Here is a 123,579-nt window from a genome sequence, read left to right as displayed (position 1 = left end):
TAAAACTATTACACCAACAAACTGTATCACCAAAGTGAAGCTACTAATCGTACTACGAAACTAAATGAAGCACAGAGCAATGCAACTACCCAAACAAAATCAAACCCTGATTAAATTAGTCTCAATGTTGAATCAAAATTATGTCACCAAATTAGTTACCTCATCAGATTAATAAGAACTGATTATTTGTTGTATTAATCCTAAAAAGGATCTAAGAAGGTGACTGTTTTACCCAATCAATCAAATCTATAACTTGGTGCTGGGTCACCATCTTAATACTGTAAGGAGTTTATTATTTAATGTCCGAACCACAAGCTCAGAACCAATTACAAAGCTTCCTCCTGACATTTCAGTGTGTGCTGGTGAACACTTTCCTCTCCTCACCCAGAGCTATTACAGTGTAGGCTTTGAAAAAACACACACTGCTAAGCAGAAGTTTGACATCTCTTATTTAGCAATTTACAGCTGACAGCTTTGTTTCTCAGGCCTCAAACACACACAGACAGAACATACTTCAGCGAAAGTCTTTGAGATTGTTTTAGGGCTACTTCTATCCGGGGAACTTTCTTTAAGGCACCTTCCCGGTGTGGATTCTACTGTTACTCGTACGCACATGCTGCATGTATGTACAAACCCAGGCTCTCACACCATCAGATTAGAGAATAGACAGGGCTGCTGGAATCATATTGCATTTATTTATATTTGTAAGTATTGAACAAGGACTTTTTTTGTTGTTTTAAAAGATATGTTGATACATTTTTAGACATTACCCAAAACATTTTGTATTTAAGTGATGCTAAACTAAGAATTTGCATTTTAGTACATTTTATGGCTAAGACAGTTTTTTTTTTAATTTGTTGTTTATATAGCAGTTTGGTGGTGGTATTTAGCCACCGCTATATATTTTATATTGCTTTTAGATTTTTTAGATTTATTTGTGCGAAGTTTATATTAGTATTTGCTTGCTTGTGAATGAGATTATTTTGCAGTTGTGATAAGGAACTTAATTTATTTTGAATTATTTTTAGGTTTATAGTATTTATAACTTTTGCTTTAAAACTATTTCTTTTTAATATGGTGTTTGCTATATTTTGTTTTGCTTGGCTATTGGGATATTGATGCATTTGTATTTAGGCCATCACAATAGGAAGGGAGTAGGGTAAACATTTAGATTTTATTTTAGATACGCATAGTTGAGTTTAATTTATATAAATTTTTATTTTTATTAATAGTGGATGTATTGGATTATTTGGGGTTACAAATAATGTAGGGGTTTCTATTTTAATTGAGGTTTTTTTTGAATGTATAGTTTTTGGTTTAGGTTTTGGTGCATGTGTTTGGGAACCATAGGTTTAATTTACTACTGGGTATTGCATAGTTCCCCATAATAACTGTTAGTATTGTTTTTGTTTTAATAGACTTATTTTATTTATATGGTAATAGCAAGTAGCTGGTAGTTTATATGGTGTTTTTATAGGGATCTTTTATTTAAATTTTTATTTTTTAATGGTTTTGTATTTTTGTGGTGTGATTTACTACCTTTTGGAGCACTTTTTTAATAGTGTGATTTATGCACGCTGTATTTGGCCTGAGGACTAAGGCCAGTATGGTACATGGAGCTTTTGTTTAAATTTTAAGGCTTGTATTATTGTTGTAATTTTTTTTTTTACAAAGGCTTTTTTATTGTTAGGATTTATTATTTTGGGGGTGCTATATTTACACACTACCTTATCAAAGAACTTTTTGGCTACCCCCTGGTGCTGTTATTTTCAGTAGGAAATGCTTTTACCCATTTTGAAAAGGAATTAATTATTACCAATAAGTACCAGAATTTTTTTTACTTTTTGATAATTTATTAATGAAATTAATTTGAACCCTGTGCCATGACCCAGGCCTTTGTTGGTGCATCATGGATTGCCAGTGGGGAGGACGAGCCTTGTTCCAAGGCACCGCACACAATTTTGCACCCATGTTTTAACATTATTTTTATATACTTTTATTTTGCTACTTGCTTTAGCCTTTTTAATTTTTTTGGTTTTTTATGCATAAACTGATGGGCTATATTAAGTAATTTTTTTAAAAATTTGGTTAGGGAGGTTTGTAGTGTTATTTGTTGGCTTAGATGTGTTAGCACAGACGTTTGGGTTTTTTTTACCTTTGATTACAACTGCTATGTTATGCTGTCGAGCTATTCTATTTACCCGATTATTTCAGGTGGCTTTTATACCCATTTTTTTATTGTGTGCTTTTACATGGCACACTTTTAATTGTTTAGGGGTTTTTTACCCACTGGTAAATTTATTTTTATTTTTTTGAATATGATATATGCTGATTTTTACCTGTTTTTATACCAATTATGTATTTAATATTTTTAATACAAAAATTACTGTTAGCAGTGGATACAGACTAACGCAGCTGCCCCTCTGATACTTGTTAGCGTAAATATACATGGGCCATGGGGAATATTTATATTGCCTTAAAACCTGATAAATTGCAGGGAGCTTGGCATGCTGGGCCGATTTATGATTTAGACATTTTTGAGTGACTTTTTTAAAAAAAAACTAATGGCAGCATATTTTACAAATTTTTTTTACTACCATTGCACTTAAACCAGATGTGCTTTTTTTGATTCATGGTATTGAATATTTTTAGTGGAGGGTGCCTTTATCAAGGCAATTGTTTTTTCCAGAGTAACCTCTGGACATTTATGTTGGGTTTTTTTTTTCCTGTTTTTAATTAGGGCATGTGTTAGCATGTCCGGTTTGGACACCATTTTTGTGGTCACCCCTTTGTTGACTAAGATAAGCATTTATTGAGCCATTTGGGTGTTTGAGACTTTACTTTTTAGTAATTTCCCTGACAAAATGTACTTGAGGGGAGTGTGGGTTCTTTGGATAGTAATAGGGGCTGTTCCTGTGAGTGTCTTAAAAGATTGTACTGCCCAGATGGCTGCTAGGCACTTACGTTTACAGGGATTAAAATTTATTTTTCCTTTTTATAATTTTTTAGATTTACATGCTATTGGTACTAGCTTTTTTTTATTATTGTTTTGTAATAGCCAAGACCATGTTATTGGCTGCGAAACGAATAACCAAAGGCTGTGATTCATTAGGAAAACGCAGGGCTGGGGCTGTGAGAGCTTTCTGTTTTAAAAGGTTTAAAGCAGAGTTTTGCTTTTTTTATTTTTATTTTGTTTTGTTTTTAGCAGTTTCCACAATGGGTGAGTTATTTTAGCATATTTATAAATGTGGTTTAAGAAAATTGAATTTTTTTAGCAGTACTTTTAAATAGCAGGTGTCGGTAGGCGCCGGCATTTTTACTAGTGCCCTTATCGTCCTCTGATCTACCTGTTTTCCTTTTTGTTTAATGACCATGCCCAGGTGTGTAACCTCAGGTAGCACCAACTGAGCCTTCTCTAAGGCTACTTTGAACCCTGTTTTTTTAATTAGTGCCAAAACTTTTTCCATTAGTGTTTGAGTTTGTGCCTTAGCTTTTTTAAAATCTTAAAATGTTATTTACATATGAAAACACAAAAGACCTTTTTTGTGGACTCAACTGGTTTAGCATATTCACAACACACGGATGGGCAATAGCCGGGCTGTTGTGCTATTCCTGGGGTAACTGACAAAAGGTTCATTTTTGCTCTTTTGTTCTAAAGGCAAACCCATTTTGTGAGTCTGGATTAGGGCGACCAGATGTCCCGATTTTATAGGGACAGTCCCAATTTTCGGGTCTTTTTCTTATATAGGCTCTTGTTAACACCCACCCCCCGTCCTGATTTTTCACACTTGCTGTCTGGTCACCCTAGTCCAGATGTAGGGGTATGGCAAAGAAACAGATGGCCAAATCAATAACTCAGAAATATTTAGATGTGACTTGCACTTTTTATATGACCTTTGTCAGATTAGCCACAATAGGGGCCTTGGGATGGTGCCCTTATTAATTCTTTTATAATTAATTGTTAGACGCCAGGATTGGCCGTTTGCCTTTAGCACTGGCCACACAGGGGAGTTAAAGGGTGAATTTGTTTTTTGAATGACACTTTGTTGCTTTAATTCCTGGATGGGTTGCACCAATTGGGCTTTTGTCTTTTTTGGGTAGGAGTATTGTTTTCGGGGAGAGACAAATTCCGCAACAAGTGTAACACAAGCATTAATTTTACCCCAATTTTTTTTTGTGTGTGTACTGAGAGGAATTTTAAGGGCCACTTTTTTGCTTGTGGGGCTGTAAGTGCAGCTACTGGTCTCTCTCCCGTCAGCAGCTGATACAGTGACAGTTGTATTTTCCCCACTTTTTGTGGGTGTTGTGATTGTAGTTTGTTGTATGGCTGCGATAGGGTTTTGTTTAATACATTTTAATTTGGGGGCTTATTTTATTTATTTTTATTTTAAGTTTTACTAGGGTTTAATTTTATTTTTTTATTTGGGGATTTTACCGGATTGGGCTTGGTTTTATTTTTTTGCCGTTACAGCTGCTACCTGGCGGGTGGCAAACCCCAATTAGTTTTGAGATGTTTAATAATATATTTACAATGATTGTAATTGGCAGGGGCTCTACCTTGTTTTAATGTTATTTTTTTAATTATTTTTGTAAAGCCTGATTTTTTTTGTATTATTATTTGTTTTGATCATTTTTTTTATTTTAAATTTTTTAGGGTATTTTTGAGAATGTCCAACTGACTTTGGACCCTGGTGGCCAGTATTTTCCATTGATTAGTTTTTGTTTAGATGCACCAAGTTTTTCATGAAGTGTGGCATTCTCCTCTTGGCAGATAGCCAAGCAGAAGAATTCCTCATTGAATGCTTTTAAAAATAGCAGCGGAGTCCCTTTTTATTGGGGTTGATGGCCTGTAGACCAAAAGATATTTTGCCAATTTATATTTATTTTTAAACTAGCTATAGTATGGGCATTGACTAATGCTTGTTTAGTCCATGGGCTGTGCCCAAACTTCTGCAAAATATTTTTTAAAGGGTTGGGGCATGGGGAGAGGCTCAGGGGTGCAGGCTCCAGGCAGCGCTTACTTCAAGTGGCCCCCAGAAGCAGCAGCATGTCCCGGCTTCTAAGTGTAGGCACAGCCAAGTGGCTCGGCACACTGCCCTATCTGCAGGTGCCATCCCTGTAGCTCCTATTGGCCGCAGTTCCTGGCCTATGGGAGCTGCGCGGGTGGTGCTTGGGGCAGGGACAGCATGCAAAGCAGAGCCCCCTAGCTGCCCCCACATGTAGGAGCCAGAGGGGGGCCATGCCGCTGCTTCTGGGAGACGCACGCAGTGGCCCCCGATCCTGCTTCCCAGCTGGAGTGCCGGAGAGGGGCAAGCCCTAGATTCTGCTCCCCAGTGGGAGCTCGACAGCTGGATTAAAATGGCTGGTGGGCCAGATCTGGCCTGCGGCTGTAGTTTTCCCACCCCTGCTCTCGGCAGTCCTTCACACCGACCCCAGGGTTAGTGAGCTTCAGGGTGCGAATCACATCTAAAGCTGGGCCCCTGAGGCTCTCTACTAGACATCTTCACTTTTCTGTGCCTGGTATGGCCCACTCCTGCAGCATTTCAATGGTATGTTCCAACCAGGGTTCACACTCCTTTTCCCCAGGTATTGCAATGGGACCCCCAGCAAATAACCTTAACTTACGATAGGAGCTTGATGTAGCATGGGACAGCACAACCTTTTCCAATGCTTGCCCCAGTGCTTTTCCCCAATCATTGGCCGAGGCTGCAGCCCCCAAGCTAGGAGCTGCTGAGCCAGGGCCCAACAAACCTGACCTATTAGCCATTATACAGAGTACTTTCCTCAAAATATAAACACAATTGTTTTCCCAACTTAGTGAATCACTCACCAGGTGCTTGTGAGGGGTACTGACCCAGGATCCCGGACGAGCCCCCAAAACTGTAACCCTTCTGCCAGATGGAGCCAGCAGCAGCTAGGGCCACGTTCAATATCTAGGGGTTCCTTTCCATTGATACAACAGAGAACCGGCTTGAGCCCCCACCCAGTAACCTGGGAAATTTACACATCCCCCTGGGGCACCTCTGAGAGGCAATAGTTCCTCTCTCGCAAGCACAGAGTCTGTGTGTAGAAAAGAAACTTTTAATAAAAAGAGGGAAGTAACTCAGCATTAATTTTGGAAAACACAACAAACAAGCTTCATAAACATAAACCATGAGTAAAAGACCCACCCCAACTAGGTTGGGCAGTGTCCTATTCCCCTCAGGTTCTTAAATCCAGCAACCCAAAAGTCCCCTTCACACGCGCAATCCTTCTGTGCACCTCACTCACAGTTGCTGCCCTTGGTCAATGCAGACCTAGAGTTCAGAGGTACATCTGCAGAGTTCATCTCCCCTGCTGCATGAGGGTTAAAACAGAGGGTAAGAGGCATCTTACTCACTCATCACGCCTCTCCACTGCGGCCCTGCTGGCCACTCATCATGTCTCTCTGCCTCTGCCTGCTCGTGCCAGCTGGCCACTCTTAGTGATTTTAGCTCTGTGCACTAAACACTGTCCTCCACAAGTGATCTGCAGCTCTGGAGAGGCAGGACAGAAACAAAGTCCTGCTACAGATGATTTACCAGCACTGACTGAACAATTAAAATAATAAAAGGCTCCTAATAAAGCCTATTTAGCCCTATTTTTTAACAGAAGAAAACAGACTAAACCAACCTAGGAAGAACCCTTAAGACTATACACCCTTCTAGCTGCTTTTCCTACACCACCCCCACCTCCATATTTTTACAGGGCTCGGACATTTGAGCCCTTGTTTTACCAAGGTTCTTTAACCTGAAAGTGACTAGCTCCTTTGGGACAGGTTAAGCACAGTCCTTTTCTGTATTCCCACAATAATTGCAAACATTGGTTACCATATTTCACTACCCCCGCATTCAGTACTAACGTCACACTGGAGGTAAGGCACACAGTTTTAACAGGGAGGGTAATTAACCACTGGAACAACGGACCCAGGATTGCGCTGAATTCTCCATCACTGGCACGTTTAAAATGAGGAGTGGCTATTTTTCTAAAAGACTTGCTCTAGATCAAGCACAGCTATTGGACTCAAAGCAGGAATTAATTCAGGGATGTTGTGTTGCCTTCTGCATGAGGTAAGACTAGATTGTCACAACAGCCATTTCTGTCTTACGTCTGTGAACTGCGAAATCAGATATTGGGGAAAGCCAGTGCCCTGCGGGGGTCTAAGGGTGGGGCAGTTTCTTTCCTAGGGAAATGGGCGACAGGGAGCCATGGGCCTAGAAGGATGGGACATCCCCTGAACACACGGAAACCCTGTCATTGCCCTGGTCTCTACCTGTAAAGGATCAGGCCTGTGACTGTGCTTTCCCTCCCTTGTGTAGCGTGCAGGCTGGCTCGGTGCAGGCTACTGTTTGAGATGCTGGGATATGTGCACAGAATGACAGGGTATGACATGGAGGGGTGATGTGTGAACTGAATGACTGGTGGAAAATGAACAGGTGCATGGAGTATGCGTCTTCCCTGGATCTCCACCAGCACAGAACCCACATTTTAGCATGCAAAGATCTTGCCCCCCTCCCTCCTAACAAGCACTGGCTGTGATCTGAGGGGGCCTCACTTTAGTAGCTGATCAACTGCTCAGATGCTTTGCCACTTTTTGCTCTCTCCCCCATCTCCTTCCTGAGCCAGTCCTCATTGATTGTCACATGCTGCCTGCAATCAACCATGGTGTGTGGGGATGATCCTCTATATTGCACAAAGCAAAGAGATTGGCATTGCCATGGACTATGTGCCAGGCAATAATCGTGTACAGAAAAAGCATGGAGGGAGGGGAGCATGAAAAGGGATATAGGTCTCAGCAGGGGCGCAGGGAGAAGGACAGCCATGGAGCAGGGCACACTCTCTATCCTTTGCAAAATGCAGCTTGGGTCTCCCATCTTCAGGTGCCACTAGATGCTCTGTGGCTGCAGCTTGGAAGAGGCACCCTCACCCTGCCAGATTGCATAGAACAGGAGCAGGTTGAAGAAGACTCCCCCTCCCCCATGACGAGCTGAGCTCTAGCCATTTCGCCGCCCCAAGCACAGCGGCACGCCGCGGAGGGGGGGGGCACTCTGCTGGTCGCCGGTCCCGCGGCTCCGGTGGACCTCTTGCAGACGTGCCTGCGGAGGGTCCGCTGGTCCCGCGGCTCCGGTGGACTCCCGCAGGCACGTCTGTGGGAGGTCCACCAAAGCTGCGGGACCAGCAGACCCTCCAGAGGCACGCCTGCGGGAGGTCCGCCAGAGCCACCTGCCACCCTCCTGGCAACTGGTAGAGCGCCCCTCGCGGCATGCCGCCCCAAGCACGCGCTTGGCGTGCTGGGGCCTGGAGTCGCCCCTGCCCTGAGCTATGTCAGGAACCAGAAACTGAGGTTACATTGCCCCCTCACTCATATCCCTTCTTGCTCTGGTGCTTAAGTCTCAGTTTTAAGATCAAGGGCATTTAATAGTACTGTGCGCTGACTTTTCCTCCCTGTAAGTATATTTCAGCCAATTTCTGTTGCAGCAAAACTCCAGCTGGTTCTTCAGGGTCACTGGCAGTGCAAATCTGCTTCCTCCACCTACATAGATGACCAAATCCCTCCATTCAGCAGTATGTAATCCACTAAGCCTTGCAGGATGATTGACTAGTAATCTTTTCAGTTCACTGACTCACTTGCCCAGTGCAGGGGGCAAAGTATTGGGCTATGGGTGCCATTGATGGCCCTGCACAGTTAGGAAACTTCATTCTCTGAAAACCAACCAGTAGTGCTGGAACTTTTCTTATGGCAACCACCTGTGAGTAAATCAGTGTTCATTGCCTCACAAACCTGCACAGCCACAACCCTGACAGTGGATGGGTCAACCGCAAAGTGGTTTACAATGGACCTATAGCTGTCTGGTGTAGCCAGCATCCACAGGGCAATAGCCATCCACTTCTGAACTGGTGCAGCTCCCCTGAATCAAGCGTTCTGGTGCTGGAGAGTTAGTGCAAGCTTGTCAGAGTGCCCCATGAAGGTCCATTGCCTCATTCGGCCCAAAACTTGGATCCTACCATAGGTTGCTGGTTCTCCTTCACCAGATGTGACAGTCACTAGAAGGACGCACCGTGACAATACAGGCATTCACATAGCTATACTGTGTCAGGGCCGGCTCCAGACCCCAGCGCGCCAAGCACGCGCCTGGGGCAGCGTCCTGCGGGAGGGCGACAGGCAGCACCGGCAGACCTCCCGCAGGCATGCCTGCGGAAGGTCCGCTGGTCCCGCGGCGCCGGTGGACCTCTCGCAGATGTGCCTGCAGAGGGGCTGCTGGTCCCGCGGCTCCGGTGGAGCATCCGCAGGCATCCGTGGGACCGGCGACTGCCAGAGCACCCCCCGCGGCGTGCCACCCTGCTTGGGGCAGCGGAAATCCTAGAGCCGCCCCTGACTGTGTGAGCAGAATTGACTTGTCAGTGCCCCACAGGGTCAGCCATCTTTGATGTGCCAGAAAATGCTGCCCAAATTCCATCTAGCAGCTTGCTGAGCACCCACTTCACTGCATAACCATTTATCCCTCAGTGAGGAACGGGAGACAAACCAGATCATCATCCAATTGCTCCATGTCTTCTACCCAGTTCTGTAGGAGTAACAATCAGAGAGTGACATGATCAAGAACTGCCACAGGCAAGCGTGTGAAGGTGGAGGACAGTACCAATATCCCACAGCAAAGCGGTTCTTGTAGTATCTCCCTGTGACACACAGAGCCCTGAGATACCACCCCTGAAATGGCAAGGCTACTGCTGTGCACTTACAGTGGCAGTGTGGCCACAGAGATATGCATGTACACAGTGTTATACCTGTTTCCATCAACACTTCGGTGGGTTCTTGAGCATGAGTATGTGATTCACATGGGGGCTTTGTCTTAGTGTGAGGGGAAAAAGCTCTTGCCAACATAAGCTCCAAATTAGACCAGTCACATTAAAAAAAAAGGACCAATGCTGGTGTGACGTGGTGATTACTCCAGAGGTCACTTTTCCACATAAAGCTGAATCCAAAGCCCAGGAAAAGATTCCCTTTGACTTCAGTGGGCTTTACAGCAGACCCATAAAGCCTATTCCTGCCCCATTGAAGTCAATGGGAGTTTTGCAGTTGATGCCAATGGCTGCAGTATTTGGCCTAGAGAGCAGGTGAAATTCCCTAGTAAGGTTTAATACGCTCTTCTCACCAGCTTTGCTCAGATGCAGATGCCTGCACACGGGGCTGTGCAGGGGAGAATTATCCCTTAATATGTTAGGGTTAATTTCCACCTTGAATTATCCTAGTGCAGCAACTTTGGCTTCTGCAGGAACCATCCTCCACTAGCCCTAAGATCCCAGGTCTTGTCCATGTGGAATGTCTGTGCTTCAGTGGAGCTGTATGGATGTAACTGAGGGCAGAATTTGTCCCTTGTGTCACAGCAACCGATTGTCTCCACCCTGGTCTGGTAAGAGAGGAATTAGTGCAGGTGACCTGGCACTTACTGCAGCATCGATATCTCCATCTCAAATGGATGTAACCATGCACATTCCTGAAGAAAAGTGTAGATCAGAGAAGAGTGTGGTGGAGGCGCAAGAAACAGCTGCTGCTGAGTTTAGTTCCTTAAGTCTAGATGATCCAGGACTGTGGACCCACTTGAGCAGTAGCCTGAGGACTTCCTTGTACTGCATGGGCCACAGCAAGTGAAAAACTTCATGTTCCCCAAAGACAATGAAAATAGAAGTTTCCATTCAACACATTACTGGCATGAAATTCCCAATGGTGACAAAGTGGAGAGGCCATGGCTTATGTACTCAAAAACCCAGAATGCTGCACGCTGTTTTGTTGCAAACTCTTCCAGTCTAATATTCCAGCCCCATTGGGTTCTACATGAACAAAGGACTGGAAAAATCTGGGTAGAAATCTGGAATGCCATGAGAAGGCAGCAAATCACCAGCGTGCATTCCATAGGTGGAAAGAGCTTGAGAAAGGCCACCTTAGATGATCAGCATCAAGAGAAGGTTGCATCAGAGTCTCTTTGCTGGCAAAATGTTCTGAAAAGGCTCATTGCCATTGTGAGAATGCGTGCTACCCAAAACCTAGCACTGCGTGGCACTTCAGATCAGCTGTATGTGCCAAACAATGGAAACTTTCTTAAAATTGTGGAGCTGATGACTGAGTTTGATGCTGTACTCCAGGAGCATCTAAGAAGAGTCACCACCCAAGAAATGTACACACACTACTACTTTGGGAAAACAATTCAAAATGAGATCATACAGTTACTGGCAACAAAAGTCAAACAGAAGATTGTGTCAGATCTGAAGTCGTCAAGCTATTACTCTATTCTGGACTGCACACCTGACATAAGCCATATGGAACATATGACTTTAATGGTGCGTTTTGTAACAACAACAGAACCTACTGAAAATGTCCCTGTAATGGTGACTGTCAGAGAGCATTTTCTAGAATTTATTGACATTGATACTATAGGAGCTGGTATGACAAATGTGCTTCTTAAAAAGCTGGAAGATACGGGAATTACGATAGCTGACATGAGAGTCAGGGCTATGATAATGGTGCCAACATGAGAGGAAAGAACAGAGGAGTGCAGACATGGATCTGAGAGTTAAACCCTTGAGCTTTTTTTGTCCCATGCAGTTGATTCATTGAACTTGGTGGTGAGTGATGCAGCATCAGCTTCTAGGGAGGCTGCTGAATTTTTAATGTAATTCAAAGCATCTATGTATTTTTCTCTGCATTAACTCATCAATGGCAAATTTTGAAGCAACATCTGGGAACATCCTCTCTGACACTGAAACCACTGAGTGCTACACAATGGGAAAGTCGAGTGGAGGCGATAAAGCCTATCAAACACCAAATTGGGATGCCATAGTTGCCATTATGGAGGATAATGCTATGACAGGAACTGTTTGTGGGAGAACAGTGGCAGAGGGAAATGGAATCACCAGAAACATACATAACTTCAAATTTCTGTGTGGCTTAGTGTTGTGGCATGACATACTGTTTGAAATAAATGTTGTAAGCAAGAGACTCCAAGGTGTTGGCCTTGATATATCTGGAGCAATGGAACAACTGGACAAAGCAAAGTCATACCTACAGTCTTACCGGTCAAATGGAGAATTTCAAAATGTTCTGAAGAGTGCACAGAAGTTGGCAGAGGAACTTCACATTAAAGCTATTTCCCCACCCATTTGAGAATACAAGAGTCACTGAAGAAGACGACATTTTGATTACGAGGCACGGGATAATCCCCAAAGAGACCCCAAACAACAAAATTCAAAGTTGAATTATTTAACCAGGTGCTCAATTGTGCAATACAGTCAGTTGAAGAACGTTTCATGCAGCTCAAGGAACACAGCAGTATATTTGGGATGTTGTATGATATTCCAAAACTCCTCACTATACCTGAAGAAGACCTACACCAGCAATGCAGGGCACTAGAGACAATGTTGACATGTGCGATATTGATGCGAGTGATTTAGGTGATGAACTGAAAGCCCTTTCAAGATATATTTCAGCAGGATCAACTCCAAAGGCTGTTCTGGAATATATGTGCACAAATAAGATGATCACCCTCTTTCCAAATGCTTGTGTTGCTCTGTGCATACTTCTAACACTTCCTGTAACAGTTGCCAGTGGAGAATGAAGCTTCTCCAAGCTGAAGTTAACAAAAACATATCTATGCTCCACAATGACACAGGAGAGGCTGGTCGGCCTTTCAACCATCTCAATAGAGCATGAGTTCACCCAGACTGTGGACCTTGGTTCAAATCTTTGCAATCAAGAAGGCACAGAGAGCATCACTTTGATTATTCAAACAGATAAAAATTCCAATGTTTACTATGTGGACAAGAAAAGTCACATTTGCTGTTCAGACATTTGAAAGTTAAGTGTTACTTAAAATTTTTAAAGAAGGCATTTTAAGTTGTTAGTTCTCCTCTATTGGGGTAGGTAGCAGAGCAGTACCATGAGAGGAGTAGAACAGGAAGAAGATAGAATTGAGACCTTTCAAAATTTTGGCCCAAGCGAGGGTGCATCATTTGAGCTCCCCGCCTCAGGTGCCAAAATGTTGTGGGCCAGCCCTGCATAGTCTGTGTGTTTGGGGGTATTTTAATCAATGCGTAATAGGGCTTGTGGCTGTGCTGTAGCTGTGAGAGGAAGTGAGTGGCTATGAGGTGAATGTCGTCACTTGTGCTGATATATTAGTAGTTCACCAGGCATAACTAGAACAGCAGCATTTCTTTGGGCACATGCAACTGGGTGACTGGCCAGGCCTTAATCATCTCCCTATCTTGCTTTTTTGTTTTCCACTCCCAAATGGGTGTTCACGAGCCTTTGTGGTGACTACAGCACCTTTCTGATAAAGCCATGAGCACCCAGAGAAGGGTAAACAAACCCTCTTTTAGCTGCTCAAACTGTCATTTTGCCTGTGCAAGCTTCTTGACCCTGAGAAAGTGGTCTGAAAAGCATCCCTGAGGACTCCCCCAGCCTTGGCGAATGGGAGAATTCTTGTGCACAAGAACAGCACAAACTATAGAAAGAAATACAAACTCTGAAGTGCAGCATTAGTCTTGATTCATGATCTTTATTGGACTCCAGCAAAAATGACATAGAAACATCCATCTGGCATGAACAAATGCTGTAGATGGACATAGAATGTTGACTTAATGGCCTGGGAATTGTGTGAAATTGTGGGAGGGGGACGGGTAGGAGAAGAAACATACAACAAATAATGACTGAGCTATTGGAACAGAATCCACTGGCTCCAAGGATGGTTCTTGGGTCACCCCCCTGCACTGCCCCCCTTCCTTCCTCCTGCTCCATCCCGCAAATCAACTCTGCCATCTAAGGTCAGACCAAGCATGGAGCAAATCCAACTTCTACTTCTGAGTTTCTTGCCTCATACAGGAGGGTTGGGCCTGACAATCTCTACTTAGCTCCCTGCCACTGTTGCTGAAATATGATGCTGGAGTCCCTGGGGATGGTGGGATCTATAGTAAGTGAGCCAGGTCTTCACCTTTCCCTGGCTGCTGATCCAGCTAGTGGCAGGGCAGCCAGGCCAGAGCTGTGTTGGTGCACAGGCTCCCACTCAGTCCTCCGGCTGCATCTTTATGATCAAATCAGGTTTTATCTTTTTCACTGCATACAGCTCTACCTGCATTACTGGAGTTAGACGGTGGAAGTCCACTCTGTGGGGAAAATAAGGAAAGAAAAGGATGTTAGTTCTCTCTGCAGACATGATGCCTGAGCCCACAGTCCCTGTCAGTGCGTTGCCCACCACTGGGGTCTTTCCCAGCTGTCTGCCAGAGCCCACAGGATCTGTACCAATGTCATTCCCTTGCCTGCCGATCTCACTGTTAGCTGGTGCCTTTCCCTTGGAGAAGGAGAGGAGAAGCATTGGTGCAGTCTGTAGCCTGGCCTGCACCACTGCACCCCACTCACCCTGTGAGCTCTGGGATGGGACAGCAATGTCCTTTCTGCACGTAAAGGGCTAGATTGTGCAGCTACTCAGCACTCACAGGGAGCAGGGGCTGCAAAATCCAGCTTACAGAATCTCTCCATATAAGCAGAATTATCTCAGCTCTCTGCTACATGGGCACCTCACGCCCCCCTCCCCTCAGTAACTCAGATCTTGAAGGGGGTGAGTTTTAGCAGCTGTTGTGGTGCTGCACACTGGGCCTGACACTGCTGAAATGCAGGTGAGAGCTCAAAAATACGCCCCAGCTACAGGAAGACAGGAACATTTCACTTACTCTTGTATTTACTATTACAGCCAGTTCAGAAGAATGCAGTTTTTCTGTCTGCAGCGAGTTTGAGAGAGCAGGGGCCAGTGCTCAGTTCAGAGCATGGTGCTCATGACACTGGTAAACCAAGTGCCAGCTCTGGCCAAGGCCATAAGTGTCAGCTAAGAACTGACAAACTCATAGCTGGAAGCCAGACCAGCTGACTGGTACTTTAGTATCGTTCAAAGTAGATGTTAAATGTGTTTAGTGTTTAAACTTCACGAAAAACCGGCAGGAAGTTGCATGCTTTGTTTTCACTTATCTGTACCCTGTTATACTGTTATAGCAAACATCTGCACTGTATATACCCCTGTAAGGAAGTAACTCATCAAACAAAAAAGAAGTCTTCTGTAATGCAAATGTAGAACTCTAGCAGAAAGTGTTAAATCCTGCGCATTCAAAGCAAGTGGTCATTGTGTGTGAGTTCAAAGTCTCTACGTGCATTCCTCTTCTCCCACCATGAAGAAAGGAACCTACATCCAGTAAGCTTGGTTTCTGTGAGGAGAAGTTATAAATATGGATCCATGGAAAAATTCTTTATTTCTTCACTGTTTGGATTCTAGCAGGGCAGAATCTTTTATTTGTTCTTATTTTTATTCTCATTTGAGTTACCACTAGCCTAAGTGGTTCACACCCACACGTGCCTCGATCCTGCTATGTACATCTTCTAAAGTTAAGAACACAGGAACATAAAAACGGCCATACTGAGTCAGACCAAAGGTCCATCTAGCTCAGTATCCTGTCTTCTGACAGTGGCCAGTGCCAGGTGTGCCAGAGGGAATGAACAGAACAGATGATCATCAAGTGATCCATCCCGTTGCTCAGTCCCAGCTTCTGGCAAACAAAGGCTAGGGACACCATTCCTGCCCATCCTGGCTAATAGCCATTGATGGACCTATCTTCCATGAATCTATGTAGCTCCCTTTTGAACCCCGTTATAGTACTGGCCTCCACAACACCCTCTGGGAAGGAGTTCCAGAGATTGACAGTCCGTTGTGTGAAAAAATACTTTCTTGTGTTTGTTTTAAACCTGCTACCTATTAATTTCATTTGGTGGCCCCTTGTTCTTGTATTATGAGGAGTAAATAACACTTCCTTACTTACTTTCTCTATACCATTCATGATTTTATAGACCTCAATCATATCTCCCCTTATCCGTCTCTTTTCCAAGCTGAAAAATCACTCCTCCAATCTCTCCTCATATGGAAGCCGTTCCATACTCCTAATCATTTTTGTTGCCCTTTTCTGAACCTTTTCCAATTCCAATATATCTTGAGATGGAGCGACCACATCTGCACACAGTATTCAAGATGTGGGCGTAGCATGGATTTATATATCGGTAACATGATATTTTCTGTCCTATTATCTATCCCTTTCTTAATTATTCCCAACATTCTGTTTGCTTTTTTGACTATTGCTGCACGTTGAGCGGATGTTTTCAGAGAACTATCCACAATGACTTGAAGATCTCTTTCTTGAGTGGTAACAGCTAATTTAGACCCCATCATTTTATATGTATAGTTGGGATTATGCTTTCCAATTTTCAATGTGCATTACTTTGCATTTATCAACATTACATTTCATCTGCCATTTTGTTGCCCAGTCACCTAGTTTTGAGAGATCCTTTTGTAGCTCTTCGCAGTCTGCCTGGGTCTTAACTATCTTTAGTAATTTTGTATCATCTGCAAATTTTGCCACCTCACTGTTTACCCCTTTTTCCAGATCATTTATGAATATGTTGAATAGGACTGGTCCAGAACAAACCCATGGGGGACACCACTCTTTACCTCTCTCCATTCTGAAAACTGACCATTTATACCTACCCTCTGTTTCCTATCTTTTAACCTGTTATAAATCCATGAGAGCACTTTCCCTCTTATCCTGTGGCAGCTTACTTTGCATAAGAGCTTTTGGTGAGGGACCTTGTCAAAGACTTTCTGAAAATCTAAGTACACTATATCCACTGGATCCCCTTTGTCTACATGCTTGTTGACCCGCCTCAAAGAATTCTAGTAGATTGGTGAGGCATGATTTCCCTTTACTAAAATCATGTTGACTCTTCCTCAACAAATTATGTTCAACTATATGTCTGACAATATTGTTCTTTATTATAGTTGCAACCAGTTTGCCCGGTACTGAAGTCAGGCTTACAGGCCTGTAATTGCTGGGATCACCTCTGGAGCCCTTTTTAAAAATTGGTGTCACATTAGCTATCCTCCAGTCATCTGGTACAGAAACTGATTTAAATGATAGATTACAGACTACAGTTAGCAGTTCTGCAATTTCACATTTGAGTTCCTTCAGAACTCTTGGGTGAATATCATCTGGTCCTGGTGACTTATTGCTGTTTAATGTATCAATTTGTTCCAAAACCTCCTCTAATGATACCTCAATGTGGGACAGTTCCTCAGATCTGTGACCTAAAAAGAATGGCTCAGGTTTGGGAATCTCGCTCACACCCTCAGCTGTGAAGACTGATGCAAAGAATTCATTTAGTTTCTCTGCAATGGCCTTATCGTTCTTGAGTGCTCCTTTAGCACCTTGATCGTCCAGTGGCCCCACTGGTTGTTTAGCAGGCTTCCTGCTTCTGATGTACTTAAAAATAAATGCTATTACTTTTTGAGTCTTTGGCTAACTGTTTCTTAAATTCTTTTTTGGCCTTCCTAATTGTATTTTTACACTTCATTTGCCAGAGTTTATGCTCCTTCCTATTTTCCTCACTAGGATTTAACTTCCACTTTTTAAAGGATGCCTTTTTGCCGCTTACTGCTTCTTTTACCTTGTTGTTTAGCCATGGTGGCTCTTCTTTGGTTCTCTTACAATGTTTTTTTTTTACTTTGGGGTATAAATTTAAGTTGAGCCTATATTATGGTGCCTTTAAAAAGTTTCCATGCAGCTTTCAGAGATTTCACTTTTGGCACTGTACCTTTAATTTCTGTTTAACTAACCTCCTCATTTTTGTGTAGTTCCCCTTTCTGAAATTAAATGCTACAGTGTTGGGCCACTGTGGTATTTTTCCTGCCACAGAGTTATTACATTTAATTATATTATGGTCACTTTTACCAAGTGGTCCACCTATATTCACCTCTTGGACCAGATCCTGTGCTCCACTTAGGACTAAATCAAGAATTGCCTCTCTTCCGGTGGGTTCCAGGACCAGCTGCTCCAAGAAGCTGTCATTTAAGGTGTCAAGAACCTTTATCTCTGCCTCCCGTCCTGAGGTGACATGTACTCAGTCAATATGGGGATAACTGAAATCCGCATTATTATTATTGATTTTTTTATTTGAATAGCCTCTCTAATCTCCCTGGGCATTTCACAGTCACTATCACCATCCTGGTCAGGTGATCAGTAATATATCCCTACCTATATACTTATTATTAGTGTATGGAATTTCTGTCTTATTATCTATCCCTTTCTTAATGATTCCCAAAATTCTGTTTGCTTTTTTGACTGCTGCTTCACATTGAGTGGATGTTTTTCAGAGAACTTTCCACAGTGACTCCAAGATATCTCTCTTGAGTGAGAGCCCCATTATTTTATATGTTTAGTTGGGATTTGTTTTCCAATATGCATTACTTTGCATTTATTGACACTGAATTTCACCTGCCATTTTGTTGCCCAGTCACCGAGTTTTGTGAGATCCCTTTGAAGCTCTTTGCGTCTGCTTTGGACTTATCTATCTTGAGCAGTTTTGTATTATCTTTTTCCACCTCACTGTCTACCCCTTTCTCCAGATCATTTATGAATATGTTCTTCTCCATTTGTGTTTAACTTTAATGTGATCAATTTGGTTCCCTGTTCTGTGATCAGATGACCTCCATATCTCCCACCTTTTGAAATTATAGATCATAACTCACTTGTACATATATTTTTACCTGCTTTAACCCTTGAATAATGCATTTATTTTTCTTGGGGTATGTCTACACAGCAATGTAAGTCTAGGGTGAGTGGGACTTGAGTCAGCAGACCTGTGTCAGAGAACCCTGAATTGAGAATCCACACTGCATTTTAACCCTAAATAAAGAATTTTCTGACCAGTGCTCTAATCTAGGGCTCTGTAGTCCACTCTGCAGTGCACAGACCCAAGACAAAGTAACCCTATCCCAGAGTACCAAGCACATCTCCCCCTCCCACTCCCCCATCCCAATGTTGACACTCAAGCCCTTTTAATGAGTTGCACTGTGGGAAAACTCTATTGCCCTCCCTATTTCCTAACTGTGACAGTGCTGTTGATGGGATTCAGGTGCCCATAAGGACACATGAGCACATCAACTGCATAACTAGCTCCTTTGGCAGCTGTCTCAGTACAGTGACTGCAGTTTGTGAAAGCTTTATACTGAACAACCATCTAATGTGAGAGTTGGGCCCTGCACCTCTAAGCTGAGTCACACTGGCAGGAAAATGCCCATGTGCTCCAGTTCTAGGGATAATTAGGACGTCAGTCTCCAGGTCTGTCAAACTATTCTAATGAAACTTTGCCATTCTTCATTTTTAAAACAGGATATTCAATTAAGCTGTTTTTGTTTGTTTGTTATTTTTGTTGGTTTGGTTTTATGTTTGACAAAAACAAATTTTCAGAGGGAAAACGCCCACCCACCCTAGGCTGGCTGCTGCCAGTGAAGTTTTATCCCCAGGGCTTGGGGTGCAGTGTACTTCAGCAAACCCCAGGGATCCCTTTTCTGTGCCCCCACAACACCCTGTGAGGCAGGGATAAGAGATCCCTGGGAGGCTGAGAGGAAGTTTTGGGGCTGATTCCCACTCCCCACCCTCACAGTGCACACTGCCTGGGCACTTCTGCATATGAAGCCCAGGGAACCCTGGGATACATCTGGAGAACTTCTGGGAATGAGTCAAGCCAGGGCCACATGCACACAGGAAAGCAATAGAACTCAGACTCTAGGTCCCAGCTTAACACTGGCTCGGACCCTTCAGACTTTCAGGGTCCTGTGACCCTAGGTTCAAGCCCTAAATTAACACAATTGGTGTGCGGACACAAAGGGGGTTAGGCTTGAGCCCAGGCTCAAGTCTGGACTTACATTGCTGTGTAGACATACCCTTACTAATAAATCTCTAAATAGCTTACTATAGGATTGGCTGCCAGCTTCTTTGGTGTCAGATCTAGGATGCAAATCGAACTCGGTGAGTGACTAGTCTCTTGGGAGGTGCCCACGCTCCTAAGTCCCCCATACAGCTTGACAGTCCTGTTCTAAGGAAAGGGATGTGCTAGTGTAACCCACCATACCCAGTATGGCTCTGTCCCTCTCTAGTGGCTGGACCACATGGAAGCGTTGTGCTAAAATCACTAGAGTTTGTAATACTGACATTTCCCCAACCCTGTACCTGAAAACATGATGAAAGGCGAAAACTAGCAATTTTTCCTTTATTAAAAATGGCCACCATCTCCTCTTACTGGAAATGAGGAAGAAAAAAAATGTGTTCCTTAAGAGAAAAGAAACCTTCCTGGTTTTTAACCAGCCAAAAGAAAAATGTGTTCTTTTAAAATCCTGAGTGCTTTTGGTTTAAACTGATCCCACGACTGCCACCATGTCAGGATTCCCCTCACACACTCAGAACTCTGGGGTACAGATGTAAGGACCCGCATGAAAGACCCCCTAAGCTTATTTCTACCAGCTTAGGTTAAAACTTCCCCAAGGCACAAATTCCTTTCCTTGTTCGTGGTCGGTACGGCTGCCACCACCAAGTGATTTACACAAAAATTCAGCGAAGGGTCACTTGGAATCTCTAGCCCCCCAAAATATCCCCCCAAGCCCCTTCACCACCTTTCCTGGGGAGGCTTCAGAGTAATAAACCAACCAATTTCTTTAGCAATGTGAGCACAGACCTGACCCTTTGTCTTCAGGACACTGAAATCAATCAGGTTCTTAAAAGAAGAACTTTATAAAGAAAAAAATAAAAGAATCACACCTGCAAAATCAGGATGGAAGGTAACTTTACAGGGTAATAAAAAGATTTAAAACACAGAGGATTCTCCTCTGGCTCAGCTTCACAGTTACAAAAACAAAATTCACAAGCTAAAACAAAAGATAACCTAATGCATTTCCTTGCCCTACTTATATTTTCAGATGATATTGTACCTGCTTGGCTTCTCCCTCCATCTGGAGAGGGAGCAACAAAAGAGAAGAACAACAAATCCTCCCACCCGCAGATTTGAAAGTTTATCTTCTTTCCTCATTGGTCCTTCTGGTCAGGTGTCAACTAGGTTATTTGAACTGCCTAACTCCTTACAGGTAAACCAATCTAGTAGAGCTGCCAAGGAGGGATTTTACGCTACTACAATCATAAAGGTTGCTACCCTTCCCTCTATATTTATAACACTGGCTACCATTTCCCTACAGTCCATCTGCTCGTGGAAAGTGAGGCTGCCCTTGATAAAGTTGGCTGCCACCTCCCGCTGTTTACATTGAGATGGAAGCCATGCCCACAGGCAAAATGGCTGCCACTCTGGTTTGGGGGCTAGACAGGACATAAGGACTGTGAGGAGCTCCAAGGACAGGGCTAAAAGTAGATGGAGTGAGGGGGATCAGGGAAATGAGGGGGAGAAGGAGGCAGATTTAGGGGCGCAGGAAAATGGGCTGCAGGGCGATGTGGAGGACAGGAAAGAGCGGATTGCAGGAGGCATCTGGAGGAAGAGGAGGAGTATTTCGGGGGCTCTGACAGAGATGTGGTGGTTGGGGGATCAGGGAAGTGCTGCTTCTTAGAAAAGGCTAAACCAATCCCATAGTATGTTTACTGTGACTTTTTTGCTTATATCCTTATTTGAATAAGTTTCAAGTTCTTTAATATGCATATCTGTAACTCACCAACCCTAAATAGTAATATATATTCTTTGTGCAAGTGTGAATCAGGAAAAAAATATGGAGGGTAGAAAGTCAAGACAATGATAGGAAAGGGATAGAAGCTCCTCTACATTATGGGTGAGGAGAGATTAAATGCAGGCTCCATCTGAGCAACCAGGGAGAGACATGCATTTTTGTGTACACTGAATATTGATTTTTCAATCTGTTATTTTACTCACGCTGGTGTAGTAGGAAGAGAGGTTGAGACATAAGCCCTTGTATCAGAGGCCTGAGGCCTGGGCTAAAGTAGTGGTCAAAGCTTTGCTAATATAAAGCAAAGTCAGGCTGTGAACTGGAGGCAGGCCCTGCTCACAGAATCTGGCAAGAACAGGGCTGATATTGCAGAAATACATTCTTAAGAAGTGCTAGGCACCGAACACACCCACAAACACATTCCAGAAGGGTGGTACCAGAACACCTCAGTACTGACACATTCCCCACAGATAACATGAACACGTTGACCCATTGTAAAGATAGGATCAGGATGACAGAATGATGAATAGAGATGTCTGGATCGAACCAACAGGTGGCACCTAGCCATGTCAGAGGGGCAATACATAACTTGTTTGTATCGGTGTATAAAATGAAGTCTCAGAGGGAATGTCTTTCGCCCGTCAAGAAGAAAATGGAAAGTCCCGCCATTCACTGAGCTGCATCCATTATCACAGGCATACACGTGCTAGTGTAACTGTAGACATTGATCTGGGAAGCTAGGACAATGGTTCATTGGCAATAAACCTGACCAGGTGTCTTTGATACTGAAATGGGTCTTGTAGTCTCACTGGGTGGTTCGATCGAGGTCTGCTGTGCCAAATATCTGCACAGAACTGAGACAGCACACAGAGAGAACAGACATGCAGCCAAATATCTGACTACATTTGACAAAGGAGTAAAAGGGAGTTAAAAAGTCAAAAGACACTAAAACCAAAAAAAAAACCCACGCCACATTAGGATTTTTTTGGCAATCTCTATGAGTTTCAGGGGTCTAACTCATGATTTTTGCTCTCTTGATGTTGGCAATACTGGGTTGTAGTTTTTATTGTATTAAAATAATAGTGTTTTTAATTTCAAAATATGCTGCATCTGGAATTTGCTAAAAACCACTGGACACTGTCCTCAACTGCACCAAGTTCACACTCAGCGCTGATGAGGAGACTGAAGAAACTGGTTATAAGCCACATCTGCACTCCCTGATCCTGGGCCAGGTAGGGGACAAAATGGCTTCTGGTCTAACAGAGAGGAACCTCAGGGCTGCCCTAAGTTACCTCAGATGCTGGGCCGGCCTAGGAGAGGTGGAGCACCATGCACTCTGCCCCGGACATACACCTCCATGCTCCTCCACACCCTGTACATGGGGGCAGGGGGATGCAAGCAATGGGTGGTACAGAGTTTGCTATACCTGCTTTCTACCACCTGAGGATTATCCTGAGTCAGGGGGATCCTTGGCTACCCCTTTAGGGCAGTTGTCCAGCTGCTTTCCCTGCTCAACAGGAGCTTAGGCCTGAGCCCACTACATTCTTCAATTGTTTAACTAGTAAAATATAGGCAGTGAACACATCAGTGGGTCTCTGTTCTTTGCCTGGGGAGCAGAGTGGGGCTGGTCCGTGGCTGGGTTCCATGTATTGTAGGACATTGTGATCCGGGTACACTGAGTTTAACTCACAACATCAGTGTTTCCAGGAACTGGCTAAAGGGAGCCAGCTGTTACTTACCCTAGTGTGTGTAGTTTGCAGTTTGGATGTTTCAGCCCCTCACACAGCCGCTGCATTCCTGAATCCTCCAGACTGTTTGCCACTAGACCTAGGAATGTCAGGGTCTGGCTGGTGCTGAGAACAGAGGAGAGATTCTCACAACACGCAGCTGTGAGACCACAATAGTGAAGCCTGCAAGAGACAGATATATACAGAGTAAAATGACTTGCGTATGCCCCATTCTCTGCATTTCCCTTCACTGATACCCATGTGTATCTCCAAAGGGATTCTTAATTCAAGACAGTGGCCAGGAATATCTATTATCTATTTATTTTGATTGAAATAATAATAAAAGACCCCTACTGAAAGTTTAGACCCTTATGATATAATTAATTATATAAACCCCACTATGTTAAGAGAATATTACGGCTGCAAGATCAAGCACCCAAAAGTTAGGAACCGCCAAGCTTTAGGCAGCCTAGGCAACCTTAATTTAGCTCCTTTCTGTGTGTACATTTTGATACAGTCTGGTCAGGGAATTCTGGTTGCTGCTGGTGCTGGGAGTGGGGTGGGGAGAAGTGGTGTGGAGCTCTCCCTTTTCCCTAACCACTCCTGTGGTGCATCCATCTTCCGGCCTGCCTCCACCTGGAGATGCTGCTGAATTGTTGCCTTTCTTCTTTGCAAGTGCTTTGGGGTGCATGTGCTCCCCATCAGCCTTCCCTCTCCTTTCTCCCCTCAATTTGCATTAGTGGATTGGTGGACCTCCTCCTCTTCCCTCTGCCTTCCCAGCAGTCCTTTCGACCCCCACCCCACATAATGCTTGCTTGCCGTCCCCATCTCACGCGGTCCCCCTTGTGATCCACTTTCCCCCATGGTGTGTTGCCTGTTTCCCCTGCCCTTCCTACTCACCTGCACACACCCCACACACTTATATGCTCTCCTTCACTCCCAGTCAGCTGTAGAAGGAGACTCCACACATACACACCCAAACCGTTTATCTGATTAATTCCCCAGTTGACCTTTGCTCCCTCCTCACCGCACTGCAGTCTAGTGGGGAGAAGACGTTAGATTCCCCCGTCCCCTTTCTTCTATATCCCCCTCCAGTGGCTGTTCCTGTCGCCTGTCCTCAATGGCAGACCCTGACCCAGCCTCAGGTGAGGCTTCTGCTTTAGCGATTTGGTCCATGGGGGGAAGCTGGGAAGACTGAAGGAGGGGGACCCCTGGACATGGCTGACATCCCCCTCAGCTTTCTCCTCCATCTGCTCCCATGGCTACCACTGACACCTCTGCTGGTACCATCATCATCCCCTCTGGGACAGCAGCAGAAAGCAGAGGCAGGGACTCTGCTGCCAAACCCACCACCACCAAGGGAGCCCCTCAGTCAGGAAGAAAGGCCAGGGCAGAAAAAAGGGCTGTGGCCCTGCTACCAGCTGCAGCTCCCCCTCCCCCTGCCATCCCTTCTGGAGGGCAAAGGGGTGTCTGTGGGCTTGCTGATTCTGCAGGCTTCTCAGCTCCCACTGCGCTGTGGCACAAGCTGTAATTGTTCCTGGAAGACTCACAAGGCTCCAGGAGGAAGGTGCAGCTCACTCTCCAGCAGTGGGGAGATTTTGATCTTGCCCTCCAGAGTGTGACGGCCTTACTGGGGGAGGATAAAGGGAGCAAAGGGAAGTGCTCTGCAGCCTACCAGTGGACCTGCAACTTCCAGGACTCCCTAGTCATCTTTGGGATCGAGCACAGGTTTCTGTGTGTTTCTGTGGGTACAGGCAGCACCACCAGCTGCGAAGATCCTCAACTCCCTCAATCACATCTACATCAGGGGCAACAGGGTGAGTCTCCACAGGTGCCAGGTACTGTCCTATCTTCGCACAGGGTGTGTGTGTGCTCCTTCTGCAGGAGTCTCAATCCAAACCAGCCACCAAAGCCAGCTGGTAGACTCATCTCCCGTCGATCCAGCGGGTAATGTAGACAAGCCCTCTTGCTACGGGATACAGACCTTTCTGAAAGGACATCAAGTTCCCTCACCACTCCACACACACCTTTCTCTGCCAAATTCAATTAAAATTAAGCTTTGGGCAGTACACCACCTGCTCCTAATAACCAGCAAACTTGCCTGGTCGGTGATTTGCAGATCTCATACGTCTTTTTGTGGCTGCTGTCAATCAAGGGTTGGTGGGTGATGGTGGGGAGTGAGCTGTCACTACCACTTTCTCCAGAGACCCCCTTCTCTGCAGCACATTACAGCCAAAACATAAGGGGGACAGGTAAGAAGAGACACTGAACCACACTCACATGCCACCCCTATTAGTTAACCTAGTACCTCCCTTGCCAAAGCAGGATTGCTCTCTGCAACATGTGTTCCAGTGAGCTGTCTAGTGGAGATTTAAGATGCTCCAAGTGATGAAGCTTCCATCAGTTCCACGTGGAGACTGTTTCATGGGATAGTAGATCTCACAGCAGATCTGTCAGCGCAACACAGAAGTGTGTCTTCCCTCTCCATCCCACCAACAGTGAGTTACTTATCCCCCACTGTCCTACACCATATGGGGGAGAGAAGGGGCAGCTTCCACAAGGGAGAGGAACCACCATCATTATAAGATTCTCTGCAGGGCTGTGGGATGGGGAGAGGAACTACCAGTCACTGATTGCCACTGAAGGGTCCTGGAATGGCTACATCTCCTGTCACCTATTGCAGTGAGGAACCAGTGAGCTGTAGGTCTCACTCCTTTGGAAGGGACAGGAAGCTACAGTTGCACTGGGCAGGGGAAGTGCAGTCCAGTGGTGACTCCTAGAGCAAGGGGGAGGAAAGGAAAGTGGATGTGGTGGTGGTTGCTCTGAGAGGGAAATTACTGACCCAGGAAGTCTCTGAGTGCAGCTGGTGACTTCTCTCCTCTGGAGGGTGCATAATGGGTAGCAGCACCTGCTCATCACCAAGAGAGAAGGAAGAGGCTAAACATCACTGATGGTGGGAATAAAGAAGAAAACAACTAGCCCTGAGATGAGTCGTATCCATCTACATGCTGCCAGATGGAGCTTTGAAGTCTTGTTTGTGATGGGGCTAGTTGGCAGCAGAAGCACCTCAGCCCTCCAGGCAGCAAATCTGATGTTCTTAGGAGAGAATGGAGGGTGTGGACATTAGAGGTTAGTGGCATTAACTCCAGTGGTGAACAACTGCTGCAAATGGATGTTGATTTTGCTGCTCATTCTACTGGTGCTTTTGGGACAGATTTTCAGGAGAGCTCAGCTTCCAGGGTGCAGGTGTTTTGAAAATCTGTGCGGAAGTGTTATAGTGGGGGCTGCTGAGTGTTGAGCTTTTTTGAAAATCTGGCCTGAAGTCCCTAGAGTTTCCCAGCTTCTCACGGGCATGGGTGGGCCTTCTGCCTTGAGAGAAGAAGAAACACACAGAAATACACTGAAATAGAAGAAGGAAAAGCCAAAGATTTCCCAGGACAGTTTGGGGTTTTTTTTTAGAATGAGACCAGCATTGGCATCTGCTCTCACCAGCCCTGTTTGTAACTGTAAACACACAACCCCATTCCTAGCAGGCTGCACTTCAAAGGGTATTTTGACATTTACATTTACCTTTTCAAACCTGGCAGGCTGGGCACATATTGTGAGTCCTTCCTGCAAGTGCTGGAGAGACACTAGATTTTCAGATTCTCCTTGTAACTGCAGAGAGCAGAACCAGCAATGCACCCTGTCGAACACTTTCTAACAAGGACACCCGTAAATGCATAAAGGAGGCCAAATGTTACTTACACCAGAGTCTCTAATTTGCAGTTTGGGTGTGTCAGCCCCTCACACAGCAGCTGCACTCCGGAATCTCCCAGAGAAACGTTATTATCCAGGTACAGCTTTGTCAGGTTCTGTCTGGTTTTGAGAAAAGCGGCAAGATCCCCACAGCCAGCGGCTGTGACACCGCATCCCGATTTAGAGGACTTCCGCAAGCTGCAGGAGAGAGAAAGGTAGAGAAGGGGGATCATGGTGTGAATCAGGCTCGTCACAGCTGTTCTGACAGGTGGCCCCATCCCTCTGCTTGACTAATCAGCATCCAGAATGAGCCAGAAATCCTGCTACAGACTCCATCTCAAGTCCCACCTCTTGTCCAGTGAGAAATCAGCAGTGGGTGGGACTTCCTGTCTAAACTCCACCCCTTGCCCTTTACCCTTCACCAATCAACAGGGAGAATGGCCTAGACATAACAAATTCCTGCAACTGACCAATGAGGAATAAGATTTGTGGTAAGACTCCTTCCTAAGCACCGTCCCCTCACCCCTTCCATTGATCAGTCAGAATTCAGAAAGGGTAAAAATTTGCCCTTTAATTCCTGCCCACTCAGGTCCTGACCAATCAGGCTGGACTTGGTGCTAATGTGTCTCAGGATGGTGCGACCCAATCAGAGCAGCCCCATCCCTACAGGAGGCTGTAGGGGAGCCCCCTCCCCAGGCAGCTGGGCCAGGCTCAGAGCAGGAGGAGCTGGGAGATCCTGCCCCTCCACGCCCCCAGCACTAGCTCTGCTGCTCCACTGCAGGGAGCAGCTGTCTCACATCTCTGTGTCTGCCCCCGGCCCACCAGCTCCTAATTCTGACCCTCAGACCTGGGGAGGGGAGACAGCAGCCAGGCAAAGCACTGGCAGCATCAGACCCACCTTCCTCTGAGACCAGGGATCAAAGCGGGGGAGACAAAGAGAAGAAGATCCCCATGGCAGGGAGTCCCCCAGGGTTTGGGGAGGGAAGAGCCCCTGAAAGGAGGGCAACTGTGTGATCCTGTTGGCAGGGCCAATTCCAGAGTCTCTAGAGGGGTGATAAAAGCAGATTTTCTGCTGGCTTCTGTAACCCCCCTGCAGATCCTGGGCTCCTAATGGAGCTGCCAGCCAGCTGACCTGGTAACCATGGCAGCAGGCCAGCTATGACCATGTGCACTTCAGGGACCACCCACAAGTATGTCTGTCTTTGTCCTCCAAGGCCTCACAGTGAGCCCCCTGCACACCCAAACATGAGCCCTCCTCACCCCTAACAGCTGCTAAATCTTGCACATATGTTGAGACACCCCTTCCACCAGAACTGTCACTGGCACGACCTCCTTCATCACCTCATTTGCCTTAAAATATTGTTACTCTGCCCAATGGGGAGGTGTGACGGGCCCCCCAGGGTGCAACCTTTGACTGTGGGACTGCTGTGTCCCCTTTACTCTCAATTTCGGGTTGTCTCTCACAATGCCTTATTGGTGGCAAGCAGCAAACCCCTCCAGGTGCTGTTACCATTCAGTACAACCGCATGTGGGGAGCCCCACACCCAGCTAGATTCCATGAATGCTCCCAGAGCCACTCATGAATCGCACAGAGAAAGGCACCAACTGAAAACACCCAGCTCCCAGACTCCTATCAAGTAATATACTAGGGATGTAAATATTGTTTAAAAAGTTAACCATTTAAACAATAACAATTATATAGTTTAAATGGTTAACCATTTACAAGGAGAGGGGCTGGGGTGCAATTGGAGTCCAGTGCGGCTGGTGCTGGGGTCGGGGTCTGTTGGAGTCTTCTGAGTGATCTTGTTACTTGTGCCGTAGGTGGGGGGAGAAGAAAAGGTGAAGCCTGGGGCCACTGTGTTCTGATTTATACCCTTAGACCATATGCTTGGAAAACATAAGTCCAGGCATGACTGGTTGGCATTGCTGAGTCACCAGGCAAGGTTGAGCAATTCCCCTGGTGTGGCTTTGTGCAAGTGAGTCATTGAATTGTAACTCTCTTGCTGGACAATGACTGTTAATGGTTATAGTCTTTGGGGAGCTAGTATTTGGGTACCTCCCATACCCACAGCATATTTTAGTGACAACCATACAACACAATTCTCATAACTTCATATTGTGACAAAGTCCCTCTTCTACCTTGGTGGGTCCTGCGCTTCTTGGCGGATTTGCTCACCTCAGTGATCTTCTCCTCTGGTGGAACCCACAGTCTGGGTCAACTCCTCCTGTGTCTGATCAGGAGTTGGGAGGTTTGGGGGGAACCCGGGCCCACCCTCTACTCCGGGTTCCAGCCCAGGGCCCTGTGGATTGCAGCTGTCTATAGTGCCTCTTATAACAGCTGCATGACAGCTACAACTCCCTGGGCTACTTCCCCATGGCCTCCTCCAAACACCTTCTTTATCCTCACCACAGGTTCTTCCTCCTGGTGTCTGATCATGCTTGATGGTATGATAATTCCTCACTCCTCCAGCAGCACACCCTCTCAGTCACAGCTCCTTGTGCCTCTTGCTCCCAGCTCCTCACACGCACTTCTCTCCTCTGGCTCCTTCCCCCTAGACTGGAGTGAGCTCCCCCAGGTGCCTTGATTAGCCTGTCCTGATTGGCTGCAGGTGCTCCAATCAATGTAGCTCTCTCCAGTGCCTTCTAGAAAGTTCTTAATTGGCCCCAGGTGCCTTGATTAGCCTGGAGCAACTGCCATTTTGGTTCCCATGGTACTAGGGATTTGCTTAGCCTGGAGCTAACATACCTGCTCCTCAGTACTTTCCTGTAGCCATCCGGCCTTGCTCCATCACATATCCCCCCCCCCTGCTCAACACCATAGGGTTGGGCAACTTGGGACGCCAGGCAGTGTGCTCGTGAAAGACCATCAGCGTTGCCGTGGTGGCATCCAGCCCTATGCCGTATATGGAACTGGAATGGTTGTAGGGATAAGAACCACCTGGTGACCCTTGCATTCTTTTCCTTATTTCTCTGCATCCACTGGAGGGGTGCGTGGTCCGTCACAAGAGTAAATCGCCGGCCCAAGAGGTAATAACGCAGCGTCTCCATGGCCCATTTGAAAGCGAGGCATTCTCTCTCGACTACTGCATACTTCTGTTCTCGTGGGAGCAGCTTTCTGCTTAGGTAGAGAATCGGGTGTTCTTCATCTCCAATCATTTGGGACAGAACTGCCCCCAACCCCACCTCAGAGGCATCTGTCTGTAAAATAAATTCCTTGGTAAAGTCCGGGGCTATGAGTATGGGGTCATTACAGAGGGCTGTCCGAAGGTCTACAAACGCCCCTTCTGCAGCATCGGTCCACTTCACCATGTCTGGACCTCGAGCCTTCACCAGATCCGTTAGAGGACTTGCCCTACTGGCGAAGTGGGGAATAAACCATCGGTAGTAGCCTACCATGCCTAGGAATGCACGGACCTGCTTCTTCCGGGTCAGCCGGGGCCAGTTTTGAATCGCTTCTAGTTTATTAGTTTGGGGCTTCACTATACCTCTTCCTACAATATATCCCAGGTACCTAGCCTCTGCTAGTCCTATGGCACACTTAGCAGGATTAGCGGTGAGGCCAGCCCGCCTTAAGGTGCGTAGCACTGCCTCAACTTTCTCCAAGTGGGTTCCCCAGTCTGGCGTATGGATGATGACATCATCTAGGTATGCAGCTGCATAACTAGTATGGGGGCGCAGCAGCTTATCCATGAGGCGCTGGAATGTGGCTGGGGCCCCATGTAACCCAAAAGGGAGAACAGTGTACTGGAATAGCCTGTCTGGGGTGGAGAACGCTGTCTTTTCTTTAGCTTCTTTGGTCAGGGGAATCTGCCAATACCCTTTTGTCAGATCCAGTGTAGTCAAGAATCGGGCACTACCCAGTCGGTCAACCAGTTCGTCGATGCGTGGTATGGGGTATGCATGAAATTGGGATACTTCATTCAGTCGGCGAAAGTCATTACAGAATCTCGTGGTACCATCAGGTTTGGGCACTAGAACGATTGGACTGCACCACTGACTGTAGGATTCTTCAATAACGCCTAATTCTAACATTTTCTTTACTTCGGCCTTGATTTCTTCTCTTTTGGCTGCTGGGATTCGGTAGGGTCTGAGTGTTACCTTGGCTCCAGGGATCGTGCGGATATGGTGATAGGTCTCAGTCGTCCGCCCCGGTTTTGTAGAGAACACATATCGATTGCAATTAATCATGTCGGCTGCCTCGATCTTTTGGATTGGCGTCAAGTCGGGTGATATCTTCACTTGCTCGTGTAAGTTATCCTCATGGGGAAGGGTCTCCTGGGTGACTAAGCATGCCTCTCGATCATGCCAAGGTTTTAGAAGATTGATGTGGTAAATTTGCTCCGGTTTCCTGCGGCCTGGCTGCCGCACCTTATAGTTTACCTCTCCCACGGCTTCAATCACTTCATAGGGTCCCTGCCACTGGGCCAACAGCTTGCTTTCTGCTGTGGGCACCAGGACCATTACTCGATCCCCTGGTTGGAACCGTCGAAGCTTTGCTTGGTGGTTATAATGGGTCCGTTGGGTCTCCTGTGCTTTCTCCAAATGTTCTCGTACAATGGGTGTAACTCGGGCTATCCGATCCCTCATCTGTATTACCTGCTCGACTATGTTCCTTCCGGGATTTGGCTCCTCTTCCCAGGCTTCTCTGGCTATATCCAATATGCCTCGGGGGTGGCGCCCATATAGTAGTTTGAATGGAGAGAAGCCTGTGGAGGCTTGTGGACCTTCCCGGATGGCGAACATGAGGTAAGGCAATAGGGTATCCCAGTCTTTCCCATCCCGGCTCACCACTTTCCGGATCATGGCCTTGAGGGTCCTATTGAACCTTTCCACAAGGCCGTCTGTTTGCGGGTGGTATACAGAGGTCCGTAGGGCTTGTACATGGAGCAATGAACAGAGATCTTTCATCAACTTAGACACGAAAGGTGTCCCTTGATCAGTCAGTATCTCCTGACATCTTCATGTACTCCTGGCCAGAAGAACCTCCGCAGGATCCTGGCCTGGGTTTTCTCTACCCCTTTGTGTCCTCCAAACAGGTGACTGTGGGCGAGGCTCAATATGGCTTTTTGATGTTTTCGTGGCACCAGAAGTTGATGTATCTCCTGCTCCTGCATTTGCACCACACGGTACAGGAGATCTTTCTTCACTATAAAGTAGGGTCCTGGACCTCGGACCTTCCCCTCCACTGCTATCCCATCTATCTCAGCCACCTCTTTCCTGACGTTATCATATCTGGGGTCCTCTGCCTGGTCCCGTCCGAATGTCTCTCTCCCAGGACTACCCTGCCTGAGCTCCCAGGGGCTGGCTTCTGCTTTTTCCAATGGCCTGTCGCCATCATGGCTGGGGCCAGCCTCCGGCTCACCTTCCATGTTGGTAGTTTCTCTGTTGGCTGCTCGTGCCCATCTGCCTACTAGCGCAGTCTTCTGGCCCTGGGTCAGGATCTGGGTTCCCAAAGCCTTCGCGGCCCTCCTTTCGTTTTTTTTTCTTCCGGGCCTTTTGGGGGGCTGAGAAAAGATCCTGAGAAAACTCAGAAAACATGGGGGGTTGACATTCCCCCAATGATGAGTCGCTGCCAACAGGGTCTCCACTTCCCTGCAGCCTCTCATGGGGAAGTAAATTATCAAACCCTGGATAGTCTCTCCCAATAACTACAGGATATGGGAGTTTAGGAACAACGCCCACTGTCACCTCAATGGGGTTCCCCTGAACCTCTATCTCCACTGGGATGGTGGGGTATTGGCTCATGGCCCCATGCACACATGTCACTGCTACACGTTTGGCTTGTAGCAGCTGGCTACTTTTTACTAGCTTACCCGATATAAGGGTGATAGCACTCCCTGAGTCCACCAGTGCTGTAGTCTCTGTTCCATTTATCTTCACTGGCCTGGTGTAGTTATATGGGGCTAATGCAACACCCGCAAGGTGGATAAGGGAGCATGGGACCTCCCAATCCCCCAAGTTGCATTGCATAGGTTCTTCGGTGCTGGGACACTGTGCTGCTATGTGTCCCCACTCCCCACATGCATAACATCTATAACTGTTTCTAGTCAGTCTCCCATCATGTGGGCTAGGGGGTTTAGTCCAAGGGTTTCCTCCACTCACGCCAATCCCTTCCTTCTGGAGTCTCTGTGGGTTTCCAGCCCACCTCTTCCTCCACCTAGGACTCCCCAGGGGTTTGGCTGTCCCTCCTTCCCGGGTTGGGGTTGGGTGTTTGCTACGGAAGGGGCTTTCCTTGCGTAGTTGGGTCAATTCTCTGGCTGTCATGCGTCTTTCTACCAGCGTGATCATCTCGTCATAGGTGTATGGATCGTTCTGGCCTACCCATTTGCGGAGATCTGGTGGCAGTGCCCTCATGTACCGGTCGATGACCAGAACCTCTAGTATCTCTTCCGGACTCCGGGATTCTGTTTGCAACCACTTTCGTGCGAGATGGATGAGGTCATACAATTGGGACCGCGGGGTTTTGTCTTCCTGGTACCTCCACTCATGATACCGCTGGGCCCGCACTGCGGTCGTTACCCCAGATCTGGCCAAGATCTCTGCCTTCAACTGGGAGTAGTCTGCTGCAGCCTCTTCAGGCAGATCATGGTAGGCCTTCTGGGCCTCCCCATACAGGAATGGGGCAAGGATGCTAGACCACTGATCTCGAGGCCAGGCCTCCCGTAGGGCTGTCCTCTCAAAGGCCATAAGGTATGCCTCTACATCATCCTCCCGCGTCATTTTCTGCAGCCAATGGCTAGCCCGTATGAACCGCGTCCCATCATGGCCACGGTTCAGCTCTGTAAGGGTCTTTACCTGGCTTACCAGTTCCTGCAACATAGCTCGGTCTTGAGCAGCTTGGTCCATCAGCAGGCGATTAGTCTCTTGCTGCAGCCGCACTGCTTCTTGCTGGGTGGCTGCCTGGACACGGGTAGCCTCCTGCTGGGCCGCCGTGGCTTGTATCAGTGCCCGCACTACATCATCCATTGTGGTGACACACAAAAAAATTAACCCTTTTTTTTTTTTTGGTGTGTGTTTTTAAATCACCCTCCTTCTTCCACCGCGCTGTGCACACCAAATAGCCCACTCCTGACACCAGTTGTGACAAAGTCCCTCTTCTACCTTGGTGGGTCCTGCGCTTCTTGGCGGATTTGCTCACCTCAGTGATCTTCTCCTCTGGTGGAACCCACAGTCTGGGTCAACTCCTCCTGTGTCTGATCAGGAGTTGGGAGGTTTGGGGGGAACCCGGGCCCACCCTCTACTCCGGGTTCCAGCCCAGGGCCCTGTGGATTGCAGCGGTCTATAGTGCCTCTTATAACAGCTGCATGACAGCTACAACTCCCTGGGCTACTTCCCCATGGCCTCCTCCAAACACCTTCTTTATCCTCACCACAGGTTCTTCCTCCTGGTGTCTGATCATGCTTGATGGTATGATAATTCCTCACTCCTCCAGCAGCACACCTTCTCAGTCTCAGCTCCTTGTGCCTCTTGCTCCCAGCTCCTCACACACACTTCTCTCCTCTGGCTCCTTCCCCCTAGACTGGAGTGAGCTCCCCTTTTTATACCAGGTGCCTTGCATAGCCTGTCCTGATTGGCTGCAGGTGCTCCAATCAATGTAGCTCTCTCCGGTGCCTTCTAGAAAGTTCTTAATTGGCCCCAGGTGCCTTGATTAGCCTGGAGCAACTGCCATTTTGGTTCCCATGGTACTAGGGATTTGCTTAGCCTGGAGCTAACATACCTGCTCCTCAGTACTTTCCTGTAGCCATCCGGCCTTGCTCCATCACAATATGCATTAATGATATAAAAATGTAGATGGAACAGTGGGTTTCAGCAGATCACAACCTTTCCCTAGATACCTTACATGGCCTGCTTTATATGTAATATCACAATTATATACACATGATGAATATGGGGGTCACAGGGTGCTCCCCCAGGGTGTAGAGTGTCACAGAACGGAAACCCCCAATATTTGTGCAAGGGAGAGAAGCCTCCATGCCTCTGGAAGCCCTCAGAGTCAGTAAGGGTTTGTAGAACCCCCAAGGTATTTTGGAGGTATGAAAAGAGGAGCCTGCAATGGGAGGAGAGATTCTAAGACTGGGTTGAGCAGGGGGAGAAAAAAACCCAAAGGTGTATGTGGGAATCTGAGGGGATAAACCCTAATTTGGGGAGGGGTAAAGAAAAGAGGGCATCCAAGTTAAAGCAGAAGAGAAGAGCCCCACAAGATTTAAAGGCTAAAAGAGAGATAGAGACAGAAGACACCTGAGAAGGTGAGGAGAAAGAGACCCCAAAGTGTGGGGAGGGCATGTGAGGGGAATGAACCTCACTTGGTATTAAAAGGAGACCCCCTCTGCCTTAAAAATATTGTTATTCTGCTCAATGGGGAGGTGTGAAGGGACCCTCAGGGTGCAACCTGAGAAGGGTAGTGAAGGGAGTAAGGAAAGACACCACCCCACACTCCCACACCCTGATACCTTTGATGGAAGAGATAAGGCTAAGGTGGGGTAAGGAAATACCCACCATGGTGCAGAGGAAGGCAGACCTCCAAAGAAGAGCACTGAAAGTGGGGAAAAACTGTAAAGGAAATAGGGGAATCCCCTAGAAAGTAATATGGGGGACAGAAGAGAATTAATAAGGATACAGGGAGCAAGACAGAAAGAATTAATGAAGCATGGAGGGAGTCTCTAGGGAGCAGCAGAAGGAAAACAGTGAAGATGGTGTGGGGGAGAATGGCAGGAAAAAGAAAATGACTAAATTTGAGGGTAAACACACTCAAAAGACTGAAGGAAAAAAGAGAGTGACGAAAAGAGAAGAAAATATCTGAGCAAAGAGAGAAACAACAGAACAAATGACAAAATTATAAAAGGGGGACAGAGTGGCACTTAGATTTTTTTAAAAATATTTTATAATAAGTGTAATGCCAAAACATTGCACTAAGATACACACTCACTGTATGCTGCCAAATGTTCAAAAATCACGAGTCAGGTTGCAAAGAGTCTTAAACTGAGCATAGTTATGTGATTGTCTTAAAAATAATGAGATTTTTAAAAAAAAAACAATACACTGAATTCCTTTTATTTGGCTTCTGTTTTTTCAGACTTTAGGGTTCATGTTCTCAGGCTCTCTGCAACTACAAAAGTAGGAACTAAGCTTTCATTTTCTTTTTAAATGGAGAGTATTACTTAGGCCTGGTCTACACTAGGAGTTTATGTCGAATTTAGCAGCGTTAATTCGACTTAACCGTGCACCCGTCCACACCAGGAAGCTAATTAGAACGACCTAGAGGGCTCTTTAGTTCGAATTCTGTACTCCTCCCCGACGAGGGGAGTAGCGCTAAATTCGACATGGCTATGTCAAATTAGGCTATGTGTGGACAGAAATCGACCTTAGTAGCTCCGGGAGCTATCCCACAGTGCACCACTCTGTTGACGCTCTGGACAGCAGTCCGAGCTTGGATGTTCTGACCAGCCACACAGGAAATGCCCAGGGAAAATTTGACACGCTCTGGCGCCTTGTGGATGTTCTGCAGGACCGCAGGCAGAGGACAGAGCCCCCCTGCAGTGTATCTGCAACCGCCCTCCCCCGCCACAAAGTCCCAAACCCCCTTCACCCAAAGTAACAAGAAGGAGGGGCGACAGGGGCCATGAAAACTGTCACTGCACCCCTGCAGAGTGCACAAATACAAGAAGGCTCTCATTCCCTAAATGTTGAGAAGTCCTTCCCTTCCTGGCTCACCGAAGCCCCAATCCCAGTTTCATCCCCTAACTGTGTAGTTGATTATTAAAAGTAGTTTGCTGTTAATTACTATTTCCGTCAAGGTTTTCTACAGAAGACTGTCTGTGAAGGGCGGGGGGGGGGGAGGGGGTTGTTAATTGCATAGGACAGTCACCTTTACCAGGGTACAGACACGGGGGCAGGATCAACAGCAGGTCACACACACAGTGCAGTCAGTAGGCACTCTGGTCGGTCTGGGAGGTGTTTTCCATGTTCTGTGTGGGTGGGGGGTACGTGACTTTGTGGCATAGGAGGGCGGTTACAGAACTTATGCATGGGTCCTTGTCCTGGACCACAGAGCCACGCAGCAGGGGAATCTGTAACCGTCCTCCCCTGCCACAAGGTCACATAGCCCCCGCACACAGAGTCCCGAAAAGGAGGGATGGCAGGCTCCGTTGAAACAACCAGTCCGGCACTGCAGACCGCTCTAGGAGCAGGAGCCTATCATTCCTCGAGTGTAGAAGCGGTGTTAACATCACTGCACACCCTACCCACCACAGTCTGCGTCCCTGTTTCAACCCTTTAACGCGAATTCATTAATAAAGAAAACGTTGTTAATTAGCAATGTTCCATTAACTTTATTTTTAAACGTGTGTTGGAAGGCGGGAAACGTGGTGAACGGGGTATGTAACCGCAGAAGAAAGTCAACAGTAACTGAAGCAGGGGCAGGTTCCGCTTCTCTGTAAAGAAACTGAACAGTCACAGGTTACCCTGCTCCCTGAGGAACCTAGCTTTCAAACCCTCCTGGATGCACAGTGCTTCCCGCTGGGCTCTTCTAATTGCACGGCTGTCTGGCTGAGCATAATCAGCAGCCAGGCGATTTGCCTCAACCTCCCATCCCGCCATAAAGGTCTCCCCCTTGCTCTCACAGAGATTGTGGAGCACACAGCAAGCTGCAATAACAATGGGGATATTGGTTTCGCTGAGATCCGAGCGAGTCAGTAAGCTCCTCCATCTCCCCTTGAGACGTCCGAAAGCACGTTGAATGATGACTGTTACCCAAGACCACCCTCGACACATTTTTCCCCCCAGCATGCATTGTGGGGAAATCCCAGAATTCAAATGGGCAGTGGGGACTGCGGGAACTGTGGGATAGCTTCCCACAGTGCACCGCTTCCAGTGTCGACGCTTGCCCCGTTAGTGTGAACTCACAAAGTCGAATTAGTGTCCTTAGTGTGGACACACAAATTCGACTTTGTAAGGTCGATTCCACAAATTCGAATTAAGTTAAATCGAACTAATCTGGTAGTGTAGACATACCCTTAGTTACATGACTCTGGGCACTAGGACTTTCAGAAAAACATCAAATATCAAGAGATTTGTGATAAAACCACAAGATGGCAACATTGTCATGTATTACAACATGATTCTCTGGTGTAACAGGGGTCTCAGAGGCCTGGCTGAGATTGGCAGAGGGCATGAGAGTCTTTACTGAGATCAGAGGCAAGAATAACCTGATTTTTCTTCCTAACAAAATGATGTGTAAAATGAAAGGTTTTCAGTCCAGATTTAACTTTAAATCTGAATGCAAAGTTAATCCTGGAACTGCTTGTGCCCTTCCCCATCAACTCAAGTTGATGCTGGGTTTTAGAATATAGCTGGGTACGCATCTATTGGCAAATAATTGTATCTATTTAGGGTCTTGTGGTTTTGATGCACTTCTATATTAACATGTAATTTGAGACACTAGAAAGTTTTCTTAGTGCAGAACTCCAGAAGAACACCATGAATGCTCTTATTATTCTAATTGCATAGAATTTTGCCTTTAAAATGTCTGAAGACTTTCAGATATACTAGGAATGGCACCTGACATTTCAAAAATGTTTAGGAGATGGCCACCCTTCACCCTCCTCCTCCAGACAACCCTACCTGGATTTTGTTTTGCCTCTTCACCGCTTTCAGATGTTTGTTTGGATCCGGCCTGGTCAAGACAGAGCTTTTTGAATTTTTCTGACACACTTCAACAAATCACGTGTATCGTGGTCAGAAAATTCATAAGTAGCACTGGCCCTAATTTTTAAATGCTGATTGTTAAGTTTGTTATTGTTTAAAAACCATAAACATAGAAAAGAGAGGTTGTGTCCAATCCCAAAAGCACATTTCTGAGACCAAAAAACACAAGAGAATGAGCAAAGCTCTCTTCAGGAGAAAGGAGGCTCTTGTAATTAAAGTCCTGCCTCTACCACAGACTCCCCCATGTGACTTTGGGCAAGTCACTCTATCTTTATGGGTCTCAATTTTCCATCTGAAAAAATAATTATATTTCCTTGCCCCATCCTTTGTCTTTCTGGTCTCTTATTGCAGGGTGATGCTATAGTTAAGGTTTAGACCAGGTTTCTGTTTAAAAATCAACTCTTCTAAAATCCACAGGGTTAGTCAGATTACCTTGAAAGTTAGTGAGCCTCATGAGTGCCTGCGATTTTGTACGTGTTCCAAACTTTTAGATATTTGACCAGTTGTTCCTGAGATACAATCTCAGGGGAAAAAACTGTTTTTCTTAAAGGTGGCAGATTTCAGCAGCCTTTTTCTGCTCACCAGGTATGTCTGCACTGCAGTTAAATAGACTGTGCAGATCAGGGAGCCTCTGCTAAATTCCTGCTCCCTGCAAAAGGAGTTTGCATTGCTCTTAGACTGTGGCTTCAGGGATATGGCGTCTCCAGCATCGCAGTGACCAGAATCCAGAGAGAGAGAGAGAGATCTTACCCAGCACAGGTTACCGAGAGCCATCCGAGATCCCAAGGGATTCTAATGAACCGGATGGAGTCAGGAGAAGAGCCTGCCCTATCAAGGCATGAATTAAAAGGTGACTTTTGTTTTAGTCAGCCACCACCACAGTGCTGCAACACTCCATCTCAGGATACGCGACCTCAGCAGCACCATCCACCTTGGGAAGGTGCCAGGTGGGAGATGGGGTTAGAGGAGTTTGTGAGCATTAGGATGCAGGAAAATGGGTTAATAATGTTTCTTAATTATTAGATAATCTTAAACCCTTCCTGCCCCGATCCTATTTTCCTGTGACCAATACAGTTCACCTTTCTGTTATAGTGTTATTTTTGGTGTGTCATTCATTTGCTGAGGTTTATTTTATTTACTCTATTCTCCCCTGTATACTAGGTTTTATGCTTCTTTCCTGTTTGAAGTATTATCATGGCTTTATCAAAGGATAGTCACCCTGTGCACTGGGCATAGTGCAGAGTCTCTTTGAGTGGCAACACCAGGAGCCAAAAAAGAAAAAGAACCCAGAACCTGACCCATGCAAGGAGTGGAGAAAAAATACCGCAAATATTTGCGATAGCAAGTGCCTAGGAGAGAAAATGGAGGAGGGGCTACATATTATTATAATAAAAACAAGTTTTAAAACCCAGTGACATGTTTAAAAAAAAACCTGAAGAAAGTTAAAAGAAAAATAATGTAGTTAAAAGTTGTTTTGTTAAATTTGTCAGGGATCAAAGTGGAGTCTTTGGTGACCATTTAAAGTAAAAGTCACTGTAGTTACAGTCTAAAGTAAAAGAAGAAAAGGCCTTTCATGCTGGTTTCTATGTTTTTTGAAAGTGAATACTGCACTCACAGGGATTGAGTCCTCATTTAAGAGTCAGATCCAAAGTGTTTTGAAAGTAAAGAACTCAGTGATCAAAGTCATTCAATAGCATAGCTGAGCAAAAGTCAGATTTCCCATCTAACAAGGAAATTACAAATATTTCAACATTTGTTTTCATCCCAAAGCGTGACAAAAAGGTGAGGCATCTGTACCCTAAAGTTCAGAGTGGGGAAGGAACCTTGACAGGGAGTCTGAGGGAGTCTGCGTGGGTTGGAGTTGTGAGCAGAGACTAATGGATGCAGTAGGGGACCAACCACCAGAGAGAGTGGCCATAGCACCTACATCGCTAGCCTCAACATATGAGTGTCTCTAGGGCAGCGGTTATTATGTTCACTTTATGTGCAGGGCTGATACAAGCAAATCCAGCCCCCTGTAAAGCTGTGTATTTAGGGACCCGTATATGGGCCATCCCTTGGCAGTAGTACTAAGCTGACATACCAGCTGAGATCTGCCCCCAGGCAGAAACCCCTCTCTCTGCTTCCATCCTAAGAGGAGCAGGACCAATGGATTCTGGTTCCCATAGTTCTTATTTCTCTGCTGAAATGAACAGCAAACTTCTTGTTTCCACTTCTCAGTTGGGACAAGGGCTGCTGGCAGCTGCAGACAAAAACAAAAGTACAAGAAATTCTTAAAATGAGGTAACAAAGCCCCAAATGGTGGCAGGTGGTGGGGTGCGAGCCAGCATGGAAGCTTAGAGTTGCTGCTTATTTGATCTCAGAGAGAATTGCCCCAGAAAGACGGCAGAGATTAAGAATCTCACAGGGACGTATCAGAAATGTGTCCTCACTTCCTCTGTTTAACAAGCAGCTATTTCCTTCTGAGTAACTGTATGAGTGACTTGTAAAACTTTCCAAGCTCACTTTTGAAGCTTATGATTATTGTGGTCCATGGAGATCCAATTTTGCTGACTTCATTTTTGTCCAAAGTTCTGTTCTCATGATTTTTTTAATATTAAAGATAGGGATTCTTCCCCTCACCCATGAATAGGATGTGTTAGGGTTCCCTCCCCACACTGAACTCGGGAACAGATGTGGGGACCCGCAAGAAAGACCCCCTAAATTTATATTCTACAGTTTAGGTTAAAAACTTCCCCAAGGCACAAATTCCTTTCCTTGTCCTTGGACGATATTACTGCCACCACCAAGTGATTTATACAAACATTTAGGGAGGGGCCACTTGGAGCCCTATCCCCCCAAAATATCCTGCCAAGTCCCTTCACCCCCTTTCCTGGGGAAGCTTGAGAATAATATACCAACCAATAGGTTAACAAAGTGAGCACAGACCAAATCCCTGTTTTTTAGGACACTGAAAATCAATCAGTTTTGTAAAAGAAGAATTTTATTTAAAAAAAAAGTAAAAGAATCACACCTGCAAAATCAGGATGGAAGATAACTTTACAGGGTAAATAAAAAGATTTAAAACATAGAGAATTTCCCTCTAACTTTGTTACGAAACAGGAATAAAATTACCTCTTAGCATAGGGAAAATTTACAAGCTAAAACAAAAGATAATCTAATGGATATTCTTGCAATTACTTACCTTTTTTTGAATTTTAGATGTATTATTTTAGGGTTTTTTAGGAGCTGGGTTATCTGCTTGGTCTCTTTCTTTGTCCCAAGAGAGAACAACACAAAGAGAGCACAAACAAAACCTTCCCTCCCCGCCCCTAGATTTGAAAGTATTTTTCCCCATTGTTTTTTTGGTTAGGTGCCAGCTAGGTTAATGGAACTGATTAACCCCTTACAGGTAAGTGATTCTGTACCTCTGGCCAGGAGGGATTTTATGTTACTGCATACATAAAGGTGGTTACCTTTACCTTTATATTTATGACAGGATACAAAGTCCAATCCCCATTCTGTCTGTTGCATGCTATTTAGGTGTGGCTTGTCCTGGTTAAAGCTGCTGCACTGCTTTGATAAAGCTGCTACAATATTTTCTCCCAACATGGAGTGTGTGGGAAGGGAGAAGTGGTGAACATGATTATGGAGTTCATGACCTCACTATTCAGAGAAACAAGTTGCTGAAGCCAAAGGAATAAAAGGAATAAAAACCAAAACAATATAGATACATGGACTAAGAAGGCTTTAAATCGTACTTGCTGTGGTATGAGGGTTCGTAGAGAAATTCAGAAAGTGCTGAAGTTCAGTTTTAGCTAGTGATGTTTTAGTTTCTTTGTATTGAACAATAAACTTCGAGCAAACAGTTTCCTGTTTCCTCTTCCTCTTCCTAGGGTTGTTTTGGATGTCTCTGTTTGAACACAAAGAAGATGGAGAGAAACAGATCAAACAAGGGCCATCAGATGATGTTGGTGAGAGCGTTCTGACCAACAGTAAGTCGATCACTTTCTGCATTTTCTCTTGGGATGAGCCAACTTTAATCTGAACTAGTTGTAGTTTGTACATGTGGGTGGTGAGACCTGTGAGAATAGGGCCTGTGGGTAAGTTTACACAGCAAGTGAGAGGTGTAATTCCCAGTGCAGGAAGACATGTGCATGGGCTGTGTTTGTGCTCCCGCCTCAAAGAAGCAGCATGGGCGGTGGCTTGAGCTTGCCACCCGGATATGTATCCAGGGGGTCAGGCAGGATTTGACATGGGCATCTAACCTGTGTTGCCCCCACCACACTGCTATTTTTAGGCCCTAGCTCAAGTAGAGCTGAAGCTCACATCTATCTGTCTGTCCAAACTGGGACCGACACCCCACAGTGGCTGTGTAGATGCACTGTATGTCAGAAATTACCACTGCTCCACCTCGCCTTGCTCTGATATCCAAAATACCCAGGAGGTTCCTCACAAGCTAATGCTGGATCTCAGGACGCAGGGCCTGATATTCCAGGACTGTATTTTCTGGGTTTATATTTTTGAAATGTTAATTAAATTAGGGTGTCCCACCTCTATTTTCAAACCCAGTTGGATGATAAATACTATTACCATAGCTCCTATCTTCCTATTACTCATCTGGCTTTACAAACATTGTCTAAGCTGCACAACAACCCTGTGAGTTAGATCAGTAGGATTATCTCCATTTTACAGATGTGGAAACAGGCACAAAGAATCATTTGTGAGAGAGAAACACTGAGGAGTTATGAGCCCCAGTGATCTTCTCCCACCACTAGATTACTTCTTTCCTCTACATGGGAATAATTATTGTTATACCCAATTAATGATTAACATGAAGACTTTACATTGCATTTTAGCTTCTCTCTTGATTCCCAGTGATGGGAAACCAAAGCAGCAAAGTCAGTGACCTGCTCTTACGAGCTCTCGACAACCTTTCTCAGGAAGACTTGAAAAGATTTAAAGACAAACTATCACATTCTGACTTTGAGGGGAAAGGTAACATCCCCCGAGGTCGGCTGGAGAATGCCGACAGGATAGATATGAAGAACCTCCTGATGGAATTCTATAGTGGATGTAGCTGCAGTAGATGTAACCATAGAGGTTTTCACTCAGATCAACCTCCGAGATTCTGCTGCAAAACTCAGAGAGGAAAGAGAGAAAGGTAAGAGACATAAAGTTACTGTAAAACCTGGGAGTCTCCCCCAGGGCAGCAGTGGCAGGAGCAGAAGGAGAAACAGGCTGATGGCAGGAATGACAAATTTCAAATCCCAGCAGGAAGCCAGGGGGACTCAGAGCAGAGATGCCCACAGTGGCCCAGATTCTCTCGCCTACTCCACTCCCTTTTCACCACTCAGCTGGCACAAAGGGAGACGAGACAGCCTGTAACACTCCCTCTGAGGAAATCCCCAATGTGGGGGAGTCCCCAGTGGGTGTAGAGCCAACAGAGCGGTGCAGAGGGAGTGCCATGGGCAGAGAGAGGTGCAGAGAAGGAGTTACTGGGATGCATCCCTAGCTGGGGGATCATTCCTTGGTGACCATTAGCAGCTAGTGCAAGTAAGACCAGCCCCCAGGCTGCTCTAACCTGTGCCAGAGCTGGGACAGAGAACTGAGGGTCCGTAACTGGTAACTGGTCACAGCAGAGTATGTTATCCCCAAACAGCTGGTGGACAACATGAGACATTCCTGGGGTTCCAGGCAGGATCTTTATTATCTCCAAGGCTATCTTTTAATGCAAGAAACAAATTCAGTGCAGTACAAACAGCCAAGGAACCAGCAAAGCTGCAGAGCTGCAGTTCCAGAGGCTCCAGGGTGCTTTGCAGTGTCCCACAAGAGTGTAATAGCCAGTGCCAGTGGGGAGCCAGTCTGTAGTGGAGCAGTGTTAGGGCTGGTCTACACTAAGGGGAAAAATCGATATAAGATACGCAACTTCAGCTACGTGAATAACGTAGCTGAAGTCGAAGTATCTTATATCGATAACTTACCCGTCCTCACGGCGCGGGATCGATGTCCGGGGCTCTCCATGTCGACGCCGCCACCGCCGTTCGCGGCGGTGGAGTTCCGGAATCGATAGAAGCGCGTTCGGGGATCGATATATCGCGTCTAGATGAGACGCGATATATCGATCCCTGAAAAATCGATCGCTACCCGCCAATACGGCGGGTAGTGTAGACGTAGCCTCAGATTCCATGTGCTCAGTGATGGAGCTAAACTCAACCCTGTTACAGTCATTCCTGTTCCACTTCCCTGCATCCTACGGTGCCAGTGGAGCCCAGCTGGGCTGGTTCTGCCTGGGGTCCCTGGGATGGAAGCTCTGGGGCTGGCAGTGGGGCTCTCCCTAGAGGCCTTTGGAATTCACTGCCCTGGGCAGTCCCCCAGGGGGAGAGTTTAGAAGCCTCCAGAGCGCAATGCAGGGGGCAGTTCCTTGGTTTAGACTGAGCTCCGTCAGGCTGGGACAGTCATGTTATGTGTATGCACAGGGCCTAGTACAATGGGCCCCCGATTGGGGCTCTAGATCCTACCAAAACTCAGTAATAAAATAATAATTATTGAGGGGTGGGGAAAGGGTTCTTTGTTCCCCTAAATTAGTCACAGATGCTTGGCAAAAGGAGTGGCAATATTAAGCAAACTAGTCTGGTTACCTGTGCGGCTTTTAATCCAGTCAGCATCCTACATTCTATCAATAACTGAACCTTGTGAAAAGCTAGGGGGTGTTGGGGGGGAGGCCCCAAGTGGTAGTTATCCCAAATGAACAAATTCCCTCGGGCTGCCCTCAGTGTCTGTTTTAGATCCCTACATTTTAAAGTCTCTCCTGGGCCACCTAGCCCATCCCTGACTGAGGGCAGAATTCTCCTTTGCATGGACCCTTTAGTTGTTTCACCTAATCTGTGTTGGAACATGAGTGTTTGTGAGGGATTCCCTCTCCCCACAAATGCTCCTGAATTGACTGTTTGTCCCAGTGCCAGTTGTTCTGTGTTTCTCTGACCACGTGGCCGGCTCATCATGTAAAGTGCAGACTAGTCATCAGTGGAACCAGACAGGGGGAGGTCCGAGAAACAGTATTCTCCAAACTGAACTTCATACACTGATGGCTGGTAGCAGTGCTCTCCTTGGTGATTACTTCATTAACAGAGGATGCAATTGGATTATCAGTCACTTGTTGCCTCCATACAGAACAGAAATGCACTTGCATTGAACTACACTCTACATTCTTTCACTGTTATTTAAATGTAATTTCCCTTTCAGAGTTTCACCAGAGTCAAAACCCATCAGAGTTGTCAGCAAAAGGTATGTGATGGCTACCCAGGAAGTGCCTTTCCAGGTGACACCATTAGCACAGGGTTCCCTGGCAATTCTCCAGAAAAGGGAACACTGTGAAACTGCAGTAACACTACCAAAGGCAGCACTGTAAAGATGTTGATGGTGAATGTGGCAATGGCCCTGCAGGTGAGGATCATTCCCTAGGTTTTAATGTGCAGCAGCCAACGTCAATCCCCAGGAAATGCCTTTGTGGTGGTGATGCTGCTGAGGTCCAATCCTGTTTCCTTTCACAAAGGGGAGAGACGAATAGCAAAGAGAAAATGCTGCTGGTCTCTGATGCTGACGTTCCCGTGCAGCTTCCCTGCTGTTGAGTTACCGGTGCAGCATGTGTGTTGATCAGCCACCCTGAGACCCAGCAAACTTTTACCAATGTCAGACTCAGGCGTGACTTTTATCTGACTCTGTGGTCAGGCCAACAGCAGTGCTGGGACAGATGGAGTCGTCTTGGCCAGCTGAGCCAGACTTTCCTTAGATAGAAAAAGAAAAAAGAAACATGGCGGGGAAGGCAAATGACATGGTGTGTGTGGGGGGAGGGCATGCGGGGTGACATCAGAAGCCTCAGGCTCACATCCTGGGTAGTGTCCAGGATTTCGCCATTTGGTTCCCTCAGGCTGGTCAGAAAGTCTTTCAGAATCAAGATGATGAAGGCCCAACATTGTCATAGAATAACAGAAATGTAGAACTGGAAGGGACCTTGAGTGGTTATCTTGTCCACTCCCTGCACTGAGCCAAGAGTGTTTGTCTTCATAAAACCCTCCAATGATAGAGACTCCACCACCTTCCTGGGAAGCCTATTCCAGAGCTCACCTATAAGAATAGTTAAAAAGTTTTCCTAATATCTAACCTAAATCTCTTGCTGTAGATTACGCATTATTACTTGTCCTACCTTCAGTGGACATGGAGAACAATTGATCACCATCCTCTTTATAACAGTCCTTAACATATTTTAATACTGTTATCAGGCCCCCTTCATCATCTTTTCTCAGGACTAAGCATATCCAGGTTTTTTAACCTTTCCTCATAGGTCAGATTTTCTAAACTTTTTATCCTTTTTGTTGGTCCTCTGGGCACTCGCCAGTGTTTCCACATCTGTCTTAAAGCATGGCACCCAGAATTGGACACAGGACTCCTGCTGAGGCCTCACCAGTGCTGAGTAGAGCAGGACAATTGCCTCCTGTGTCTTACATATGACAATCCTGTTAATACACCCCAGAATATTAGCCTTTTTCACAACAGCATCACATGGTTGACTCATGTTCAATTTGTGATACACTATAACCCCTAGATCTTTTCAGGAATACGACTGCCTAGCCAGTTATTCCGCATTTTATATTTGTGCATTTGATTTTTCCTTCGTAAGTGTAGTACTTTGCACTTCTCTTTATTGAAGTTCATGTTGTTGATTTCTTACAAGTTTTCCAATTTATAAAGGTCCTTTTGAATTCTAAACCTGTCCTCCAAAGTGCTTGTAACCCCTCCCAGCTTGGTGTCGTCCACAAATTGTATAAGTATATTCTCCACTCATCAAAGTTATTAATGAAAATACTGAATAGTACTAGACCGAGATCCATCTTTGAGACCCCATTAGAATGCCCTGCCATTTTGACAGCAATCTATTGATAACTGCTCTTTGAATACTTTTTTTTTCAATCTACTGTGCACTCACCTTATAGTAATTCAATTGACCACATTTCCCTAGTTTGCTTATAAGAATGTCTTGTGGGACTGTGTCTCAAGCCTTATTAAAATCAAGACAAGTGATATTTATGGCTCCCTCAATCCTGTAGGCTAATAATCCTGTCAAAGAAGGAAATTAGGTTGGTTTGGCATGATTTGTTCTTGAAAAATTCACATTGGCTATTACTTTTTACCCTATTATGCTCTAAGTGCTGACATATTGAGTGTTTAATAATTTGTTCCAGTATCTTTCCATCCATTGAAGTTAGGCTGCTTGGTCTTTAATTCCCTAGGTTGTCTTTGTTCCATCATAAAAAAGATATTTGCCCTTCTCCAGCCCACTGGGACCTCATCCATCCTCTATTAGTTCTCAGAGAAAGTGATTCAGAGATGGCCTCATCTAGTTCCTTAAGTATCGTAAGTTGAATTTTCAGGCCCTGCTGACATGAGTGCATCTAACTTATCTAAGTAGTCTTTACCCTGCTCTCTCCCTATTCTGACTTTTGGGTTTTCCCTTTTGTTATTAATAAGAATTGTCTTAGCATCTGGTCACAATTAACATATTTAGTGAACACTGAAGCAAAATAGGCATTAAACACCTCAGCCTTCTAGGTATCATCCATTATTAGATCTCCTTCCCTGCTAAGCAGTGGACCTGTGCTTTTCTTTGTCCTTCTCTTGCTCCTGTTGTATTTATAGAGCCTTTTATTGTTTTCTATGTCCTTCACTAGGTGTAACTCATTTTGTCCCTTAGCCTTTCTGATTTTGTCCCTACATCTCTGTGCAATCCTTTTGTTCTCATCCTAAGCAATTTGTCTGTCTTTCCACTCTTTGTGTCATGGTGGATCCCAGGAGGTGATCGGAATCCCAGCCATGATGGGAAAGTTCGCTCCTTCCATTTCATGTGTTCTTCTGTTCCATTTAGCGACCCGCAGACAAACTGTGTACAAAATGGGGCAGCAGCCTCATGCCATTACAATAAACCAATCAAAATACTTGGTGATTTCAATTATAAACATTTTTCCTATTTCTAGAATCTCTAGGCTCATTGTCATGCCAACCTATGACTTTACCAGGAGCCTTGCAGACCCCTCAGTACTGCTTTTCTAGAGTAAATGATCCAGTTTGTATCAGTTGTTTTACAAACAATTTTCTATAATGGGCGGAGTGGGACTTTTGTTACCTTGGGCAACTTCCAATACAGATGTGTGCAAAATGTCCCTCTGGGTCAGTACTGAGTGAATGTACTAGCCTCATGCTGGAGGACACTCTGCTGTAGGGGCAGGGGCGGCTCCAGACCCCAGCACGCCAAGCGCATGCTTGGGGCGGCATGCTGCGGGGGGTGCTCTGCCGGTCACCGGGAAGGCGGCAGGCAGCTCCGGTGGTCCCGCGCGGCAGCCAGCACACCTTCCACAGGCATGCCTGCGGGAGGTCCACCAGAGCCGCGGGACCAGCAACTGGCAGAGCGCCTCCCGCGGCATGCCGCCCTGCTTAGGGCGGCAAAATGTCAAGAGCCGCCCCTGTTTAGGGGCACCATCTCTTAAGTGAGGAAGGTAACTGGAAATACTAATTGTGGTAATTAAAGATCCCGTGACGCTCTCTCTTGTGTGTCCTGACAAATTCTAGTTTATGAAGTTACATTCTTTCCACCTACATTCCCAGTATTGTTTCAACTGCATATAATATTCTCCTCCACTTGTTACCTACCTTGTTGTGTAGACAGTAGCCAGGTTTCACCAGGGGATGAGGTGATACCTACAATCTTTACTTAAATGAATAATTTCATTGAGGCGACCATGTTTGAATAAGGGCTGCAGGATCTCACCCATATTTAAATGATTTCAGGATCCTTTTTGAAGAAGGTTTCATTATAAATGTGAAGAACCATTATTGTTGTTCCAGTAGAACTATTTTAAGAGATTAGTCTGAGATTAGTCTGTCTGTTTTCTGAACTTTCAGTTCAATATTTCTAATGTTTCATGTTGCTGATACAGGTTACAATAAGAAGTATAAAGAAGATATTAAAAAGAAATACAAGCAATAAAAGACATGAACAGTCGTTTTGGTGACAATATAATTCTAAACAGAAGATACACAAAACTCACTATTGTAGACAGACCTCGTCAGGCAAAGGAGAGAGAACATGAAATAATGGCCATGGGATGGAGACATGCAGAAATCATGACTGAACGAGCTAGTTCTGCAGTTACACCGGCCACTCTCTATAAACCTGATAAAGATGGACAAACACCACAAGTCGTTGTGCTGCTGGGAACTGCTGGGATTGGGAAAACAATGACTGCAAGAAAGATCATGTACGATTGGGCAGCTGGGGAACTCTATAAGAAAAAGTTTGATTATGTTTTCTACATAAACTGCAGGGAAATGAACCTTCTTAATGAGCAGGGAAGTGTGGCTGACATGGTTTTTAAAAGTTGGCTTAATACAAATGCACCAGTTAAGCACATTCTGGTGAATCCAGAAAAACTCCTGTTCATAATAGATGGGTTTGATGAACTGAGATTTTCCTTTGATCAGCCTAAAGATAATCTGTGCACTGATCCCTGGGAGAAAAAGCCAATGGAAATCCTACTGAGCAGTTTATTTAGGAGAACAGTTCTTCCTGAGTCCTACCTGATGATCACTACAAGACCAGCTGCTCTGGAGAAACTCGGGCAATGTTTGGAGTGTTCACGTTATGCAGAGATCCTGGGGTTTTCCAAAGCTGAGAGGGAAGAATATTTCCACAAGTTCTTTGGAAATGAAAACCAAGCAAGACAAGCTTTACAATTTGTGAAAGCAAATGAAATTCTTTTCACCATGTGCTTTGTCCCCTTCGTATGTTGGATCATCTGCACAGTTCTGAAACAACAGCTTGAAAAAGGTGAGAATCTCACACAAACTTCAAAAACAGTCACTGGAGTGTATATGCTCTACCTTTCCTGTTTAGTCAAGCCTCTCAGCAACAATACAAAGCAACACTTACATGGAAATCTGAAGGGACTTTGCTCTTTGGCTGCTGATGGAATCTGGAAACAAAAGATACTGTTTGAGGAAGAAGAAATCAAGAAGTTTGGCTTAGATCAAGAGAACTCTCTCCCCCTCTTTTTGAATGAGAATATTTTTCAAAAAGAAACTGACTGTGAATGTCTCTACAGCTTCATTCACTTAAGTTTTCAAGAGTTTTTTGCAGCTTTGTTATATGTCCTGGAGGAAGGTGAAACAACAGATTCAGGGATTCCCAAGAAAGATGTGAAAACGTTGTTAGAAAACTATGGAAACTCTAAAAATTATTTAATGTTAACAGTGCGATTCCTGTTTGGGTTCTTAAATGAAGAAAGAATGAAGGACCTGCAGGAAAAATTTGGGTGTAAACTTTCACCTAAAATTAAGGCAGATTTACTGAAGTGGGTTCAAGCAAACCAACAAACAGATTTAACCTTGCCCTGTGTTCATGAGGGGATTTATCAAAGTTATCAGCTTGAGTTGTTTCACTGTGTGTATGAGATGCATGAAGAAGATTTTGCAGTTAATGCATTGGATCACTTCACTGAACTGAAATTAAATCAAAATAAATTTACCCAGATGGATCAACGGGCTCTTTCATTCTGTGTAAAGCATTGTCGTAGTCTGGAGTCACTTTGTATGTGTGACTGTACATTTAGCTTAGAAGACCACGAGGAAGAACTCCCAAGACGACAAAAGTGGCTACATCAGTAAGTATTATCTGAGCTGAAAAATCTGTAGTTTCTTTAACAGATCAAATGTTGTTTTTCCTATGTCTTGATAACTACTAATTGGCTGAATGACCCACCTGAGAACAATTCTACTGTTACTGTAAGCTACTATACAGTTATCCAGGGCCGCTGCAACCATTTAGGCAACCTAGGCAGTTGCCTAGGGTGCTAGGATTTGGGGGGCGCCAATTTCTTTGGCAGCGACCGCAGCAGCCGGATCTTTGGACACCCCGGTTGCCGCCAACATTTAGGCGGAGGGAGCTGGGGCAGGGGGGTGCGGGGAGGGCTGCCTGCAGCAAGTAAGGGGGGGGCAGCACGCAGGGGGAACTCCCCGCCCCAGCTTACCCCTGCCCTGCCTCCTCCCTGAGCATGCCATGACCGCTTCATTTCTCCCGCCTCCCAGGCTTGTCGGTATTAACAACTGCTTGGCAGGTCTCCAAAAGCAATCCTAAACCAACCTACCACATCTTGCACATCTTGCAAAACTGTCACATGTTTCCACATAACTAGTGCAATGGGAGTGTGGAGTTTTTTTGTTTTTTCTGGGTGAGCGAAGATGCCACAATACCCAGTGGTAGAGTGACCGGATAGCAAGTGTAAAAAATTGCTCCAAAAATCAGGACTGTCTCAATAAAATGGAGCTATCTGGTCACTCTACCCAGTAGCTTAGCAGATGGTGCATTGAGGTACCAGCTAAAGGGCTGTGAGTTCTAATCCCAGTTGTTTTCTTGACTGCTCTTGATATTTCTCTGCTTTTTTCATCCCTTATTAACATAGGCCTCAAAACCCTGCCTTAGGGGAGGTATAACTATCACCAACCCATTTTACAGCTGAGATAACAGAGCGATTGGCAAGTTCACATCAACAGAGCCGAGGATAGAACCCAGGCCTCTAATAGCATGGATTTAAGCCTCATCCATTTTGCCACACTGCCTACAAGGTGAAAAGAACCAAAATATCTCTGTGTAATCCACATTCAGACAGAGTGGCTCTTTATTCCTGTCTAGTGACTAGATCGTACAGCAAGCAGTTCATGGATCTCTAATAGCCCCTGTACTCATGGGAGTGGTCCTATAAATCAAGTGACAGGTGCTCCTCTTTTGAGGTTGAGAGCCCAGGACCACTCCCTGCAGATTAGGGCTGGCCAAATCAGGCAGGGAACAGGTCTGACCCTGGTCTCTCACATTTCAGATCAGTGTCCTAACTACCCAGTTACAGAATCAGTCTCGCTCTCTCTGGCCCAATTAATATTTAAGGATCTGCACAAAGTGGAATAGCTCCAACAGAGAGAAAAACACTAACCATAGGGTTATTTGCTATTCTGAGATGAGAGCTCTCTCTCTCTTCCTCTCTCCAGAGGTATTAAGGAATGTTTGTTGAACATTTTCTAACTGAAGACAACCCAAGCAGGAGGGTTGTTGCAATGGCTCTGCTGTCTCTAATCAGCAGAGCTTAGATTCCTCCCAGAGCAAGGAAGAGAACCCAGCCTAACAATCCTGAAACCCAACAGCCTAGTGCTAGGGATTAAACACCATTCCCCGCTAATAGGATGTTGGTGGCCCCAGAATGAATTGAGATTGGTCAGTACCAGCTCCCACCTCACAAACTCACCACCATGTGTTACACTAACTAGTAAATGATCACGTTTAGTCTAATGGGCAGAAGTTAGTAAGCAGGAGTCATGTGCACCAGCTGCCCGGCCATTGTCAAGTGTTTTGCAGGCAGGGGAGGCTCTAGACATTTTGCCGCCCCAAGCACGGAGGGTCCGCTGGTCCCGCAGCTTCGGCGGACCCTCCGGACCCGCGGCTTCGGTGGACCCTCTGCAGGCACGCCTGCGGGAGGTCCACCGAAGCCGCGGGACCAGCGGACCTTCCGCAGGCAAGCCACCGAAGGCAGCCTGCCTGCCACCCTCGCAGCGACCGGCAGAGTGCCCCCAGTGGCTTGCCGCCCCAGGCACGTGCTTGGAGTGCTGGTGCCTGGAGCCGCCCCTTTTTGCAGGATTCACAGCAGAGGTAAGTTTTAAGGAGGGATTTGAAAAAGGCTATTGCAAAGGAGTAATAAGAACATAAGAATGGCCATACTGAGTCAGACCAAAGGTCCATCCAGCTCAGTATCCTGTCTGCTGACAGTGGCCAATGCCAGGTGCCCCAGAGGGAGTGAACCTAACAGGTAATGATCAACTGATCTCACTCCTGCCACCCATCTCCACCCTCTGACAAACAGAGGCTAGGGACACCATTCCTTACTCCTTAGTGGAGTTATGATGTGTTCCTCCCAGGCATAGGGGATGGCAAGGGAGAAAGCATGAAAATATTATGGACTAATGAGTAATGAAAGCTGGCTTGGTCGGCAGAGTAGAAGCAGAGGTTGACATCTTGATAATGTGCTACAGTAACAGACAGGGCAAGGCTAAGCCATAAAGGGCTAAATGGTAACTTGTGTTCGATTCAGTGGAGAGGGGTGGCTAGGTTACCAGGAACACATCTCCCCAAAACGGTGCTGCCTGCCCTGGCTCCTTAATGGCCCGAGTCAAGTTAAATAAGGTTGTACTGACTCTTTTCAAAGCACTGCATGGTGCTGGCCCTAGATCTGAGATAGAGAGAGAAAGTCCCTCCAAGACAGCGAATTGGCCTGGTGGCTTTGTTCCACAAGAAAAACCAATCAGTTGACAAGGAAGGAAAGGCTCGTCTCTGCAGGAGATTCAGTTGTCCCAGGTGTGGGGTCACAAGGTGGAACTCACTGCTCAATGAAATAAGAATGAACCCCCTGCACCCACCCACCCACACTGCCTCAAAACTAAATACAAACTCTACATCTCTGACTGAGTTTTCCCACAAGAACCAGCTCTCACCAGCACCATCACATTACACATGTTCTTTAAAAATAACCCCAGTGATACCCACGCTCTTTCCTGATGGAGGGGAGATATCTTGTGGAAGGCACTGGGACACCATCGTGTTGGATGACCTTACAATAATCTGAGTCTTCAGCATAAATTTGACCGTCAAAGCCACATTTTGAATGAAATTGCCCAGTGTCAAGGTGTAGGTGGAGAAAAGGAGGGGCCAAGGAAGGAGCCCTGTGGGGTGCCAGTGAAAGATGAAGGGGGGTGGGAGGATGCAGCACATGAAATGCTGACGAGAGAGGTAGGAGGAGAAGCAGGAGAGAACAGACTCCTGAAAGTTGAGGGAAGAAGAGGTTTCAAGAGGAGGAGAGTAGGCAAAGGTGTTAAAGGCAGTGGAGAGGTTGAGGAGGGAGAGGACCGAGTACAGAACCTGAACTCTGGCTAGGGTGCGGTTAATAAAAACTAAGATGGAAGCTTCAGTGGTGAGGAAGCCAGACTGGGCAGGGTGACAAAAGACAGGGATTTGGCCTGCTCTCCTTTTACCCACCATCTGCCTCAGTGACACCATCGACCATCCCATCCTATCTTCTGATCTACCTTGTCCCTAATACCCTTCCATTCCTCATGTTCCCCGCCCTCAAACTCTGGTCCATTTCCTTGGCAACATATGTGTGATTTATTTGCCCCCATGCAGGGCCGGCTCTGGCTTTTTTGCCGCCCCCAAGCAAAAAAAAAAGGGGTGGGGCCGCCGGAGCGGCAAAGCGGGGGGGGGGGGAAACAAAAAACATGGCGCAGCCAGAGTGGCAAAGTGGGGTGGGGGGAACAAAAAAACAAAAAAAAAGGCACGGCTGGAGCAGCAAAGCAGGTGGAAAAAAAAAACCCTGCGGTGCGGCTGGAGCGGCAAAGCGGGGGGAGGGGACACGGCGCGGCAAAGTGTGTGGGGGGAACAAAACAAAAACATGGAGCGGCAAAGCGGGGGAGGGGCGGGAATGGCGCGGCTGGCAAAGCAGGGGAAAAACAAAACAAAAAAACCCTACAGTGCGGCCGGAGCCAGTGTGCTGGGGGACTCCCTGTGCTGGAGAGTGCGCGCCTGGTCTAGTGGTGGGGGGAGAGAGAGAAGGGGGGCAGCTAGGGCTTCAGCGGGGCTCTCTTCCCGCGGCCCCAACCGCCGCACTGCCTGCCGGGAGGGCTCCGTGCTGCTCCGGTTGGCTGGGAGAGAAGGACGCTGGCTGCCCTGCCAAGTTTGCTGCAGGGTGCTCCCCTCCTGCACCCCTTACAGGGCGGCCAGAGCAGCAGAAAAAAAAAAAGCGGCCGTGCCGCCCTAATATTGGGCAGAAGCCACTCCCTAGAATCTGCCGCCCCAAGCACGAGCTTGCTCGGCTGGTGCCTGGAGCCGGCCCTGCCCCCATGATAAAAAACCCTTCCCGTGACCCCACTAGTCTCTCCAACTATCACCCTGTCTCCCCGAGTAGTCTACAACTGCTGTTTAAGAAAGACCTGATTATTAGAGCTGGGCAGATAATAATTAATAATTCGTTCAATGAATGTTGCCTTTTTCACAAGTTATCCAAACAATTTTATTTTTTTAAATATTAATTTTTCTAAATTATTCATTTTGATTGGACACACGGGGTCATAGATATTTCAGTTCTGTGATTCGATGAACATAAATATGAGAACCAGATTTCTAGTATGAATGCTCAGGATTATAAATACAAATTTTGCTTTCACGGGAATATTCTGTAATAGTTATTTAAACGCATTGCTTCAACAACATTCCTGTCTGCAAATTCCCTTTGCTAGAATATTTGGAAAGCACACAATAAAGATGTGTGAACACAGTGGAAATAAATTCACTTTAAAATTCATCAGAATATTCTTGAATTTTAGTTGTTTAATTATTCATCCAGCACTATTTCTTATACAGATGCTGCTTTAAAATTAACTTACCATTTTACACATTCTGCTGTCAGGAAACAATAAGCTCCATTTCTGATTCCTCCTAGGGATGTAATTTACTAAGGGTATGTCTACACTACAAGAGTAGTTCGATTTAACTTAGGTCGAATTTGTGGATTCGACCTTATGAAGTCGAATTTGTGTATCCACACTAAGGACACTAATTCGACTTTGTGAGTCCACACTAACGGGGCAAGCGTCGACTTTGGAAGCGGTGCACTGTGGGAAGCTATCCCACAGTTCCCGCACTCCCCGCTGCCCATTTGAATTCTGGGATTTCCCTCCAATGCATGCTGGAGGGAAAAATGTGTCGAGGGTGGTTTTGGGTAACTGGCATCATTGAACCATCAATCACTCCCTCCCTTCCTCCCTCCCTGAAAGCACCTGCGGGCAATCTGTTCGTGCACTTTTCTGCTCAGTGACAGCGCGGGCGCCATAGCACTTTGAACAAGGATCCCGCTGCAGTTTTGGCCGTTGTCAACTCCTCGCACCTTATCGTCCACCTCTTCCACAGTCAGCTGCTGAGAAATAGGGCTACTTTTCAATGGTGCTGCGAGCACTGGTGGACCATGGGGGACGTTTTACCAACATCAACATCGGGTGGCCAGGCAAAGTTCATGACGTGCGTGTTTTCAGGAACTGTGGTCTGTTTAGACGCCTGCAGGAAGGTAGTTTCTTCCCGGACCACAAAATAAGTCTTGGGGATGTGCAGATGCCTATAGTGATCGTCGGGGACCCAGCCTACCCGCTAATGCCCTGGCTCGTGAAGCTCTGTGCAGGCGCCTTGCACAGCGACAAGGAACTCTTCAAGTACCAGCGAGCAGTGAGCAGCGTGACCTGTGACTGTTTAGTTTCTTTACAGAGAAGCTGAACCTGCCCCTGTTTCTTTACCAAGTGACTGTTGACTAGCATCTGCAGTTACATACCCCGCCCACCCCGCTTCCCCAACTTCCAACACACGTTTAACAATAAAAGACATGTTCCACTGTAACTTTACAAAGGTTTCTTTATTGATGACTTTGCGTTACAGGGTTGAAACTGGGACACAGACTGTGCTGGGTAGGGTGTGCAGTGATGTAAAGACCGCCTGTAAACTCGAGGAATGACAGGCTCCTGCTCCCAGAGCGGTCTGCATTGCCGGACTGGATGTTTCAATGGAGCCTGCCATCCCTCCTTTTTGGGACTCTGTGTGCGGGGGCTATGTGGCCTTTTGGCGGGGGAGGACGGATACAGATTCCTCTGCTGCGTGGCTCTGTGGTCCAGGACAGGGACCGTTGCATGAGATCTGTAACCCCCCTCCCCCGCTACAAAGTCACGTACCCCCCCACCCACACAGAACCTGCAAACCACCTCCCATAGCGACCAGGGTGCCTACTGACTGCAGTGTGTGTGTGACCTGCTGCTGATCCTGCCCCCATGTCTGTACCCTGGTAAAGGTGATTGTCCTGTCCAATTACCAACCCCCTTCCCCCCCTTCAAACACAGTCTCCTCTAAAAGAACATGACGGAAACAGTAATTAACAGAAAAGTATTTTTTATTATCAACTAGACAGTTAGGGGATGAAACTGGGATGGGGGCTTGGGTGAGGTGGGAAGGAAAGGACTTCTCAAAATTTAGGCTATGAGAGCTTTTCGGTACTTGAGCACTCTGCTGGGGTGCAGTGACAGTTTACACGGCCTCTGGCGCCCCTCCTTCTGGTTATTTTGGGTGAGGGGGGTATGGGACTTTGTGGCGGGGGAGGGCGGTTACAGATACACGGCAGGGGGGCTCTGTCCTCCTGCCTGAGGTCCTGCAGAACATGCACAAGGTGCAGGAGCATGTCAGTTTGCTCCCTCATTAGTCCAAGCAGCGTTTGAGTCGCCTGCTTGTCTTCCTCACGCCACCTCTCCTCCCGTTCGCTGCGTGAGCGCTGGTACAGAGAGAGGGTCTCCCTCCACTGGCTCTGCTGGTCCGCGTCGTCTCGGGAGCACCCCATAAGTTCAGCGAACATCTCGTCCCGTGTCTTTTTCTTTTGCCGCCTAATCTTTGCCAGGCTCTGTGAGGGGGATGCTGTGGCAGGTCTGGAGACAGTCGAAGCTGTGTGATGGGAAAAAGGGAGTGAATTCCTTGCAAAGATAAATTTTTGCGAACAATGAACACAGTCTAGTCTGTCTCTGTGAATTCTGGGTTGAGATCCCAGTGCCTGATGGGGCAAAAACCATTTTCGCGGGTGGTTCTGGGTAAATGTCGTCAGTCATCCCTTCCTCTGGGAAAGCTACAGCAGACAATCATTTCAAGCCCGTTGTCCCTGGATTGCCCTGGCAGACGCCACAGCGTGAAAACCATGGAGCCTGTTTTGCCTTTTGTGCCTGTCACCGTATGTGTACTAGATGCCGCAGACAGAGGCGGTCCAGCAGCGCTACACAGCACCATGCTTTTGCTTTTGCATGACAGCAGAGATGGTTACCAGCCATACTGTACCATCTACCATACCATAAATTGGTAATAAGATGGGCATGGTTACCAGTCCTTTTGCACTGCACCATTTGCTGCTGTCATAAGTGCCCCTGGCTGCTCTTAGCCAGGGGCGCAAAAGCCAAAATTGGGAATGACTCCCTGAGTCAATCCCTCCTTTTTGGTATCTAAAAATAGAATCAGTCCTGCCTAGAATATGGACAAGTGTACTAGAGAAGCACTGTATCAGAGAACCAGAGAGCACAGCTGCTCTGTGTCAGATCCTGCATAGATTATGAGCTGAATGCTATTCACAGGGGGTGCTCCTGCAACAACCCCACCTGTTCATTCCATTCTTCCCCCAGCCTTCCTGGGCTACCATAGCATTGTCCCCCCACTTGTGTGATGAAGTAATAAAGAATGCAGGAATAAGACACAGTGACTTGTTAGTGAGAAATGAGTGGAAGGCAGCCTCCAGCTGCTATGATAGTCCAGATAGGACATTAAGAAGTGTGGAGGAGAGGAGCCCAGCATCACGCTGCTAGTCCAGGGGCAATTGAATCTTTTCTTTACACATGAAGGGTGGGGGCTGATGGAGCTCAGCCCCCTGTTGCTATGATGAGGACGGTTACCAGCCATACTGCACCATCTACCAGGAAAAATTAGGGCCAGGCACCCTTGATCGACCTAACTGATGCTAGTACGCATGGTTACCAGTCCTTTTGCACTACCCCATGTGACAATAGGCTGATGATGATGATGGATATCAGTCATATTGTACCGTCAGCCACCCATGGCGGGGGGGGGGGGAGCAAGGATATTGGTGTTGAGTGCTGCAGCATCGCATCTATCTGCAGCATTCAGTAAAGATGCGGTGACATGTAAAAGAGTCAACAAAGGATTGTTTTCCCTTTCACTTCTGGGGGTGGGGGGGGGTGCGTAAATTGCCGAGCTATGCCCTGACCCACTGCGGACACTGTGTTTGACCCTAGAAGCATTTGGAGCTCAGCCAAGAATGCAAATGCTTTTCGGAGACAGCAGGAACTGTGGGATACCTGGCATCCTCAGTCCCCCCTCCCTCCATGAGCGTGCATTTGATTCTTTGGCTTTCCGTTACGCTCGTCACGCAGCAGCGTGCTGAGTCTCTGCTATGCCGTCTGTCCGGAGGTTTTTGAAAAATACTTTGGACCAGGCGTAACATTACAGTAATTCCCCTAATTAGATGCAGGAGTCTCCGAGCGAGATCACCCTGAGGACGGTCACTGAAGGAGATAGAGAGCGCATGCTGCGTGAAAGCCAGCACAAAGCAGGGCCCTATGCTGCCATGCTCGGGGAGGCAATGCTCCCTGAGTATCTCATGAAAGCCTGGCGCAGAAAAGTGTGCTACCACAGAGCACCCAATAAGGCAGCTCTCCCCAGGAACCTCCTGCGGAGGCTTTTCGATTACCTCCAGGAGAGCTTCATGGAGATCTCCCAGGAGGATTTCTGTTCTATCCCCATATATAGAGAGACCTCCTTTTGACATACTTCAGATTCCTGTTATATTAAGAATAAAAGTTTACATGGTTAAAGCACTTACCGACTGCTCCTTCCCCTGATTCAGGGTCCGGGTTAACGGCCGGGGAGGGTTGGTAGGGGATCTCCGTGAGGGTGATGAAGAGATCCTGGCTGTCGGGGAAACCAGCGTTGTAAGCGCTGTCGCCTGCCTCGTCCTCCACAAACCCTTCCTCATCTTCCCCGTCCACGAACATCGCCGAGGAACTGGCCGTCGACACTGTCCCATCGTCAGAGTCCATGGTCACTGGTGGGGCAGTGGTGGCAGGCTCCGTAGCGTCCGTTTGCCGCTTTGATTTTTTGGTAGCCTTGTCTGGGGTCCTTGATTTTCACGCGGCACTGCGTTGCATCCCGGATGTATCCTCTGTCTCTCATGGCTTTGGAGACCTTCTCGTAGGTCTTTGCATTCCGATTTTTGGAGTGCAGCTCCGAAAGCACAGACTCCTCGCCCCACACACCGATCGGATCCAAGAGTTCCCGGTCAGTCTATGCTGGGTCCCTCTTTCTATTCAGAGATTACATGAACTCCTCTGCTGGAGAGCTCTGCATCGCTGCCGGTGCTGCTGAGCTCGCCCCGATGTCCAACCACGAAATGAGATTCTAACTGTCCAGACAGGAAAAGGAATTCAAATTTTCCCGGGACTTTTCCTGTGTGGCTGGTCAGAGCATCGAAGCTCGGACTGCTGTCCAGAGCGTCAACAGAGTGGTGCAGTGTGGGATAGCTCCCGGAGCTAGTAAGTTCGATTTGCATCCACACCTAGCCTAATTCGACATAGCCATGTCGAATTTAGCGCCTTCTCCCTCGTCGGGGTGGAGTACCGAATTCGAACTAAAGAGCCCTCTAGGTCGAATTAAATGGCTTCCTGGTGTGGACGGGTGCACGGTTAATTCGAATTAACGCTGCTAAATTCGAATTAAAGTCCTAGTGTGGACCAGGCCTAAGTGTAACCCCAATTATACACTATTGAGTAACAGTTGTCATAATTACAATTTTAAGCAAATACTTATATTTGGTTTTTAGCTTTGTGGGCAAATTAAAGACAACATTCCTAGTTAAATAAACACAATAATTTCTACTGTATCTTCAGAAATGATACTGCACTTACTGCCTGACACACAAGCATAAAACCTCTGGAGACATTCCCATTTGTGTGAGTAGTTAGAACTGGTTTTAATATTCAGAGAATCAGAGTACCACAAGTTCATAAAATGAATGGATTAAACTTAGTCGCATGTATTCTATTTGACTCCGTATACTTAAAACACATATCAAAGTACTAGATGTAGTTTTGAATTGGGGGACTTACAACTAACTGCCTGCAGAATAACCTATATGCACTGTATCACAGTGTCCATGAGGCTATTTCAATGTTCAGGAAATAGAATTAAAATCTGCCTTCAGAGAACAACAAAGACAATTTCTATTTTCTCCTTTTTTTAAGGAAAAACCGTCAGGATAAGCCACAGCATTCACCTATTTACCTGCTCTGTCAAGCACTGAAGGATCCAAACTGTAAATTAAAGAAACTAGAGTAAGTAACTATTCTTTCTTTTTAAAATTCTCTTATTACTGCTGCTATCCCAGAAATTCTACAGCAGTGCAGCTCTTCACCATGGTTGGTATAGTGACCACATAGAATTGTGTAACTTCTGAGGATTGTGTTTAAATTTTCAGTTAAAACATGTGGGGTTGGCTTAGTCGGCCTAGTGCTGTAATGACAGTTAACCCAATTACCTTACCCACAGATGAGCCTGAGAGACAGGGGTCAGAAGGCCAGGGGGAATTCTTTGAGATCAGGAAAGATTCAGGACGTGAAAAATACAAACTTAGGCATTTTAATCTTAGATATTTCTGAGGTGCTTGTCACTAGAGCTCGGTGAAATTTACTTGGTGAATAGCTGATTTGGCAAATAATGCAGTTTAGAGTTGACTGTTCACGAATTCAGGTCAAATCTGATGAATAGTTTAAACTGAATAAAAATGGGGAGAACGTTTCCAAAAAAGTCAAAATATTTAGTTTTGACATTTTTGAAACAAAATTTCAAACTTTGTGACAAAATTATGTTTTGTTAGGAAAATTTAGCTCAGTTTAATTAAAAAATAGAGTTAAACAAAAAACCTGAAAACTAAGCATTTTGTTTAGGGGAGCACAAAACATTTCATTTGATCCCAAACCATTTGTTTTACAGTTTTTTTCATTTTGTTGGGAAAAATAGTCTTTTCTGTTTCAAGTGAACCCAAATAAAATACTTTCTTATTATTGGGTTCAGGCATTGAACCAAATAACCAATTATTCACCCAGCCCTACCTGTCAGCAGGATATCTAAGCCCTGAACATATCTATTTATTTAACATCTATGTATCTTCACTGGATTTCATTTCTCCCTGACTCACAGATGTGGTTTTTTGGGAGGGGATTTATTTATTTATTTCTCTTTCTCTGCTCCACCCCTCAACTCTCTCCTGGCTTCTTTATTTTCTTCCTACTACACCAGCTCCATCTCACGCAAGTTGGTCTAGTTCAGGGGTCGGCAACCTTTCGGAAGTGGTGTGCCAAGCCCTCATTTATTTACTCTAATTTAAGGTTTCGTGTGCCAGTAACACATGTTAATGTTTTTAGAAGGTCTCTTTCTATATTATATAACTAAACTACTGTTATATGTAAAGTAAATAAGGTTTTTTAAATGTTTAAGAAGCTTCATTTAAAATTAAATTAAAATGTAGATCTTATCAGTTTAATTGTGATCCTTGCCCTTGCTTTTCCTTGCTGAGTTTTCCAATTTCCCCAGGCAGGCAGCGGGCTGAGCGGGCTGGGAGATGGAACCCCAGACCAGCAGCAAAGTGCCACTGAAAATCAACTTGCATGCCACCTTTGGCATGTGTGCTATAGGTTGCTGACCCCTGGTCTAGTTATTACTTAGTCCTGCTTTGAGTGTGGAGGACTGGACTAAATGACTTATTGAGGTACCTCCAGCCCACACTTCCGGGATTCTGTGCTGATCCTGGAGTTGTTCCTGGGAAAGTCTTTAGCAAAGAGGTGATCTTGCATTTTGCTTTGACCATGGCTAGGCCAGGACTCAGTCTGATCCCCTCTGACAAGGAGTTCTACAGCAGGGCTCTAGCTGTTGAGAGTTCTCTGCCCCAATGCCCAAGAGTCTGAGCCTGGGCTCCTATAGCTGGATTGTCCCTGTGAGCACAGCTGTTCTGCAGGGTGCTGGTGGATCGAGCGGTTTGAGACGACATCTGTGCTAGAGAACTTTGAGCTTACCAGCAGCAACAGCAATATACCTGTATCTCTGCACAGCCACATACATACTTACAGCGATGCACAAGAGATCACATCACCTTTGGATTTTAATAGAATGCAATGACATATTGTCTCCTACCATGTCCCTCTGCACTGATTCAGCACAAACACTGGCAGAGCAGCTGCAGTGGGGCAATAAATACTTCCCATTCAATCCGACAATGCCCCTGCCCAGCCTTCCATGACAGCTCAGCGTACTGGTGCTGTCGTGATAAGCCACTCACTGAAGCTAGACAGAAGATTTCATAATTTGGATGAAAAAATGAACAAAGGTGATACAAAATTATCAGAAAATTGCTTCCAATTTCCAGCCAGTTCTGCATGCCAGCCCCATGTCTGTCCCTAAACACCCAACCCTCAGGTGACTACATCTGAATTTCAACTTGAAAACAGAAATCTTGTTTTTATTTGGCCCCTTGAGAATTCTTCTGAAAATCAGACAAGCAACAGCTTGTGAACATTGTCCTGGTGCGTGTGCACGTACATTCGCACACATTGCACGGAGTGTTCACTGCCTCAACAGCAACTTCCATACTGCTGAGATCTGCAAATAAGAACACAGAGCAGGATAATTAACTAATGAATTAACAACCAGACAAGCACTACCCTCTGCACTCCCACACCTCCAAGTAACTCCATTTACTTTCCCATGGTTCTCATTGCTCCCATCCTCCCCGGCAAGCTGCACATGCCCCAAGGACTCCACAACAGGAGGTGGGGGAGAACTCCGAAGTCTCTGGGCTGCATGGAGGAGGGGCCCTGAATGATATTCTCCCTCTGAGCCCAGAGCACGGTCATCTCAAGCTCCCAAAGAGCTACCTGCAAAGGAACGGCTCGTTCAGTGCCAAAACAAACCACAAAACGAGATCTGAAAACATAACAAAACAACTGAACAAATGACTAAAATCCAGCCCCTCACAAGCACAGACACCCACAGCTGCTGGTGCTCTTCATGATACATCCTGGCCCAGCAGGCCCACAAGCAGCTTGGCAGAGGGCAGTGGGAGCTGCTGACCCCATCACATCTTCTGCAAGTGAGAGGATGTTGCCATTCACAACCTATGTGCATATTTTAGGGCAGGACAGAACCATTTAAAGGAGGCAATGCAGCAAACTAAAAATATTAAGAGAGAACATACACTGTAAGCCATGGGCATTATGCTCCTAGTTCAGGGAGCTGTATTAAGAAGTGTGGGTCAGATGCAACAAGCCACAGGCCTGCAGCACTTGCAGAGTGTGCTGTTTGTGGACATAGTGCACCAAAGTGATATGCTCACTTTGGCCTTTGTAGCTTAAGGAGCGATCTGCTGCCAGGTGAATGGGATGCCTATACCACACCGAGAGAGAGTGAGTTGTGGCAGTCCAACAGAACGGTGACATAGCCATGGACAACAGTGGCTAAGGGCTAGGGAATAGAAGTGCAGAAAAGAATTAAATGGAACATCATTTTGCTGTTTCCAGGCCCCGATGGCCTAAAGTAATTCCATGTTGGGGGGGGGGAAATGGTGGTCTCCAAAAGGGAGGAGGTTATAAATCCACTACAGAAATTCATGGACTCATAGATTGTAAGGCCAGACGGTACCATTACATCATCTAGTCTGACCTCATGTATACCAAAGATCATTAAATTTCACCCAGTTACCCCTGCACTGAGCCCAGTAACCCCTGCACTGAGCCCAGTAACTTGGGTTTAACTAAAGCATCTTCCAGAAAGGCATCCAGTCTTGATCTGAAGACATTCAAGAGACGGAGAATCTACCACTTCCCTTGGTAGCTTTGTTCCAATGGTTAACCACCCTCACTGTTAGAAATTTGTGCCTCATTTCTAATTTGAATTTGTCTGGTCTTAATTTCCCACCATTGGTTCTTGTTGTGCCTGTCTCTGCTAGACTAACGAGCCCTGTTGCACCTGTTGCCCAAGTGGAGATGGGAGATGATTTCTGGTGTGAGTATGAGGCTATTGAGCTGGCTCCAGGACAGCCCCACACCTCATCCAGCTCCTCAGTGGCCCCCATGGCTCCATGGCTCCTTCTCTCCCTCACCCTTGGAATTTTGAGTGAGGGTGGTGAGCTTTCCCCTCCCCTCCATTTTCTTCTGAGGGCAGCCAGCTGGCCCAACCTCCATGCATGTTTTACGAGGGCTGACACGTGGGTCCACAGTGCTCCACTTCTCTGGGTGCAGGTCCCAGGGATCTTCCTTCAGGCAAGAGCTGCCGCCCTTACCCAACTTTTCATCATCCATTGACAAAAATGAGGTTGCTTGCTAGGCTCCATCTCTGCTTTTTATAAGCAAAGCTGGTGGGATGGTGAGGGGAGGGAGACTTAATCTCCAACAGTGTTTTCCAGGATCTCTGGTTGTTCTCAGGGTAGTGCTACAGGGGCCAGACAGTTTGGGTTTGCACATTTTTGATTTCCAACCCACGTTCAACTAACTTTAAAGTAGAACCTGAATTTGTAATTTCCAGATTTAGGAATGAAAGTTTAGGATTTTTTTTTTAAAACAGCATTTTTTAATCTCTTTCTACAAGGTTGGGGGCAGGTCACAGTAACTTCAATGTCAGTATGACAAAGCCTTCTGTCTGGGAACTGTTTACATGTTGGCTGTGAAGGAAGAGTTTGCTACACAATGGAAGCCCAGATACTGAAACCTCAAACTTTGCCAACAACAGCACATGTACGGGGCATCACAGCCACCTTTATCCACAGAGCTGCCAACACCAATCCCAATGTGATCTGTGAAGCTAGGCAAATGCACTGCCCTTTTCCACAGCAGACTGTGGGTGACCAATGGAATATGCATTGATTTCTCACTGCAAAGTAAAGGGAATGGAAAAACTGTATAAAAATAAACCACAATAGAACCTCAGAGTTACAAACACCAGAGGTATGAACTGACCTGTCAACCACACAACTCATTTGAAACCAGAAGTAGGCTATCAGGCAGAAGCAGAGGGGAAAAAAAGAAGCAGCAGCATATACATTATGTGACTGTTAAATATAATCTACTAAAAAAATAAAGGGAAAGTTTAAAAAAATTGACAAAGTAAGGAAACAGTTTCTGTGCTTCTTTCATTTAAATTAAGATGGTTAAAAGCAGCATTTTTCTTCTGCATACTACAGTTTCAGAGTCAGTTGTTCACTCATAGTAAAGTATTCAGTCAGTGTTCAGTGGTAAACTTTTGAAAGAACAGCCATAACATTTTGATCAGAGTCACAAACATTTCAGAATTATGAACAACTTCCATTCCCAACGTGTTCATAACTTCAAGTTTCTACTGTTTTAATGAAAACTAACTGTAAAAATGGGACCACTTCCTCCTGGCCTTTTGAAGAGCTAATGTGTCAAATTGGTGTCAAATGAATCAAAGTTTTTTTTCCTAAAAAGTTGGTTGGTATTTCCAAATGTTTAATTTGCCCCAAATAGAACATCGAGTCCCTGGGGAAAGGCCCCACTCAGATGGGCACGCAGGCATGAGGGAAAAAATTGTCAGGATGGATAGATTAGTAAGTTCAAAACACACTGGGGAGGAATCTCAGAGGAGTCTATACTATCACTTTAGCTTTGTAAAATGTGACACGATGGACCAGTCATGTGAGCCTGAAGCTCACTCGCTCTGAGCCAGAATCACTGTTGGTAGGAAAATGATTTTCCAGGTACAGAAATTAAGCTCCATTAATTGAGTGATTCAAAAGGAGATTTCATCAGCTTTATCCCATGACACCGGGGAATGGAAGGGTTACAACTTGGCCCAGTACCACTCTGTAGGATTGCCAGGCTGTTGTGAGCGGGGCCCAATCACTGGGTGACACCTGCTTCTAAGCCAGGTGAGCCTGGGTGTGGTCTAGTCCCTGTTTCCAGGTCTGGATCTTTGGGGTCATTCCTCAGCCCTCTTGTCTGATGTCCCTCCTTGGAATGTGAGGCGCTGCCTTCCCATTGCCCTAGGCCCTGAAATCAGTGTCTGAGATCTCCCAAGTCCCACCTCCAGTCAGACTCTCACCCTGCTCCAGCGCTCCACCTGGGTTGTGGGCTCTCTGGGCTTCTAGCTTGTCAACATCAGGGATAATGTGGCAGGAAAGCAAGGAACACAGGCTTGGCACAGGGGCTTATTAATCAGAGACTTTGTCTTCAAAGCACTCAGGAGTTACAGATCTTTGAAAAACAACAGAAGTCCTGAGATCCCGCCTCCCTGAGTCTGGTTGGGCCCTTCCCACGAGTCTGAGGCATGTCAGGGTTTCAGGCTGGGCAGAGTCCCTCTTGCCCTCTCTCTCTCTTCTGTACATCCTGCTTACATGTCATGATGGTCATACCCATCCCCTGCACAGGGCAGCTCTGGGGTCTCTGTCACCTTGCCATGTGACCCACTGGGTTGCCCCAGCACCCTCTCCTAGTCATGCTTTTCCTGCCTGTGGCCCCGCTGTTCCAAGGGGTTGGGCCAGAAGTTGAGACAATCACAGTCAATGACTCCAGAGCATAGTCCTGATGGCTTCTTACTGACAGTCCTTCAACTGCCTGTCAAGCACCTTTCCTGCTCAGGAAATGCTGTTCAATGGGTTTGTCCTGGGCAAGTTCAGACATGTGTTCAACAGCTAATACAAAATGGGCTTTGTAATTTTGTACAGTCACACACACACATACGCATGCACGCATCCCTCTCTGACACAGGATTTCAAAAGTGTCAAGCCCTATATGAAGCGGATAATAAGGGCTGCAGGGACGGGACACTTTGTCTACTTCCTGAGAGGCTGGAATAGCTGCTAAATGCCTCTGTGTGGCGTCAGTCTTTAGGATAGACTCGGATGAAGGAGTCAGTTAAACTGCTTTTCTGTGGAGATAATAGAGAGCACCATGTGGACCTGTTTGCACCCTGCCAGAACCCCTTTCTACTGGTAGATGGGGAAGGATAGCTCAGTTGTTTGAACTTTGACTTGCTTAAATCCAGGGTTGTGAGTTCAGTCCTTGAGGGGGCCATTTAGGGATTTGGGGTAAAAATCTGTCTGGGGATTGGTCCTGCTTTGAGCAGGGGGTTGGACTAGATGATCTCCTGAGGTCCTTCCGACCCTGATATTCTATGATATGATTCCAGGAAGATACGAGTCTCCTGCATATGGCCCGTGCCCTGTCAGGAGCCAAGCTGTCAGGAAGAGGGCTCCTGAGATGAAGCAAGGTGCCTTTGTTCTATGTTAGCAACCAAGACCAGATTCAGCCCAATGGAGTCAGCTTTGGACAGCTGCACGTGACCTAGCCAGTATGAGGCTATGAAGATTATAGAACCCTTGTATCTTCTGAGATGTGCCAGTGCCTGTGTCACCAGAAGCAGATATTAAGGTCCACAGGAGCATTCTTCTCCCAGAGATAGAGAGAGCCCCCCTTGCTAACATTATCTATTCTCCAGGCTATCAGCAGAAGGCTGGTAGGTTCTTGTTCAGGTATGTGGCAAAGAGAGACCTCCCTCTCTCTTGTGCCCTTTGAGACTGGGCTCTCTAGGGAAATTCCAGCCTTTTCTAATGTATGGTCGAGAGAGATGGGGGGGGTGAGACTTGAGATGTGGCAAATTGGAGCCATCCCTGAATCCTGGATGTTCAATACTAAGTCTTCCATAGATGGTGGCTTATTTGCTGAGTCCTCAATTGACAAGATGCAGCAAGAAAGAAGAAAAGGCTCCTCCCATCCACAAAACTTCTTATTAGCAGATGCCCAAGTGTGTCTGCTCAGAGATGGAAAACACTCATATGGGAATACAGGATCAATGAGAGCTACAGATGCACATGGATTGAAATCCACACATAACCATGTGGTCCCCATCATCCATTACTACAGCTCTGTGATTCCCCCTCCCTTCCCCCTCCCACTCCCAAATACAATAATCTTTCTAGAAACCCACAGCGGGACTGGACAGACAGAAATTCTCATTTTCCTCTCTGCTTATCTCCTGCAGGTTTTGTGATTGCCGTTTGACAGCTGCTTGCTGTGAGGATCTCTCCTCTATTCTTGGTACCAAACAGACCTTGATCGAGTTGCACCTGGCAGGAAACAGCCTGGGAGAATTAGGAGTGAAGCTGCTGTGTGAGGGACTGAAGCATGTGAACTGCAAACTGCAGAAACTGAGGTGTGTATTTACCATTTTTTTTCCGTAAAAGACTCCATGGAGTGTGAGGATGGTGTAAGATGGTGGCTCCCTGCAGGTACATGAAGTCGGTGTCTACATTGCAAAAAAGACCCACAGCAGTGAATTCTCAGATCCTGGATCAACTGATCCAGGTTCATACTACAGGACTAAAAATAGCTGTGTAGTGAGGCGGTGTGGCTCCCCTCCACCCTGGAGCGGGACGAGCCCATCCGGAGCTCGGAGTGGGCGGAGCTAGGGAGCTCGGAGCCCGTCTCTCAGAGGGTCAGGCGGCAACTCGGAAGTATAAAGGCTCGCCCTCAGAGCTCACTAGGGAGCCAGTCGCCAGGCAGGACAGACATCTCCAGCCTAGCCCACAACTGGGAAAACCCTGTGGCCCAAGGTGCACACCAGGACTGGCCTGACTTGCCCTGCCTTGCCCTGCGCTCGCTACCCAGAGGAGGTGCCGGACCTGCCCTGCGCTCACTACCCGGAGGAGGTGCCGGACCTGTCGCTCACCCACTGCCCCGAGGAACCCATGGTGCTGGACCCCCGGAGGACACCACCCTGACCCAGGTACTACCCGAGGGGGAGTCTGGAAGTAGCCTGGGGGCAGCTGACCCTAGCACTGCCAGAGCCCATGTCAGTGTGTTGTGGCAAATAGAAGCTAGGCACTTCCCATGGCCCCTCCAAGCTCACCGAAAAAAAGTTTTGAACGGTTTCACAGCCGCATTTTGGGATTCACCAGCCCACTGAAAATGCAGCCACCCACTACCCTCACCTTCAGCTTAGCTGAACACACACTTGTGGAACACAGGCTAATGGACATAACAGATGCCCATAGAAGGACCCCAGTGTAAATTTCTCTTTTACAATCCCACTGCTACCAACACCAAGGTTAAGATTCATTGCTGAGCTTCTAAGAAGCGCAGCAAAGATCTCACATTCCAGAGAGAGGGTGGAGCTAAGTGGATTTAAACCACCTTTACGCCTCCCAGATTCAGGGCTGCTCCAGGTATTCAAATAGTTCCCTAGTGTAAACTAGAGCTGCTCTGAGATCCCCAGGCTGCTAATGGACAACTCTGCAGCTTGCAACAGATGAGAATCCCAATAGCTGGCAAAGCAGAGTAATTGTTCTAAAGGAAAAGTTATTTTGATTCTGGAAGAGTGTGTCCACACAGGGAGCTATTCTGCTCAATGTCCTTGTATAGACGAGCCCTCAGTATCTAGCCATCATGTTTAAGGCCTGATCTACACTTAAAATTTAGGTCAACATAGCTACAAGGCTCATAGGTGTGGAAAAGTCAATTAAAATAAAAATAAATTAAAAATTCAACCCCTGGTGTAAATGCAGCTAGATTGAGAAAAGAGGACAATATATCTTCAGTTTGTCTATTTTGGTCATGGTCTCCTTGATCTGGGTGATATTTCTTTCTAAAGCACTGAGACTTTTAGTCTACAAGAAAGAGAAACTCTAATGTACAACTGGCTTCCTATATAATTCCCTTATTCTTCATTTTTCACACCAGTCTCTATGCATTTGTTTATTGATATGTTGCAAATCCTTAGATTAAGGGTCATGGGGACTATGGTAAATGCTTCTTGGCTTTCCACGCTGGAATTTCAATTGAGAGGAGAGGACTGGATGGACAGACATGCTCATTCTCTAATCTGTGCATCTATCTCTTTCAGATTGAAGGCTTGTAAACTCTCAGCTGCTTGTTGTGGGGAGCTCTCTTCCGCTCTCAGCAACAACCAGTTGCTGACAGATCTGGACCTGAGTGATAATCAACTGGGAGCTCTGGGAGTGCAGCTGCTGTGTGAAGGACTGAAACAGCCAAATTGCAAACTGCAGAGACTAGTGTAAGTATTGACCAGTTTCCTCTATGTAAAGACCTTGGCAGGAGGCGTGGATGGGGTACAATAAACTTCCTGCAAGTACGTGGTGAGGTTAAAATCTGAGGCTCTCCTATTAATGCCTCAGTTGGGGATACTTTCTCCCCACCCCCAAACATGTGAGAGCAAGAAGGAGCCACTACCCAGGAGGACCCTTGCAGTGAATAAAAATCACCACTTGCAAACCAGGACAGCTCTGATCCCTCTGTTAACTATTTCTCCTCATGTCAAGTCACCCCCGCATCCACTTCTCATCTCTCTCCCCTGCTCTGCAGGGTAGGTGGTGGGAGGGACAGGAACAGTCTCTATTCCTGAAGCCAAATGACATGCCCTCCTAGAGCACCGTCTAGCTGAGGATCTCAGAGCACTTACAGAGCTGAGGGAATTCACCTCCCACCCCATTGAGCCAACTGGAGACAAAATAATATAAGATTCATTTAAGTCAGTTCCTGCTGCCTTGATCCCCTCCTGATTCTCCCTCTGTCCCTGACCCTGCCCCACCATCCAGGTTTGTGACCTCCCTGTTGATTTTTACTTCCTCACGTCCCCTCACCTACACCTACACCAGGCTGCCATTGAATCTTCTCGGTTCTCCATCCCATGTCCTCCCGTCATCGTTCAGCCGGATGAAAGCAATTTTTGCTGCACACAACATCCGAATACTAAGGTGCTCCCCCACCCCATCTCCAAGTTTTACTGTTGACTTCAACAGGAACAGGATTTGTCACCATTCTGCAAACCCTGACAGTAAAAAGCTTCAAAAATCCTCTCGCCTGTGGACAGGAGGAGGTTCTCCATCAGCCTTGGCAGTGCCGTGTCTGTTCTGTGTCTAGGCTTAAAACCCAGCTGGATATTGCCAATGGACAGGTGAAGTTGGATGCAACTGTTCAGTAACTGCTTGACTAGATTGCTCAGAAACAAGAGACTTGATGATACCGGGCATTCACATGTAAGGCTGGTTGTATCAAGCAATGAATTCTTAAGTCCTGGCCAGGTTACTGCATGCTCCAGGTTGGGGGAGCAGATGTCTGTCCTCAGAAGCAAATGATGACAGTATTTGTTAGTAGGGTTTCTAGATGCTCTTGCTCAGAGCCGTTCTTAGGGTATGGCGAATCAGGACGACTCCTCTGGGCCCCGCGCTTTTAGGGCCCTGTGGGCCAGAGCAATTGGCCAGCACAGTCGCTCCCAAAAGTGACGGGTCAGTCCCGGAAGTGATGTATTCATCACATCCACCCCGGGCTCCGCACCCCCCTAGGGATGGCCCTGCTCTTACTGGCCTGCACTAGCCACAGAGATCAAGGATCCGAGTCATAGGCAGAGGGTCAGAAATGATCCAGCTCCCAGCCTGCTGTGTCAGATAGCCAGGCTCTGGGGATGCAGACCAGATCAGGGATCTAATCCAAGCTGATAAAAGGCTTTTCAGCCACTAACCTTGCTTTGTTCAACACAAGCTTTGATCCTGAGGTGTGCCTGTGTCTGTAGTAATTTTGTGTGCAGTGGTTGAAACTCATTTGCACTGGATTGGTGGCTGGTGCCTAGAGTAATACTTTCCAGAGGCTGGCTTGTATTTCTTGTGTGTCTTCCATGCAGGGCCGGTGCAATCATTTAGGCAAACTAGGCGGCCGCCTAGGGTGCCTAGTGGTTGGGGGCGCCTAAAAGCCCACTCAGGCGAGGAGGTGGAGTGGAGGTGAGCTGGGGCAGGGGCGTGGGGAGGGCTGCCCGCAGTAACAGGGGGGCGCACAGGGGAACCGCTCCCCGCCCCAGATCACCTCCACTCTGCCTCCTTTGCTGAGCACACAGCCCCAGCTCTAATTCTCCTCCAATTGGTGCCACAAGCCTGGGAGGGGAGGAGAATTAGAGCGACGCTGGCATGCTCAGCAGAGGAGGTGGAGCCGAGGTGAGCTGGGGCGGGCTCCCCAGGCGGGATTAGCTGCTGCAGGAGGGGGCTCCCCAGGCAGGGTTAGCTTCTGCAGGAGAAGAGTCTCCCCAGGGAGGGTTAGCTTCTGCATGGGGTGGGGGAGTCTCTCCGGGCGGGGTTAGCTTCCACATGTGTGGGCGGGGTATCTGCGGGCAGAGTTAGCTTCCGTGTGGGGGCGTGTCTCCCTGGGCGGGGGTAGCTGCAGGGGGGGGTAGTTGCTGCTGGGGGGAGAGTTAGCTGGGTGGGAAGGTGGCGCAAGGTGGAAATTTCATGCCCTAGGCGAAACTTCCTTGCACCGGCCCTGCTTCCATGTAAATCTTGGATTGGAGTGGAAAAGTTTCATACCCATGAGACACTCCCACAGTCTTTTGTTCACATGAAGGCTACGTCTGCACTCGGAGCTGGGAGTGCGATTCCCAGAGTGACTAGACACACTCGCACTAGCTCTCATCGACTCAGCATGCTATATATAGTGATGTAGCTACAGTAGCGTGAGCAGTGGCATAGGCTAGCTGTTCTGAGTATGTATCCGGAGGGCGGGGGATAGGAGTTCGCCTCCCCACAGCTCTTCATGGCTTTTGCATTTTTGCTTGGGTAACTCCAGGCCCTGGGTAGTCAGCTTCCTGAATTTCCCGGACACAGTTCCTCAAATCAGATATTGTGCTTGGACCCCTCGTCACTACTCCTAGTATCTATCCATTGATAAGTAGTTCTCTGCCCTTGAAGCCTTGGGCTTTGTCTGCAGTTGGAGCTGGGGGTGTGTGATTCCCAGCTCACGTACACACATTAATGCTAGTGCTGATCTGAGCTAGTGCACTAAAAATACTAGCGTAGCCGTGGTAGCATGGGCAGCGGTGAGCAGCGGCATGAACTAGCCACCACCACCCAGACATTTTTGAAAAGTTAGGTGCAATTTCCTGTATTTTAGAAGCTTTTCATATGTTTCAAAGTCAGAATGCTGTGCAATAAAAATAATGTAATAAAATAATCAATAACATGAGCACAGCTGCTGTTCATCTAGACTTCTGTGCTAGGATAACTTGCTAGTGCATCAGGTAACGTACTGTGAAACCAGATGTGCATCAAAACCACAGGACCCCTATGATTATTTCAGGTAGATGCAAGCATGAAATATTCTAAAACCTAGCACTAGCATTGGGGAAAAACTTGTTGAGGGAGTGCTATCAATTCTATAATTAAGTTTGCATTCAGATTTGCAATTAAAGGAGGACTGAAAACCCATTATTTTACTGTAAAGATTTTGAGGTAACAAAAATCAGGTTATTCCCTCCTCTAAGCTCTGGTCAAATGGACTCCCATGCCCACCTACCATTCCTAACCAGGCTACAGAGACCCCATTGTCCTATGAAGTCACGTTGTCTGATATATAATATTGTTGCCATCTCATAATTTTATCACAGATTTTGATATTTGATGGTTTTTCTTAAAGTCACAGCTCCTGGAGTCATGTGAATAAGTGAGCCCCTCACTTTTTAAAAATGAAGGCTAAGTTTCTAGCCCTTGTGGTTACAGATAGAGCCTGAAAACACAAACCCTAAAGTCTCAAAAACCAGAAGACAAAGAAAAAGAACCCAAAATGTATTTGTAAAAAAAATTCCATGAAATCTAAGCCGATATCGTGACTTTTTGGAGCCTGACTCATGATTTTGGAACTTTTGGGGTTGGCCACATGTCATGAGTATATTTTATTGCAATGTTGTGGCATCAAACTTGCTATAAAATAATGTAACAGAGTGCCTCTAGATCTCCCCTTTACTATTTTTAGTTTTTCTCTGCTTGAAAGTTTTCTTCTCTCCTTTTCTCTGACTCTTTTTTCCTCATTGTTTTGTAGTGTCTGTTTTACCCTCCAATTAACTTCTCTCTTCTGATATTTTCCACCCTCTAAACTTCTCCATCCATCTTCCCCATTTTCCTCCTCCTGACCCTTTCCTAGAGCCTTCCTTGAAACTTCACTTTCTCTCTCTCTCTCTCTTTATAGTGCAAGCAGTGGGGCTAATGCAGGAAGTCACACCCAAACCTGGTTCTGGCTTCTCATTGGTCAAGGGATGAGTCTTAGGACAGAGTCTAGGGCTGGTTTTGTGGCTCATTCCTGATACTGATTGGTCAGGGAAAGGAGATGCTGGGTGGGGCCACCTGTCAGAATGGCTGTGATGAGCCTCATTCACACTCTGATGGATCTGCTCTGCATTTGTCTCTCCTGCAGGCTGAGATTTTGCGGTCTCACAGGCACTTGCTGTGGGGATCTCTCCACCGTTCTCAGCAGGAGCCAGAGCCTGACAGACCTTGACCTCAGTTATAATTTTTCTCTGGGAGAGGCTGGAGTTCAACTGCTGTGTGAGGGACTGAAACATCCAAACTGCAAATTACAGATGCTGGGGTAAGTAATATTTGGTCTCCTCTGTGTATTTTCAGATGACATCTATGTAAACTGCTTCACAGGGGCTGTAGCTGGTGTCTGCCCCCTGTAGGTATATGGAAAAACTGAGAGTTCAGTGTCTCTCCAGCACCATTGTCAATGGCTCACAACATGCACCCAGCCTGCCCTGTTTGGAAAATGGAAATATTAAGCAAAGGTGGGCCCACAGCAGACAGCTGGTAACACGGTCCCAGTGAATAAATATTTTATTTTTTTTAAACCAATTCTTTAATATTGGGCATTTTTTTAAAAAAAGAGCACTCTCTTACCCTTCCACTAACAGCCCATTTTAAAGATAACTTTAATGACTTTAACACCTTTATATATTAACTTTAAAACTTGTGACATTTTTCTGCACAGATTTAAAGCCTTCCATGGCGTCAAAGCAGCTGAGTGCACATACCCCAGCCCAGTGAGTGGCACAAGCTGCCTCCTTCTGAGGCAGCTGTCAATCAGAGTGTGGTGGGTGGTGATGTAGGAGTGATCTGTCACTAACACAACTTCCAGAGACCCTTTCTCTGCAGCACATTAGATCCAAAACTGGTGGGGGGTGGGCACTGCACCAAATTCACAAGGCCATTATTTCACCTTGTGCCCTGCTCCCTACAGTGTATTTCCCCGTGAGTTGTCTAGTCTACTGTGATGATGGCCCAAGTCATGGAGCTTCCACCCCTTCCGGGGGGAGACTATTCCATGGACTATTCCAGTAGATCTGTCAGAGCAGCACAGCAGTGAAGCAGACACACTTCAGTTGTGTATCTTCCCTCCCGCCCCCGCCCCCCATATCACTCTCAGTGAGTTACTCGTTCCCCACCCTCCTCCGAGCTGTGAGGGAGAGATGGGGCAGTTGCCACCAGGGAGAGGTGCCACCATCACTCTCTGCAGGGCTGTGGGGGAGGAGAGGCCAGTCGTCACTGATGGTGGAGAAAAAACAAAGAGCTTTGAGATGAGTCTTGTCTACCTACATACTGACAGGCAGAGCTTTGAGATGGGGACAGAAGCAGCTCAGCCTCCAGCCATGGGTCTGATGTTCTGGGGAAAGAGTGGGGGTCCCTGGAGTAGGAGTTGGTGGCATTAACCCAAAACCTCCAGTGATAGACAGCAGCTGCAGAAACAGAAGGCTGATTTTGACATTCACTTTGCTGGTGCTTTTGTCTTGAAAATCTGCCCCAAAACGGCCCTGGGGAACATTTTGGGCTGGAGAGCTTATACTGGCTCCATCTGCTTAGACCAGAAAGGATCCAGAGTGCTAGCAATGAAAACGTTTGAACTATTTTCCAGCCACGACCTTCCCACTCCCAACCCACTAAAAGTGACCCCACAACTTGCCCCCTCCCTTTACTTCAAATGACCAGTCACTTGTGGAGTGCTGCGTAACTGACATAATGGGCCAGACTGTGCTCTCAGCTGCTCTGTATTTGCAAGTCTGCCTTTATTGACTGCAAGGGATTTGCTCCAGAGTTACACCAACATAAATGAGAGCTAAACCCTGCCTGATGGGTGTGCATGGAAAAAATCCACACTAACGGCCTTTTGTGTTTTTATTCCCCCTGGCCTCTTCCCACAGCGCTGTCGTCTCTCCCTGCACTCCCACAATAATAAATATTTCTAGACTCACACAGACATCTGTGAGGGGAACACAGTGCAAAGGTCAGAAATGAATCGTTTTCCATTCTCTCTTCATTTCATGCAGGCTGGAGTGGTGCAAACTCTCAGCTGTATGTTGTGGGTTCCTCTCCTCTGCTCTCAGCACCAGCCAGGCCCTGACAGAGCTGAACCTTTGGGGGGCGAAGCTGGGAGATTCAGTCGTGCAGGTGTTGTGTGAGGGACTGAGACATCCCAACTGCAAACTGCAGAAAATACTGTAAGTACTGGCTGGTCTCCTCCAGTCTGTGCCTGCTAGCATGGTAGCTCTGGCTGCTGGATTACCGAACTGTAATGCTTGTGCTCCCACCAGCCCCAGGCCCTGCACCTTCCACTCCATAGAAATATACGGCTGAAAGGGACCTCGAGAAGTCATCAAGTTCATACCACAGTGCAGAGGCAGAATTAAGTAAACGTAGCCCATCCCTGACAGGTGTTTGTCTCACCTGTTCTTAAAAACCTCCAAGGACAGGGATTCCACAGTCTCCCTAGGTAACTTGTTCCAGGGCTTTACTCTCCTTATAGTTTGAAAGTGTTTCCTAATATCCAACCTAAATCTCCCTTGCTGCTGATTCAGCTGATTACTTCTTGTCCTACCCTTGGTGGACATGGAGAACAATGGATCACCATTCTCTTTATAACAACCTTTCACATAGTTGAAGACTGTTATCATGTTGCCCCTCAGCCTTGCCTTCTGTAGACTAAACATGCCCAAGTCTTTCACCCTTTTCTTGTGGAGCTTGTTTTCTAAACCTCTTTTCACTTTTGTTGCTCTCATCTGGACTCTAATTTGTCAACATCTTTCTTGAACTGTGATGCCCCAAACTGGACACAGTTCTCCAGCTGAGGCCTCACTGGTGATGAGTAGAATGGGACATTCACCTCCCATGTCTTACCTACGATTCTCCTGCTAACACGCCCTACAGTGATATTAGCCTTTTTCCAAAAAATACATCACACTGTTTACTCATATTCACTTTGTGATCCACTATAATCCCCTGGTCATTTTCTGCAGTACTGCCCCCTAGCCAGTTATTCCCCATTTTGTAGTTGTGCATTTGATATTTTACCTTCCTAACTGCAGAACATTGCACGTCTCTATTTAATATGATAAATTTCAGACCAATTTTCCAATGAATCAAGATCATTTTGAATTCTAATCCTGTCTTCTAAAATTGTTTGTAACCCCTCCCCAGCTTGGTGCCATCTGCAGATGTTATAAGTGTGCTTGCCACTCCATCATTCAAGCTGTTAATGAAAATATTGAGCAGTTCCGGACGCAGGACGGACCCCTGAGAGACCCTGCATGATATATCCTCCCAGGTGTAGTTTCAGGCCAAATTTGCAGGACCAGCAAAGCTCTGAAGACTCAGCTGCAACAGCAAATGTCTTATTGAGAGTCGGGAAGAGGCAGCGTGAGCAGCAGGTGTATGGGGTGGTACCATGGTCCTAGCACTGTACGGCAGCAAGACTCTGGTAATCAGGAAGGATATTTCAGCAGAAGCAAATCTCAATCAGCAAAGCAAAACAACTTAAACACATCAAATCATAAACCACCCCAGCCTGAGGCTCACTCAGCCTGGATTTGCAGCCATCTCAACCCACAGCCATTCTGCACCCACTGGCTCCCCAACAGCTGTTTTTATAGCCCTTTCCCTGAGCACCTGTGCAAGGACAGATTGAAGGAAGCCAGAATTAATCCCTTACTCGCTGAGGACATGGGATGTCCCTAGCCCCTAAGTATTTGGCTAGTGGCACATGTGGCAGGAGCTATCCTTCCCTCCCTCCAGAATGGAAATGAAACCCTCTCCAGACAGATACCTACACCAGTGAGGGAACCACAGCCAACACGGAGGAAACAAGTGATCACTTCTCTCTCTGTGTATTTGTCTCTTGTAGGTTGGGGAGTTGCAGCCTCACAGCTGCTTGCTGTGGGGATCTCGCCACTATTCTCAGCACCAGCCAGAGCCTGACAGAGCTGGAACTGGCAGATAACAAACTGAGGGATTCAGGTGTGCGGCTGCTGTGTGAGGGACTGAAACACCCAGACTGCAAACTGCAGAAACTAGTGTAAGTAACCGCTGGCTTCCTGCAGTCTGTGCTTATTAACAGTGACCTGAGCTTTGTCTACTGAGGCATCTGTACTCCTGGCAGCTGAGGAAAACTGTTTTCTATCCTGAGAAAACTTAATATTTCCCCCGTTCTGCATTGTGATCCCACTGGTTAGAGCACTCACCTGAGGTGTGGGGGGCACAGGTTAAAGTCACTGCTCTGCCTGATTTGGGAGGAGACGAAGCTGGGCTTCACACAGGCCAGGTGAATGCCCCAACCACAGGGCTACTGGTTATTCTAGGCTTGCTCTGTCTGTAGTTTTGCCTTGAAAGTCCAGCCTGGCTAAGAAAGACCTTCCTGACAGGACTTCCATCAACACCACGACGTTCCCACAAAAAGTGTGTGACTAATCTGCATTTTCTGACGGAAAAACTATTTCACTGAAAAAAATCCCAAATGGTTCATCTAATGACCACCCAAAAACACCTACTCTCCTCCTGCGTACAGCTGAGAGACCCCACCAAACTGTAGATTTGTCGTATTTTACTAGACAGAAGTTGGGTCACACGGAGCCTCTTCATGCCCCATAGATATTTTCTGTAGGTCCTCTGTTTATTGTACTCACTAAGGTTTGGTCCACACTAGAAAGTTAGGTCGACCCAGCTACGTCACTCAGGGGCATGAAAAATTCACCCCCCCCCCCCGAGAGAGTTAAGCCGACGTAAACCCCAGTGTAGACAGTGCTAGGTCACTTACTGAGCATAGCATCCTGCTGGGAGCACATGGCTCCAGGATCTGCACTGGTTGCACATTGGTCTCTGGGTGGAATTTAAGAGGCTGGTTCTGATCAATAAAGCCCTAAATGACCTGGGACTGGCCTACCTGAGGGATTGTGTCTGCCCCAACTGCAGTCAGCACGGGCACCTGAGCTGATTCCCCCTTTATTATAAAAGAAAAGGGATGGTTGGCATCTGTGAGGGCTCTGGGACTTTCCCTTTCCCACAGTCCAAAATACCCCACATTTAGGGACCTTCTGGGCATGCTGCAATGAGCCTCTGTTTGACTGGGGTTTTAAAGAGGGTTGAGAAGGTGTTTTCTGTAGCTGAATGAATAAGTTCCTATTAGAATAATTAATTTAATGCTACTGGGGTTTTGGTTGTAGCTCTAATTGTGTGTTAGAGGTCTAGAGCAGGGGTGGGCAAACTTTTTGGCCTGAGGGCCACATCTGGGAATAGAAATTGTATGGTGGGCCATGAATGCTCACAAAATTGGGGTTGGGGTGTGGGAAGGGGTGAGGGCTGTGGTTGGGGGAGCGGGTTCTGGGGTGGGGCCAGAAATGAGGCATTCAGGGTGCGGGAGGGGACTGTGAGCTGCAATGGGGAGTGGGGTGCAGGGGAGTGAGGGCTCCGGCTGAGGTTGCGGCCTTTGGGGTGGTGCTGGGGGATGCGGAGTTTGGGGTATAGAAGAGTGCTCTGGGCTGGGATTGAGGGGTTTGGAGGGCGGGAGGGGACTCAGGGCTGTGGCAGGGGATTGGGGTGCGGGAAGGGGTGCAGGCTGGGGGTGCAGGTTCTGGAGTGGGGCTGGGGATGAGGGGTTTGGCATGCAGGAGAGTTCTCTGGGCTGGAATGGAGGGATTCAGAGGGCAGGAGGGGGATCAGGGCTGGGGCAGGGGGTTGGGGTGTGGGGAGAAGCTCAGGGGTGCGAGGAGAAGCTCAGGGGTGCAGGCTCCAGGTGGCACTTACCTCAAATGGCTCCCAGAAGCAGCAGCATGTCCCTTCTCCAGCTCCTACACAGAGGCGCAACCAGGCAGCTCTACACGCAGGGCCAGCTCCAGACACCAGCATTCCAAGCTGGTGCTTAGGGCGGCATTCTGCAAGGGGCGGCAGCCCCCCTTGTTTTGCCCCCAAGCAGCATGCCAAATTGCTGCCATGGGCGAGGGGGGGGCAGTCTGGGTGCCCTTAGGGCGGCAGGCGCATGTCCGCGGCGGCGGCAATTCGGTGGCAGCTTCTATGTTTAGCTGTCCGGGGCAGCTTCAGCTAAACATAGACGCTGCCGCCGAATTGCCACCTCCGCAGAAACGCGCCTGCCGCCCTAAGGGCACATGGACTGCCCCCGCCGCCCAGGGCGGCAATTTGGCGCGCTGCTTGGGGCAGCAAAAACTGTAGAGCCGGCCCTGTCTACATGTTGCCCCATCTGCAGGCACCGCCATTGCAGCTCACATTGGAGCACCGGAGGAGGACATTGGAGTGCATAGGAGCCGGAGCGGGGCTATGCCGCTGCCTCCAGGAGCCACATGGAGTGGCCCCCAACCCCGCTCCCCAGCTGGAGTGCCAGAGCGGGGCCACGTGGCTGCTTCCGGGAGCCATGTGGAACAGCCCCAACCCTGTTCCCCGGCTGCAGCACCAGATCACCAGAGCAGGGCAAGTCCCAGACCCCACTCCCCAGTAGGAGCTTGAGGGCTGGCTTAAAATGGCCTGCGGGCTGTAGTTTGCCCACCCCTGGTCTAAAGCCTCATGTAGGGGTCTTTTTGTAATCTGAATCAAAGTGAAATGATTTCTCTATTGCTTCCAAATTAAGAATCACTTTAGAACAGGGGTCGGCAACCTTTCAGAAGTGGTGTGCCAAGTCTTCATTTATTCACTCTAATTTAAGGTTTCACGTGCCAGTAATACCTTTTAATGTTTTAAGAAGGTCTCTTTCTATAAGTCTATAATATATAACTAAACTATTGTTGTATGTAAAGTAAATAAGTTTTTTAAAACGTTTAAGAAGCTTCATTTAAAATTAAAGAAAAATGCAGAGCCCCACAGACTAGTGGCCAGGACCTGGGCAGTGTGAGTGCCGCTGAAAATCAGCTCACATGCTGCCTTCGGCACACGTGCCATAGGTTGCCTACCCCTGCTTTAGAGTTACACACAGGTATCAAGAAGGGGAAATGCAGAGGAAGAGGCATAAACAAGTCATCATTTTGCTCTCTGTATATCTTCATATCCTACAGACTGGGGTATTGTGATCTCACAGTTGCTTGTTGTGGGGATCTGTCCTCTGTTCTCAGCACCAGCCAGACCCTGACAGAGCTCGGCGTAAGGTGGAACAACCTAGGAGATTCAGGAGTGCAGCTGCTGTGTGAAGGATTAAAACATCCAAACTGCAAATTACAGACACTGCAGTAAGTACCAGATGGTTCCCTTTAGTCTGTGCCTGTTAACACTGTAGTTGGTGAGTTACACTCTGTTTATCAGGGTCACAATAACCTGCATAGAACCCAGCCATGGACCAGCCCCACTCTGCTCCCAAGGCAAAGAACAGAGACTCACTGATATCTTCATTGGTCACATTCTGCTAGTTAAACAACTGAATAATGAGAGAACTGCAGAACATAGGGCTAGAAGGGGCTACAATGATCAGCTGCTCTAACTCCCACCAAGATGCAGGAGTTCTGAGTACTGCATTGGGCTCAGTCCCTGGGCCCTGTTCAGCAGGCAAAGTAGCTGGGTAATTGTCCTAAAGGGGCAGCCAAAGGTCCCTCAATACAGGGTAATCCTTAGGTGGTGCAAAGCAGGTCTAACCACATTTTTGGCACCCTTCCACAGCATCCCTCCTGCCTCAGCATAGGAAGGGCAGAGAGGTTAGGAGGGGCAGGGTGGAGTGCAATGACGCTTCACCGGATCCTAGCCTGGCACAACAGCTGGAGTAACTTAGAGCAGCCCTGAGATTCCTCTTAGTTATACCAGAGGCTGTTTTGGCCCCCATCTGGCCCAGGATCAGTGCAGTAGGAAGGTGGGTTACAGCCAATATCTTCTCCTCGAAGTCTCTCAGCAGTGCCAGATGTGAACTTGGTGCAGCCGAGGACAGAATCTGGTGGCTTTTAGCAAACCACAAATGCAGCATATTTTGACATTAGAAAACAATGATTTTACTCACTAAGGCAGTAACAACCCCACATGTGTGCACACTGCCCTGAACTGGAGCTGTCACTCCTGCTCTCCCAAAAGAGCTGGAAAGAAAAGGAAATTGAACATGGCTCTTTTCTCCCAAAAGGGCTGTAAACAGTAAATGTGAATAAATATCAACATTAATGTGTTTCCCACAAAGGGGCTGAGACTCCCCTCTGATCATTACCCATCATTAAACAGAATCATAGAAGATTAGGATTGGAAGGGACCTCAGGAGGTCATCTAGTCCAGTGCTCCCCAACCATTTTGTGACCAGTAGCACATTCATGTTTTCAGAAGAGCGTGGCAGGCGCCAACAATTTTTCAAGGCTTATTTTGTATTTGTACATTAAATAATACAAAAAAACATATTTAATATTACATAATATATGAATCCAGAGAGAAGCCGGAGAAAAGCCACAAGGACAGAGAACACCGGTGCCTGCAGCCCTGGAGTACTCTGTCCCCAGCAGGCGGTGAGCCCCAGATTCTCTTCTCTGCTGGGCATTAGGTGGGCCCCGCACCTGCCGGGGACCGAGAACACCAGCGCCTACAGCTCCAGAGTTCTCTGTCCCCGGCAGGCGCGGGGCCGCGGCTTCTCTCCGGCTTAAGCTGCGGCCCCGCACCTGCCAGGGACCGAGAACACCGGTGCCCGCAGCCTGCAGCCCCAGAGTTCTCTGTCCCTGGCAGGTCCCCTGCTGGGCAATAAGCGGGCGCATATAAATGCCTGGGCGGGCGCCATGGCGCCTGCAGGCACCACGTTGGGGACCACTGATCTAGTCTAACCCCCTGCTCAAAGCAGGACCAATCCCCAACTAAATCATCCCAGCCAGGGCTTTTTCAAGCCAGGCCTTAAAAACCTCTAAGGATGGAGATTCCACCACCGCCCTCGGTAACCCATTCCAGTGCTTCCCCACTCTCCTACTGAAATATTTTTCTTAATATCCAACTTAGACCTCCCCCACTGCAACTTGAGACCACTGCTCCTTGTTCTGTTATCTGCCGCCACTGAGACTAGCCCAGCTCCATCTTCTTTGGAACCTCCCTTCAGGTACTTGAAGGCTGCTATCAAATCCCCCCTCACGCTTCTCTTCTGCAGACTAAATAAGCCAGTTCCCTCAGCCTCTCCTCATAAGTCATGTGCCCCAGCCTCCTAATCATTTTTGTTGCCCTCCTCTGGACTCTCTCCAATTTGTCCACATCCCTTCTGTAGTGGGGGATCCAAAACTCGATGCAATACTCCAGATGTGGCCTCACCAGTGCTGAAGAGAGGGGAATAATCACTTCCCTTGATCTGCTTGCAATGCTCCTACTAAAATGCAGCCCAATATATCATTGGCCTTCTTGGCAACAAGGGCAAACTGCTGACTCATATCCAGCTTCTCATCCACTGTAATCCCCAAATCTTTTTCTGCAGAACTGCTGCTTAGCCAGTCGCTCCCCAGCCTGTAGCAGTGCACGGCCAAATCTGCATTGTCACCCCAGCTACTGATAACACAGCCCAGTCAGCAAGTATGTCACTGAGAACGGGATGTGGGCTGGCACCCAGTGCCCTTTCTGGCACATCCTTCTCATGGCAGCTAATTCAAGGCTGGTCTGCAACCCCACTGGCCAGAGCTCAGCCCTGTCATCTCTGGTCTCCTCAGCATCCCTGTGCATTGTCCTCCTGTGTCACTAAGCCTTAGCAATTGCCTCTCGCCTCCTGCTTGCAGGCTGCTCCACCCCCACATGTCCTGGTGCTGCTGCTCCCAGCCCGCCAGCCACAGCCTGCTTCTCTGATCAGCTCTCCCCTTCCCACCTGCCTCCTTGCCCTGGCTCTCAGGATACCACTGCCAGGCTTTCTGTCCTTGCTACCTGCAGCCTGCTGCTCACCCCCACACACACTGGCCATCTCGCTCTCCCAGCCTGATCCCTTCTGTCCAAAGGATGTCACTTCTCTTTCCTCGTCATTCTGATTAACACAGCGCCTCCTACTGGTGAGATGCTAATCTAGGTTCTTCCTCTACCAGAATAACCTAGCCCAGTGGTCCCCAACCTTTTTGTGACCAGTAGCATATTCATGTTTTCAGAAGAGTGTGGCGGGCGCCAACAATTTTTCAAGGCTTATTTTGTATTTGTACATTAAATAATACCAAAAAACATATTTAATATTACATAATATATGAATCCAGAGACATGCCGGAGAAAAGCCACAAGGACAGAGAACACTGGTGCCTGCAGCCCTGGAGTACTCTGTGCCCAGCAGGCGCAGGGCCCCAGATTCTCTTCTCTGCTGGGCACTAGGTGGGCCCCGCACCTGCCGGGGACCGAGAACACCGTGCCTGCAGCCTGAGTTCTCTGTCCCTGGCAGGTCCTCTGCTGGGCACTAGGCGGGCACACATAAATGCCCTGTTGGGTGCCATGGCACCCACGGGCACCACTTTGGGGAACACTGGTTTAGTCCTTTCTCTTCCTACCATTCTAGCAGGGAACCAGTAGGGAACCAGCAGGTCATTACAGTGTATTGTTAGGACCATCCCACCCATTAGAAATAGCACTTGTAATAAGATGGCCAATGTTTGTATGGTGGGTCCTGCGCTTTTCTTGGGAGGGGCTAAGACACTACCCCTTGCCCCTGCTCTTGGGTGCCAAGGGCCCCACTAGTGGCCCAGGAAGGTGGTAGAGGAGGGAAGCGGGAAAGGGGTCTGGGTTTTCTCCTCACTCTGAGTCCCTCTCAACCTCTGCGGGTTTCTTACCCTCTTCCCCCTTGGGTGGGGTTATCCTCAGTCCTTAGATGTTGGAGGAGGGAGTCTCCCTTACTTTGGTTCTCTGATCTCTCAAATCTCACAACACACCTCCAAGCTCTAGTCCTCTCTCCTTCCTCCTCTTCCCCTGACTGCCTGAAGCAGGGGGTTTCATTAGGTTCCTGATGGGGCCTTAATTGACTACAGGTGCTACAATTAACCTGTAGCAACCCTCCCTAGTCTACAGGGAACCACACCTTAATTAGCCTGAGGCTACCACTCTACCCCTGCTCCCAGGCCCTCCTGTATCACACACCTCAATCTGCCTGTCCCTTCAACTCATCTGAACAAGCTCATATAGAACACATAGTAACTGACACAACACCTGCACATGGTAAATTATTCCCTCCAGGGCTTGTAGTGTTTAAGAGAAGAGGGTGTGTTTCTATGGGGATCCCAGAGGGATCGATTGGCCCTATGCTTCATAACATTTTTATCAATGACCTGGCAGACAACATAGTATCACTGATAAAGTTTGCAGATAACACAAAAATTGCAAAAGGGGAAATAATGTAGAGCACAAGTTACTGCTACAGAGCGATCTGTGTTGCTTGGGAAATTGGGTGCAAGCGAACAATATGTACATTTTAATATAGACCAATAGAAATGTGTGCATCTAGAAACAAATAATTTAGGCCACACTTACAGGATGGGGAACCCTATCTTGGGAAGCAGTGACTCTGAAAAAGACTTGAGGGAGTACGGTGGATAATCAGCTAAGCATGAGCTCCCAGTGTGTTGCTGTGGCCAAAAGGGCTAATGGCAGGGGCGGCTCTAGCCATTTTGCCGCCCCAAGCACGGCGGCACGCTGCGGGGGGCGCTCTGCCGGTCGCCGGTCCCGCGGCTCCGGTGGACCTCCCGCAGGCGTGCCTGCAGATGCTCCACCGGAGCTGCGGGACCAGCAGACCCTCCGCAGGCATGCCTGCAGGAGGTCCACTGGAGCAGCCTGCTGCCCTCCCGGCGACCGGCAGAGCGCCCCCCGCGGCGTGCCACCCCAAGCACACGCTTGGCATGCTGGGGCCTGGAGCCGCCCCTGGCTAATGGATGTATAAAGAGAAGAATCTCGAGTAGGAGTTGAGGTTATTTTACCTCTGTATTTGGCACTGGTGTGATGATGGCTACTGAAATATTGTGTCTAGTTCTGGTGCCCACAGTCCAAGAAGGATGGTGATAAATTGGAGAAGGTCCTGAGAAGAGCCATGAGAATAATACAAGGATGGGAAAACCTGCCTTATAGTGACAGACTTCGATCTACTTAGCTTAAGAAAGAGAAGGCTAAGAGGTTACATGATCACAGTGTACAAGTACCTACGTGGGGAACAAATATTCGATAACGGGCTCTTCAGTCTAGCAGAGGAAAGTATAACAGGATCCAATGGCTGGAAGTTGAAGCTAGACAAATTCAGACTGGAAATAAGGTTCCGTGAGGGCAGCTAACCACTGGGACAATTTACCAAGGGTTGTGGTGGATTCTCTGTCACTGGCAATTTTAAAATCAAGATGGAATATTTTTGTCGACAAGCTCTGCTCTAGTTCAAACAGGAATTGTTTGGGGGACGTCCTGTACTGCAGGTCAGACCAGATGATCACAGTGGGCCCTTCTGGCCTTGGAATTTATGACTAATCCCAAAGGCTCCTCTCAGAGCACTGTGGTTTACTGTGCATGCCTAGAATGAAGACTGCTGATGGCAGCGAATGGGGCAAAAATAAGCAGTCACAAATCTTTGTATCTCTCTGGCTCCTGCAGACTGAGTGGTTGCCATTTCACAGCTGCTTGTTGTGAGGATCTCGCCTCTGCTCTCAGCACCAACCAGACGCTGACAGAGCTGATCCTGGGAGAGAAAACAATGGACAACTCAGGTGTGAAACAGTTGTGTGAAGGACTGAAACACCCAAACTGCAAACTGCAGAAACTGGGGTAAGTTACAAGTGGGCTCCTTTCACGAGTGTTCCTTTCACATGGGGCCAGGCTTTCTAAAGTGCTCAGCATGCAGTAGCTTGTGACTTCTATGGTCAGATTTTCAGAAAAGCCAGCAGCACCCTGGGTAAATGGGACTTCAGTCCCCTTGAACATCCAGCCCCAGTTGTGGGTGCTGAGTTCTTTGGAAAATCTGGCACATATTGATGTGATTTAAGCTCTTTCTCCTGGGGTCACAATGTTATTGTCCATGCACCCAAGAACTGGCACCTAGTCTCTTCCTGCAGAGAAAGGAAGAGAGATCCACTGCTGTGATACCAGTAGAGCTGGGTGACATTTTTTGCTCAAATAGTAAATTTGCAGAAAAATGCAGTTTCAGGATGAAAATATTTGCAAATGGATGTTGCATCTGATGAATAATTTTGGCAGAATAAAAAGCTGGCTTTTTTTAAACAAAAGATTTGTCTTGTCACTTTGAAACAATGTTTTGTTTAGAAATGTAGCTAATTTGATTAATTTGTTTTTTGAGGGTAAAAAGCACTTAAAAAGAAACTAAAGAAAACCACAAAAAGACCCGAATTTTTTTCAGATCAAATAAATTTTCATTTGGCACCAAAAAAATTGTTTGTTTGATTTCTTTTAACAACAACAACAACAAAAACCCTGAAAATTTGAGGTTTTGATTCAAAATGAACCTTTTCTTTTTTTTTTCTTCTGTTCAGCCACCAATCTGAAAAATGTATTATTCATGCAGCTTGACTAGCTTAAACATGGGATAATAAAGTGGCTGAGCACTTCAAAGGCAGCGTAGTTTTGTGTTAGAATTAGGGTGATCAGACAGCAAGTGTGAAAAATTGGGACAGGGGGTGGGGGGTAATCGGAGCCTATATAAGAAAAAGAGCTAAAAATCGGGACTGTCCCTATAAAATCGGAATATCTGGTCACTCTAGTTAGAATCTCAGTTATTTTACTCAGTAAGCAGGACTGAGAATACGAGTCAGGGGTGTTTCACAATTGAATTAAAATAGCCCTCCATGCAAATGATAATTTACCACCATTTCAACAAATAATTCTGGGACAAAGCCAAACAAAGAAAAAAAGAAAAAGGAAAAGAGGGAAAGGATACAAAGTCGACACCTAATTGTTTTTGTTTAATTTCTTTTTCTATCTATGATGGCAACCCCGTTTCTTCACTCTTCTCCTCCTCATCTTGGTTGTCTGTCTATTCAGTAGCTCATACAGATATTGGTAGGATTGGAAGGTCCAGCCGGCACCTTAGGCAACTGACATCTGCCTTTTCCTCCAGAACAATGTCAGGCAGTTTTAAACTGTTTTTAAGATCATCTTAGTTCATAAAAGCTACCAGAGTTTCAGCTTAAGCAGCATTTAAATCCACCACACCCGGACAGCCAGACAGCTACAAGAGAATGTTTTGAAATTTCTATACCACTGGCCTGAAGGGGAAAAGGCAAATCTATAAAAGAGAGAGAACTAAAAGGACCAGAAATAAAGGAAGATAAAAGACTGATGGGAATTAAAAAATGGAAGTAAGTTCTGTGGAGCATTGAGATAGCAAATACATTTAAACAACGTCCAGATTTCTACACAGTCCTAGACATCCCCCACACAGCCTTTGGTTCTGGGATGTTACAACCAAAACACATATTGGCAGCTTTCAAAATGATTTAGATTTAGAACAATAACTTTATAGATTAATAACAATTCAGAAACAAATAAGTTCGCTGAAGTCTGTTTTCTTGCTTGCTATAAATGTCACATGCTGGCATCTCCCTCCCTCTAAGTGGGCCGAGAGTGACGCACGTCACTCAACAGCAGCCTCTTCAGCAGGCAAGGACGGGCCTGGTCAGACTCCAAAGGGAATCCAGTGCAGATGGTGACTATTGGTGTGGACCAGAAATGTGTGGGATGGGGAAAGAAGATGGGCCCAAATAGTTATGTCTGAACATTCATTGCAATAGTCTTTTGTGTCCATTCCAGAGATGATTTAACTGAAACCAATGGTGTGCGGCTAACTCTGCTTCAAAGGGACTGTGTTCTCAGGCATTATGTCTAACACTTTTTCTTGACTTGTTTTTCCCCACAGCTTGAGCAGTGTCAATGTAAATGAAGACACACAGAGAGAGCTAGATGCTGTGAAAAAGAGGAAACCTGATATGGTCAAACATATATGGAAGAATTGGTGAGCAGGAGCCATTGCACCGACACTGCTCTGGCCTGGCTGTCGGCCTGCTAGCTGGGACAGCAGCTAGGGACAGGACCTGCCTCTTTTAAGGCATCTCTGGCATCACCAAGGACTCCGGATGCATATTCTCCTGCTGGTGTTAAGAGTGAGAACCTCACACTGTGGGGAAAATACACTCCCGTTTTGTGAGCTTGTTGAATTTACACATTCAGTCTCCACAGGCGCAGGACTGGAAGAGACTGTCAGGTCTGTGAGACCCAAAGGCTTATTATGTGGAGCTGGTTAGGCTTTTTAGGTTCACCCACTGATATCTGCCCACATCCTCAAGGTTGTAGACCCCTGTTGCTTATTGAAATAAATGTTTGGTTTCAGTTTTATAAATTGTATTAAAACTATTACACCAACAAACTGTATCACCAAAGTGAAGCTACTAATCGTACTACAAAACTAAATGAAGCACAGAGCAATGCAACTATCCAAACAAAATCAAACCCCAATTAAATTAGTCTCAGTGTTAAATCAAAACTATGTCACCAAATTAGTTACCTCGTCAAATTAATAAGAACTGATTATTTGTTGTATTAATCCTAAAAAGGATCTAAGAAGGTGACTGTTTGGGTTATGAATCCCAGCTAAAGAATTTTACCCAATCAACCAAATCTATAACTTGGTGCTGGGTCACTCTCTTAATACTGTAAGGAGTTTATTATTTAATGTCCGAACCACAAGCTCAGAGCCAATTACAAAGCTTTCTCCTGACATTTCAATGTGTGCTGGTGAACACTTTCCTCCCCTCACCCAGAGCTATTACAGTGCAGGCTTTGAAAAAACACACTCTGCTAAGCAGCAGTTTGACATCTCTTATTTAGCAATTTACAGCTGACAGCTTTGTTTCTCAGGCCTCAAACACACACAGACAGAACATACTTCAGTGAATGTCTTTGAGACTGTTTTAGGGCTACTTCTATCCGGGGAACTTTCTTTAAGGCGCCTTCCTGGTGTGGATTCTACTGGCGCTCGTACGCACATGCTGCATGTATGTACAAACCCAGGCTCTCACACCATCAGATTAGAGAATAAAAAGGGCTGGGACATCTCCCAGTTAATAAAACCAAGGCAAAAATAGAAAAAAGGGAAAAACAAGACATTTAACATAATGCCCATGCTTGTGCTGGGACTTATAAAACACAAAAAGTCTGTACACACTAAAAAAACCCTGACTGACAGAGCAGGAGGGGGAAACACTAACCCCCCTACCTTTTAGGCTTGATCCTGCTATGATCGAGGGTATATTCACCTATGTAATTTATATATATAAATTTATATATATTTTTCCGACAGACGGGTAGGAGCACTGAGGACTCTAATCTTCTCCCTATTGCCCAATATCTCTATGACCGGGGGTGTGCACAACTGAATGATTGATCACTTTATACGTATGATATACCCTTTAGAGCAGTATTTTCAACAATCACGGTGCATGTCCTCCCCCTTTTGCAATTCTCCAGCAACAAATGTTATGCTTAGAAGAAGCACACGGGATTTTTTTTAGGGGAAAAGGCAATACGCCGCGGATATTGGAGATACAACAATTAGCATATGCATTTAATTACACACATAGACACACTGTCCCGCTAGTCAGTGTTACAGTTACCAGTTCAGAGGCTGTCTCAGTCTAGTGGCCAGCTAGGTTGATTACAAGTAGGGAGGACCCAGGTTCTGTAGGTCACGACACGATGCTCTGGGGAAGTCTTGGCAGGATGAACCCAAAATGTTATGGCAAAGAACCCTGTTTATATAGAGATTTTTGTTTTATTGAGACCAATGAGTTTTTCACCATTATGCTGTAATTAATTGCTGTTTGACAAGGGCTTGTTTTTTTAATTTTTTTTTTTTTATTTTGTTTTTTATTAGTTTTTTGGGGAGTTACCCCATGCTGGTTTTGATTAGTTATTTTGTCCCGGTTGATAGGTACCTGCCTTATTTTTTAGAGTTGTTAATTTGTCCTTTTTTGACATTTTAATAGGGGCATGTGGCAATTTTTTGGTATCTTTACGTTGTTTTGGGGGTTTGTTTTAGAACATTTGGTTTGATAATGGCCTTGACAGTTATTTTTTTACATACACATTTTTTATTTACACACAAAACAGGATTGATTTACACAGAACATTTGAACAGGAACATTAAATTACAATGCAGGAGAAAACCATTATTGCATTCTTTTATTAATTTTAAAATGCTAATTTTAAACCTACAACAAAGTGGTGACCCCAAAGGTCTATTACTGCCTTGAAATTAGCTTTAGACACAAGATTCTGGCTGATGCAATTTTTACCAAAGGCCTGTTAGGCCATTCCTTTCTGCTTTCCAAAATAGTGGCTGGCAGAATATTGTTCAATTATTTATACATTAATACATTTAATACATGCTACATTACCAGTCTTTATTTTTTTGTAATTATACAAAATACAAACCTAAGATTTTACTACTACAAGGCCACACAGGCCAAGGCCGGTCAGTGGCTGTATAGGCAGGTGCCTAAACATCTGTTGGTAGAAGGATTGAGACAGAGGGGTTCTGAGGGTGGGAGGGGGATCAGGGCTGGGGCAGGGGATTGGGGCATGGGACCGGGTGCAGGCTCTAGCTGGGGGTGCAGGCTCTGGGGTGGGGCAGGGGATGAGGGGTTTTGGGTGCAGAAGGGTGCTCTGGGCTGAGATAGAGGGGTCCAGAGGGTGGGAAGGGGTTCAGGGCTGGGGCAGGGGTTGGGGTGTGGGGAGAGGCTCAAGGGTGCAGGCTCCAGGTGGTGCTTACCTCAAGCGGCCCCTGGAAGCAGAGGTGCAGCCAAGTGGCTCGGGACGCTGCCCTGTCTGCAGGTGCCATCCCTGTAGCTCCCATTGGCCATGGTTCCTGGCCAATAGGAGCTGCGCGGGCGGTGCTTGGGGCAGGGGCAGCATGCAGAGCAGTGCCCCCTAGCTGCCCCTACATGTAGGAGCCAGATGGGGGCCATGCTGCTGCTTCTGGGAGTCACACGGAGTGGCCCCCGATCCAGCTTCCCAGCTGGAGTGCCGGAGTGGGGCAAGCCCTAGATCCTGCTCCCCAGTGGGAGCTCGACGGCTGGATTAAAATGGCTGGCGGCCCAGATCTGACCTGTGGGCTGTAGTTTTCCCACCCCTGCTCTAGGCAGTCCTTCACACCGACCCCAGGGATAGTGAGCTTCAGGGTGCGAATCACGTCTAAAGCTGGGCCCCTGAGGCTCTCTACTAGACATCTTCACTCTTCTGTGCCTGGTATGGCCCACTCCTGCAGCATTTCAATGGTATGTTCCAACCAGGGTTCACACTCCTCTTCCCCAGGTATTGTGATGGGATCCCCAGCAAATAACCTTAACTTACGATAGGAGCTTGATGTAGCATGGAACAGCACAACCTTTTCCAATGCTTGCCCCAGTGCTTTTCCCCATCATCATCGCCAAGGCTGCAGCCAAGCTAAGGAGCTCTGTCAGAGCAGCAACAAACCTGACTTATTAGCTATTATACAGAGTACTTTTCTCAAATATAAACACAATTGTTTTCCCAACTTAGTGAATCACTCACCAGGTGCTTACGAGCCCCCCCAAAATGTAACCCTTCCGCTAGGTGGAGCCAGGTTCATAGAATCATAGAATCTCAGGGTTGGAAGGGACCTCATGAGGTCATCTAGTCCAACCCCCTGCTCAAAGTAGGACCAAACCCAACTAAATCATCCCAGCTAGGGCTTTGTCAAGCCTGACCTTAAAAACCTCTAAGGAAGGAGATTCCACCACCTCCCTAGGTAACCCATTCCAGTTCTTCACCACCCTACTAGTGAAAAAGTTTTTCCTAATGTCCAGCCTAAACCTCCCCCTCTGCAACTTGAGACCATTACTCCTTGTTCTGTCATCTTCTACCACTGAGAACAGTTTAGATCCATCCTCTTTGGAACCCCCTTTCAGGTAGTTGAAAGCAGCTATCAAATCCCCACTCATTCTTCTCTTCTGCAGGCTAAACAATCTCAGTTCCCTCAGCCTCTCCTCATAAGTCATGTGCTCCAGCCCCCTAATCATTTTTGTTGCCCTCCGCTGGACTCTCTCCAATTTATCCACGTCCTTCTTGTAGCGTGGGGCCCAAAACTGGACACAGTACTCCAAATGAGGCCTCACCAGTGCTGAGGTTGAATATCTAGGGGTTCCTTTCCATTGATCCAACACCCCTTGAGGGTATGCAGCCATTTGTGCACACACACGCCATCATATTTTTACAGAGCTCAGACATTTGAGCCCTTTTTTTTACCAAGGTTCTTTAAACTGAAAGTGACTAGCTCCTTTGGGACAGGTTAAGCACAGTCCTTTTCTGTATTCCCACAATAATTGCAAACATTGGTAACTATATTTCACTACCCCTGCATTCAGGACTAAAATAATTTGTGACCCAACACCAGCTAAATCCATTACAATGAGCAAAACACCGGTTCATCAGCTGAATATCTATTAAATCTAAGCAAAGCAGGAGCAAACTGTATTTACCTAAACACACCCAGGGTGTATCACCTGGTCTTGGGGACTTGCTGCTCTTCAATTTATCAATTTTCTGTAACACTTCCTCCTTTGTTATTGCAGGTTGACAGTTCCTCATCTTTCTTCCTGCAGGACCCCCACAGAGATTCCCCACCCTTCTTCTCTAAGCAGCCCCCACAAACTCTATCCTGCAATTCTCCTCTGTCCCCTCAGCTTCCCAGGATTCTAAACTTCCCCTCCCACTCCAGTAGTTATGGATTGTGCTGCCCCCACGTGACCCTCACTTTGCACTGGGGCAGCATGTGCTCTGGGGACTCACCCTGGTGTCACTAATGTAGATGATCTCTGAGCGAATGTCTTAATGGAGATGGGCCCTTAGACACAGCTCTGATGTCCCCAATGAAAATATCAACCAATGATTTTAGCAGAAACCACAAACTCCCAGCTCTAGTGACTGGTTTTCCCTTTGAAGGCATCTTCACACCACAGGGTTACAAAGCTATTTATTGTTTATAGTGAAAACTCCCAAATCATTGGTGATCGGACATTTAACTGCCAGAGTCACAAGTGCTCGTGTTTAACCAGTCAGTCTGCAAGAAACCCTTTAATGACTCTGTGCAGAGCACCAGTGCGCAGAGCAGAGCTAATCCAGTCAGAGAGTTACATAGTCCTCTGTATGTGGCACTGGAAAACTGTGGAAAACATACTGTCATAGAGAAGGTTAAGGGGTGGCTTGATCAGTTTATAGGTACCTACATGGGGAACAGAAGTTTGATAACAGAGGTGTCTTCAATCTAGCAGACAAACGTGTAAGAGGATCCAATGGCTGGAAGTTGAGGCTAGATACATTTGCACTGGAGGTAAGGCACACAGTTTTAACAGGGAGGGTAATTAACCACTAGAACAACTGACCCAGGATTGCACTGGATTCTCCATCACTGGCACGTTTAAAATGAGGAGCGGCTATTTTCTAAAAGACTTGCTCTAGATCAAGCACAGCTATTGGACTCAAAGCAGGAATTAATTCAGGATGTTGTGTTGCCTTCTGCATGAGGTAAGACTAGATTGTCACAACAGCCCTTTCTGCCTTACATCTGTGAACTGTGAAACCAGATATTGGGGAATGCCAGTGCCCTGGGGGGTTTAAGGGTGGGGCAGTTTCTTTCCCAGGAAAATGGGAGACAGAGCTAGGGGCAGGGAACCATGGGCCTAGGTTGTTTATTGGGAAGGATGGGACATCCCCTGAACACACGGAAGCCCTGTCCTTGCCCTGGTCTCTACCTATGAATGATTGGGCCTGTGACTGTGATTTCCCTCCCTTGTGTAACTTGTGGGCTGGCTCAGTGGAGGCTACTGTTTGAGGTGCTGGGATATGTGCACAGAATGACAGGGTATGACATGGAGGGGTGATGTGTGATGTCCCTGAATGAATGGGTGGAAAATGAATGGGTGCATGGAGCATGCTTCTCCCCTGGATCTGCACCAGCACAGAACCCACATTTTAGCATGCAAAGATCTTGCCCCGTCCCTCCTAACAAGCATTGGCTGTGATCTGTGGCCGGGGGGGGGCTCACTTTAGCAGCTGATCAACTGCTCAGAAGTTTAGCCACTTTTTGATCCCTCTCCCATCTTCTTCCTACACCAGTCCTCATTGAGTGTCACATGCTGCCTGCAATCAAACACCGTCTGTGGGGATGATCCTCTATATTGCACAAAGCAGAGAGATTGGGATTGCCATGGACTATGTGCCAGGCAATTATCGTGTACAGAAAAGGCAGGAGGAGGGAGCATGAAAGGGACACAGGTCTCAGCAAGGGGCACAGGGAGCAGGACAGCCATGCAGCAGGGCACACTCTCTATCCTTTGCAAAATGCAGCTTGGGTCTCCCATCTTCAGGTGCCACCAGATGCTCTTTGTCTGCAGCTTAGAAGAGGTGCCCTCAGCCTGCCAGACTGCACAGAACATGGGACACCCTGGCCATGGGGATGTTCTAACACAGCCATACATACAGTGTTTGATAAAATATGTGTATCTGAAAAAGTCTAATAGATTAGAAAAGTATGAACATAGACTAGCTTCCTTGCTTCCTTATAGAGCTGCTTTTTATGATGTCAATAATAATAATTTCAAATGATGATTTGTAAGCAAAGTCTAAATGAGCTCTCCCTGACAGCTAGTGATGAGCTGGGGCTGCGGGGAAAGGCTTCAGGGCCAGATTATATTTACATTCATACCTAATCTACCTAGGTATCCAGCAAACAGAGCAGTGTTGTCCAAGTGATTTTTCACTGGGGTTGGGTTACAAACCACTTGAATGTGGGGGTACGGGGGGATGAAATGTAGTTCTTATTGTATGAGTAAAGGACAATAGAACTGTACTTAGCCTGTGATGATTTGACGGCATCAAGAGAGAGGGTGGGGACCTGTCCCTCTCCACTGTTTAAAGACAGAGCTGATTAGGCTCCATAGATAGTCTTTTGTTCTGTTAAGTGACATTGCAGCCGAAATCACTGACAATCAGGTCTAAGTGCTTAGTCCTGTTGTGGGGACAATGTTCCTGTGGGTACAGTGTTTTTGTGTAAGAGACAGCCCAGACTGCACTAGCAGCAAGGTTCCCACACTGAGAGCTCAGCTGAAATCACTGAGAGCTGGTGGAACCTCAAGAGACCAACTCGCAGAGGTCACAGTGGTAGGTGACAGCAGAAGGTGACTGTGCAGGGCCATTGGCAACAGAGTGGTGGGAGTGAACGGTGGCACAACGAACAGCCATGGCCAGAGCAAACTGTGCCTTCTTGCCCCCCACCTGGAAGGTGTACTCACGTGAAAGCACCTCTGAACTCTGAGTCTCCACTGAAAAAGGACAACACCAGTCAGTGGAGTGCGGTGGAGGGAAAAGTGAGGGGCATGTTAAATAAACATTTGTTTGTTGGACTATATTTTAGTCACTTTGCTCCAGAATGCTAGATTTGTGACTGGGAATGGAAACTTATATAAATATGTTTCCCAGTAGGCCAAGATTTTTAAAATGCAGTATTTGCCAAGGTTGTTATCTCACATTGTTGCTATCTGGGGAGGTCATTATGTTGGGGAGTTTCTGTACTAAACATTTTTATTATAATTAATTTTTACATAAGAATGGTCAGACCCATGGTCCATATAGCCCAGTACCCTGTCTTACAACCGTGGTCAAGGCCAAGTGCTTCAGAGGGAATGAACACAGGTCATCATCAAGTTATCCATCCCCTGTTGCCCATTCCCAGCTTCTGACAAACAGGCTAGGGACACTCAGAGCATGGCGTTGCATCCCTCTCATCCTGGCTAATAGCCACAGATGGACCTGTTCTCCAGGAATTTATCTAGTTCTTTTTAAAATCCTGTTATAGTTTTGGTCTTCACAGCATCCCCTGGCAAAGAGTTCCCTGGGTTGACTTTATATTGTGTGAAGAAATACTTCCTTTCATTTTTTTTTAATCTGCTGCCTATTAATTTCATTGGGTGACTGCTAGCTCTTTGTGTTATGTGAAGGATTAAATAAAATTTCCTTATTCACTTTCTTCGCACCAGTCAAGATTTTGTAGACCTCTATCATATCCCCATTAGTCATTTCTTTTCTAAGCTGAAAATTCCCAGTCACTTTAATCTCTCCTCCTGTTTCATACCCCTCATCATTTTAGTTGTCCATCTCTGTACCTTTTCCAATTCCAATATATATATTTTTAGGATGAGTGACCAGATCTACACACACTATTCAAGGTGTGCACGTACCATGGATTTATATAGAGGCAATATGATATTTTCTGCCTTATTATCTATCCCTTTCTTAATGATTCCCATCATTGTTTGCTTTTGTGACTGTTGCTGCACATGGAGTGGATGTTTTCAGAGATCTATCCACAATGACTCCAAGATCTCTTCCTTGAGTGTTAACAGCTAATTCAGATGCCATCATTTTGTATGTGTAGTTGAGATTGCTTTCCAATGTGCATTACTTTGCATTTATCAACATTGAATTTAATTTGCCATTTTGTTGCCCAGTCACCCAGTTTTGTGAGATCCCTTTGTAGCTCTTCGCAGTCTGCCTGGGACTTAACTATCTTGAATAGTTTTGTATCATCTGCAAATTTTGCCACGTCACTGTTTACCCATTTTTCCCAGATGAATATGTTGAATAGGACTGGTCCCAGTACTGATCCCTCAAGGATACCACTATTTATCTCTCTCCATTCTGAAAACTGATAATTTATTCCTACCCTTTGTTTCCCACCTTTTAACCAGTTATTGATCCATGAGAGGATCTTCCCTCTTACCCCATGATGGCTTACTTTTCAAAAGTCAATTTAAATTAAACACATTTTTTTTTAAATTATATATTTTTTTAGAAATCTAGATCTGTTATGTGTTTTGGTGTAACTTGCATTTTCCTTATGTTAAATTTGTATTATCCTAACAAAACATTTACTTTCTTCACTTTCTTCACATCAGTCAAGATTTTAAAGACCTTTAGCATATCCCCCCTTAGTCATCTCTTTTCTAAGCTGAAAATTCCCAGTCATTTTAATTTCTTCTCCCGTTTCATACCCCTAATCATTTTAGTTGTCCATCTCTGTACTTTTTGCATTTCCAGTATGTCTTTTTTGGGATGAGGTAACCAGATCTGCACACAGTATTCAAGGTGTACATGTGCCATGGATTTATATAGAGGCAATATGATATTTTCTGTCTTATTATCTATCCCTTTCTTAAAAAAGCAAAGGTTTCAGAGTAGCAGCCGTGTTAATCTGTATTGCAAAAAGAACATAAGCTTTCGTGGGCTACATCCGATGAAGTGGACTGTAGCCCACGAAAGCTTATGCTCAAATAAATTTGTTAGTCTCTAAGGTGCCACAAGTGCTCTGTCCTGTTCTTTTTAAAAAAGCAAACAGAATGTTGGGAATCACTGACTGCCGCTGCACACTGAGTGGATGTTTTCAGAGAACTATCCACAATGACTGCAAGATCTTTCTTGAGTGTTAACAGCTAATTCAGACTCCTTCATTTTGTATGTATAGTTGAGATTGTTTTCCAGTGTACATTACTTTGCATTTATCAACATTAAATTTCATCTGCCATTTTTGTTGCCCAGTCACCCAGTTTTATGAGATCCCTTTGTAATTCTTCACAGTCTGCCTGGGACTTAACTATCTTGAATAGATTTGTATCATCTGCAAATTTTGCCACCTTACTGTTTACCCATTTTTCCAGATCATTTAAGAATATGTTGAACAGCACTGGTCCCAGTACCGACCCCTCAGGGATACCACTATTTATCTCTCTCCATTCTGAAAACTGGTAATTTATTCCTATCCTTTGTTTCCCATCTTTTAACCAGTTACTGATCCATGAGAGGACTTTCCTCTTACCCCATGATGGCTTACTTTTCAAAAGTCAATTTAAATTAAATACTTTTTTAAAAATGTATATTTTTTTAGAAATCTAGACCTGTTATGTATTTTGGTGTAACTTGCATTATTCTTATGTTAAGTTTGCATAATCCTAACAAAACATTTACTTTATTCATATCTCTTTTATATATCTCATTAGTCCTGACACCCCACCCTGTAAATTCAGACACCCCTAATTTCAATTCCTGGGGAAACCACTGCCCCCCATGACAAACTGAGGAAGACCTCCCCGAGCTGTGTCAGGAACCAGACTCTGAGGCTTGTCAGCTACAATGCCTCCTCACCAATATCACTTCTTGCTCTGGTGCTTAATTCTCAGTTTTAAGATCCAGGGCATTTAAAATACTGTGTGCTGACTTTTCCTCCTTATTGCAGCAAAAACTCCAGCTGGTTCTTCAGGGTCACCGGCAGTGCAAATCTGCTTCCTCCACCTTCATAGATGACCAAATCCCTCCATTCAGCAGTATGTGATCCACTGGGCCTTGCAGGACGATTGGCTAGTAAACTTTTCAGTTCACTGACTCACCTGCCCAGCGCGAGGGACAAAGTACTGGGCTATGGGTGCCATCGATGGCCCTGCACAGTTCGGAAACCCCATTCTCTGAAAACCAATTAGTAGTGCTGGAACTTTTCTTATGACACCCACCTGTGGGTACATCAGTGTTCACTGCCTCACAAACTTGCACAGCCACAACCCTGACAGTGGATGGGTCAACCCCAAAGTGGTTTACAATGGACCTATAGCTGTCTGGTGTAGCCAGCGTCCACAAGGTAATAGTATCAGAGGGGTAGCCGTGTTAGTCTGGATCTGTAAGAGCAGCAAAGAATCCTTTGGCACCTTATAGACTAACAGACGTTTTGCAGCATGAGCTTTCGTAGGTATCCGACGAAGTGGGTATTCACCCACGAAAGCTCATGCTGCAAAACGTCTGTTAGTCTATAAGGTGCCAAAGGATTCTTTGCTGCTTTTACACAAGATAATAGCCACCCACTTCTGAACTGGTGCGGCTTCCCTGAATCAAGAGTTCTGGTGCTGGAGAGTTGGCACAAGCTCATCACAGAGCTCCATGTAGGTCTATTGCCTCATTCGGCACACAACTTACACCCTACCATAGGGTGCTGGTTCTCCTTCACCAGATGTGACAGTCACTAGAAGGACACACCGTGACAATACAGGCATTCACATAACTATATCGTGTGGGCAGAATTGACTTGTCAGTGCCCCACAGGGTCAGCCATCTTCAATGTGTCAGAAAATGCTGGGGCAGAATTCCATCCAGCAGCTTGCTGAGCACCCACTTCACTGCATAACCATTTATCCCTCAGTAAGGAATGGGAGACGAACCAGATCATCATCCAATTGCTCCATGTCTTCTACCCAGTTCTGTGGGGAGTAACAATCAGAGAGTGACATGATTAAGAACTGCCACAGGCAAGCATGTGAAGGTGGAGGACAGTACCAATATCCCACAGCAAAGCGGTTCTTGTAGTATCTCCCTGTGACACACAGAGCCCTGAGATACCACCCCTGAAGTGGCAGGGCTATTGCTGTGTACTTACAGTGGCAGTGTGGCCACAGGGCTGTGCATGTACACAGTGTTATACCTGTTTCCATCAACGCATAGGTGGGTTCTTGGCCATGAGTATGTGACGCAAATGGGGGCATAGTCTTAGCGTGAGGGGAAAAAGCTCTCGCCAACATAAGCTCCAAATCAGACCAGTCACATTAAAAAAAAAAAAGGACCAATGCTGGTGTGACGTGGTGATTACTCTAGAGGTCACTTTCCCACATAAAGCTGAATCCAAAGCCCAGGGAAAGATTCCCTTTGATTCAGTGGGCTTTGGAGCAGACCCCTAAAGCCAATTCATGTGCCACTGAAGTCAATGGGAGTTTTGCAGTCAGGGCGGGCTTAAGCCAGTGCGGGGCCCAATTCTTGGGGCATGTACTCTCGGGTGGCACTGAATTTCCCGCTCGGCGGTGGTAGCGGGGCCGAGGGGTTGCGAGGCTCCAGCCGAAGGAGCAGGAATGAGGGGTTGCGGGGTTCCGGCCAAGGTAGCGGGGACGCGGGACTTGACGCGCTCCGCCGGGGGAACTGGACCGCGGGGTTGCGGTGCTCCGGCCGGGAGAGGGGGACTGCGGGATTGCAGGGCTCCGGCCGGAGTAGCGGGGCTGTGGGACATGCGGCGCTCCAGCGTGGGAGCGGGACCGCGGGGTCCCTGGGCTCTGGCCGGGAAGCGGAGGCGGAGTTGCAGGGCTCCAGCCAGGAGGCGGGACCGCGGAGTTAAGGTGCTCGGCCGGGAGTGGCGCTGCGAGGTTGCGGGGTTCTGGCCGGGGTAGCGGGACCGCAGGTTTGCGGGGCTCCGGCTGGAAAAGCAGGGTTGCAGGGCTCCGGCCGAGGTGGCAGGGCTGCGGGAGTTGCCGCGCTCGGCCGGGGAAGTGCGACCGCAGGGTTGCGGAACTCCGGCCGGGAGAGCGAGACCATGGGGTTGAGGTGCTCCGGCCAAGGGAGAGGGACCGCGGGGTCTCTGGGCTCTGGCCAGGGGAAGTGGGACGGCGGGTTGCGGGGCACCGGCCAGAGGAGCGGGGCCACGGGATTGCGGGGGATCCGGCCGTGAGAGCGGGGCAGCGAGTGTTGCCGTGTTCGACTGGGGGAGTGGGACCGCCGGGTTGCGGGGTTCTGGCTGGGGTAGCGGGACAGCGGGACTTGCAGCGCTCGGACAGGGGAGCGGTACCGTGGGGTTGCGGGGTTCCAGCTGGGAGAGCAGGACTGTGGAATTGCGGGGCTTCCGGCTGGGAGAGCGGGTCTGCGGGGACTGTGGGCTCCGCCGGGGGAGCGGAACAGCGGGGTTGCAGGCAGGGCCAGCTCTAGACCCCAGCGCGCCAAGCGCGCACTTGGAGCGGGGTCCCGCGGGAGAGCGGCAGACAGCTCCGGCGGACCTCCCGCAGGCATGCCTGCGGTAGGTCCGCTGGTCCCGCGGCACCAGTGGACCTCCTGCAGACGTGCCTGCGGAGGGGCTGCGGGACCAGCGGCCCCTCCGCAGGCACGTCTGCAGGAGGTCCACTGGCACCGCGGGACCGCTGACTGCCCGAGCGCCCCCCGCGGCGCGCCGCCCTGCTTGGGGCGACGGATATCCTAGAGCCGCCCCTGCTGCCAGGGGGCAGCACCCCAGCTAAAGGGGCACCAGGTCCAGGGAAGGGCACGGGGACCAGAGGACAGGTGGATCACTGGCCTGCAGAGGGTGCTCTGGAGCTGGAATGAGCTAATTCCCAGAAGTCACCAGCAGGAGGCGCTGCAGGGTGAGTCTGCACCTCTACAGGCTGTTTAAACGAGGACGCTCTTACTCATGCGTTGGTTCAGTCTATATTTTATTGCCATTGTTATCTTGGTGAAAATCCCCCTTTCACCACTCAGTGCTGTGCTGATCAGAGCATTGAAAGTCATTAAATTAAACTGCATTAAAACAAAACTCATTTCATGCAACTTCAGGGTCAGTGAAAGTTCTCAGCTATAACATTTCCTAAAGAAGCCAACAACATATCTACCCAGAATACACATTAATGATGATTCCACCCACATGATAATTAGTTGCTGAAATTTGATTCAAATCCCGCATGGCATGTTTAGAAACAAGGGTTCCAAAAAAAGGAGAGACCTCATTAAACAGAAAATGTTGATGCTCTGATGCATTTGTGGTTGTGTTAAAATTGAATACTGTAACTTTAAATGTTGGGCAGGGTTCCTGGGCGTGCATGCATGCTAGGGAGCTTGGTAGGGCATAAGAACATAAGAACGGCTGCACCGGGTCAGACCAAAGGTCCATCTAGCCTAGTATCTGTCTACCGACAGTGGCCAATGCCAGGTGTCCCAGAGGGAGTGAACCTAACAGGCAATGATCAAGTGATCTCTCTCCTGCCATCCATCTCCACCCTCTGACAAACAGAGGCTAGGGACACCATTCTTACCCATCCTAGCTAATAGCCATTTATGGACTTAGCCACCATGAATTTATCCAGTCCCCTTTTAAACATTGTTATAGTCCTAGCCTTCACAACCTCCTCAGGTAAGGAGTTCCACAAGTTGACTGTGCGCAGCATGAAGAAGAACTTCCTTTTATTTGTTTTAAACCTGCTGCCCATTAATTTCATTTGGTGACCCCTAGTTCTTGTATTATGGGAATAAGTAAATAACTTTTCCTTATCCACTTTCTCAACATCACTCATGATTTTATATACCTCTATCGTATCCCCCCTTAGGCTCCTCTTTTCCAAGCTGAAGAGTCCTAGCCTCTTTAATCTTTCCTCGTATGGGACCCTCTCTAAACCCCTAATCATTTTAGTTGCCCTTTTCTGAACCTTTTCTAGTGCTAGAATATCTTTTTTGAGGTGAGGAGACCACATCTGTACACAGTATTCGAGGTGTGGGTGTACCATGGATTTATATAAGGGCAATAAGATATTCTCAGTCTTATTCTCTATCCCCTTTTTAATGATTCCTAACATCCTGTTTGCTTTTTTGACCGCCTCTGCACACTGCGTGGACATCTTCAGAGAACTATCCACGATGACTCCAAGATCTTTTTCCTGACTCGTTGTAGCTAAATTAGCCCCCATCATGTTGTATGTATAGTTGGGGTTATGTTTTCCAATGTGCATTACTTTACATTTATCCACATTAAATTTCATTTGCCATTTTGTTGCCCAATCACTTAGTTTTGTGAGATCTTTTTGAAGTTCTTCACAATCTGCTTTGGTCTTAACTATCTTGAGCAGTTTAGTATCATCTGCAAACTTTGCCACCTCACTGTTTACCCCTTTTTCCAGATCATTTATGAATAAATTGAATAGGATTGGTCCTAGGACTGGCCCTTGGGGAACACCACTAGTTACCCCTCTCCATTCTGAGAATTTACCATTAATTCCTACCCTGTGTTCCCTGTCCTTTAACCAGTTCTCAGTCCATGAAAGGACCTTCCCTTTTATCCCATGACAGCTTAATTTATGTAAGAGCCTTTGGTGAAGGACCTTGTCAAAGGCGTTCTGGAAATCTAAGTACACTATGTCCACCGGATCCCCCTTGTCCACATGTTTGTTGACCCCTTTAAAGAACTCTCTCTATATATAGGGCAGCACACAATCGGAGTGTAGCAGCAGCCAGTCAGCAGGTACCCAGTGAGTTGTGCCTCTCTGTTATAGGCAGTAGCCTGCGTTCTCTTCCTCTGAGTTTTGGGTTCTTACGTGTTGTTGTTCTGGCTCCTAAGAAACAAATTAGCAAGACTTTGCGAGTGTCCAGCAAGAGTATTTTATATTTTCTTTAACTTGTCTGCTTGTGTGCCACAAACCGTGAAAGGCACAATCTCATCCAAAATAAAATACACTTATGAAGCCAAATGTCCTTTTGAAACAAAAAATGGAACCATTTCATTCTGGTCAGGTTGATCTTACTGAAGCACTTCATTTTCCTTTCCCTTTCACAGGGAGGAGCCTAAATTAGGTTTCCCTAAATCCATGATTGGAATAGTGATGCAAAGCCTCACTAGAAGCCAAGCAGCTCGGAAAGAATGGGATGATCGCAATATAGTAGAACCCTGTTTATCTAACCCTCCATTATCCGGTTCTCCGTATTAACCCAACAACCAGCGCACATCGGTCCAGAAGTGGGCAATCTCTCCTATGGTCACTAGATGGCGATGCAGCCTGGCACGTTCCCATTCATCCCATTATCGATGTTTTGGTTAACCAATCTGGCCCTGGTCCCAACTTGATGGGATAAAGGGGGTTCCGCTCTCCTTGTGAGCGATCATTTGATGCAGGGGATTTGCTGCTGGTGTTATTCCTTGTGGAAAAGTACAGATTGCAAAACTGATGGGAGGGGCCTTCTGAGGTGGTAGGGAGGGGTCAGGCTGTTACCTGCAATGTACACAGGCCCCACAGCAGGGACGCAACTCGGACTGTGCATATAAACAGCTTAAAAGTGCATCACAACAGTGAAGCCATTGTCAAGATGCTATTCTGTGCAGAGGATTGTAAGACAGCCCCTGTTCCTGATCTGAGGCCTGAATGCCATAGGGATATCCCACTCGAGAGCATTGAGGTGTGTGAAGGGGTCACCCTAAGTGAAAAGACAGAGGTCATGGCTGGTCTGCAAAGTGACTGGCAGGTATGATCAAGCAGGCCAGGCCTGACTCAGAAAAGTTGCCTAAAATGAACACTGTGGGATCACAACCTGCACCCAGCGAAGCATCCCACAGAACTGGTACATTGCGGCAGCAAGTTCATAAGGAGATGGCAAGCCTGCTTACAACACTCCTTCTCTTACCTCCATATTACAAGTGGCAAACAGAGGGAAAGGAAGACTAAACCCAGGGGTTTTAAAGGTATTTAGGCCACATAAATCCCATGGATTTCAATAGGAATTAGGAACTGAAATCCCTTTAAAAAATCGGGCCCAAAGTGATTTGCTCAAGATCACAAAGGAAGTCTGCAGCGGGGGCGGAATTTAAACTCAGACCCCTCAAGTCTTAGGCGAGTGCGAGTGCAATAACCTCTGGCATCCTTCCTTTCTCCTGCGTGTGTCTAATGACGTGTTTCTGTCTATCTAACCCCAGACATAACCATGTCTCTGTCTGCCTAGCCCCAGAGAAAAACATCCGTCTGTCTAGTGTCTACCTGTCTGTCCTTAAACAGAACCACCTGTCTGACTATCTAGCTATAAAAACACCTCTCCATGTGCACCTCCCTTTATTTAATTGTACAGGGATTTCAGGTGGGGGCTGTGGGAACTGAGATAATAGTGCTGGCAAACGGAAATAATTACAGTCTGAGCATCTCCTCTTTATATCATCTGCTAAATTAACCAACGTAGTTCAGAAGGTAGTGGAACAAGCAGGGGGAGGTGTCTATATTGAAGAAATCACATATCAGTGCATAAAGGAGAAGCTGTAACACAGTTACTGGACACTGTTTTTCAAGGGACATGGCGCCTTCCTTCATTATCGGGCTCAAGTTCCATTTCCATATTGTTTTCTCCTGTAAATCATATGATGATATGCAGAAATTTCTGCATAATGACTTAATGAGTGAGAACTAGCTCATATCTGCACTCCAGTACTGATCAGAAAAACCAGTCCCCATATTTACATACAGCGAGGAATAATTGGTGTATTGTCCTCCTCAGGGTGTCCTTCACCTCCTTCTTGGAGTGGGCGAATATCGCAGAAGAAATGATCGAGGACATTGGAGTGGCCGAAGGACAGACTGAATACAGTACACGTATGCACAGTGGTGTTGACACAGGCGCTTAGGGAAGAGCCAGCCACCAGCTGGAAGCAGACTCTCTTGGACAGGATGACATAAAAAAGCAATGGGTTGCAGATGGCCACAAAGTGATCGTAGGCCGTCACAGCCAGGAGGCAAAGCTCATTTCTGGCACAGAAGGAGAAGAGGAAAACTGAACCACACACCCAGGGAAACAAATGTATTTAGTCGTCACTAGGGAACTGAGCATCGCCTTGGGGGCAATCACAGAGGAGGGAGACAACATCTAAGAGTGACTGAGGAAAAAGTACATGGAGCTGTGGAGTTGGGAGTCAACGCTAATCAGCACAATCATCCATACATTCCCCACCAGCGTGCAGAAATAAATGGCAAAGAAGAACACAAAGAGGATGTTTTGCAGCTTTAGACTGTCAGTGATTCCCCGGAAAATGAAGCCAGTCACTCTGGTGCAATTTCCGGGAGCCATTTCTCCTGTCACTGTGCTCTGTGTCAAGGAAGAGGCAGAGGAAGGGATAGAAGCAATGGGTCCCACAACAATCAATCTGATGTACAGTGGAGACTCGTGTTCTCTCTTAAGAGATGCCGAAACAACGGAAATTCAATTTCGTCAGAGATTCCAAAGCCCATTTTGATTATCTAGACCAGTGGATTTTTTTCTCATTTGTGGATGAATCCAAGATTTTGAATGGAGGTAGACACAATCTGTGGAGCCCTAGGAATCCATGGCCCACAGGTTGACAAGCCTTGTGCTATGGTAACAACCACCTCTGGAGGAGCCCTTAGATACAGTCTGTGGATCCCACGGTGTTCGCAGACGATAAATTCAACCCCCCTAGTCTAGTCCAATTGCTGGTATAACACAGGTCCTAATTTTTTTCCAATAGTTTTCATTGTAAAGTAGAGCATGTCTTTTAAACAATCATCCAATCTTGAATTAAAAATCTTCCGTAAACTGAGTATCCACCACGACCCTTGGTAAATCATCCCAAGAGTTAATTACCCTCCCTGTTAAGAGAAGCTTTTTATGTCGAGCTGGTCAAAATTCCCACCTGTCCCCTTGGAAAGTGTTGAGCTTTTATGAATAAAACCCCAAATCCAAACTATTTTGGGCTGGTCTATTTTGGCTGAAATCTGAAGTATTTTGGTTTTGAAATGGAGCAACTGTAGTTGAACCAACAAGACTGGCCTATAAAGGTGAATGGAAGCCTGAGGCGCTTCAGCTGGACAGATCAGCATGTGGACCGCTCAGTGCTGAAGGTGTTTGAAAACAGGTCAGAGAAACACCCATTGGGATCTTTCCTTGGTGTTACTTGGTTTTGGCCCAGCATGGGGAGCCTGACTTGACTCCATGAGGTCCCTTCCACCCTACATTGCTAGGACTCCTGAATAACAATATTTGTATTGATTATTATTATTTTATTTTATTTGTTGTAAAAACACTGACATTTCCATGGAAAAGTTCAATGCAAAAGAGATTTGTTTGTTTTTGTGGGAGGAGGGGAATTTTCATCTATCTCCTAGGAACGTAGTGTTCCCACTCACTCTAGGGAGTCTGATCCAAAACAGATTGACGCCAAAGGGAGTTTTTCCATTGATTTCAGTGCGCTCTGGGTAAGGCTGTTTGTTAATATCAGATTTAATCATCTTTCCAGCTAGCAGAGTGAGAAGCAAGGCAAGGTAACACTCACTGTATTTGAACCTTCTGCACTCCCTAATGCAGGAGATCTTCAAGGCAAAGAGATTAGTAAAGTTCACACCGAATTATAAATGTACATGAACTAAGAGAGGAAAAAGCACGTCCTCTTTTTCTGAACTATTCAGTATGAGATTTTGAATGCACTGAAATCAGGAAATTGAAAGCAGGGTCTAAAATTCCAAGATGTTTGTGACAGCTTTACCTGCCTTTAATTGATTAGTAGAATCCTAGAATATCAGAGTTGGAAGGGACCTCAGGAGGTATCTAGTCCAACCCCCTGCTCAAAGCAGGACCAAACCCAACTAAATCATCCCAGCCAGGGCTTTGTCAAGCCTGACCTTAAAAACCTCTAAGGATGGAGATTCCACCACCTCCCTACGGAACCCAGTCCAGTGCTTCACCATCCTTCTAGTGAAATAGTGTTTCCTAATATCCAACCTAAACCTCCCCCACTGCAACTTGAGACCATTGCTCCTTGTTCTGTCATCTGCCACCACTGAGAACAGCCGAGCTCCATCCTCTTTGGAACCTCCCTTCAGGTAGTTGGAAGCAGCTATTAAATCCCCCCTCATTCTTCTCTTCTGCAGACTAAACAATCCCAGTTCCCTCAGCCTCTCCTCATAAGTCATGTGCTCCAGCCCCCTAATCATTTTGGTTGCCCTCCACTGGACTCTTTCCAATTTTTCCACATCCTTCTTGTAGTGTGGGGCCCCAAACTGGACAGTCTCCAGATGAGGCCTCACCAATGTCGAATAGAGGGGAATGATCACATCCCTCCATCTGCTGGCAATGCCCCTACTTATATAGTCCAAAATGCCATTAGCCTTCTTGGCAACAAGGGCACACTGCTGACTCATATCCAGCTTCTCGTCCACTGTAACCCCTAGGTCCTTTTCTGCAGAACTGCTTCCTAGCCATTCGGTCCCTAGTCTGTAACAGTGAATGGGATTCTTCCGTGCTAAGTGCAGGACTCTGCACTTGTCCTTGTTGAACCTCATCAGGTTTCTTTTGGCCCAATCCTCTAATTTGTCTAGGTCCCTCTGTATCCTATCCCTACCCTCCAGCGTATCTACCACTCCTCCCAGTTTATTGTCATCTGCAAACTTGCTGAGAGTGCAGTCCACGCCATCCTCCAGATCATTAATGAAACAACATCCATAACAAAATGGCATGACCAGTCCACTGGCCAACTCAGCCAATGCAAAATGCAGCCAGGCCCACCCAACCATCTCTCTACGTGGGCTCCTACCTGAAATCTCTTTAAAGGTAAAGTTATGGAGCCCGATCCTGAGTAGCTATAAACTGGAATAGCTGGTGGACTTTTCATTCAAGCACTTTAATACTTTGAGATCATTTGGGGTTAAAGTCTTGCAAATAAAAACACGGTGAACAATATATTTGCATGAATATTCAGTCATTTCCCTGAGATATGCATCTTCTGCACAAACTGGTCTTCTTTCATTGCTTTTTATTACAGCTCCTAGTTTTTTTCAGATTTGCCCATCTATGGTTATGAACAAGGTCACCAGTAACAAAGTTCTTGCATTTCTCCATGAGACAAAGAAACACCAAAGATAGGAATCAAAATTTCCATATGGAAATGGAAGCATAAAGTCACACTCATCTGGAAGCCCTATTTCCTAGTAAGGTGGCTATTTTGGTACTAGATTTCTACAATTCTTTTTCTTATCAATGTGAAAAATTAAAACGCATGTGAGCGCGCGCACACACACACACACACACACACACACGTTTCAATTGTCCTGTTGGGACTAATCATGTTTCACCATAATAGGAACCCATCAGAAAACATCAAGAGAAAAAAACATTATATTAAACAGACAATTGAAAAATAAAGGATTTTTTCCATCAAAAGGAATATTAATATATTATTATATCCGTTATCATTTCCAGGTTTCAGAACTGCTCCTAAAACATCATCAACTCTTACCTTGTTGTAACAAAACAATATCAAGAACACTTTCAGATGCCGTGTTCCCTCCTAACTGTGATATAATGTGGGATAGAAAAGAAATTGATTCAAGAATCATTTTCAGGTAGAAAGAGCCAAAGTTGCTAGTAAAGTTAAAATATTTAATCTCTAAGTGAATCCCACTAATACTGTAGCTATTTCGAGAAAGTGAACTGAATGACAATGGCAGAGAAAAAGAATTACTTTAAAAAGAAGGAGGTGAGCATTGTGGAATTTCCAAAGGCTGCTTGCTTCGAAGCAACTGACAATTGCAAATGTCCCCCCCCCCAAGTCAGCATTTTAGAAATGCCAACCACAAACAATGCAAAGTCAACAATTGCAAATATAACTTTCTTGTTATGAAACTAAAAGGCCAGGTGTCACCACAGCCACCTGATCTATGGTGAGGGGTGCTTGGAGTGGTAGATTTAAGCCTCATATTAGCACTCTAGCACCTTTCCATAACTAAACCCGGAGCTATGCTATTTATAAGAAGTCAATTAAAACCACAAAGTAGGAATAAACTCTGATAAGTTCAATAACCAGCATTCTTGTTGAAATCACTGGTTCACTGTATATTAACTGAGGAGATATGAATGAAGAGCAAAGTTAAGCAGTGAGAGCTGAATTAAAACTATGGGTGAGACCCTCATGCCTGCTCTGGCTTATTGCACAGCCTACAACTGGAGTTCTGCAGTGGGGAAGCAGAGGCAGCAAGTGAGTTTGGAAAAGCTTCCACCTCCAAAGGAAAGGACCCCAATGAATACTAAGTAAAACATCTCCCTCTCTCCCGTGCTCACATGCAGTATCTTATCATCCTGTACAACCTACGGCTACAAATCTCTATAATTTATCATGAGTGAGTGGAGGCAGTGGGAGGACCAGCCTGTCCTTAGAAGATATTACTTTAGCAGTGTCATAAAGCAGCTTCCTAGAGAATACCCACTGATCTCCACCTAAAGGGCCACAATGAATTGCTGGTCAAACAGCATCAAGAAAGATGGTTCCCTTGGAAGCTACGTGGGTCCAGAAGTTCCTGTTCCTTCTCCCGCTTCAAACTAAGAAGAAAACTCAACTATGCAAGAGAGGTTTCATTCCATTGTCGGTGTGTATCCACCCCGAACCCATGAGACCTTCCATGGGGGCAGAAAATGGTGCACTGGGGAAGCCCATTCCATACTGTACTGTCTTTTTTCACAAGCTTCTCTCTCCAGGGCTGTCAACTGGGAATATTTCACCAGCACAAAACCCACTCTGGGAAATTTTAAATGAAAATGTTTGATATGCAAATAAATGAAGCACATTTTTAGAAAAAAAAAAAAGAAAAAAAACCTCCATTAAACAAGATTCTTTGAATCCAAAGGGGTAATTTTAAACAGACTATTTTCATCTCCATACGCACAGTGTATAAAATCTTTTAACTCAGTACAGCACAACGGACCAGACACTCAGTTGGTATAAATCACCGTAGCTCTGCTGATGCTGATGGATCCGTGACAACTGACGCCAGGTGATGATATGTCCTGATATTCCCAAACTCTGACATGCAGCGTTCAGGATAGTTTAGGCAGTTGGCCCCATTTCACTGCAAGTTATTTTGTGAGAGAAAATGAAGACAACATTTTGGGGTCAAAAGCATCAGCACATTGAGAGCAGAAAAACAATCTTTTCTCTTGGTCGATGGAATGGATTTTGAAGCTTTCATCAGGTATTAGAACTGAAAGGAAAAGAGACCACTCACCTTAGTCTTTGCCTCGTAATGTTAATACTTGTTGCAAGACAGATCTATCTTTCTTGAACTCAAATGGATTGTATAAGGGGTAATTGGAGGTGGGGTTTATTTGTTCTGCCAACACAAGAGGACAGAATAGCAAGGTTAGAAGGGACCTGAGGAGGTATCTAGTCTAGATCCTTGCTCAAGGCAGGACCCATCCCCAAACAGAATTTTACCCCAATTCTCTTGATGGCCTCCTCAATGATTGAACTCAGAAACCTGGATTTAACAAGCCAATTCTTAAACCACTGAGCTATTCCTCCTCAGGGTGCTGAATGTCAGGTCAGGCACAGGTGTGGTATGTGTCTCATTAAAATACCAGTTGCGTCGTTATACACCAATATATGGTCTTCAAATATTGTTCAAGTTCTTAGATGTGTTGATGCTTCTCTTTGCCTTTCCCTCTGTTTCATGCAGTTCATGTATCTAAAAATCCCCCCTAGCAAGAAGCACATCCAATCACAAATACACTTAGAGGAGCACGGCAAGATTTTAATCAATATCTGCCAGGATTAAAGCTGTGAAGAAGGTTTCTTTCAGAGCAGCAGGACTAGACGTCTGTGTGTCGCTCAGCCAAAGGGCAATGAGCATTCTGCTGCTCAGCGCTGAGCGAGAAGGAACATTTGCAGCAGCAGCATGAGAGGGTCCAGGAGTCCAGTAAAAAGTCAGGAAATGCAGCTGCACATGCCCGTCCGATTCAGATCTCGAATGAGCGCTGCCAAGGGCCTCCAGCAAAGAGCCTGTCCTGCCACATGCCATTTAGCTGAGCCCTGGCGGGATCCTTATCAGGCAGAATAATGAGGGTGATGCTGCAGCTGGGAACAGGGAAGATCCTGCCAATGTCCCTAAAGGCCAGGATGTGACCTCACATTAGATCAGGAGGACCAGTTTGGAGACGATAGCAGTGAAAACTCTGCAGAGAGGGATGTGCCTGGCCAGAGACTGGAAGTCCAGGTGGTTACTGCAGCTCTCTAACCCCTCCCTCCCATTGTTTTCTAGAGAAATTGGACTTTCAACACTGAGGATTTGGTAGGTTATGGCCAAATAATTTACTGTCCTGGATATTACGCTCTGCATTGTAGTGTGTGTCTGTGGGGTAGTGCAGATGCCACAACATTTGCATGGCCTCCTCTCCCTTCCCCTCCCCTCCACCAGCCTCTGCTGGGCACAATCCCAAGTGGATGCAGGGCACTGGGGGGAAAGGTTTCGGAAAAGCCAGCTTTGCTGTTTATCCAAGAGTTCAGAGTATGGGCTGTACGGCTTGTGCTGAAGCCCACGGTCTGTAGCAAGTTCACAGCTAGAAATCAGTGCCCCCCTGTCTGTTTCACCACGGGCAGGCAGGTGGGGGGTGGAGGGGTTCAAACATGGCTTGGATCAATGCTCTCCATCCTAGCTCAGGCTTTGGTTGGTTTCCTTCATTTCCCCCCAGTCCTGGTAGCTTATTCTGGGAAGTTTCTCAGGCAGCAGGAATTCTCCATGGCCTTTCAAGAGAACTGGGAGTGCAAACCTGCTCGGACCTCCATAATAGCCAGGTCCCTACCACATTCAGGGCTCACTTTGACTAATTTACAAACCCTCTGGCCTTGAAATTGACCAACGTCATCATTTCGATGTTTCCACCTGACATTTCCTGGTATTGTAACCATGGGGGTCCCCACCAACCTGGGAGAACGGGGGAGTTCAGAGGTTGTTGTGGGGGGGGGGGTCACAGCATTGCCACCCTCACTTCTGTACTGCCTTCAGACCTGGCTCCAAGGGCAGCAGCCAGCAACCTTTCTGAAGCTAGAGGAGGTTCCCAGATGTGCAGGTGGGTCCCTGCTGTTGGGAGCACCTCAGCTCCTACCGACTACTTGGGAGCACCTCGGCTCCTACCATTTTCGGGGCATCCAGAGAAATGGACCCCTGAGCCCCAGAAGGACCTGCAAGGGAAGCCCTGAGCCGCCGCTGCAGATGCCTGGCAGAAGCTCCGAGCCCAGGCACCCAGAGCGCCGGCAGGAGTGGGGAGGGGCATGGAAGTCCTGAGCCCGGTGCCCAAGCACTGGCTGCAGCCACAGGGGGCCAGAAGCTCTGAGTCAGGGCACCCAGAGACGTGAGTGGAGCAGAAGCTGCCAAGGCCAAAGCCCTGAGCCCAACGCCAGGCTGATGCAGCGCGCTCACTTCTGCATTTCCTCTGCAGGTGTGTCTGATATCCCCACGGAGAGGAAGTCCTGTCCCTAGCCAGGCAGAGAAACAGCTAGGAGGCCCCTACTGGGTTCTCCTGGCTGGGGGGTCCAGCAGGATGGGGAGATCGGATTTTACGGGGCAGGGCTAATTCGATCTAGCCAAAAAAGGCACAACAAGAACCAACAGCTGCCAGCTGAAGCCCGAGAAATTCAAATGAGATGTAGGCACACATTTCTGACAGTGAGGGAGACTAGCCACTGGAAGAAATTACCCAGGGGAGAGGTGGAGTCTCTGTTTCCTGGTGTCCTACCATCATAACTGGTTGGGAAGGTGCCTTTTAGTGACTTACAAGCAATTGGGCTTCATATGGTGCAAAGTGTGTGAAATTTCATATCCTGTGAAATAGAGGCCAGATTAGGAGATCAAATTGTTTCATAACCTCTATGAAAAGCTCAGTGAGGAACAGACTCTGCTGTTTTACTGGGTGGCCTGCTTGCTCCCCAGAATCAATAATGAGCAAGTGGGGTGATCTGGGGTGCAGCTCAAACATCCAGCTGGGCTGGCCAGGGGCAGACATCAGGCCTGCCAGGGAAAGGTGGGTGTGGCAGTGACTTCACAAAGGCCTTTGGCAGGAACTCAGCCTATTGGGCAAAGATGATGAGGCGTCTGTGACCTCACAGAGCTCCCTTGCCAACAGCCAGGCAGGACAGGGATGCGGGGCAGGGGGAACCTCGGAGAGCTCTGTAGCCTTGCTGCAACAAGCCTCCAGCTCGCGGTCTCTCACTCAGGACCAAGAGACGTTGGTGTGCAGGAGATTCAGTGCATGTGTTTTTCATTCCAAACATTCATTTGTTTCAAAGACGTTGTCATCTGTGTAGAAGGTAAGAAAAAATATAGGTTGTAGATATAGATACAAGATAGGGGACTCTATCCTAGCAGATTCAAAGGCATCACCACCCTCCTAGGGAAAAAGTTTTTCCTGATATCCGAGCCTTCCACACTGCAACTTGAGAGCATTGCTCCTTGTTCTGTCATCTGCCAGCTCTAAGATTTCATGAGAATCAATCTTTCATTAGGAAAAAAATTCAAAAATGCAAATACAAAACACTTTGAGTGAAATCAACCCATCCTGATCTTTAGTGTCTGCGGTGCGGGCCTTGGGGGCCAGACTGAGACCCTCATGGGCTAGTAACACCCAAGAAGCCAGTAAAATAATTCCAGTTCTCTTAGCATCCAGGCCTCCCTAATCCAAGGAACACCTGAGAGCTGGGGGAGACAGAGGGGTGCTGAGAATGTCTAACTCATGACTGAAAATACAGAGATGTGTTATTGGCTTTGGTTGGGGGACAAGTAACAAATCTGTCGGGATTCTTACCCCAAACAATAATCACCCATTGTCCTTTAGAGCACGAGGGCCCTAACGCGCCTGACTTGCTCAAATCTCTCTCCTGCTAGGGCTGAGAGAATTTTCTCCATCCCCCATGATACCGAGGGAAAGAGAAAAGAAGTGACCTCTCTTTGGTCACACAGCAAGGCCATGCCAGAGCTAGAAAGAGAAGCATAAGAAAGAAGTTGTATCAAAATGTTTTGCATTTCAAACTAACCGATTTCTTAAACAAAGGCAATTTGATGTGTGGTTCGTGAACTGAAATGATACATTCTAGTCTCCACATGTTTCTAGACTGACGAACCAGTAGATCTACCCCTTAGTTTTTACCCATAGATTGAGGGAGGAAAACAAGTTTGCCTGTTTCGTGAATTCCCAATGGCTTTCTTGAATTTCAGCAAACTAGTCGATTGAAATGAACGATTTGAATAAACTGAAAGGAAGACAATATTTTCTGCACCTTTCAAGGAAGCTACTGCTGCCCGAAGCTGGGTTAGCATTTCAGCTAGCTTTGCTTCCAGGGCCTTAGCTATCACATCAGTGGTGCGACTGTCTGAAAAGCTTGGCAGTGAACATGTTCTACTGAATGTTATTTTTTCTCTTCTATTTAAATTATTTAAAAGATTGTCATAAATTGGGCCCTTATCAGAGGTTGTCAATTTCCAATATAATTATGACAGTGAGGGAGACTAGCCACTGGAAGAAATTACCCAGGGGAGAGGTGGAGTCTCTGTTTCCTGGTGTCCTACCATCATAACTGGTTGGGAAGGTGCCTTTTAGTGAATTACAAGCAATTGGGCTCAATAGGGCGCTAAGAGTGTGAAATTTCATAGCCCGTGAAATAGAGGCCAGATTAGGAGACTGAATTGTTTCACAACTGATGCCTCTATGAAAAACTCAGTGTGGGGTGCGGAACAGACTCTGCTGTTTTACTGGGTAGCCTGCTTGCTCCCCAGAATCAATAATGAGCAAGTGGGGTGATCCGGGGTGCAGCTCAAACATCCAGCGGGGCTGGCCAGGGGCAGAGGTCAGTCCTGCCAGGGAAAGGTGGGTGTGGCAGTGACTTCACAAAAGCTTTTGGCAGGAACTCAGCCCATTGAGCAAAGACAATTAGTTGGAATTGGTCCTGCTTTGAGCAGGGGGTTGGACTAGACACCTCCTGAGGTCCCTTCCAAGCCTGATAGTCTATGATTCTATGAGTGAGACGTCTGTGACCTCACAGAGCTCCCTTGCCAACAGGGATGTGGGGCAGGGGGAACCTCGCAGAGCCCTGGAGCCTTGCTGCAGCAAGCCTCCATCTTCCCTTTACCAGAGAAAGGTTATGAGCAGACAATGGCTGGAAGCTGAAGCTAGACCAATACACACTGGAAAAAAGGCGAGGAGCATTTTTAACATTAGAGTTTGGAGCAATTCACTGAGGGTTGTGCTGGATTTTCCACAACTGGCCTCTTTTAAAATCAAGCTTGGGTGTTTTACTAAAAACCTGCTCTAATTCCTATGGGAATTATTTTGAGGCACATTCTATGGCCGAAGTGAAAGAGAAAGTCAGACAACAGTGGTTTCCTCTGGGCTTGGAATTAATCTGTGACTCGCTGGGAGCGTTTGAAATGTGGCCATTTTGCTTCCCTCTTGTCCCTTCTTCTCAATTGGAAAACGGGCCACCAGAAAAGCCTGATTTCCACCCTGTGCCCCTTCCATTCGTGCTGTAAGCTGAAGGGCATTGTGACTTGAGAATGAATTCAGCCAGTCAGTGCTAACTCTCCACAGGTGATTTGCATAAGTCAGTAAATGAGCCTGCAGGTTTCCGTGGGAGCGATGCCCAAGGCAGGGCTCAGGCTTCGGGTTTACGCTCCGGGTTAGTGGAGTCAGGGAGCGACAGGTGGCTGAGTTACCTCTGGTGTCACAATGTTACTGCTCAGGTTCCTCTGCCTGCTGCACCACCTGGGCAGTGACTGTCAAGGGGAAGGTTTTGTGGATTTGAAACTTAGAAACCAGGAAGCGCAGGAGAGGACTGGCTTAGAGAGTTTGGCAGTAAAATGTAGGTTTTGTGGCAATATCCTGTGCAATTGCTACTGGATCTGGGATGGAGACAGCATTCCTGCCCCTCCCACCACCTCTTAGCTGGGCATACATAAAAGAGACTAGCTAGAGTTTTGCACACTTGTTTGTTTGAGACTGAGCAAATAAGGCCCAACAAATTACTGCTAGGATGAATTTTGCTGCCTCCTCTCCTTGACTAGAATACAAGCAGTTTCTGATTCTCTCAGATGAAGTAGTTCTTCTAAAATCAAGGGCAAGACCAGTCAGTGGCTTTTTCACAACCTAACCCCCCCTCCCCCACAAAAGAGATTTTATTTTTATTTAAACTGGGTTTTTTAAATTTATATTGAAAAAGCTTTCTTTTAAACTTATCCAGTATAAAATTTGAAATGATGACAAGTGATGTTAAGGACTCTAGTTGCTCCAGCCTATTAAAGTAATTTAAATAACTACATATATGAAGAAGTCCATGTTTGCTGCCAAGTGTCAGGGGAAGTCAAAGCACTGAACTGTTGGAAGTCATTGCCTAAGCACCTGGGGGTCCAGAAGTTATTGAAACACTCAGCCAGATTTTGGCAGCACTTGGCTCTTCTGCGGGTGCAGAAAGAATATTTTCTTCATTCCAGTTGATGCAGCTACTTCATTCAAATGTAAGAAACTGATTGGGAGTTGAAAAAGGATGAAGGCTTCTTTTCCCCTTGTAAAATATGAATAAAGGCTAGAGAGGAGGAGGTGTGAGCTACTACTTCTAAAATCTGGAAGGACGTTATGAGCAGGAACAATCAGTTCAGTGCATGAACCAAAGATACTTCTTTACCTCAGTTTGTTTGAAATGAAAACAAATGGTTCAGTCAACCTTTTTGTTTTTCTGTATCCTGCAAAACCAGCAAGTCAGCATGTTTCAATGAATCCCTATTCCTAGCATCATAGAAGACTAGGGCTGGAACAGACCTCAGGAGGTATCTAGTCCAACCCACCTGCTGCAGGCAGGACCAACCCCAACTTCATCATCCCAGCCAGGGCTTTGTCAAGCTGACCTTTAAAAACTTGTAAGGATGGAGATTCCACCACCTCCCTAGGGAACCCATTCCAGGGCTTCACCACCCTCCTAGTGAACTAGTGTTTCCTAATAGCCAAGCTAAGCCTTCCACAGTGCAACTTGAGACCGTTGCTCCGTGTTCTGTCATCGGCCACCACTAAGAATTTCATGAGAATCAATCTCTCATTAGGAAAATAACTCAAAAATACAACTACAAAACATTTGGAATGAAATCAATCCACCCTGACCTGTAGTGTCTGGGGGTGTGGGCCTCTGAGGCTAGACTGAGACCCTCATTGGCTAGAACCACCCAGTGAGCCAGTAACAATATCCACTCCTGTTACCGTCCAAGCCACCGCAGTCCAAGGAACAGCTGAGGGCTGCAGGAGACAGAGGGGTGCTGAGAAGGTCTAACTCATGACTGCCAACCCAGAGATGTGTTATTGGCTTTGGATGGGGGACAAGGAGCAAATCCGTCAGTCACTACAACAGGTCCCACTCGGAGCCAGGGAGACTGGGAATCGAGTCCTGCTGGCACTGCCAGCTCTGGCTTTCTGGAGGAGGAGGAAGCCCCCAGCTCTGCTAGCTGACCCTGAGGCACCTTCTGGGCCCAAATGGAGGTGGCCCGGATACAGCTATGGAGTGTCCCAGGAGCGTTCCACTAGTGGCATTGTATTGTTTTCACAGCCAGTTTAGAGCTCTGGTTTCTACCCCTTGCCCTGCTGGCAGGGCATTGAGCGTCACCCGTTGCCGGCCACCTGGGTGCGGAGAGCGAGGAGGGTGAAGGGAGGAGCAACCCCGAGCATCTGCCATTCAGCTCCATCTGATCTAGAGTAAGTAAGTGGAGTTCTCCAGAGCCATCCCCAGTGTGGTGGGAATATCCCACCACTAGGGCTCCCAGCCCATCCCTTGTCAGGGTTTGTTCCCCAGGTTGAGGGTTCCTGTGCCCTGGGGTGGGATGTGTCAGGAGGAGAAATTGCCTCAGCAGAGGGGAGGTGGGCAAGGGAGCAGGCAGGCTTGTTAATGAGAGGCTGCTTTGAAGCCAGACTCATGGCTGCTCCCCACTCACTTCCAGGATGAGGCGAATCAAGCAGATGCTCAGGAGGAAGGCCGGGCAGGTGGCTCCACAGCCAGAAGAAGACATCAGCCCACCTGCCCAGGTGGAGAGCGGCCCCTCTGTCCCCACAGGCGGGGAAGAGGCTTGTGGCCAGGGGAAAGGGAGGAGCTGCTTCACCTGCTGGAGGAGGCGGAAGACAGCAGCTCCTCTAGCTGACCCGGAGGCACCTTCTGGGCCGAAACGGAGGTGTCCCCGGGTTCAGCCGTGGAGCAGAGAGCCAGGGGAGGGCAGGAGCCGGGGACGGCAGCTCTGGGGCTTCCTTTCCAGGAAGCCAAGGATCCAGGAGCTGCGCCCCAGGGCCCAGCAGGAGCCGCCAACCATCGTGGCAGCTGAGGGGCCCTGCGCCAGCCCGACCCTGGCCCCAGAGGAGCCTCCCGCTGGCACCACTCTGGCCCCGGAAAAGCCTCCCGCCGGCACCACCCTGGCCATGGAAGAGCCTCCCGCCGGCACCACCCTGGTGACTGAGAAGCCTCCTGCCAGCACTACCCTGGCCACGGAGGAGCCTCCTGCCAGCACCACCCTGGCCAAGGAGGAGCCTCCCGCCAGCCCCACCCTGGCCACGGAGGAGCCTCCTGCCAGCCCCAGCCTGGCAACTCAGAAGCCTCCCGCCAGCCCCAGCCTGGCACTTGTGGCGCCTCCTCCCAGCCCAGAGCAGGAGTTCAGTGACAGCACCAGCTCTGTATTCTCCTGCGGGTCCAGCAGCTCCTCCGTGGGGTCTGGGAGCCCTGTGTTTCAAGGCTCCCTCTTTGGAGGTGAGGGGAGACCCAGGGGAAAGGGAGGAGGACTGGGGCGGTGGGGACTAGTAACACCCTGTGCCCATCCGACCATCCCCCAGCCAGGGCCCAATCCACCCACCCGGTATCTGAGCCCTTCCCAGCCAGGAAGGAAACTCCCCCCGAACACCCTGGGGCAGGGGAGCAGCCTCCCCATCTGGCAGGTGGGAACTGAGATGCAGAGGAAGGGCTGTGGGCCTGGTCACACAATCCTGGGTGTAGATCTGGGAAGTGGACTGGGTCCCGGCCTAGAGCCTTTCCCCCAGGGGCACCTTCGCTTCTGCCCCTTTATTCTCCCCTCCGGCTATGGGGTCTGTGAGTGTGAAATGAACAGGGAGGGTGTCGGGGTCCTGGCACACAGCCTGGATGGGAGCTCCCCTTGGCTTGGACCCCAGGCTCAGAGACATCTTTGTCATCCCGCTGTCCTTCTGTTATAGCTAGGAAGGGAGTCCCCCGATGAGGGGTCTCCAGGCTCCAGTAAGTCATCCACATTCCCGCCCGCATGTACCCCCTGCCCTGCCCTGCCCTCCGGTTTCTTGCTGTTGACTGTGGCTGGACTCTTGACTCCGGTCTCTGGCTATGACTTTGGTGTCACCCTTCTTGGCTCCAGATTTGGGTTCTGAACCCCGGCTCAGTATTCTCCTTGCCTTTCTCTAGCCTCGCTCCAGGCCCTCCAGCCACCCGCTCCAGCTCTGCCTCCTCCTCCTCCTGAACTTCCCCAACACCAGCAATTTCGACCACCCAGCTTTGACCTCCGGCGCAGATATTTACTCTGGCTCCGGATGTGCCTGCACATAGTCAACACCTGGCTGCAGTAGACAGGCCTGTAGTGAGGCGGTCTGGCTCCCGGCCGCACCTGAGAGGGAGGAGCCAGAACAGCTGTCACAGTGGGCGGAGCCATTGCCGCCTGTCCCTGCCCCCCGGAAGTCAAGGGGCGGGACAGGAAGTATAAAAGCCCTGGCCCAGCGCTCAGTTGCAGCCCGGCGGCCGGAGAGGACAGACGCTCCTGACCGAGCTCCTGCTGGACCGAGCCTGCCCCGAGCCCGGTATCCTGAAGTGGACTGGCCGAGCCTTCCCCGAGCACGGTACACCGAGGAGCTACCTGAGCGTAACCCGGACCCGCGTCCTGAGGAGCAGCCTGAGCTAGCCGACACTCACCACGACGAGGAGCCCATGGTGTGGGAACCAACGCCGGACACCGGTACTGAGCAGGTACCCATGGAGGGGGAAATGGAAAGTAGCCCGGGGGTAGCTGACCCCAGTCTGGCTACAGCAGACGTTGAGCCAATGTCGGTGTGTTGCGGTCAGGACCCCACGGACCCAGCAGCAGACTAACTGCTGCTGTTAGGGCCCCGGGCTGGGACACAGTGGAGTGGGTGGGCCCGTGTCCCCCCTGCCACCCCACTCACGGGTGGCAGTCTCCCCGTCACCCCAGCGCTCAAACAGAGAAGTCTGGACCTACCAGCTGGTTGCTCAGCTCCCGCCAAGGACCTGAGCCCTGAAATATTGCTGTGTGCTCAGCTCCCGCCAAGGACCTGAGCCGTGAACTATTGCTGTCGCTCAGCTCCCGCCAAGGACCTGAGCCCTGAACTATTGCTGTCGCTCAGCTCCCCCAAGAACCTGAGCCCTGAACTATTGCTGTCGCTCAGCTCCCGCCAAGGACCTGAGCCCTTAACTCTTGCTTTCACTCAGCTACCGCCAAGGACCTGAGCCCTGAACTATTGCTGTGTGCTCAGCTCACGCCAAGGACCTGAGCCCTGAACTATTGCTGTGTGCTCAGCTCCCGCCAAGGACCTGAGCCCTGAACTATTGCTGTCGCTCAGCTCCCGCCAAGGACCTGAGCCCTGAACTATTGCTGTGTGCTCAGCTCCCGCCAAGGACCTGAGCCATGAACTATTGCT

The 123,579-nt window shown here is 47.1% G+C and overlaps 1 protein-coding gene, 1 long non-coding RNA gene and 1 pseudogene across 4 annotated transcripts; 1 reads left to right on the top strand and 2 right to left on the bottom strand.

Annotated features, from left to right (window-relative positions):
• Positions 1-13,581: 13,581 nt before the first annotated feature.
• On the bottom strand, positions 13,582-29,525 carry LOC120405185 (ribonuclease inhibitor-like). Of its 3 annotated transcripts, XR_005598418.1 has the most exons (4): positions 29,472-29,525; positions 27,074-27,262; positions 23,339-23,509; positions 13,582-14,172 (listed from the first exon to the last, which is right to left on the bottom strand). XR_005598418.1 is itself a non-coding variant. In XM_039538570.1 (3 exons), exons 1-3 carry the CDS (start codon positions 27,340-27,342, stop codon positions 14,073-14,075), a joined length of 540 nt encoding a protein of 179 aa, XP_039394504.1. In that variant the 5' UTR covers positions 27,343-27,381; the 3' UTR covers positions 13,582-14,072. The 3 variants fall into 3 exon arrangements, 2 of the variants coding, with proteins under 2 accessions (XP_039394504.1, XP_039394505.1); XM_039538570.1 differs by lacking the exon at positions 29,472-29,525 and having other exon boundaries at positions 27,074-27,381; XM_039538571.1 differs by lacking the exons at positions 13,582-14,172; positions 29,472-29,525 and adding an exon at positions 22,142-22,453 and having other exon boundaries at positions 27,074-27,382.
• On the bottom strand, positions 25,425-27,005 carry LOC120405187. The gene is made up of 3 exons (XR_005598419.1): positions 26,897-27,005; positions 26,169-26,422; positions 25,425-25,542 (listed from the first exon to the last, which is right to left on the bottom strand). It is a non-coding gene; the product is annotated as an uncharacterized LOC120405187 (long non-coding RNA).
• Positions 27,516-90,707, top strand: LOC120405186 (annotated as a pseudogene).
• The last annotated feature ends 32,872 nt before the right edge of the window (positions 90,708-123,579 follow it).

The sequence above is a fragment of the Mauremys reevesii genome, linkage group 4, assembly GCF_016161935.1.
Source record: "Mauremys reevesii isolate NIE-2019 linkage group 4, ASM1616193v1, whole genome shotgun sequence".
NCBI classification, from domain to species: Eukaryota; Metazoa; Chordata; order Testudines; family Geoemydidae; genus Mauremys; species Mauremys reevesii.
This window is presented reverse-complemented; position numbering and strand designations above follow the sequence as displayed.

What these genes read in the sequence shown, in the direction of transcription:
- LOC120405185 (XM_039538570.1), bottom strand. Translation starts at nt 27,342, where the DNA reads ATGGGGCCACCTGTCAGAACAGCTGTGACGAGCCTGATTCACACCATG. An exon ending in TGCAAATTAGAGACTCTGGT is followed by an intron (nt 23,510 to 27,073) that starts GTAAGTAACATT and finishes TGTCTCTTGCAG; the next exon opens with GCTTCACTATTGTGGTCTCA. An exon ending in TGCAAACTACACACACTAGG is followed by an intron (nt 14,173 to 23,338) that starts GTAAGTAACAGC and finishes TTTTCCCCACAG; the next exon opens with AGTGGACTTCCACCGTCTAA.